This window comes from Anthonomus grandis, chromosome 2, assembly GCF_022605725.1.
Source record: "Anthonomus grandis grandis chromosome 2, icAntGran1.3, whole genome shotgun sequence".
In the NCBI taxonomy this organism is placed as follows: Eukaryota; Metazoa; Arthropoda; class Insecta; order Coleoptera; family Curculionidae; genus Anthonomus; species Anthonomus grandis.
Window position 1 is genome coordinate 9,779,926 of NC_065547.1, and position 144,179 is coordinate 9,924,104.

General features: G+C 32.8%; 4 protein-coding genes and 2 long non-coding RNA genes across 9 annotated transcripts; 2 read left to right on the plus strand and 4 right to left on the minus strand.

The window, feature by feature from the left end:
- The first annotated feature begins 10,441 nt into the window (after positions 1-10,441).
- LOC126747090 (uncharacterized) lies at positions 10,442-16,817 on the plus strand. The gene is made up of 5 exons (XM_050455585.1): positions 10,442-10,610; positions 10,879-11,084; positions 11,147-11,553; positions 11,608-11,775; positions 16,371-16,817. The coding sequence occupies exons 1-5, from the start codon at positions 10,574-10,576 to the stop codon at positions 16,594-16,596; spliced, it is 1,044 nt and encodes a 347-aa protein (XP_050311542.1). The 5' UTR covers positions 10,442-10,573; the 3' UTR covers positions 16,597-16,817.
- Positions 16,818-28,492: 11,675 nt separating this feature from the next.
- LOC126750456 (uncharacterized) lies at positions 28,493-32,743 on the plus strand. Its single transcript, XM_050460079.1, has 2 exons — positions 28,493-28,793; positions 32,055-32,743. Exons 1-2 carry the CDS (start codon positions 28,613-28,615, stop codon positions 32,636-32,638), a joined length of 765 nt encoding a protein of 254 aa, XP_050316036.1. The 5' UTR covers positions 28,493-28,612; the 3' UTR covers positions 32,639-32,743.
- On the minus strand, positions 32,679-44,572 carry LOC126750457 (protein SGT1 homolog). Of its 2 annotated transcripts, none has more exons than XM_050460082.1 (5): positions 44,409-44,572; positions 44,119-44,340; positions 43,977-44,067; positions 32,923-33,101; positions 32,679-32,871 (listed from the first exon to the last, which is right to left on the minus strand). In XM_050460082.1, exons 1-5 carry the CDS (start codon positions 44,433-44,435, stop codon positions 32,764-32,766), a joined length of 627 nt encoding a protein of 208 aa, XP_050316039.1. In that variant the 5' UTR covers positions 44,436-44,572; the 3' UTR covers positions 32,679-32,763. The 2 variants fall into 2 exon arrangements, with proteins under 2 accessions (XP_050316039.1, XP_050316038.1); XM_050460081.1 differs by having other exon boundaries at positions 32,923-33,119.
- A 7,008-nt stretch (positions 44,573-51,580) lies between these two features.
- LOC126750215 (uncharacterized) lies at positions 51,581-55,108 on the minus strand. Of its 3 annotated transcripts, XR_007665643.1 has the most exons (6): positions 55,007-55,108; positions 54,607-54,831; positions 53,907-54,081; positions 53,257-53,381; positions 52,857-53,081; positions 51,581-51,806 (listed from the first exon to the last, which is right to left on the minus strand). It is a non-coding gene; the product is annotated as an uncharacterized LOC126750215 (long non-coding RNA). The 3 variants fall into 3 exon arrangements; XR_007665641.1 differs by lacking the exon at positions 55,007-55,108 and having other exon boundaries at positions 54,607-54,914; XR_007665642.1 differs by lacking the exons at positions 52,857-53,081; positions 55,007-55,108 and having other exon boundaries at positions 53,207-53,381; positions 54,607-54,914.
- A 3,413-nt stretch (positions 55,109-58,521) lies between these two features.
- LOC126750070 (uncharacterized) lies at positions 58,522-59,374 on the minus strand. Its single transcript, XM_050459569.1, has 2 exons — positions 59,274-59,374; positions 58,522-59,215 (listed from the first exon to the last, which is right to left on the minus strand). The coding sequence occupies exons 1-2, from the start codon at positions 59,372-59,374 to the stop codon at positions 58,522-58,524; spliced, it is 795 nt and encodes a 264-aa protein (XP_050315526.1).
- Positions 59,375-65,080: 5,706 nt separating this feature from the next.
- Positions 65,081-106,261, minus strand: LOC126750585 (uncharacterized). The gene is made up of 3 exons (XR_007665762.1): positions 105,627-106,261; positions 96,869-97,074; positions 65,081-65,415 (listed from the first exon to the last, which is right to left on the minus strand). It is a non-coding gene; the product is annotated as an uncharacterized LOC126750585 (long non-coding RNA).
- Between the last annotated feature and the right edge of the window lie 37,918 nt (positions 106,262-144,179).

Here is a 144,179-nt window from a genome sequence, read left to right on the forward strand (position 1 = left end):
CCGTAAAATCTTTGTTGGTCGGCATACGAAAACTAATTAATGGTGGCTGACGCAATACTGTATGGGTCGTTCGCTACAGCGCTACTGAAATTGTGGCGGCAAATTTAAACGAGTTAATGGCAGTGTTTCATTGTGTACTATGTGTCAATGTGTACCACTCTCCCCTACATTCATCAGTACTTAACGTACAGTCATTTCATAAAATCACTAGGACTCAATCATCGACAATTCAAACAATTCCTTGATGACATCGATAGCGAATACGGAGATTTACTGTATTATACAGAAGTAAGGTGGCTTCTTGACGATTTCTAAATTTAATAGAAGAAATTGGAATATTTCTGGCGGAAAAGCAAAGGGATGTTCCGGAACTTAAAAATTCTGATGTGTCATTTTCTGTACTGTTGACTAATCATGTAATGGGGAACTGAATGATTTTGTTATGCTTTTTGAACTCCTTGCTAAGTTAACAGCTAAATATAAAAATATTATTGTGGTTGGTGATTTCAATATCAACTTTTCAAATCATACTTCCTCTGTGCAGGAACTTACATATTTACTAACTTCTTTTAATGTTGAAATAAAGGTTAGCATGTTAACTCGTGTTTTTGGTCAGGCTGTATCATGTATTGATAATGTCTTTTCCAAGTTGTCTATAGTGATATGTCTCGTGCATCAATCTTGGATCCATGTCTGTCAGACCACTATGGGCTGACATTTTTCTTTAAAGCTTCACAATCAACCCACCAACATGGGCACTCTTACAGAAGGTCTATCTCTGAGGCAGGCTTGATTGGAGTGAATACTGCGCTAGAGTTTGGATAAGTAGTAAGTTTGGATTGGTCCGAGTTCTATGAGTTAGAATCGGCCTCTAAAATGTCTCTAATTAATACTTACAACAACCTACTGTGCGAACATTTTCCCTTGAGAAGGGTGCCCAACAAATAGCTTCCATCAACTGGTTGAACCAAGAACTGAATGCATGAGAAATAAATTACAAGCTCTCAAATCAATAGGTGATTTCTTTGGTAATGAAGAATCTATGAAAGCCTATCGGCACTTCAGAAGATCATACAAAAAGCATCTAGAGGAAACCAAAAGAATTGCTTATCAGAATTTTATTTCCAACTCACCAAACAAAGTAAGGGATAGCTGGAAACTAATTAATATAGAATCTAATAATGGTTGTAACAACAGTGATTTAACTTGTATTGATCCTCAAACCTTCAACGACTTCTTTGTCACCATTGCTGATAATATCATTAAAAAAATTCCACATTCAAGTGTCGACTTCTCTGCACTTCCTATGCCTTCATGTCCCAATTCTTTTTTTCTTAGTCCCATTACTCCAAGTGAGGTCAATGAAGCAAAAAATAGTTTAAAATATTCTAGGGCAATTGAAGTTTACCAATTAAACAGTGCTATAATAAAGCATACCAAGGACATTCAAGTTATCGCATTGACCTTAATTTTCAACTGATTTTTTGAACAAGGGGTTTTTCCAGAAAATCTCAAAGGTTAGCAGGGTCATACCGATCTTCAAAAGGGGTGATAAAGAGGACCCGTCAAACTATTGTTATATATCATATCTCAATCTGGTCTTAATTAATATCTCAAATACCATACCATTTTTGGCAATGTATTTGAGGTATTAATTAAGATCAGATTGACTAAGTACATAAATCTTCATAACATCTTACACCCTGGCCAGTTTGGTGTTAGCAGCAGTTATCAGCGTGGTTAATGGCATAGTCGAGGGCTTTGAGGGGGGCAAACACACTGCTCTGATTCTGTGCGACCTCAGCAAGGCCTTCGACTGTGTCAACCCAGAGATCCTTCTGAATAAGCTAGAAGGATTTTATGGCTTTAGAGGAGTGGTCCTCGTTTTCTTCAGATCTTACCTTACGAATAGACGTCAATGCACTGGAAACTATGGTAATGTCTCTAGTATTTGTCCTGTAAAGTTTGGAGTCCCACAGGGGTCAGTAATCGGGCCTATACTATTTATACTTTATATTAATGATCTGTGTATCTTTCTGAAGCCGAATCCCTCTTTTTATTTGCCGATGATATAACATTGTTTTCAAACTCAAAATTCAGTAGGTAATTGTGTCAAGTAATCCTCGAGTACAAAGCGGAGAGTATGTTAAACTGCTGGGTTTGATTTTGGATGATGGGCTAACATGGCTTGCCCATATAGATCGCTTATGCAAAAAACTCGCTTCAAGCATAGTTCTTCTGAGACAGATTAGAGGCTTTATGTTATGGATATAGGCGGTCTTTTAAGTGCATTACTATTTACACATTTCATATGGTGTAATTTTATGGTGTAACTCTTCTCACTCAATAAAAGTATTTCGACTCCAGAAGAAAGCTTTGAGGACGATTTTAAATCTTCACTGTAGACCATTTTTCATAAAATTAAAAATGTTAACCCTTCGTTGTACATACATTCTTAACTGTCTTGTTGAAATTCATATAAACAAAGATAGTTATAAAAAAAATGCAGGTTTTCATTCCTATAATACAAGAGGTGCACAACAAATACGTCCTCTTATTTAAAACTACAAAAATCAATAATTCACTGACCCTTACTCTTTACAACAAATTACAATGTTCTACTCACCAGCTATCTCCTAAAAAAATCCAAGTACTCATCAGAGATACTCTTCTAGAACACAACTTTTATTCTGTTTATGAGTTTATAACCACGCCTCTGAATGAGTGACAAATGTGCTCAGATCTTGACAGATTTTTTGTTAAATTTTATTGTACTTTTTCATTACTATTATAACTTTATTCAGCAACAGTATTTATGTTGTTAAGATGTCATAACTTGAACACAGAATTCTGTATAATGGCTTATAGGTATGTAATTGTTTTTTCTTTTTCAATTGTTATTGAACTGTATTTTAACTTCTGCATACACTGTTTTTCTTTGTTTAATTTTGTGACTTGTGTAAGACTGTAAGATTACTGGCATCAATAAACTACTACTACTACTATTTAATAAAAACATAATTTCCAAAATAAAAGTCACAACAGTATAAATATTCATAAAAGTAATATACAGGTTGGGAAATTCAAGATTATGCACTGGTCAAAATAATGGCAACACCACTTCCTCTCATCGATGAGCCTGTGTCTGATTTTGGTTATATGCTGTTTTTATTTTTTACAGAATAACAATAATATTGACATACCTCATTTTGCTATGCGACTACGCTATTATTTCTCAACTTATTATGGCTGTTTACGCTTCTTCCGAAAGAGCTCGAATTATTAACCCAAACAGCATCCAATCTCTGTGAGAGATGCCACCATATACAGTACATCCGTAATACAGTCACGAAATACAGTACATCCGTAAAGTAGCGGATAAATTCAATAAAAATGATTCGTCGATATTAATAATGGGTTTCGGGTTTTTTTACGCGGAAATTAAATGTACAGGGTAACTGAAAAAAAAGATATGACGTCATCAATATGTTTTTTAAATGGAACCTAACATTTTTTAATGCAGAATCAGAAAGAACGCATTTTTTACAAAGGATATACTACAAATGAATAGTACTTACATACGAAAAATGATAAAATGTAAAATTAAAGAAATACCTATCTAAATTAAATGTTCGAATTGAGCACCGTTGTCAACCTGATATTTGTTTAAGGTTATATGGGAGCGAGACCCTGGAGCTCATGCAGAAAAATCAAAAAAGAAATTGGAGTGCCAAAAACTAACGCACAACGGATCTTAAAAAAATATAAATATTATCCATACAAATTTAACAAGTTCAACATTTACATTCTGGCGATGCCGATCGCCGGACACTATATTTGCCAATAATATTTGCAGCAAATTGATGCCAACAACTTATTTGGCAGACTCGTTATCTGGTCTGATGAATGCTTTTCTTTCACATGCGGGCATTTTTAACCGACATAATACTTAAAACTGGCATGTAGAAAATCGGCATTTAATGTTTGAAAGGGCACAACAAGGACGCTTCGGAGTTGGAGTGTCTTGTTTTATTTTAGGAAAACAAATAGCATATCGAATTTTTGAAGGGGGTCTTTCAGCACGTAGGTATTTAGACATACTTCAGGAAGTTATTCCAGAACTTCTGGAAAATATCCCTCTAACCCAATGTAACGCTGTCTACCTACAACAAGATGGTGCCCCTAGTCATAACGCTGGGCTAGTAAGGGCATTTCTTGAAAATAACTTTGCTCAAAGATGGATAGGTACCAACGGATCTGTTAGATGGCCTCCACGGTCCCCCGATCTCTCGATTTTAGATTTTTTTATGGGGGTATATACAAGATCAAGTGTATAAAAGACAACGCAATAATCTAATAGAACTTCAAGCCGCAATTCATTTAGCATTTCAAAATCTGAGAAGGGACAAAATATTATTTTGAATGCTATTCAAGGGGTTACAAAGATATGCAAATTTTGTATTAGAGAAGATGGTGGTCATTTTGAACATCTCTTGTAAAAATGTTGTTTTGTTATATGGTTGTTTTCTTATAGTGTTTATTAAATTTATATATTTGTTTTTTTTGTTCTTTTATTACAAAAAAAATAAGAATGATGCAATTCCCCATTCGTCGTTATTAATTTGTAACTTTTTATTTGTGTATTATTGTCATTCATGGCCTACTATATTAAATTATGCATTTAATTTAGAAAATTGTTAGTTATTTGCGTATTTTTGAAAAGGTAAAAAAAAACAATTTTATGAACTATGGGCGTTCCGTTTAAAAAAACATAAGTTTGGGTTATAACTCAAAAACTATTAATCATAAAATAAATATATCTACACCACTAGATTCTACGGAAAAAAATCTATATAGAATGTGTTTTTACCTTTACAAAACTTTAAAAATAACGGAGATACGAGGAGGGTCCCAAAATGCAAAAATGTCAAAAATGCTCTGTCTCTTAAAAAATAAAAGGGCTATGAAAATTTTGTTAACAGCATCTTTAGTTTTACGAAAAAGTAGTACAGTATCGCGAAAACCGCAACTCTCTATCTCTAAAAATAACGGAGATATCCCGCAAAAATGGGATACCCTGTACGTAGGTTTATGTTTATACATATAATTATAAAATAAATATATTTTTTTTAATAAATTGACCATGCATAAAAATGTCTTTTCCGTGGTAATGGACAGCATGTCGGACGAAAAAAAGTGAAAAAATCAAATTTGCCCTAAAATGTATGGGCATTGTAAAAGTAGTTCTTATTTTACGGAAAAGCAGTGGTGTACATAATATTTGTCTTTTAATATTTAGGCTACGTTTCTGTACGGACGCCACTGCTTAAACTTTAAAAAAATCTCCTGCATCAAAAAATGGCTATTGATACTCAGAGGGTGTCTGCTAAATTTCATAAACATATCTAGGAAGTTAATAAAGTTATGATGAAGAAACGATTTTTTTCATAAGACTTTAACACCCAGCTTTATTTGAACATTTCCTTTTAAATTCACCTAAGGACTAACAGTCTTAGTATCAGCATATTAGCTTATTTTATAAGACCCTGTATAGTAGGGTGGGCCGAAAAAACTTTTTTTTTAATTGTAAAAAGCGCTATAGCAAAAAGGGTGCGTTTTTTTCTAAAAAAATAATAAACAAAAAATTTACCAAAAAAAAAAAATCCAGCCGGGCCCAGGGGCACTTCAGGGGGCTTTTTTTTAATATTATTTTTTTAAAGGGCGCTACCGAAAAATACATTTGATTTAACCTCCTTATAACCCAAAAAAAATATTATAAAAAAATTATAATTTTTAGCCGGGCCCATGACCAATTTTCTAAGCTGAGAATATCGGTCCGCCCTTGTATATGATCTGCTTATTATTTTAAGGTCGTTGAGCTACACACAGTCTCTATTGTAGGCCTCTATTTTGATGCGCGAAAGGATCAAACGCTTTCTATGGCGAATAATAAAAAAATTATTCAACAAGAAGAAGACATTTCAATTATAAAAGAACCTGGTAATATATATTTCGCACATATATCTACAAAAGGAGCTTCTACTGCAGTAAATATTAAAAATTAACTTTTAAAATGTTTAGAGAATTATCAGACGGATATAAGTTTTTTGTCTGTAATCGGTTGCGATGGAACGAATGTAAATACAGGATGGAAGGGAGGCATTATTCCTCTTATGGGAACTCATATCGGAAGACCCCTTCAGTGGAGTATATGTCTTCTCCATACCAATGAATTGCCTTTACGTCATCTTCTTCAAAATTTAAATGGCGAGACCAAGAGACCTTACAGTTTTTCAGGGCCAGTGGGTTTGCTACTAAAAGACTGCCAACAAATGCCATTAAAGAAATTTAAAATTATAGACACAGAGCTTCCAGAACTAACAGCAGATATTCTAAGCACTGACCAACAATATTTGTATAATATTTGTTTTGCTATTAAAAATGGACACTGTCCGTAAAGTCTGGCAAATAAAGATCCTGGAAAGTTGTCCCATGCTCGCTGGCTTACTATAGCCAACAGGATAGTGCGTTTATATGTAGCCACCGAAAACCCCCTATCAAACCTAGTTATTTTATCAAAATTTATTATGAAAGTACATGCCCCTGTTTGGTTTGATATTAAGACACAACCACTGATCTACAACGGAGCACGATATTTGTGGAAAGCCATTACTCTTTCCAGAACTTTTCCACCTAAAGTTACTAAAATAGTCGACAAAGTTTTTGCCGCCAATGCCCATTCTGAAAATTTGCTCTTAGCAATGCTAACAGACCCAAGGCTTCATATAAAGACATTGGCTGTGAGAAGAATAAAAAAATGCAGAATGCATCCCAGCGATGAAGTGAGAGTCTTTAGGGTACCTTGGATCAACTTAGCCGCTGAGGATTACATTGATTTAACAGACTGGCAAAAAACAGTAATTTCTGAACCACCCTTAACAGTTGCTCTTAATAATGAAGATTTGGATAATTTATTAAAAGGTACATTTGGGTCTTTCTTAAAAAGAGGGACAATTTCATAAACTTAAAAAAACGAAATAAAAATTTGGAATTTCATTTGTATATTAACAAAACTAATCTGTTTTAACTTAATAATAGCAAATATAAAGCGGCCATAAATTAAATAAAACTAATCCAGCTTTATAAAAAAAATTAAAAAAACACTGTCCATGGAGATGATAACACTTACCATGGAGTTGTTCACATAATTAAAAACCTAATTTGTTTAACATATTAACAAAATTATATTCTAAGAAGTATACCAAATGGATAACTAAGCATTTAAACAAATAATTTATTTTGTATTGTATGACTGGCTTGCAATATCTATCCCAAAATCTATGTTGTCAGTGTATGGATATATATAATATATATATATATATATATATATATATATATATATATATATATATATAAGGAAATATTGCAGCCTGAAAATGGGTCATTAAAATATAATCTATGGAATCCTAAAATCTATAGTTACCTTTTACATTAAAGATACTTCTTATTTCACTGTTATGTAATTCGGAAAAGTATCTTCCTTAAAAACAAATCTTTTCCTTCGCAAAGCTTGAGGGTTTGCCAAAGTTTTGAGTATACCGTCCAAAGATACTGGGGCCGTATCCTCTTGTGTTGGCCAAATAAACACGAACTTATTTTTGAGTGAAGGAAGTCTTCTCATAAATTTTATATCAAAGATTTTGTCAGTTACTGTGCCAATGATTTGCCCAACGTAATAAATTTTAGAGCATTTTGGCCATTCAACCAGGACAAAGGAATTTTTACTTGGTAAGCTTGGAGCTTTTGTCTGATTTATCTCCATAAAGGAAGATAAAGGCTGATCGTCTTCGGAATCTGAATAAATGTCATTGTAACTAACCGCTTTAGAAGGTAGAGATGAAAACTGCGTTTTTATGAGAAAATGTCCTAATCCATAATGAGCGCAGTATGTGCCTAAAATGCAGCTTGGGCAACTTAACTAAGTCGACGAAGTTGTAAATTATATGGCTCCCTTTCATTCCAGTATAACTGATACACTCATCCTACCCTTAAATGGTCTTAAATTATCGGGTAATAATTTATCGCATTTAATAATGTCTTTTTCCGTAATGGTTTCGATTTGGATTCCAGGACAAGCATCTTTTAGATGAAAGATTAGTTGCTCAAAATTTGAAATATCATATCCATTAGCTACTAATCGGTTGGCAGTTCTTTTTAGACAGCCACCAACCCCATCCACTGCTCCTTTTCCGTGTCCGCTTTCGAAGTAATTCCAAAATATTTCACTGACACCAAGTTGATTAGCCAACTCAGTTCCAGTAAACTGAAACATGGTTTTATTTTTATATTGGGTACTTCGCCCATCACTCCAAAAATGTACCCTGTTTAAAAATGGCATGATTTCTCTTATTGTTTTTATCAGTGGTGCTAAATGGACAACTATAGCAGAGGGATCGTGACGAAGGCATTCTGAGAAGCTGCAAAAACTTTCAGCTTTAATATCCTCACACACTTTTCGATACCAGACAATAGTATGCATCGAAACTTGAGGTTTTGAGACCCCAAAATGAGCACTTTGAACTTAATTAATTTAATTAATTTTATCCCTACGCCTTTGCTCTGCTTCTCTTTTTTGTTTTCTTCTTTTTTCATCACCAATTTCCTTTTTTTTAGTCATTGTAACAGGCCTAGTAAAAAATATTTATATAAATATTCGCATTTCTAATACATTTTTAAATTCCGATAAATATATACACAAGTAAATCAGCTCCATGGACATCGGTCAACTCCGTGGACTTCGAAATCCACGGAGTGGATGTCCATGGAGGTGATATTTTCCAATAAATTCAAACATATAAAGTTACTTGTTATGACATCTATACTAATATTTTCTATTATTCTTATCTATACTAATTTGTCGTGACTGCTTGTCACGACATCTATTAGTATTTTTTTTTAATTTTAGGGTTGGCCACGGAGTTGATTTATAAGCTACATGTATGTTTTAGGTAATATACAAAATGATATTTTTTTTATTTATCGATATTTATTTTTTAATATATTATTAGCCCCTTTACCGTCCAGAAAAATAAAAATAATAAATAATTTCGAATTTTTAATGGTAATATTTGATGAGTTTTATGTCGATGCATTGGTTTGTTACATTCCATGGAGGTGATTTTATAATTATTTAAAATTCTTTTTGTTAAATTAAAAAAAAACAAATTTTGCTTTTTTTTTAAATATTCTATTTCTATTTATTATAAAGGATATATCGATATTGGTTTAGAACTTACTTTTCTTTTTCTTTTACTTTTATAACGCGGTTACAGAATATTGACATCAATTTGAAGAATTACCCATTTGTGCTAAACTTTGAGAAATTTCCATGTCACACTCAGACATTAGAACGCTGCGTCAAACTGGTTACCGAGGCCTCCACTAAAGTATGTGGCGATGAGTCCAGAGACGGCTACGTTCGAATGAAATTAGAAGGTCGACAAATATTACCAATTTTTGATAACAAGTCGCAATATTTTGAAAAACGTAACGTGACTTAAGTAAGGTTAGAAATATATGGGTGGGAGGATCCCAATTGGGAGGAACTCCAGGTGCAGATACCTCCGCGTGGTGGGTTCTGGGTTGATTAGTATAGTTTTATATTTAAAATTATACTAATCAAGCAAAAGGCTACACGAGTGCACGTGCACAATCATACAAATATGTTGATTTATGGTATATATTTGATTTTTTAAAAAATGTCTTCGTTCATGGGGTGGGTTAAAATGCTTACTATTATCTTTAAATTTTTTCTGGAATATAACAGATTAATTAAAAAAGATTTTAAGGTAGCGCCCCTAATTTTTTTGACAAAAAAATTTTGACCCCTAAAATAGCCCCTGGGCCCGGTTAATTTTTTTTTTTAATTCAAAAAATTTCCCTGCCTGTATGCTATAAGCACCTTTTTCAAACTAGCGTCTTTTATTTTTTGCGACTTTTAAAAAATCGGCTTTTTCCGGCCCACCCTACTGTATAGTTCAGACTAAATAGTAGGAGACACAGAAATAGGTTAAATAGCTAGCTGCTCAGATCCTGAAGAACACCCGAAGAAGAATATTTAAATGTATTTGTTTTAAGGATACTACAGTCATTTTACATTTTTGTAGACTTCTTTCTATGTACTTTGGAGTACCAATAATAAAGAAAAGAAATACCAATAACAAAATCTCTAACAATTTGCTTTAGAATTTTTTTTTGAGTTTTAATATACATTATATAGAGTGACAGTGGTTAAGAATCGACAAATAAATTAGTGATCGAATAATATGTATACAAAAACTACCTCTACTTCGTTCAAACATTTTTGTTGCCTCCTGTATACTTTAGCACCTTTCATCACAACGCAACAATATAACAAAACATCAACTGGACAGCCACCATTCGACGAGTTGTTTGTAATAGTGGGCTGCTGTTCGGTTGTTTGACATTGTCAGTGAGTAATTTGTGTACAGTATAAACATTTATTAATTTTTCGATTAAATAATTCTTTTTTTTGTGTTTAAAATCCTTTAAAATGAATAAGGCTTCTGATAAAGTGTTTCCTCGCAAAGGTAAGCCAGGGTATTTTTATATTTATATGAAACGCACTTTGACAGATTTTTCAGTTCAATTTCACAGTGGCATGACAAATTTTGGCCTCTTAGCTGATCCACAATCTCATAACAACCCCTTCTCATTTTTTTTTTCTACCAATGTTGTGGAATATTTGGTATTAATATTCCTCTTAGGACTATATCTCTTAGGACAAATTTCCCTCGACAAAAAAATGCTTCAATAATAAGTTTTTCGAGGATTTTACCAATAACTTATAATTTATAGATAGTATTATGAGAATAAGCAAAAATGAACCTGGACGGAAGGATGCACCCCGTCCACGTAGTAGAAGTGTATTTACCAGTTCCAATTCAGCGAATGACGAAGCCGCGGCTAATAGAGATATGATGAAACTGGAGGGCACTCTTAGTTGGCTTACATACATCCCTAAGCCTATCACAGTGAAAAATTACATGACCGAAGACTTTAACGTACCAACTCATTCACACTCCATTATCTAACTATGAAATCTACAATTATGTGACTTTTTCAGAATTACTATGGGTACGATTCATACCAAGTGAGCGGTACAGTCATTTCCCCACACGGAGTGATCACTCTTCACCTAAACGAACAAATTCGAGTAGACATCTCACTCGATCGAGCAGTAAGAGTGACCAACGCGAAAAATGGAATCGTTTTGGTCCTGAGTTCGTCTGGATCTTATTCGGGTCTGATCCACCCTAACGGCAGGGTGTACCAAGACGGATCCCGGGTGGAAATCATGGCTATCGACAGTCAAGGAAACGACAAATTCGCCAAAATGTGGTTTAAAGGGGTGAGCTTTAGCAGCATGCAATCCGCCTTGGTTTATTTGGTTGATTCGGCCGGCACCAGGACCACCACAGACTCTTTTGATGACTTATCGCAGATCGATTTTACTCTGGATATTTTTAAGAAGTAAGTTTTTTCGGTTTTAAAAAGAAGTGGGTTTTGAATCCGGGGTTGTTTTAGAGATTCTCAATATTTGGGTCAAAAACCTTGTCCTACCACCACTACGCAGTTGGTGCACGAGGCTGTGGGGTTCTTGCAAACGACCACCTATTGGTACACCGACGACTGTACTCAAAATTGGATTATTAATAATGTGAGGATTTCTCAGACTGCTGACGGTCTTGTCCGGTAAGTTTTTTTTTAAATTTAATTCTTCTTGATATTGTTCGTGTTTCAAGTATTCTTCTCTATTGTGATATTTGATGTTTATGCTCGGCTTTTCATTCCGACAATGAAAAATGATTATTAATTTCTGAAAATGACTAAAAAGTTACTCAAATTAGAAATTAATGTATTTATTATGTTTTTAGAAAATACGTATTTCTTTATAAGATACAATATATTATAACAAGAAAATAGGCTAAAATTAAACAACATGTAATATTCTGTAAATCTATACAGAGTGGTTCAGTTTAAACGTCATTCATTTTAATACGTGATAGAAAATTTAAAATGAAATAGACTGTCATTATAAAATTTTTCGCAGAAATGTTTAATAACACAGATACAGGATGTTAAAGTTAAGAATAATTAATTGTTTATTTATCATAAAATTTAAACTACCAGCTCAATTTTAATTAAATTTCGCATGCAGGTTATTGTAGTGAATTATTAATTACTAAGCCAATTTTTATTATGACAGGGTGTGACTGACTTACAAGACATACGAGCAAAGAGTTGCTAAATAATAGGTTACATGAGAATATATAAGCTTAAAGTGATTACAAAGCATAATAAATTGAATATAAAGCATAGGATAAATAATTAATTAATAAGCATATCTAAATATACAGGTCGTCAAAATTATACATATAACTCCTCCCGCCTAAGACGAAAACAACAGAGATGAAGGGCTGTTTTCGGATTTACCATTGGTAGGGTTGTTAGCTTCTTCTTCTTTTTCTTCTTTCTTCTTAATTAGGAGTTCGTATACTGCAAAGGCAATAGTAAAAACAATTAGCAATAAACCAAGGGTAGTAGCGAAACTCCAAGTAACAGGGTGGACTGGGCATAGTCTTCAGTAGCTTAGCTTGTTCCTGTAGTCTTTGGACATGGTTGAAATCAATGGAATCTAGTTGAATAGCATCGGAGTGAAGTTTAAATTCAATATTGTCGAAATTAATTTTTGGTAGATAGAAAGGGCTGCTTTCCACATTGTCTTCCTTGTTCATTAATTTGGATCCAAGTAGACTAATACCACAATTATTATAAGGTATGGAAATTAGGCTCCGTTCCGTCACGAAGAGGATTTCTTTATTCTGGCACAGCTTCTGAATTTTAATCTTGGTAGAAGTAGGTATTACCAAAATATGTTGTTTGGTAATAGGGCGTACTATTGGTGTGGTTACGTTTACATTGAGTAATTGGCATTTCGTCATTTCAGCTTTCTTGATGAGGGTAGTAACACAATAATTGTGTTACTTTGTATCATCAATTTGTCCTGAATTAACTAGAAAAATAAGAAAAATAAAGAAAGCCCAGTTTTTGTTCTGGGATGCACAATTATCAAGCCAAATAACAAAGTTTTTATAATCTCTATTATGCAAGAAAAAGGAATAAAAACAACTTATAATGTTTTCTTTAGACCGACCGGACACAGCTTCATGCCAAAGTACAGCATGTGATGATGATTGTTTCCTTTTTTTACCTATCAGGACAAAACTTTCATTATATGCAATTAATCTCTGGGAAAATATAGCCTTTTTGAACATCTCAATCCTGGGTAACATTATTATTTTTTGTAAGTCAACTGAGACTCTTAAAGTGTCATTTGTCTCTGGTTTTTCACAATCTTGTTGATACAATTCCCTTGATTTGGCTTGAAGAATACGTGTATTCCATTTATCACAATTTTCACAGTCCAGTTTAAGTGATTCAGAATTGTGTTGCGGAAGTTTAAATTCTTCGCAGAGTTCACATTCCTCGTGACCAAGCTGGGTAAAAGAAATATTTTTTTGTTTAATTATCTTCCTGTACACTTCATATGAGCACGTATTTTGAGGATATTTCTCCAAGAAATCTTTATGCATAAAAGTAGCATTTATATCACTTTGAAGAGAGCGGCGATTTGGGGCGTGCTCTCGCCGATAATAGGAAATGGTTGGGTGGAAGCTTTCTATATGTTCTTCGATAAATTTCCTATCAATTTTTTTCTCTGATGGTCTACGACCTCGTCCATCAAGTTTGGGTTGGGACAGGTTACTCATCGGAGAGTTTTCTTTTCCAATTAAAAAACTTTGAATGGCCCAATCATTACTTCTTTTGTATCCCAGGGTTGTAAGGAAAAAATTTTTACACACATTATGTTTTTCCCCTTTACTGTCTTTATAATAATATTTAAGGGAATTTTGTCTCACAGGATTTTCTACAAGAGTAGTTCTTCTTTTTACGTTCGTGCGCGAAATCGAATTGAAAATAAATGTTTTCTTTTCAATCCAGGGTAAATTCCAGTAGTTATTATTAATTTTCTTTCGCCTTTCATCGTCTATAGAAGAGATACATTGTTTTTACATTTAGTAAAATATCCATAAAAAAACACACACAAAATAATAGCAAACCTCACTAACATAAAATCACAATCTGTTTTTGAAGGTGGTACACAATGGTACAGTGAAAACATCTTGTCGAACTTGCATTGTCTTATGTATTTAATGTAACACGACGTTTCGGTTGGTAAGTATCTCCAACCGTTATCAATTGTAAACTGACAGTAAACTACTATTCTATAAGCTTATATACTTGATGTGTTTAGCGATGTGGAAAGGAAAGTCATCCGTGAGACCGTGAAAAGAGTTGGGGGGAGGACACGCCTCTCTCTAGATCCTACACTGTCCTGAGAGTAGAGGCTTCCAGATGTTGGGTACATCGACGCTTGGCTGGCTGAAGATCCCCTGATTCTGTGAAATGAAAACTGCCTCTACGAACTTCCTCTTCCGCCAGTGCTGTTCCTTGTGCAGAATCTTCTGACCAATGGATATTGTGTCCATTATGCCACGCGTGCTCTGCTATTCCGGATTTGGAAACCTCTCCTCTTTGGGTCCAGCTGCGATATTCCTTCGACTTCTAGGGGGCGCTTCGTTTCACCTATGTATGAGTCACCGCACTCACATGGGATCTGGTAGACGCAATTTTTGGTATCCAATAGGCCATCTGGTTTGGTTTTTGATACCACGCTTCTGATAGTGGTGCTAGATCTAAAGGCAGTTCTAATATTGTACTTGCTGGCAATGCGTCGGATTTGTTCCGATGTACCCCTAATGTAAGGTATGGGTAGAAGTCTGGTTGTCGTCGTGGCCTCGTCTCTGATTTGATTTGGACGCATCCTTTGAATGGTCCTACTTACTAGCTTCTTTGGATATCCATTCTGTTGTAGGTCTTTGTAGATGGTATCCACTTCAGTCTTGAGATCCTCGTCGCTTCTACAGATGGTTCGAGCTCTATTGTAGAGGGATCTTATGATGCCTACTTTGGTGGTTGCAGGATGGTTGGACTCATAGTAAAGATACTGGCCCGTGTGTGTTGGTTTTCTATAAACTGAAGTTCGTAGATTTCCACCGACCTTTTTAACGAGGACATCTAGGAAAGGTAGAGCTGAGTCCTTCTCTGTCTCCATCGTAGGTTTGTATTTATGTGTATTTATATTTATGTTTGTATTTATGTTTTCAAGGTGGGTTTGTATTTATGTATGTTTCTTATGTAACCAATAAAAACATTATTTCTTTTTTTTTTTCGAAATCTGCTATAAATTCAGAGCACGCGTGTTATTTAGGACTAAAATAACATCTTTTCACAATAAACTACCTTCCGTTTATAAATTAAGTGCTTGTAAATCCTTCAGAACGGCTATTTTACCCCTATAATAAACTACATACAAAACAAATATTAAATTAAGGACTGTTTAAAAGATAGATTAAAAAGGTTTAATTTTTGGAGTAGCTGCCTACTGGAGTTATCTATTAGTTTATTGTTAAAAAAGTAATTAATTTTTCGAGCGTTCTGGCGTCCATCCGTGCAAAGCATCAGTAACTCTAAAATGTTGCAAAAGCGTTTAATAAGTCACTGAGTAACGTTGAGACAACCAGAAAAATCTCTTTCAAATTGGTGTAAAACGGGGTTGTCTCTACGGTTAAGACAACGTTGCGTTACAATTTTCAACGTTTTCGCGCCGAAAAATTGCTAATTGGGTACGCTAATATACATACGTTATCTGCATTTATTTAACTTTGAATATTATCTCTTAAGTATGAGTATCAATTGCTTCATGTTTTATTCAAGAGGAGTAATGCTTTGTGTCTGTCAAAATAAGTAACAAGTATTTATGATATTATAAAGTGTTTTTTTGCCATAATTGCATCAAAGATGTTGCAAGCAAACAAACTGCTCACAGTTCCACGGCAATACTCATTCCAGCCTCTCAATGTTCTAAGTTCCTTACAATTGGGATCATAAGTTTCAATTACATTGTGTTTTTTGTTTAATATTAGTTTCTGTATATAGTTATAAGTGCTTTCGATTCATATGGCTAAATTAGAATAGCTCTTACGCTTCGCCACTGTTGTTAACATTTCTATAAACATGTAAGTTTTGTATTTAATAAAAGGCTTTATTATTATTATTAAATGCGTGGAATAAAATGGAAAATTACTTTGAATGCTTAGAAAAAATTTTAATTAATTGCAATTCCCAATATGTTTATAGTCATTACAACGAAAAATTTCTTGCAGGGTGGGTCGTAACAGCAACAAATTCTCCCTAAGGACGTCTCCGACCAATGGATCGGCCTCGATTTCATCTCCATACATTCACTGCACTGGTTCGATGGGACAGACGCGCCATCTGTTTGTGCGCAGGGGTGAACGGCGCATGCACTATGACGGTACCACGTTTATTGTGCGCAACGCAGGACACTCGGCGGGTTTCAACGAGAAGCACGAGTTGAAAGTTTACTGACGAAGTAAAGTGCTCGAAACGTTTGTTGTGTTGAATGAACAGTAAGGAGGCGCGGGTTTTTTTTACATAATGTGTTATTTTCAGTTTATCACTCTTATTTTTTGTGAGTGTGATTCATTGCATCGTAAATTGTTTGTTGATATGACTGAATGTTTTTTTATAGAAGCAATGATGTCCTATAATGTTTTCTAACAATAAAGTGAAGTTTCTGCAATCACAAATTTGTTTTTTTCTTATTTTTGAGAATATTTGTTATTTTATCAATATAGGTATGACTCAAAAAATAATAGTTAAATTCAATTCAGTATATTACGGTAATTAACCAATTTACAAAATAAATATAGTATAAAAAATATTCAATAAAATAAGATTTTATATCGCAATAAAGCACTTGAAGTATTAATACTATCATTAAATATCTAGCATAAAAAACAGATCAGGTAACATCAATAAAATCAAATAAAATATAAGGACAACAATGGTTTAAAACAGAGTAACTACAATAGAAAAGAAGACACACTTTAAGCAAAGTCAATATATAAATTTATATTGCACTTAAGGAGATTTTAAAATTCGTTGAAGTGAACTTAGAGTACAATTAAATAAATCTATATTGACACTATTTGAGTTAATCATCATTCTATCCATTGCACAGTTTTCACCATACAGTGTACGACGTTGTTCAAGGTAGTCTGTCCATATAATCTGGTCTGTCTGAGCACTGTAGTAGGAGGAACATTTAAATTAATGTAACCCATTACACAGATGGTGCCAGCCTGTTTTTAATCCTACCTAATGGCCATCCTGGGCCCTGGGAAAAGCAAACAAGCCCAAACAGATTACAAAGGGGTCTTCAGAGAGCCGATAAGATAACAAGGCACCCTATCGATTTGCGGTATTATCACAGTCTAACAACACTGTTGAAATCTACTGTTAAAACTGTCAACACTGTTGAAATCTATATACTTTGGTATTATTATCCGTCAGTTTCTAAGCGCTCGTTGTAGTATTTCTTTATTTATTAAAATAATATTTTGTTCTCGAAACTTTATTTGTTTTATTCACATTGATTACAGTTCAGGTGTGAGGTGAACTAAACGGTGAAGTTCGTAAATTTGCTTTGTACTACTTTATAGTACACATAAGTTAGTGTTACGTGTAAATATAGACTAGTTGCTTTAAATTTAATTTTTCGGTGTGAATATTGTACATAACGTTACGTATGTGTATATGTACCTATATTATTTTGTAAATAGGCCGTTTAAGGCATTCTATTGAAAATGGGTTGCAAAAGACAAAATAGGTCTAGTTCGAGTGATTCAACATCCTCTAGTGACTCAGAATTATCATCTAGATACAAAAAGTCTAGCCAGAAACGATCATATAAGGCATCCTACCGGGGTAAGTCTAAAGATATTATTTTGCCACAACATGATTCACGCAACCAGTTACGAACGGTTGAGAGTACCGATAATCACTGTCATACCCCTCCTATGGTAGAATCGGTTATTGAAACTCCTACAGATATAGTTAATGCCAGCACATCTACATCTACTAATTGTAACCCATCTACCTCAGTTGATGATAGAATTGAAAGACTAGAGAGAATGGTGGAGATGTTTGTAAAGCAAGGCAGACCATCGTCCGACATTAGGCGGCTAGATGTAAGGAGCGATTGTATCCCAGAGTTTGATCCCGAAAATTAAAATTTATCAGTTGTTGTATGGCTAGAAAAAATAGACCAGATTAGAAATATTAATAACTGGGACGACGTAACCACCATACATCAGATCATTTGGATTACGCAATGGCGTTAAGAAAAATGATGGGCAGAACTAAAGAAAGGGGCAAAACTATGACCAATTACTATTTTAATCAAATGGAATTGTTGCGTACCTGCCAGATTACTGGAAGGAATGCTGTGTCGTGCATTATTGATGGAATTACCGATACAACCGTTTAAAATGGAGCACGAGCAGGCCGTTAAGTTACGCCTGAAACTTTATACCAAGAATACTTGTCAACGTTACGTGAGGACAAGTACGTTGAGATACAGCCACCGAAAAGAATGTTAGGCTATCATAGTGCCAATAAAACGGATTACCGACATCGCGACCGCAAGTTACGAAAGGAAGAAGAACAAAAGAAACCTCCAAGTAGTATACAGTGCTTCAATTGCAAGGGTATGGGGCATTATCAATCAAATTGCCCTAATAAAAGGATGGTTTGTAAGAAATGCAATTTATTGGGTCACGAAGCTAATACCTGCTGAGTCCAGGTAGCAAAACTAAAGAATCGTTCAGACCAACAACCGGCTTGGTTACGTGGTTTTGGTGGTGGTACCGTTTATGTTAACAGTAAAACTATAGCCGATTTAACAGTGGACCTAGCTTCTGTTAAGGTGGAAGCATTGGTGGTTTCTGATCATGTTCAAAATGTAGCTATTATTGTAGGGCAACCATTTATAAATAACGAAAACGTTACGGTAGTTATTCGTAATAATCAGGTTAGGTTATTCAATAACAATAATAAAGACATAATGTCGAATTTTAATATTTTGCCACCACAAAAAATGCCTCTTTATGCAGCTGAAACCACTGTAATACCGTCTCGTCATATAGGTCATATACAAGTAATTAACGATAAAAGTCAAGGCGACATTTTTATTGATTTGCAATATCGAAATATTCCCCATCAACAACATATTATTCCACGTTGTGTTACGTATTTGGATGAATATTGTTACGTTCCTATATTAAACTCATCGGATCAAGATATTTGTTACGAAAAGGGCAAAGTAGTAGTTAGGGGTTACACTTGTTACGAAGAAGCAGATACTTTTGTCCCTATTTTAAATACTGAAGTTACGAAATTCAGCAAATTTTCTGTACAAGACATTAAAAATCAAACAAATTCAAATCTTTCTCAAAATGAGTTTAATATTTTATTAGACCTTCTGAATGAATATCGCGTTTGTTTTGCTACAAACATTAATGAGTTAGGAAAAACAAATTCAGCAAAAATGACAATATCTTTAACGGATAACGTTCCTATAACCTATCGACCCTATCGTATGGCTTTTACTGAAAGAAAAATTGTTAGAGGTGTAGTTGCAGATCTTATGGAAAATGACATAATTCGAGACTCGTCCTCACCTTATGCAAGCCCTGTGTTAGTAAAAAAAGAAAAATGGTGAGCCACGAATGTGTATTGACTATAAGGCCTTAAACCGTAAAGCTGTTAAGGATAAATATCTATTACCCGGGATAGATGACCTTTTAGACTCACTTAAAGGGAATTTTTATTTTACAACTCTGGATCTGGCATCTGGATATCATCAGATTCCTATAGATGAAGAGTCAGTTCCAAAGACCGCTTTCATAACACCAGATGGTCATTATGAGTTTTTACGAATGCCATTCGAACTGGTATATGCTCCTGCCGTTTTTCAAAGGGCTATAAATCAAGTTTTAGGATCTTTAAGGTTTGAAACGGCAATGGCATATTTAGACGACGCGACGTATTAATTCCGTTTGTATCAATACCAGATGGTTTTTGCAAGTTAAAGGATGTCCTCAGTATTTTTAGAGAAGCTGGTCTAACGCTTAGACTAAATAAATGCCATTTTCTTCAGGAAAATGTTGAGTATTTAGGGCATGAAGTATCTCGTTTAGGTATTCGTCCTGGCGCAGACAAAATAAAAGCCGTAGCTGAGTTTCCAAAACCCAAAAATGTCCACGATGTTAGGAGATTTCTAGGTTTAGCTAGCTATTTCAGGAAGTTTATTAAAGGATTTGCTTCAATTGCCAGTCCAATTTCTAGTCTTACTAAGAAAAACTCAGTGTTTACGTGGGACGTCGCACATCAATCTGCTTTTAAAGATTTAAAAAGGCGCCTTGTAGAGAGACCCATTTTAGCTATTTATAATAGAGAAGCAGAAACCGAAGTTCATTGTGATGCTAGTAAGATTGGTTTGGGAGCGATATTGTTTCAACAGCAACAAGATAGCTTAAAACCTATTCAATACTTTAGTCGTGCTACAACCCAGGATGAACAGAAATATCATTCCTATGAGTTGGAAACGTTGGCATTAGTCAAGGCATTAAAAAAAAGTTTAGAATATACCTTTTAGGTAAGAAGTTTAAAATTGTTACGAACTGTAATTCTGAGTTAAAACAGTTCTGAGCCGCCGGTTAGATTTCAACCGTATTGCTTGGCCTGGTTGGCCAACCCGAGGTTGACGTTAATTTTTATAATACCGGCCCATATACAAATATACGTAAATCGTCAATCGTAATAAGTATAACCGTTGATTGAATATTTGGGAAGATATAGAAAGTAGAGATTGAGGAGCAAATACTGGAAGCTTTTACTGCAGACCCTACTGCAAGCGTCAGAAAAGTAGCTGAAGACCTTGGCCTTTCTAGATGGAAGGTGTGGACGACCATGAAGAAAGATGATGGACAGTATCCCTTTCATGGTACGGGGTTGCAGGGCTTACAAGAAGAAGACCCTGCAAGACGAATTCAGTTCTGCCGGTTTTTATTGACATCGAGGACCCGTTATTCTTAAGAAGTATCTTGTGGACAGACGAGTCCAATTTTTCCAGGGAGGGTATTACCAACTTCTACAACCTCCACGAATGGGCTGCCAAAGATGCAAATCCGCACTGGAAAAAAACAAAAATCATTTCAGAACAGATTTTCGGTTAATGTGTGGGCCGGAGTAATAGGGAGGACTATTATTGGGCCACATTTTCTACCAGAGAATTTAAACGGTGCCAACTATTTAGATTTTCTACAAAATGATATCCCCGTTGTTCTAGACGAAGCTGGATTATTGGAACGAGAAAGACCAATAATCTTTCAGCAAGATGGTTGTCCAGCGCATTGGTCCTTGGCTGTCAGGAATTACTTAAACGACTGTTTTCCGGACGGTTGGATCGGTAGAGGCGGAACCTTTCCTTGGCCTCCTCGATCGCCTGACCTAACTCCGTTGGAGTTTCATATGGGGCCGGGCAAAGGAGCTTGTATACACCACCGAAATAAGAACAAGAGAAGAGTTGATTAGCAAAATAAATGAAGCATTTGACAGGATGAAAGAAGATATGACCATAAGAGTAACCACCACCGAAGTAACAAAAAGGGCTCGTGCCTGTATTAGAAATAATGGATTGCATTTTGAACATGAACAATAAATAGTTTAAACAAAATTGTGTTTTATTTAGCATTAAAACCTAAAATAACCCCACAATCGAGGCTCTAATGCTTAGTAGGCTTATGAGAGGTCTCAGTCTAATAATTTTTGTTTACATGACCTGTCGCACAAAAGAAACCATAATTCTGAGAATTGGCCAGGCATCGGCATGAGTGATATCTAAAAATAAAGGGCGTTTCAATGTCTCTATTTTTTCTATAAGTTTACACAGAAGCTTGGAATTGATCGTATTTTTATTAATACACACTAGACAAAACAAAATAAACTTTGAAACTCCGATACTAATTGTAACTTGCGCTCTATTACCGTTTAAGTGTGAAATTTTGGTATTTCTTGAGAAAAATGCAAAAATTGCCATAAAAAATTTATAAACAAATTTCGGCCTACACATATTTAGCTTAAAATGTTTGAAATTAAGTCAGCTATCACCCCCTTAAAGGATTTTATCTAGCTTCCGGACACCCTGTATATAAAAAGCTATTTTTACAAAATTACCAACAAAGTTTAATACAAGTTAAAATTCCAACAAGAAACATTATGTTTTCTCCATTTTGTGTTCAAGAGTATCAAGTTTTTAAATAAAAAGCCTGTTGCACTTAATTAACTAAAAACTAATAAGTATTCAAAAAATATGTGAAACAAATTTTAAGATATAAGCAGGTTTCACGTAAATATTATAAAGAATAATTGAAATAATTCATAAGACTTAATACCTATGGTAATATAACTTCTTGATCAATAATTTTTTGTAAAAAGTAACCCATTTTGTCATGTGATTCAATATCTGAAAAATTGTGCAGCATAGTGAGATCTGTAAAGTAAGGGGTTTTGAGTGAGGGTGTTAATAGAAATAGAAAATAGGCCACATCTTAAGTTTTAAGCGACACAGGCAAATTCTCAATTACCATTTGTTACAACTATACTTAAAACTATAAAAAAATACCTAGAAACAACAAAAAAAAACAAACATTTTGTTTAAAGACCCTGTATCACGGTTATACAGGACGTCAATAGAGGTGGTATAATTAGAGGAAAGTTGAGCAATATAGTTTCCTTTTATAATGAAATCCAAATACTTATTTCGCCTAAATTTTGCAAAAAACTGAAATTTGAGAAAATCATTTTAATTTTTTTCTGGCGTTATTAAAAAATATATAACAAAAGTATTTATTAAATGAATAGATTATTGTGAACACTTTTTCTCGCCTATACGATGACACCATTAAATAAAAAAAATAAAAAAATGAGGATTTAGGGCCACCCCTATAATATTATATACCTATCTCTCTATCGCTGTTTAAAGTTTTAAAGTAAAGAGCTGCTTAAAATTTTAAAATCCCAATACGGCGCCCATAAGAAAAACCAACCATTATAATGGAAAATGTATACAGGGCGACCCCTTTGGACAGGCTGAGATACACTCCTGGACAAAATTATCGCACCACTAAATATTTTGTCAAGAAAATCTAAATAAAAATAAATATCAATTAAAACAGTTATATATCTTTTCTCATACAAAAAGCAGAACTAGAGAAAAACTATGTTTATGTTCTATCATGGAACATGCTGCTTGTGAGGAGTGGGAAAACATTCCGCAGGAAAGTTTTCAAAATTTGATACGAGGAATGCCGCGAAGACTTCAAGCGGTCATTGAGTCACAGTCAAGCAGCTAGAGGTGGCAATACACGATATTAAGAATTCATATGGGTCTATTGTTTTATTTTTGCATCAAAATTGAAGTTAGTGAAAATCGATGTTTTTTCCTTGTATTGAATTAAGTTACTTAAATTTCGTTTTGTTAAATAGAATATAATTTTTTTTGTTAATAAATAAGTTAATAACGCTTATTATTCAATTTTTTTATCTTTATTAAAAAAAATCTGTAAAATTCAAGTGGTTCGATAATTTTGTTCAGGAGTTTATTTCTGGGGAACCTAAGTTTTTTCCATATAATTCTTGTTTCTATTTCTATTTTGTTTTTGTAAAATGTCTACTTTGTTATATTTATTAGTTTATTTAAATGATTTCTATAAGCTTTGTAAGTGTTTGTAATTCATGATCGTAATGTTTTTGTAGGTTCTTCTGCAGTCTATCCCTGTACGTTTAATTCAGGCAATCAGTCCTCTTGTTATCCATTCCTTTACTCTCTTTTTAATGTTTTTAAACACTTCTATTCTCTCAGATGCCTTTATAATTTTTGAAGTTTTTAACAAAAATGATGGTAGCGTCTTCAGAGTCCTGAATTTCTATAACCTCCAGTCATAGTTTGTGAAGTTTAATGTTAATAATTTCAAGTCATTAATTTTTTAATTAAATTCAAATCCAACCATAATTGGATAGTGATCTATGACACAAATAATAAATAGCAATTTATTTCTTTTGTTGTTGTGCTGGTGTTGATAAAAAATGGATGTAAGCAGGAGTCTGAGTCATATCTAGTTGTTAGTTTAATATAGAGCAGAAAACCACAATTTGACATGGGACTGAGATATTCATTTACTGTACTGCTATTTACGTCCTTAAATAAAGTCTTTAAGTCAATATCTATATCTTCTCTAAAGATTTCTATATTATTTTGCAATTTGTCATCAAAAAACATTATCAGCGAATCATTACTATTAAATCGTCTCCATTAGAGTATGTGCTATAACCTTCAATATTAAAATATTCAGAAGATGTTAATTGAAAACACTCAATACACAACTCACGGAAAAAATAAACACATCACAATGATTAAATTTTGCTTGTTGAAATAAAAGTAATAATTTACGTCCTTAAATAAAGTCGTTAAGTCAATATCTATATCTTCTTTAAAGATTTCTATATTATTTTCCAATTTGTCATCAAAAAACATTATCAGCGAATCATTACTATTAAATCGTCTCCATTAGAGTATGTGCTATAACCTTCAATATTAAAATATTCAGAAGATGTTAATTGAAAACACTCAATACACAACTCACGGAAAAAATAAACACATCACAATGATTAAATTTTGCTTGTTGAAATAAAAGTAATAATTTATCAACATTTTCTTCGTGAATGCTGACTAGTTATTACTTAAAGACTATAAAATTAATAAATTTTTGCGAAATATCCAAAAACATTACATTAGAACACCTTGCCAAACTTTAAAAGGGTTTTATTTGAATTATTCGATTAGAAAACAATGATTTTCAAAAATTCAAAATTACACAACATGCATTCGACAATAATCATAGAATACACTGGAATGCTTCCTCAATTTTAGCAAAGGAACCAATTTCAAAATTACGTAAACTAAAGGAAAGTGCATTTATAATGTTAAATGAAGATAAATGCTTAGCTACTTGTTAGGTTGGTTTTAATAATACATGAATTCCTTTGTTAAAAAGAGAGGTAGAACAGGGCATTCTCAAAATTAATTAATAATTTAAAATATATGATATTCATATTATTCATATATTATTATACATTAAGATCACACCCCTTTAATTTTAAAAGAAGTACCTTTGAACTTTTTGTTATCTTTCAAAACAGTTTGTCAAGTTATTAATCAACCGTGAAATTATATAAAAAAGTATTTAAAGTAATTATTAAGTATTTAAAGGAGTCGTAAAGGAAATATTAACGAGAAATTTAAAAGATAGGTATATTTCGTTCATACCTTTAATTTAATTTAATTTAACTTTATTTACCTTGATAACGGTAGTAGATATAACTACTACCGTACTAGAAACGTTGCTTCAAATTAGGTATTTTTATTTAAAAAGTAGGTCTTCTCGTTGTTTTTATCGTTTTTAATTTTAATATTCATTCAACAAAGGTAGGATATTGAAAAAAAAACGAGCTCAGAGATTAATAGATTAAACCTCAGCTCCTGGGTATATAAAAAAAATCTATTATACCTTAAGTAAATTATTGTATTTAAAACTTATTGAACTTAAATTAAATTAAATTAAGTATAACGAAAGATCTTTAAAGATTTACGTTCATATTTCTTTTAAATACGTGAATAAGACTATGTTCTTCTTCTTTTCAATTTTTGAGCGTGTGAGATAGTATTTTCTAAGTGTCTAAGTGTCCCATATAAAATAAGAAAGTTAGTGTCATACAAAAAAAACTGAATGTTAAAATATCCTCTTATTAAAGATTACTAAATTCCAAAATTTGGGAACAGCCGCCTTATGCAGCATCGTTCGTCTGCCACTTATATGTATAAATGTAGTCTTTATTAAAATGTTTTTCACAAATAAGTCTATTTTTTAGTAAAACCTCATCCATAACATATATTTGTCTTATAAGCAATATTGTAGAGGGCTTGAAGAGGAGTTAAAATTAAAACCTCATAATTTTTGGAAGTTAATTCAGAACTCAAAAGAAAATAGCTCGTTACCACAATCTATGTTTGATCAGAGAAGAGAGCTGTTAAGTAGCCCTCAGGGTATTGCCAATGCATTTGCCGATTACTTTCAGAGTTCTTACACTACTGGTGAATCGCCGCAAAATAATGTTGATATAACTCAAAAGCCTTATGTACAGTCCATAATTTTGTCTGATTTCACTGAAAATGATGCTTTACTGGCCTTAAAGACTATCAAGCCAAAATCAATAGTTGGCCCTGATAAAATACCAGCTTTTCTCTTATATAATTGCGCTTGTATTTTTGCTAAACCGTTAACAGTTCTCTTTAATCTGGCTCTAAAACAAGAATGTTTCCCGAACCTCTGGAAGTCATCAAAGATAATTCCAGTACACAAAAAAAATGATAAAAATCTCATCGAGAACTATCGGCCAATTACAATAATCAACAACTTTTATAAATGTTTTGAACGTGTTCTTCATTCGGCCTTATTTCCTTCAATGAGGGGTCTTATAGATCATCGTCAACATGGATTTATGAAAGGTAGATGTACCACCACAAACTTAGTTTGTCTTACAGAACATATATCTGAGTCAATAAATGTCAGGTCACAGGTTGACGTTATTTATACAGACTTCTCGAAGGCTTTTGACCGTCTGGATCATGGTATTCTTCTAAATAATCTTGACCAAAACTACGGTTTTTCTTCTCACCTAATACCCTTTTTTAGCTCTTATCTTACGGGTCGTCTTCAGCACGTGGAATGTTATGGCCGTAGTTCGGCTCAGATAGTTGCAACGTCTGGAGTTCCACAGGGCTCCATATTGGGGCCGCTCTTCTTCAACACATTTATTAATAGTATATCGGAACAGCTCACTGTAAATAGTTTGTTATATGCGGATGATACAAAATTATATTATGGCATCAATAGTATCTTAGATTGTATGGAATTGCAAAATAATATTAATCTCCTCAATGCATGGTGCAAAAATAACAATCTTCCTCTTAATGCTGCCAAGTGTAAAGTTGTTTCTTACTCTTTGAAGAAAAACCTGATTATGTATGACTATACTATGGACAGTGAGACTGTCCCGAGATCAACGGAGTTCAAGGATTTAGGGGTGACATTCGACAGCACTCTTTCCTTTCAGCCACACATTCAGGACATTGTTAATCGGAGCTACAGAATGCTGGGTTTTGTCATTAGGAACGCACATAGCTTTAATAATATCTTTAGTCTTAAAATTTTGTATTTTTCTTATGTGAGATCAATACTGGAATATTTTTGTGTGGTCACCATTTTATATGAATCATATACATGAACTAGAAAATGTTCAGCGTAAATTCTTAAAGTTCCTTTCATATAAATGTGACGGAGTGTACCCAGAAATTGGTTTTTCACATCAACGCCTACTAGAAAGGTACTCCTTTAGTAGTCTTGAGGAGAGGCGAAAATCTGCTGATCTGAAATGTTTATTTAAACTTCTTAATAATAAAATGGATTCGCCAGACTTATTACGACATGTAAATCTTCATGTGCCCCGCATATCATCTAGAAATTCTGACACATTTTACCTATCTAGACCTAGAACGAATATTTGTAAATATTCTCCAATGCGTAGAGCATGTGGCACTTTTAATTCTGTTCAGGATCAATGTGACATATTCAACTGCAGTTTGTCCGAAATTAAAAGAGTACGCTTTTCCTAGATAGTAGACATAAACAAAATTATTTTTTATTCAAGTATTGTATAATATTGTAGGAAACTATTGCTATTAATAATGTATTCTTTTTTTTCTCTAGTTTTGGATTCTAATTTGTATAATATTGTATTTTTTCCCCCACTCAATAATTGGAATTTTTTCTGTGGAGTGGTGTAATTAAAATAAAAATAAAATAAATAAAATATTTCCTGGTTTCCACAATTATGTATCCACTCAGCGAGTATTTCTGGCTTTTTTAAAGGGAACTTGAAAAAACCTATAATATTGTTTGTCCTTTTCTTCACGTTACTGCATCCACGATAAACGCAAATATTCATTTTAAGTGACGACCTATTAACAAGTTTTATTTAAAAACAAGCAAAATAAATCTGCTCAATTAAAAGTATTAAAAAATAATAAAGGAAATTCAAATGTAAGGTTGCGCATCTTCCCATATTCTCAATCAACGATATAATCAACGTAATAGCCTTGTGTTTCAAGGAAAATAATTTAACCCCGGCAACGCTGTATATGTTTCGCTTCGACACGTGCATCGAAAGAAAAAATGTTGCACGGCACTGCCTTGGCTCTCTTAAAACGTATCGCGCAATCGCATTACGTTCACCCCCACACAAACACACAACATTCGTCGCACGCGATACTCGTCTCCCGATATTTATCGAACCTTGAACCGCGTTGTGCAGTATAAATTGCGTGTTAACACGGCGTGTTGCTGCTGATCATCATTGAAATATGTCGTCGCTAAGCGGACTCGGCTTGGAAGATCCGTTTATGGATCCACTCTACAATTTCAACTTTATCGAGTTGATTGAGAGACGACCGTGCATTTGGAACAACACTTTACCGGATTATAATAAGAGAAACGTGGTGGATAGGGCTTGGCAAGAGGTTGCGAACGAAGTTGGTGATACGGGTAAGCTTAATACAAGAGCAACGACGCTTTAAGCACATATTTGTAAGCAATAAATAAATGTATAAGAGATAAATTGTTATTGGTTTTTGATAGCTAGTGTGGCCATACAAATTGTTTTTTTCTTCTATGTTTTATAGGACATATTCTGTTGTTTTCAGTAAAAGCACGTAATCATATACTATATTTGGCGGTAAATTAAATTTATTTTCATGTTTTTTAACGGTTTTTTACTCGCTTGAGCTTGAATTTATTTATTACTGTCAATTGTCAATAACCAAGTAGGGTAGGAGGGAGGCTAAGTATCGATATACATGAAACATCCAACGTATGGTTGGAAATAATGTTTTCTCCGAGTTTTCGTTACATACTCCAAATACTACTATACAATTCATAATAATGCAATAAAGAATATGAAATTGTAATAGATGTCGCAAGAGTGATCATAGAGCCATTTAGTGGTCAAAATACGAAGCGTTTTGGGGATATTTTTTTATACAGAATTTGTACTGTTTATTGCATCTTCATAACCGAATTTCCATCTTTACAAGTACTTCGTACTTACCTATCCGCTGCTAAAGGTCTCTTCCCGTTATCTTTCAAATAGCGGTGGATTTAAATACTAACCAGTACGACGTTGCCAAATAGTACTTTTTTACGGTCTGGCCGAGATTCTTTTGTTGATTAATTAGCCGATCAAGATATTACAAGGTTTACAAGAATCTTAATATTTTAAAAATTCCTTAAAACGATTTTAATGCTTTTAGTTTCATATGAAAGCTGATGAGTCTCCCTACCAAAAAGGTCTTTACAAGTTTCCTTTAAATACAACTATTTTGAAGTTATTGAAAAGTTTTTCAATGAATTGAAAAAATGTTCATATTGTCAAATTTATTTGAGAGCTTATGACTTGCTTTACCAAAAGACATTACAAGTTTCTTTCTAAATAAAACCGTTTCGGAGCTATTGAGTAGTCAATGAATTTATAAACCTTGATGCTGTCAAAGTCTTCACATCCAGGGTTAAGTATTTTCAGTTTCATATGAAAGCTGATGAGTTTTATTACCAAAAAGATCATTACAAGTTTCCATGTAAAGATATTGAAGAAAAATTTACAGACAGCGTATTTTTTCATAACTATGTCAAGCTTTATAGAAAAATGTACCATAAGACTATAAAAGCTGCAAAAGATATTTATTATAATAAAAGGATGATCGAGTCAAGTACACTACAATAAATACAATACAAAACAACTACTATAAATGAAATAAAAAACAAATCATCATCTGGTACAGATGGGCTCACTCAAAATGTTTTCCAATCTGCCAAATTGCACCTTAATTCATCTAACAAACTTAATTAACAAGTCATTCCAAAATGGAGTCTTTCCTACCTGCCTTAATACTGCAATAATTATTCCTTTGCATAAGGGAGGAGATAGACAACAAGCTTCAAACTATCGCCCAATCGCACTCCTTCCCACTTTATCAAAGATCATTGAACGATTGGTTAAAAAAACGCTCTTATCGTTTCTGTTTAAATATAAAATTCTTACTCCTCACTAATTTGGATTCTTGAGTAACAAGTGCACAAATGATGCTATGTTTTCTCTCTTTAATAGTTTTTACACCAGTATAAATAATAATCATTCAACAGCAACAATTTTTTGTGATTTCTCCAAGGCTTTTGACTGTGTAAACCATAACATCTTAATTGACAAATTGAATCACTATACGTTCAGAGGAACGCCCCTTGTGGTTTAAGTCGTATCTCAGTTACAGAAATCAGCTTGTATAGGTTGATACGACGAAGTTTTCTTGCAAACCAATAGAATGTGGGGTACCTCAAGGTTCAATCCTGGGCCCTATTTTGTTTCTGATCTTTATAAATGACATGGCCAATCTTAACATCAGTGGCAAAATTTGTCTTTATTGCTGACGATACTAGCTTTACATGGAGCAATCCGGATGCTAGGGCACTACATGCTACTATTTCTAATGACTTAATTACCATTAAATCGTGGTGCGATTCTAATCTTCTGTGCCTAAATGTCTCACAAACTAAAGTTTTATCATATAAAACTACTATTCAACCCTTTTACTAAACAACACCAGTTTGTACGTCGTTGAATCTGTGAAGTTCTTGGGACTTAATGTTGACTACTCCTTAAAATGGGACTTGCATATTGATGCCTTATATAAAAAATTAAGTTCAGCATGTTTTGCCTTAAGACCAGTTTCCAGGGAATTAAGTTTTCAAACATCAAGAACAGTTTATTATGCCCTTTTTGAGTCACATCTACGTTACGCCCTTCCATTCTGGGGCACATGCGGTGTGACTCAATTTGAGCGCATCTTTAAACTCCAAAAGAGAGCAGTTCGGCATCTGCTTGGACTTAATAGCAGAGTCACTGTCAAGAAATCTTTAAAAAATATAAGATACTTACTCCTCCCTCTTTATTCATATTGGAATCTATTTGCTTAGTACGCAAACATAAGTCAGAAATGCCAAGTAGGCCGTCTCACATTTATTCACTTCGCAACGCAGTGCATGATTTTTATCTGCAAATTCCTCGGTCCGAGTTAGTAAAAAGCTCTATTCTATACAGAGCCAAAAAGATGCATAATCATTTGCCTTTGGAAATTAAATCAATTACTTCTTTTCCTCGATTTCATAATGCTTTGAAGGCGTACTTTCTGGAAAAAGCCTTGTATGCAGTGAAGGTTTTTTTTCTAGGATAACTTTTTGGGTATCACACATACACTGGCTCTGTAGGTATATATCTTATACCTACAGAGCTAAAATAGAGAATATATTAGTTTTTTTTTCTTTTAGTAAATAAATTGCACTTTCATTCTGTATTTAATTAATTTACTGTTATTGACTATTGTGTTTATTTTTATTGACATTTTATACATCATGATGTATATTGACCAGGTACATTGTTTTTGTACAGTTTTGCATGTATTTATTTTGTTTGCATATTTATTTTTATTTTGTGTGTTTTGTTTTTATATGTTTTTTTTTATTAGCTTTGTCTACAAAATTTTGTAATTTTTTTACAATAAAGCATATGATTGATAACCGTCTTAGACTTTTTCAATGGACTTAAAAAAATCTTGATATTGTCAAAGACTTTACACAAAAATTCAAATATCCTGATAACTAATGTAAGAATTTTACTGGTTTTAATTTCATATAAAAGCTGAAAAGTTTCCTTTTATATATATATTTATATTTTATACATACAATTATATTTTTCAGCTGCAAACTGCCGTAGCAGATGGCGTAACATCCGAACCTCATTCCTAAGATGGCAAAAATCCAACTCCAAAGGCTCAAAAAAGAAATATTATTTAGCTGACCACCTTAAGTTCGTCCTGCCTTATCTTAATAATAAAAGACAACCGGTCCCATCCAACCTGAAAATGGTCCTGGATAGCAACGACGACTTTACGGAAGAAGAAATTGCTTGCGACTTTAACATCAAAACTGAAGAGTCTTTTATGGAACCAGACGAGGATTGCGATGCAGATTCTACCACATCGGATCAACATTATTCACCATATTCGCCATCGACTCCCATATCAGATTTGGAAACCCTTACACCCACATCAAAGGCTTCATCCAAAAAACGCAAAACCGACAATGAGTCTCCTGTTAGAAATTATAGACCTAAAAGTTGGGATGTTTTAGGTGAGGATCCCAACATCTCTTTTTTTAAATCAATTTTACCTTATATGGAAAAAATGACCGACAAGCAAAATCGCAAGTTTAGGCAAAAAGTTCTGGGTTTAATAGATGAAATACTGGACGAGGACGATGTCGGACCTTCCATGAGATGTTGAAGTTAGTTTTAGTATGAATTTGATCTCATTTAAACAACAATTAATGTTAAGAATTATATTTTAGTAAAAAACACTTGCAAATTAAAAAAAAAATTAGTACAAAAAGCTTTTATTATTAAATGAAGTTAACTATCCCACTTTTTAAACTCCATCCCATCGGGGGGTTTGACCTCCACCTTCTTCTCGGCCACTTCTTTCCAGTTTGTGCTTAACACAGTACCACCACTTTCCATCTGAAAAACGCCTACATAGAACTTTGAAATTTTCATTTATTTTACACTTACAAAACTTTTATTCATCGCTTTTCTAACTTCATCACTGCCTTTGCCATAAATTTCCTGGAAAAGTTTATTTAAAGCTTCCTCTCCTTCTGGTTTTTCCTCTTCTTCTTGTTTTTTTATTTCCTTTTCTACCTGATTCCAGTCTTTGCCTTTTTTTGATGTCGGATATGACGGTGGATGACCTAATTCAGAATTAGATGCTGAAATCATTAATTAAAAATAAATTTCCATTGGGAAGGACACTTGAGTAAGTTATAAATAAAATATGAAACAGTAGAAGTTGGAGGTTTTAAACTATATGATTTTTAATCAATTAATAAATGAAAAAATGCTTAAGTACAAAAAAAAGTTCATTTACAAAACTACAAAAAAAAACAAAATATACATAAACAAAAAAAAAAGAATAGTCATAGGTCCCTTAGAGTCGAATAACGTAGCAACGAGGAAGTAGTAAGGGTTTTGAGAAGAAGCTGATCTTCAACAGAGAAAGGATCTAAATGAGTTAAAGGAGAACTTGAAGGAGAGACAAAGAAAATGATCTACTTATTAAGTATTTTGCAGGGGTTCCTAAAATTGTTTCCAAAAAACCTTCAAAAAACTGAATGTGCCGCTTCCTCAGTTCCAATTAATGGTCTATTACCAAAACGTGAGGGGTTTACGAACCAAGCTTGACCCGTTGCACCAGAATGTGTCTTACAACTCTCAATATCACATAATTGTCTTAAATGAGACCTGGTTAACCAGTGAGTACTTTGATAATGAACTCCAATTATAAGATTATACTGTATACCGAAAGGATAGATCGGCTTTTACTAGTGAATGTTCTCGTGGCAGGGGAGTGCTGATTGCAGTGCATAAGAGAGTAACCAGTCGGGTTTTATCATCAAGTAAGGAAATTAAGGCACTGTTTGTTTGTGTAGGCTGAGCTATTAGTGGCTACTTCATATGTTTCACCCAGAAGCCACTCTAACAAGTATGCTATTTTTGTGGACAATTTGGAGGGGCTAGTGGACGGGACTCCCTCATTATCAATTGTTGATTGTGGGCGATTTTAATCTGCCTCACTGCCGTTGGTTGGATGAGGAGCTCGGATCAACTGCTGTTCCTCTGGCCTCAGCATCACCTGGTAAAGTCGAGTCTGTCCAGACAGTATCTGGCCTTTGTGCCCTATATAATTTATTTCAGGTCAACCATATTTCAAACGATACCGGCTCAATTCTGGACTTAGTATTGGCACCTTCCTCAGATGTATGTAGTTGTTTCTATGGCAGATTTTACATTGCTTCCAACAGACAATTATCACCCTCCAGTGTACTGTTGTGTGGAGTGTGGTCTTAACAGAAATTTAAGTGAACTGAAATTTAAGTGGCTGTGGTTCCCAGTACAAGGGACTTTCATTCGGTCGACTGGGATGCCATTTTGGATTTCCTATCGCAGTTTCATTGGGACACACTGTTAACGAATTTAGCTTTGAACGATATGTTAAATGTATTCTATAAAATTATGTATTTATATATTGACTGCCTTGTTGCTATATTCCGCTAAAAAATTTACATATTGGTTTCCATCAGAGTTTAAAGAGTTAATAGATGCAAAGAAGAGGGCACACAAGAGATTTTTAAACTCACAACTGGATGCCGATTATCCTGGTTTTTCGGTTTTACGGTCAAGATATAAAATTAAAAAAAAAAATGTTATGAGAAATATGCGTTTATTAGAGAGCAATCTCTTAGGAATAATCTGCGAAATTTTTGGAAATTTGTAAACAATAAAAAGGCAACAGTGCAGTCCCTCAAGAGAGAGAAATGCTCTTCTGGCATTGATTTGGTCAATCTGTTCTCTAAGTATTTTTCTGAAATGCATAGCAATGCACCACCTAACTGGAAGGAACGATTCAGTATCTGTGAATCAAGTTACGAATAATTTGAATGTTTCTAAGTTAAGCATAACAATCTCTGAAATTTATTCTGAGCTGGGTACATTAGATGCTTGCAAGGGTCCTGGCCCCGATGGGTTGTCTCCTATCTTCCTAAACCATTGCAGCTTTATTATCTCAAGACCTTTGTTTATATATATTTTTTTTATAAAAAGTAAAAACACAAAATCTTTGTTTATATTATTCAATTTATCCCTAAAGACAGGTGTTTTCCCTGACTTTTGGAAATCAGGCTTTCAGCACTCAGGTCATGAATTATATACCAATAAGTATCCTTAGTTCTATCCCAAACCTTTTTGAGAGGATTGTTTATGGTTTTTTGGTGCGTCATCTAGGTGTTGTAATTAATGACAGACAATTTGGTTTTATGTCAGAGCGCTCTACTGAGCTAAATGTTCTCACTTTTATTGAATTTGCTATCCAGTTTTTAGATGAGGGTTGTCATGTACATGCAGTGTATACGGACTTCAGTAAAGCTTTCCGCGTCAATTATGCAATTTTGTTAAGCAAACTAAGCAAGTACGGCCTTACCGGTCCCCTATATATGTGGCTGAAAAGCTACTTATCTAACCGTAGGCAGATTATTAAACTGTGCTATTGAATCAAATGAAGTACAGATTCCATCTGGTGTTCCCCAAGGATGGGGAACCTGGCGCCGTTGCTTTTTAACTTCTTCATCAATGATATTGGAAGTTGCTTCCTAAATAGCTACTATCTGAAATTTGCGGATGGCCTTAAGGTTTACCGTAAAGTCTCAAATTTGGATGATTGCCTGAAACTTCAGCTTGACTTAAATAGGCTTGCTGGTTGGTGCACCGCGAAAAATATGGTCTTGAATACCAGTAAATATCATTGCATACTTTTCTCTCGAGGTACAGGCCAGCTTAATCATATTTATACTATTAATGGCACCCCTCTGGGAATGTTATCTAGTGTAAAAGACCTTGGTATAACTTTGGACTCCCAGTTAAATTTTTCTCTTCATGTCACAACAATTGTATTAAAGGCTATGCAAATGCTGGGTTTTAAGAGGTTTTTAAGAGGTGCGCCAGAGATTTCCAGGACATTACTTCTATTTACCCTTAAATGCATTTTGCTGTAAAAATGCCACATACTTATTTCACCTATCCTAGACTGCTAACTAAATATTTTATTTCGCGAGTGCATATTTACAACAGTATCTTAAAGAGTGTAATACAAAGAGTTACTCATAGATGATGCTACATACTGATTTATACTCAATACTCAAACATTTATTTCCATAAACTCGTACAAATAGTATCGGATGTCAAAAAATAAAATTATAAGACCTAAACATAGAACTTTTAAAAAGACCTTAAGAAAAAACAATAAAAAATCTACAATTAACTAAAGACTAAGAATATAGAAAAACTACAGCTTTTAACAAAACCAACAAATACGAATTATGGAAGTAAGAATGAGACGATGCAATTTTAATATTCTGTTACCCTATAAAAGGAGTTTTTAATTAAAATTCTTTTCAATGAAGCTTTGAAGTTATTAACCTTCTTCTTTAATTATTTCCTTTCTTCTACCATATTTAGAAATAATATTCTTAGTTGTTGCCTGCTCGTCAGTGTTGTGGTTGTAATATATTTTGCTCTTGTTGAAAGAACTCGTCCATTATCTCAAAGAGACTTATGTAACTAGAGAGAAAAATGAAAACTCCAAGTCTCAGTCTCAAAATGCATTTTGAGACTGAGACTTGGAGTTTTCATTTTTCTCTCTATTTTGCTCTTGCTGGAAAACCCGCATATTTGTTTATACTTTTGTGAAAAAAGTGATATTGTTATAAGAAAGGTACGTATTTTATTTGTATTTAGCCAAAGTTGTAATTTTTTTAATAGTTTTATTGACGTTGCATATATGCAACATTGTGCATTTAGCGCTTAGTTTATATTTTTGTTTTGTTGCATATTTGCAATATTATCCACTGTAGTAAATATAGAAAAAGTTTATATTTTCAGAGTTTGAGGCATAAAATGAGCCGAAATCGACCTCTTAGTGATAAGGAGTTGGAATCCATATGGGAAAACTGGTCAGGTAGTGAAGATGGAATGGATTTTTCGGATACTAATAGCGAAGCAAACCGAAATTACATTTTGAGTAATTCAGATGAGGATCTGAGACGAGGATCAAGAAGATCTTAGGGTATTTGAGGAGGAATTAGGTGATGAAGTGCAAATAAATGCGATGGACGACGGGGCTGAAATGAAAGAGTGTTAGGTCGGGCCATCTAATAAAGTAAAGAATGATTCCAAAACAGGTACAAAAAAATTTGTAAAAAGAAACGTAACTTGGAAGCAGCACAATCTTTACTTGAACGATTTTCAATTAGCATTTCATGGCGATGAAGCCCTTTCTCTGGAAGTAATGGCGTTGGAGACTCCATACAGTTTTTTAAAATAATTTTTAAACAATGAACTAATCCATAAAATCGTCAACGAATCCAATTTGTATTACGTTCAAAAGAACCCAAACAACCAAGTTAGCTTTTGTGTCACTGACATAAAGAAATTTATTGGAATTTGTTATTTAACGTTCATAGTAAACTTGCCAAATGTACGATCATACTGGAATACGGATATAGGTTACGACCCTGTTCGAAATCTCATGCCTATAAATAAATTTGAAAAAATAAGACGTTACATACATTTTAACGACAATAATAATCATTTACCTAAAGACGATCATAACTATGATAGACTTCACAGGTTGCGATTACTTATTGAACACCTAAATGAAAAATTTTTAAGCATCCTTCTGGAACCAGCCTAGTAGTATGTACCTGTAGATGATCAAGTGCGACACTTCATGAAGCAGTATATGCCCATTAAACCTCACAAATGCGGCTTTAAACTTTTTGTCTGGCGGGTGTAAGTGGATTTGCCTACCGATTTGAAATTTATTCTCGGAGTGAAAATCATCAAACAAGAACGGACGGTGAACCTGATATTGGAGCGTCTGCAAATATCGTAATTCGTTTATCTCGAATTATACCTACTATGCAGAATTAGACTATATTGTGATAATTATTACACTACTATAGAGCTAATGGTATATCTTGCTAAAAGGGGGATATATTCTCTTGGAACTTGGAACGTCGTAATAGAATTCCAGATTGTAAACTACCAACCGATAATGAACTAAAAAAGGAAAAGGGTGGTAGCTCAGTTGAATATGTTTCCACCATCGACGGGACTGAATTGTCCTCTGTTATTTAGAGGAACAATAGATGCGTTACTTTTCTGTCAACTTATGCTGGCCAGAAGCCTCCTGGTACTGTCAAAAGACACGACAAAAAAGAATGCGAAAACATTGAAATCGAGTGCCAATATTATTCGCGAATACAATCATCATATGGGAGGGGTTGACCTAATGGACAGCTTTATAGGAAGATATAACTAAAATCTACGAATTTTTTACCATTTGTTGAATTTAACTATAATAAATGAATGGCTTTTATATAAAAAGGTTATGAAAGGAAAAAGAAAACAGTCGGAAATACTGCAACAATCAAAATTTAGGAGCATAGTTGCTAACTGTCTTTGTAATGTAAAAAAATCTACGGCCAAAAGAGGTAGACCATCAAGTTGATTAGATCGGGAAATTCAAGATAAGATACAGCGAGGAAATGCCCAGCACGTACCACCAAAAGACATGCGATGTGATCAAGTGTCTCATTGGTCAGTTTTTTCTAAAAAAAGAACCAGATGCAAACTTCCTGGTTGCACTGGATACACCGACATCGCGTGCGAGAAATCTAGAGTGGTATTATGTTAAAAAAAAATAAAAATTGTTTTAGAAAATGTCATGAATAAATAATCTAATTTGCCTGTAAATGCATAATATTGCAACAATAAAAAATTGAAAAAAAAAGACAAATTTAAAAAAACCTTTTTTTAATTTTTTTGCCCAGTTTTCTAACCATGTTTTAAGCCTAAAAATTTTTTTTTACCCAAAACAAAAAAGTTATGCATTTAAGGGTTAAGCTTTTTTACTGTGCACTAGTTCTTCCTCACTTAAAGTATGGTTCATGTATTTGGTCACCTCATTAAAACAATCACATTCAGATGATTGAACAGGTTTAGCACACATTTTTAAGATACTTTTTGTTCAAAAGGAATGTTCCACTTCCTATTATCTACCAGGAGTTTAAGTCTGAACTTAATATTCATACTCTCCAAACCCGTCGTAAACATCGTGACCTGTCAGTCTTCTATGACATTCTCCATTCTGGATCTTGCTGCCCAGATATACTCGGTAAAATTTGCCTACATGTTCCTTATAGGCAGACCTGTCAGACACCCTTGTTCCATATTCCATCCCACCAAACCAATTATGGAAACAATTTCTTTATTACCAGGGCAAGCAAACTTGCTAACCAGTACTCGGATCAGTTGGATTGTTTTAAAAAATAGAATAGAATTTTTAAGACTATTGAAAGCCTATGTTCTGTGAATTTATTCTGTGGTGTGAAAACATTTAAGTCAAATTTTACCCTCTCTATTTTTAAGGTTTTTATCAGGTATTATTATGATGCTTGTGCAATGTGTAGTGTAGGTTAGGTTTTTCTTCTCTTGTAAAATGTTTTATATTGTTATAAATTGGGCAATTGCTTGTTGGAAGAGAATAAATGTAAAATAAATCACATAAAATCAAAAGCTTCAAATTCACATGCCTCAACTGATAATTAAAAGTAAAAACACATAGAATAAATCCATAAACAAATTAAACCCATTGCATGGAGAGATATGTTTCTTATAAACTAGGCAACATTTTCAAGCTAATACAAGACTGCTCAAAATACTTTTTAAGCATAAACCTTAGAGCCTGTTATTGTAAGATAAATATTAAAGAAAAACTGGTGGTACTACAAGCCCAGAATGGAACTCAACTAAGGAAAAGTACTTAGATCTCAGTACAAGTGACTCTAAGTGATTAAAGAGCCCTATCAAGGCATATAACAACTAAAAACGTAAGCTTTACCAGAAAAGCCCTGATATGTTCCTCAAATTTTAAATTATCTTTAATTGTGAGATCCAGTAATTTAAAAAAAAAAAAAATACTTTTATTACCATTCAAAATTATTAAACATTATTACAGAATATACGAAACTAAATTCCATGAATATACAAATAATTCAAAATTACAACAATTTGTTTGGTAATCGGAGTGCAACGCGATTTTTATTAAAAAAAAACCGATACACATGCAAGTACATAGATTACTTGTACATGTGCTGTACAACCCGTGTTCCTAAATAAACTATTTTCTAAAAAACGTAATATTATGTATTTACAATAAGGTCCATACCAAAATCAAAAGGGACAATATATGCATTTTACAATGAACTAGCGAGTGGCTATGAAGCTGGGCAAAAAGAAAAACAAAAAAAAAACAAAAGAATCCAAAGACGAGCGAGAACGGTATAGGGGCGAGCACGAAGGGTAGATAATAGGCGAGTGAGAATTTAATTTTAATGTAAATATTTGCAATTAGCAAGATCAGGTGTGCAGAACATTAATTAAAACAAAAATACCATTTTATAAAATACGGTCACATTAGGTTACCATAATTTGCGTGTTTAAGAGATATTTTTTTAAGTTTATAATAAATTTTTTAGGCGAACATTCCTTTATATAAATAGGTAGTTCATTCCACATCCGAATGCCCATATATAAAAAAGATTTTTTAAAGGTTGCTGTTCTATGTAAAGGAATTCTAAGCAAAGGGGGATTTCTTGTATTATAAGGAATATCTTGATTAAAAAATAAATTTCTTAAATTTGCAGGCTGTCCGGTTTTCATTATTTTATAAATTAAATTAAACATATGGACTTTCCTTCTATTGCTCATATTCAGAATTAAATTAGAATTTAAATATGGAGTTATGCGGTTTCTAGAGGCAACATTAAATGAATATCTCATGCAACTATTCTGAAGTTTTTGTATTTTGTTCGATAAGTATTTAGTTAAAGAATCGCCGTATACAATATCCCCATAGTCAAGTAATGAAAGAACTAGTGTATCACACAGCCAATATTTTATTTTTGAAGGCAACATTTTCTTATACTGATAAAGGCCCTTTAATCTGATGTAGGCGGCTTGAAGTTTGACTTTAATATGGGAAGTAAAGTTAAGATTTGAATCAATAACTACACCTAAATTACGTTTTTCAGTTACAACTGGAACAGACTCGCCTTTAACAACTACTTTAAATCTGTTTGAAACCTCCTGCAGCTGACTCTTGTTATGTGTTACAAACATTACACACGATTTTGATGCGTTAAGTTTTAAGTTATGATTTTCAGTAAACACGGCCAAGCTCTGTAGATCAGTATTTATTTTATTTTGCGCCTCATGCAGACCTGGAGTATCAAAAGCAATATATACCTGGGAATCGTCAGCATACTGTTGGAGTTTTGAATTTTGAAGACACTTTTCCATATCAGCCACATAGAAAGAAAACAGCAACGGTCCTAATATGGATCCTTGTGGAACACCCATGGTAAGAGGCAAGAAGTTGGAGAACTCATAATTTGACTTTTTGATTACCCGAACGCAGTGAGACCGACCCTCAAGATAAGAGTGGAAAAATATAATGGCATTTGTAGACAACCCAAAATAGTGTAATTTAACTAATAGTAATTTATGATCAATGGTGTCGAATGCTTTACTAAAATCAAGTAGGGTTAAGCAAGTTATCTGTTTTTTGTCTTCTTTAATTCTAATATCATTAATAAGGCTTATGAGACTTGTTGTAGTACTAAAAGATTTTCGAAATCCCGACTGACAATCAGAAATTATTTTAAACTTATATAAATATTTAGAGAGTTCATTATAAATGTGACGTTCTAATATTTTTGATATAACTGGTAAAATGCTTATTGGTCTTATGTCTTTAAATTCTTCAGGGGAGGAAATTTTAGGTAAAGGAATAAGAATAGCTTGTTTCCATTCACTAGGATAAATTTTCTGCAAAATACAACTATTAATAATATTAACTAAAGCCTCTAAACAATAAGGAAGACATATATTTAAATCTTTAATACAAATTTCATCAACTCCCATTGCATTACTTCCAATGTTTTTTATAATATTCGCAGTTTTTTCCTCATCAATTAAATTGATATAAAACTCTTCCTGACTAACATTTAGTTTATTATTTTTGTAGAAGTCAATTTTTTCATTTGAGGTTGATTTTGTTGCACTCCGTGGCTTGAGTTAGAAAAAAATGAGTTTAGGTCAACTGCATTATTTAGTGTTTCTGGTAAAGGATTGGTTTTAGTTTTTGTAAAATTAAGTTTTTTAGCAGTTTTCCAAAAATCTTTACCTTTTTTTAAGGAAAATTGTTTGAAATATGCCGCTTTCTCTCTACTTATGGCATGTTTAGTGAAATTTCGAAGCTGTCTGTAGTAATTTAAATTCCCAGGAGTTTTCTGTTTTAAATATTTGTGACGTGCCTTATCTCTAAGTTTCATTAAAAATTTTATATTGCTCGTGATCCAGGGAGTAAAAGGTTTTTCTTGTAATATTTTAGTTTTAAAAGGTGCATATTTATTAATTAAGTAAGTAATATTATTTTTTAGTATTGAAATTTTTTCACTAATATTATAAGTATAATATATATCATGCCACGGGAGTTGTTCTGCCTCATTTTTAAAAGCTATGGTATTAGTTTTTGCATAGTCACGATATTTTATAACTTTTTTGTATGCTTGATATTTAGGAATATTTAGCTCTATATATGTTAGGTTATGATCAGTTACACTCTCTGGCATGTATACAGATTTGGCATTCATGTATTCAAGGTTATCACTAATTATTATTAGATCCAAAAGGGTAGATGTATTTGAGGAAATATTTATTCTAGTTGGATCCATTATTTTCTGAGAAAGATTAAACATTTCTAAAGTATTTTTAAATTTTTGAGTAATTGTAGTTTGTTTTAATAAGTCTATATTAAAGTCACCAAAAAGAATTACACTATCATAATATGGTATAGAGACACTTAACATGTCCTCAAAAAAATCAAGAAACCTAGATGTATTCGTAGAAGGAGGCTTGTATAAGTTTGTAACAAGGATATTTTTTTTATTTAACGTAAATTTAAAACTGAGATACTCAAAGTCATCTGTGGCATCTTCAAATGTGACTAACGAAAATTTTATATGTTTTTTTACGTAAATGCCCAAACCTCCTCCACGAGAACACCGATCTTTTCTTAAAAAATTGTATCCTGGAATATTAAAATATAAAGTGTCATCCTCAGGAGTGAGCCATGTTTCTGAAATCCCCAATATATCAAAATTAAAGTCAGAGGCATAATTTACAAATTCATCAAAGCCTGTTTTTATAGAACGTATGTTTACGTGACTAACACTGAACACAGTGTGCACCTGCTGATCTTGCATGGTACTATCATTCGCCATCACAGAATAAATACCCCAAACCACCCCACCGACCGCGCTCGCCAAAGTTTCCGCCCATTAAAAGCCATATAGAAAGCCAACCACTCCCCAAATGTAATACAAAAAATAAAAAATATATATTAAGCACATACCTATTCCTAATAAATCCCGATGATAGACCTAAAGAACTTAAGTAAAAACAGAATAGCTCTACCATAATGATAAGAGAGCACTTTGGTCCCGCAAGCATAAATTACAAATAAACCGATCAAGTGATTAATAATAATAGTAATAATTTAGCACTTACAGCAGAATAGGTAAAAAAAAATAATTTGTTATTATTACATAAAGGCTAGTTTATAATTATTACACTAAGCTCATATCGAAGGTAAGTTAACATTAATCATTTGTTCTAGTACCCCAACACTACTTCCATGCCAAACAATCAAAGTATAATCAGCAAAAAGCCTAATTAACCCTAATTAACTTTGATTCATTACTAAGGAGTAGAATAAATAGTTGAAATGTATACTTTAGAAATAAGAAAGATTTGAAGTTTCTTTTCAATTAGTTGAATAACATATTCAATTGTGCTGCTCTACTGAAGACAGAAAAATGATAAAATCAATATAAAGGACAGTTACGAGCTATAATAATAGTCTATAGTGTAATTAATAATACTCTTACCTTGAGGTATAATTTTAATAGTTTCCTCTGTAACTGTTCCCTCGAGTTTGTCCCATCTAATACCATCAACTTTATTCAATTTAATTTCAATCTAAAACGACTGTTAATTAACTTTTTTTAACTGATAATTGAAATAACTTACTTTTGATGGAGTTAGCTTGTAAGTGCTTTGCTCAGGCACAATTTTATGAGACAGATTGTAACTTTTATGGCATTCTTCATACTCGGGTACAATGATGTGCACTTGAACTTGAGTATTCTTAAAATCTACCTTTAGCTGGTCCTCTTTGATATTTTTTACTAAAATGGTGATCACTACTGCGCTATCTGTTTGGTACCAGTCATGTTTAAAAGGCAGTTCAGGCTACATTAAAATAAAAAAAAATAGTTAATATTGAGAAGAAACATTAGTACGTAATGCGTTGGTTTAACCTTAGATTTGGTGACTTCCTCGCTCATGTTCCGGGCTTTATTGCATTTGAGGGTGATTGAATAACGGGAGAATAATAGAATTTCTGGAAGCTCTTATATTGCAATGGAAAATACTGGAAAATGTCATGGTGACAGTAAAATGAAAGTAATCAGCTGTTGAAGATGGGTGCTGCTATCTATTAATCAATTGATAAAGCTGTTTGCTTTGGTAGTGTAGCAAGAGATGGTGTGGGATTAATTGTGATTAGGTTTCTGTAAATAAGAAACAACCGGTAGCTGTCAAGAATTTAGATGTCTTTAATTTAGTAATTTAAATATTGTTCTTTACCTGTGAAGATTGCGTTTATCATGCAACATTCTTATTTAAATAAATACTAGTGCTTTTAGTTATTTTTAATAGTTAAATAGAATTAATTAGGGGCTTAAAACGTGTAGCGCCACCTAGTAACTTATTGATAAACCGATTTGCTTTGACAGTTAAATAAGAGATGGCGAAGTTTTTAAAACAAGGTTTCTGTAATACCAATGGCGCTATCTATTAGCGAGATCATAAAATCATTTGCCTCGGCAAGTCAGCAAAAGATGGCGCATTTTTTATTAAAAGGTTTCTGCACCTAATGGCTGGCGTCATCTATTAGCACATTAATGAAGTCATAATTTGGTTGAAGAATTGAGCAGAAGATGGCGCACTTTGCATTAAAAGATTTCTGTAAATCGTAGAATCACCATCTATTTATTAATTCATGAAATAAGGCGCTCCCTTCGGCAATTTACCAAGAGATGGCACACGATTCGTTAAAAGATTTCTGTAATTCGAAAAAGAAAAAGATAAAGAGCGACATCTATTAACCAATTAAATTCTGACTTAACTGATCACTATCCAATCATACTAAATATAACAAACCAGACTAATGATACCATTAATAAAAGAAATGAGATAAAACAAATAAAAATAGAGCAAATTGATGACATTGTCGTAACACCTTGAGTAAAATACTTATAAAATGCAAGTATGACTATTACAATAACAAAAAAAATGAAAACCAAAATAATATTAAAAAAATGTAGGGTAATGTCGCCCATATTGAACTACTTTTGACAAAACTGGCTGTTACTTATATAATAAATTTAGAATAATTAATTTAAAGGGTCTGAAAGATGAACCGGCTATTTTATTAAAATTTGGTGACCATAAATGACATTTTTGGAATGTCAACACATTTTTAAATTGATATTAAAAAAATATTTGCAAGTGGTTCATTTTGGGAAACGGGTTGCACAAGTTGAACCCTCGGTGTCCCAAATTGAACCTACACACAATATGGAATCAAGAAACGCATAATAAATTGAAGAAATAATGCCATCCAAAAAATAAATAAAAATCTTTATTTCTATAAAATAAACCATTTATACAAATTAACACTGGCTTGCAATATTGCCAAAGAGAATCAGTACCTGCAAAAACAAAATTTTTATTCTCAAAAAAGAAAACTCGACGAGAAAGATTACGTCGACCAATTTAGAAAAAAAGATAACACTTTACTTAGACTAATGTAAGAAAATAAAGGCTTATTAACTAAAGTTAGGTAAATACAAAGAATCAGAACAGAACTTTTAGTTTTATAGAAGGAAACTTATAAACTAATAAAAAGAACCGTTAACAAACGCACGAATTACAAAAAAATACTTTTTTTTTGGGACCTACCCCTACGCAGCTGCAGTGGAACCATGTTTTGCATTTTAGGCATTGAATCATGTCCCTGCATTCGTCCAATTCACACTCCCCACAGAACCATTTTCCCGATTCCTGTTTCATTAAGTCTTTTGTTTTTGGGACTTTACAGGTTCTTTTATTTTTTTATTTTTATTTTTTCCCACACTGGCCTCAAGATCGTCCCTATAAGCACTACTAGTTATTTCCACTGACTTTTGAATGCCTCTACGTCTTTTTGTTACATTCTCATTTACAACTGTTTTGGGTATAGGGGCGACTTCATCTAATAGTGATGCCGTGGATGTTGAAGATTGGTTCAAATCGAGGACTGGTGGTTCGGACACAGACGTGGAGCAGTCCCGTTGTACTGTCTTCCTTAGTGTCCGATTAGTTCCTTCAATTTCCGAAGCATCATGTTGGTCGTTTGTCTGAGTAACATTTGGCATTAAAGCATCAGCAGCAATGAAATCAGATTCTTTAAAGACATGCCTATCAATAGGCCAAACACCTGATACCCTGAAACCATTCACTCCCGTGTCAATGGTTGCCGCTCTTCCATATGCTTCATTTAAGAGCTCTGCTACTTGAAATTGGGAAACCATTCGTCCAATATTGCTCCTTAACCATTTTTCTGAAGCCTGAGTGTAATATACCTCTAATGGTTTGAAAAAGGATCTATCTAGTGGCTGTAAGCGATGAGTGGTATAACCCGGTAGTTGAACCATTATCACACCATTTTCTCTTGCTAGAAGAAGAGCTTCAAGATTTTTACAATGTGTTGTGTGCCCATCTAGCAGAAGTAGCACCTTATTGTCCTTTGTAGGACGAACCGTATTTATGAAATGCTGCAACCATTTCACGAATATCTCGCTGGTGATGTATCCCGAATCCGATATCATGATTTTACTTCCAGGTGGAGCTCTATTACCTAGTTCTGGGGTAAGCCTCTTGCGCTTAAAAATTATCATAGGTGGCACGTAAAAGCCTGATGCACTCACACAACAAACTATTGTTGTATTAACACCACGTTCTCCTCTAGCCACAGAACCGACGATCTTGGATCCTTTGGCCGTGACAACCTTTTGACATTTTTTGGCTACGGTGGAAAAACCAGATTCATCCATGTTAAAGATGGTTGTTGCCTCGATTTTGTGCTCATCACACAATTTTTCCAGTAAGTCGTAGAATTCCAGAACGTTTTCCTTGTTAAATCCTTTAATCCTATTGAGTGAAGTGGATTGAGGTTGACGCAGTGATAAATTGGGGTGTCTCTTCATAAATTTGTAGTACCATTTCTTACCCGCAATTCTTTTTTCTTTGTTGAACTGATGAGGGATTTTGTGTTTTTCAGCCAAATCAAAAGCAATCTTTCGAATATCACGTATAGTCAATCCAAAAAGGCAGTTTGCAAATTGAACGATACGCTCACAAAGTAGTTCTTCAAGTTCACTGTCAAATGTAGTACTTCTTCCAAACGATTTCTTTGTACCATTGGCTATTTTATTTGTTTCTCGTACATGCCGAAGTAGTGTGGCTTTGGGAATGTTATATTCCCGATAACATTTATTCAAGCCCTTTTCACCAGAGTTATAGGCAGCTAATGCCTTCTCCAAATCGGCCGCCGACTACTTTCCATAATTTCCTCTTTTCGCCATCTGCAAAAAAATACATACAGAGAGAGTGTAACTAAATTGATGATCAATATTGATACCACGTGTTCTTGAGCCAAAAAAAGGACAAGAGTTCATGTAACAATTTTTCCTGCGGCACTCCGTTGCCGAGATACAAGGTGCTAAAATTAAACAATGCCATATTTTTATTGAACTAAAAAAACGGTACGCTACTGCTTTTTTTAAAATAAAAATTATTTTTGTAATCTTCCATTAGTTTCTAACAAAAATGTCCTTTCAACTTTTTTCTGTGCGGTGAACGGTTTTTAAGCAAAAAAATAAAATTCATTTATTTGCATGACCTGTGCATCTTTAAGGATGAAGCAAATGCAGGTAAATACATTTTATTTTTTTACTCGGAAATTGTTCACTGCACAGAAAAAAGTTAAAAGGACATTTTTGTTAAAAACTAATGGAAGATTACAAAAATAATTTTTATTTTAAAAAAAGCAAGAGCGTACCGTTTTTTTTTTTAGTTGAATAAAAATGTGGCATTTTTTACTAAAGTAAAAAAAGGCAAAGCACCCTGTATCTCGGATACGGAGTGCCGTAAGAAAAAATATTACATGAACCTTTTTTTTTTGGCTCAAGAGTACGTGGTATCAATATTGACCATCACTTTAGTATCACCCTGTATTTATTACATTTAGATAAATATTTTATAAAAAAAAAAAACTGTTGCTTAAATTGAACCCCGGTTCAACTTAGGATACCGTTTGGGGTTCAACATGAGCAACCGGACAAAATTTTAAACGTAACCTGATACTTCAAAACGAATAGATTTTCAATGCATTCAAATATGCTTCAAATATTGCTTAGAATATGTAGTGTTTATTGTTATTAATACATTTGCTCTTACCTTTTTTATGAAGTCTTAATCTGCTTAGGTACACACCGAAAAATTTACATAAAATATGGCTTCTTAACACATCAACAAATGCACTGTTGTTGTGGAAAGAAACCACGTGCCGCGAAATAAAGTGGTCTGGGAATCTTGATTTGGAAAAATTATAGACGGCGCTAGGTTCTCTCGTAGTGGGAAATTTTAAGGAGGTTCAATTTGGCAGGCGGTTCAATATGGGCGCCCTTACCCTATAAGTTGGTATCTGAAGCTACAAATGAACAAACAAATAAAAGCAATGATAACATAAATATTTTAAATAACAAGGGACAAGGTTTTGAAAATGACAAAAATATGGCAGACTATTGCAATGATTATTTTATTATGTTGGAGTATGTAATGTAAATAGCGAAGTCAATGTGGATAATAAAATTAGTAATAACTGTTCAAGTACAAATCAATGAACTAATCAAAAATATAACTTCTTTAAATAATAATAGCTCCCCAGGAATTCACAAAATTCCAAGTAAACTAATAAAAAATATTCATGTTTATACATATTAAAACCACTTATACATATTATAAATTTAATTTTTAAGACCAGTATTATTCCTATCCAATTTAAAACAACTATTGTTACACCAATTTATAATTGACATTAACAATTTTAGACCCATAAGTGTTATGAATGATTTTGGTAAGATATTCCAAAAATGTCTTAAAGATAGACTTCTTGCTTTCTTTGGGGAAAACTGCATTATTTCAAAAAATCAGTTTGGATTTGTTGAAAAACTTACACTAGTACTACAGATGCAATATGAAGCGTATAAAAGCAAAACCAGACATTTGACATATAAGCCATTTTGAGTAAAACGAGAAAAACCTGCCAAAATCATAATTTTTACCTAATTAACTTCCGGTTTTGAATAAAATATTTGAAATTTTGATAACTAATAATATTGTATCTTTTATAAAAATATAGCTTATCAGTAAAAAGATATCTTGATAAAAAAAATGGATATGTCTGGTTTTGCACCTTGGACCAGCAAATATCTGCTTTTGCATCTTATTTTTTATATTTGTTTAACTGTTGTGATTATTTTCTTAATGAGACTAGAGAATAAAATTTAAAAAAAAGTTTCTTTATTATAAAATTTATAATAAAAAAAAATTCTATGGTGTCAAAAAATAATAAGCCTTTGCAATAAAACAAAAACGAACTTTAAAGGTAATGCTTTTATTAAACAAAATAACCAAAATTAAATTCTTAAATCTTCATCCTCATTATTAGAGATCTCTTTAGGGTTCTCTAGATGATCTACATCATGAGGCTTTTCAAAATCAAATGCCTGTTTGAAAAAATTAAGGTGTTTGTCAGTCGCTCAATCTTCCTCATAGTGCTTAGCTAATAAAGCAGATATGCTTTTGATTTGATCAGGTTTTAAGCTTCTGCCTACCCTTAATTATTGCAAATTAATTTGAGAGATTTTCTTTCCTCTTTTACAAAGACTCTTGGCATCAGAAATATTATTTTTATAAAATGGTTCACCTTTCACCAAAATTAACCCATTACTGTTTTTTAAAAATATTAGTCTTTTCGATGGTTGAAACCGAAAATGCCAGGTTACAGGAGTTTTAACCACTTTTTGTACTTTAGTCTTCCAGTCAAAAACTGAGTAATCTTCTCCCATCTTTAACACTGTGGAATATTCTTTTATAATATTGATGTAGGTTTCTGGATCAATAATAGTGGAACATTTTTTCACCTTTCTTTTAATTTGAATAAATACTCGGTCAGGGGGAAGAAAAGAATGACCAACAATGGGAAATATAAGTTCTACACATTTCACATTGGGGGAAGAACAGCATTGCAGCGAGTATTGGATCATCCCAACTATTGTGGTATTAAACTCGAAAAACTAGGTGTAAAAAGTGCCCTGTAGTGTACGTCAGCCAGTCTGGTAGGAAGATTTCTACTAGGATTAGTGAACACAAGGCCCAATACAATAAATTTAAAAATACCGAAATCACAGTGACCAGATCAGCTCTTGCTAATCACCTTCTCGACTCCAAACATGATTTTCCTGACAGCCAAAATATAAAAATACTGCATCAATGCAACAAAAGTAAAAAACTAGACTTGTTGGAGACAATGGAGATTAGTAAAGCTTTTAAAAGCCCAGATCTGTCCTGTGTTAATGAAAGGTTTGATTTTGATGGCCACCTAGTTTTTAATAACCTCAAGTAGTTCCAGACTCCTAAATGATGGTTAGATTTCTGAAATGTATAAAGGATTTGATTGTTTAGTTGAGTTCTTTGTACATAGATAGTGCCACTTTATTGTAATCTTTGTTTACTTAAATATTAGGTGTTTTGTTTGTGTGAAGTTATCCATAAAATGCCAGCCATAAAGTTACCGCTCCGCGTGACCGGCCTACTATTTGTGTCAGGCCGGATATTTTTAAAAATCTAAGGAAATGAACATCATCTGTATAAAATTACGTAATAGTACTAATTTTTATCTTTATTATGCATTAAAAAATAAATTTAATCTTAAAAAACAAGCGTATATGAGGAAAAATAATATTTTTTAATGTTTAATATTAGTTATTTCATTTTCAAAATTTCTGATATTTTATGGTGAATGAGTTCTTATATTTTAATACTTTTAAATATATATAAATTTAAATTCTATCTCATAAATAAAAATAAAATTTGAATGGAATCCAAATTTTTTTTCCAGATTTTGTATACTTGGTGCCCTCCTATTTTTATGCAAATCAGAGTGCATGAGTTTTGTTATATAAGGGATTTTTGGGACACTCTTAGGTATACACTAACATAAGTTTAGATAGATGCCACCCCTTCATAACCTGTAAAAAAAATTAAGTTTGGTCAAAATCCCGATTTTTTCAAGAATGTTTGTTATTTAGTGCCCCCTTACTTTTATGCAAATCGGAGTGCATGAGTTTTGTTTTAATAGTGATATTAAGGATACTTTTGAGTATACACTAACATAAGTTTAGATAGTTGCCACCCCTTCATAACCTCTAAAAAAAATGAAATTTGGTCAAAATCCCGATTTTTTCAAGAATGTTCGTTATTTAGTGCCCTCTTACTTTTATGCAAATCGGAGTGCATGAGTTTTGTTTTAATAGTGATATTAAGGATACCTTTGAGTATACACTAACATAAGTATAGATAGTTGCCACCCCTTCATAACCTCTAGAAAAAATTAAGTTTGGTCAAATACCCGATTTTTTCAAGAATGTTTGTTATTTAGTGCCCTCTTACTTTTATGCAAATCGGAGTGCATGAGTTTTGTTTTAATAGTGATATTAAGGATACTTTTGAGTATACACTAACATAAGTTTAGATAGTTGCCACCCCTTCATAACCTCTAAAAAAAATGAAATTTGGCCAAAATCCCGATTTTTTCAAGAATGTTCGTTATTTAGTGCCCTCTTACTTTTATGCAAATCGGAGTGCATGAGTTTTGTTTTAATAGTGATATTAAGGATACCTTTGAGTATACACTAACATAAGTATAGATAGTTGCCACCCCTTCATAACCTCTAGAAAAAATTAAGTTTGGTCAAATACCCGATTTTTTCAAGAATGTTTGTTATTTAGTGCCCTCTTACTTTTATGCAAATCGGAGTGCATGAGTTTTGTTTTAATAGTGATATTAAGGATACTTTTGAGTATACACTAACATAAGTTTAGATAGTTGCCACCCCTTCATAACCTCTAAAAAAAATGAAATTTGGCCAAAATCCCGATTTTTTCAAGAATGTTCGTTATTTAGTGCCCTCTTACTTTTATGCAAATCGGAGTGCATGAGTTTTGTTTTAATAGTGATATTAAGGATACTTTTGAGTATACACTAACATAAGTTTAGATAGTTGCCACCCCTTCATAACCTCTAAAAAAAATGAAATTTGGTCAAAATCCCGATTTTTTCAAGAATGTTCGTTATTTAGTGCCCTCTTACTTTTATGCAAATCGGAGTGCATGAGTTTTGTTTTAATAGTGATATTAAGGATACTTTTGAGTATACACTAACATAAGTTTAGATAGTTGCCACCCCTTCATAACCTCTAAAAAAAATGAAATTTGGTCAAAATCCCGATTTTTTCAAGAATGTTCGTTATTTAGTGCTCTCTTACTTTTATGCAAATCGGAGTGCATGAGTTTTGTTTTAATAGTGATATTAAGGATACTTTTGAGTATACACTAACATAAGTTTAGATAGTTGCCACCCCTTCATAACCTCTAAAAAAAATGAAATTTGGTCAAAATCCCGATTTTTTCAAGAATGTTCGTTATTTAGTGCCCTCTTACTTTTATGCAAATCGGAGTGCATGAGTTTTGTTTTAATAGTGATATTAAGGATACTTTTGAGTATACACTAACATAAGTTTAGATAGTTGCCACCCCTTCATAACCTCTAAAAAAAATGAAATTTGGTCAAAATCCCGATTTTTTCAAGAATGTTCGTTATTTAGTGCTCTCTTACTTTTATGCAAATCGGAGTGCATAAGTTTTGTTTTAATAGTGATATTAAGGATACTTTTGAGTATACACTAACATAAGTTTAGATAGTTGCCACCCCTTCATAACCTCTAAAAAAAATGAAATTTGGTCAAAATCCCGATTTTTTCAAGAATGTTCGTTATTTAGTGCCCTCTTACTTTTATGCAAATCGGAGTGCATGAGTTTTGTTTTAATAGTGATATTAAGGATACCTTTGAGTATACACTAACATAAGTATAGATAGTTGCCACCCCTTCATAACCTCTAGAAAAAATTAAGTTTGGTCAAAATCCCGATTTTTTCAAGAATGTTTGTTATTTAGTGCCCCCTTACTTTTATGCAAATCGGAGTGCATGAGTTTTGTTTTAATAGTGATATTAAGGATACTTTTGAGTATACACTAACATAAGTTTAGATAGTTGCCACCCCTTGATAACCTCTAAAAAAAATGAAATTTAGTCAAAATCCCGATTTTTTCAAGAATGTTCGTTATTTAGTGCCCTCTTTCTTTTATGCAAATCGGAGTGCATGAGTTTTGTTTTAATAGTGATATTAAGGATATTTTTGAGTATACACTAACATATGTTTAGATAGTTGCCACCCCTTCATAACCTCTAGAAAAAATTAAGTTTGGTCAAAATCCCGATTTTTTCAAGAATGTTCGTTATTTAGTGCCCTCTTACTTTTATGCAAATCGAAGTGCATGAGTTTTGTTTTAATAGTGATATTAAGGATACTTTTGAGTATACACTAACATAAGTTTAGATAGTTGCCACCCCTTCATAACCTCTAAAAAAAATGAAATTTGGTCAAAATCCCGATTTTTTCAAGAATGTTCGTTATTTAGTGCCCTCTTACTTTTATGCAAATCGGAGTGCATGAGTTTTGTTTTAATAGTGATATTAAGGATACCTTTGAGTATACACTAACATAAGTATAGATAGTTGCCACCCCTTCATAACCTCTAGAAAAAATTAAGTTTGGTCAAAATCCCGATTTTTTCAAGAATGTTTGTTATTTAGTGCCCCCTTACTTTTATGCAAATCGGAGTGCATGAGTTTTGTTTTAATAGTGATATTAAGGATACTTTTGAGTATACACTAACATAAGTTTAGATAGTTGCCACCCCTTCATAACCTCTAAAAAAAATGAAATTTGGTCAAAATCCCGATTTTTTCAAGAATGTTCGTTATTTAGTGCCCTCTTACTTTTATGCAAATCGGAGTGCATGAGTTTTGTTTTAATATTGATATTAAGGATAATTTTGAGTATACACTAACATATGTTTAGATAGTTGCCACCCCTTCATAACCTCTAGAAAAAATTAAGTTTGGTCAAAATCCCGATTTTTTCAAGAATGTTTGTTATTTAGTGCCCCCTTACTTTTATGCAAATCGGAGTGCATGAGTTTTGTTTTAATAGTGATATTAAGGATACTTTTGAGTATACACTAACATAAGTTTAGATAGTTGCCACCCCTTCATAACCTCTAAAAAAAATGAAATTTGGTCAAAATCCCGATTTTTTCAAGAATGTTCGTTATTTAGTGCCCTCTTACTTTTATGCAAATCGGAGTGCATGAGTTTTGTTTTAATAGTGATATTAAGGATACTTTTGAGTATACACTAACATAAGTTTAGATAGTTGCCACCCCTTCATAACCTCTAAAAAAAATGAAATTTGGTCAAAATCCCGATTTTTTCAAGAATGTTCGTTATTTAGTGCCCTCTTACTTTTATGCAAATCGGAGTGCATGAGTTTTGTTTTAATATTGATATTAAGGATAATTTTGAGTATACACTAACATATGTTTAGATAGTTGCCACCCCTTCATAACCTCTAGAAAAAATTAAGTTTGGTCAAAATCCCGATTTTTTCAAGAATGTTCGTTATTTAGTGCCCTCTTACTTTTATGCAAATCGGAGTGTATGAGTTTTGTTTTAATAGTGATATTAAGGATACTTTTGAGTATACACTAACATAAGTTTAGATAGTTGCCACCCCTTGATAACCTCTAAAAAAAATGAAATTTAGTCAAAATCCCGATTTTTTCAAGAATGTTCGTTATTTAGTGCCCTCTTTCTTTTATGCAAATCGGAGTGCATGAGTTTTGTTTTAATAGTGATATTAAGGATATTTTTGAGTATACACTAACATAAGTTTAGATAGTTGCCACCCCTTCATAACATCTAGAAAAAATTAAGTTTGGTCAAAATCCCGATTTTTTCAATCAAGGGGTGGCAACTATCTAAACTTATGTTAGTGTATACTCAAAAGTATCCTTAATATCACTATTAAAACAAAACTCATGCACTCCGATTTGCATAAAAGTAAGAGGGCACTAAATAACGAACATTCTTGAAAAAATCGGGATTTTGACCAAATTTCATTTTTTTTAGAGGTTATGAAGGGGTGGCAACTATCTAAACTTATAATAGTGTATACTCAAAAGTATCCTTAATATCACTATTAAAACAAAACTCATACACTCCGATTTGCATAAAAGTAAGAGAGCATTAAATAACGAACATTCTTGAAAAAATCGGGATTTTGACCAAATTTAATTTTTTCTAAAGGTTACGAAGGGGTGGCATCTATCTAAACTTATGTTAGTATATACCTAAGAGTGTCCCAAAAATCCCTTATATAACAACACTCATGCACTCTGATTTGCATAAAAATAAGAGGGCACCAAGTATACAAAATCTGGAAAAAAAATGTGGATTCCATTCAAATTTTATTTTTATTTATGAGATAGAATTTAAATTTATATATATTTAAAAGTATTAAAATATAAGAACTCATTCACCATAAAATATCAGAAATTATGAAAATGAAATAACTAATATTAAACATTAAAAAATATTATTTTTCCTCATATACGCTTGTTTTTTAAGATTAAATTTATTTTTTAATGCATAATAAAGATAAAAATTAGTACTATTACGTAATTTTATACAGATGATGTTCATTTCCTTAGATTTTTAAAAATATCCGGCCTGACACAAATAGTAGGCCGGTCACGCGGAGCGGTAACTTTATGGCTGGCATTTTATGGATAACTTCACACAAACAGGTGTTTTGTGTATGTTATGGTAAGTTTTTGTTGAATTCTCCTTTTTTCGGGTTACATAATTTTAATTATTGTTTAGGTCTGATGATGCTCTAGTCGAGCGAAACATGTAACCTTCGTTATTTTATTAAATGTATTTGTGATGCTGTAGATTTCGTGTTTTTTACCTTTTATAAAAATATTGTGGTATTCTTATTTTGCCCCCCACAACCATCGGCTACTAAACGTACTTGCTCGATCTCTTGATTAAAACTGAAATGTTTAAGAGTGTTAAAAACGGCGGAAACTATCTCATTGGAGCTTCTTTGACGATCATTCTCTGTCCATATGAATGATTTTACTGTTTGAGAGTTAAGACTGGACTTTGAATGTCCACTTACTATATTTCTTATACTAAAATAACAAGCTTGGTCTGGAATTTTCGGCAGCGGTAAATTTTTTTGGCAGTCAAACGAAAATATTGCAATTCTGGGATTTGTATCTCTTAGGCGCAATTCACACAGAACGGGCCTATGGTGGTGGCGTGTGACTGGCACGGAGCTGGAATGGTGCGGACGTGGCGCGCACAATTCACATAGAAAGGGATTCAATGTGATTATTGTCATTTATTTGTTACGTACATGACTGTGTAGTAAAGTTACAATGCTTTCAGAAGACGAAGATGATCAAGATATGTTGAACCTTGTAAATTTAGCTAACATTCAAAGGCAAAGGAGTTACTGAATACATCCCTTGTGGTTAGATAAAGAAAAAACTGGTGGTTCGTTTAATGTTATGCGGGAGCTCAATATGTACCCTGAATGTTTTCAAAGTCTCTATCGAATGTCTGTTCAATGTTTTTATAAAATACTAGCTTTAGTAAGGGTTAATATTGAGAAGAAATCTACAAATTGGAGAGAACTTGTCAGTCCAGAGGAAAGGTTGTTAATAACGCTGAGGTAAGTTGAAGAAAATATATTTAAGTGAATTTATTTCTGTTTAATCTAAAAAAAATAACGATAAGTTACCCTAATATTAATTATTGTAATGTATAAATTTACTCAAATGAAATTAATCCGTGTCCCTGTGCGGTACTGAATCTAGATTTCTATTTACCGAATCTTCAATCCAAGATTGAGAACTATCCATTGGGATAGTAGAGGCTTCAAGAATGGTTGAGGATAGTATTTGCTCGACTAAATTCAAAATTCCAATTTTGAAACGCCACTTCTGAACAGAATTCATGGACTTAAAAACGCCAGGTCTGAGTCAGAAGGATCGATTGTGGCATTCGTTTTCGTGCTGTTTTGGATCTCCAGCAATTGTTGTTTTTTTCAAAGTACTGGTAAGCTTGGTGGTTGACCTTAATAATAGCGGTTGAGGCTGTTCTGCTTCTTTTTTTTCTAAATCTTCTTTCTGTAGTAGTGTCTTAGGTGCTCTTATTGCTATCGGTTGATCATCGATAGACGTACTGGAAGATGGTACAGGTGACCAAGAGGAACGACTGGATAGAATGTTATAAGGTGAGAGTACATCAGCATTGAAGTGGTATTTAGACTCATTAGATTGTGACCCCGTTTTAGCTGCGTGGTGGCTCGATGATGCGTCGGCAGGCTCTTGATCCACGATGCCTTTGCTCTTACAAGACTTCAAGAAAGGATCCAAAAAGGAGAGATGTGGGGCCAAATAATATTCTTTGACTCGTTTTGTTCCTTGTCCTGATTTTGTTTTTAATTTGGCTTTATATTTTGAGTAGCTTCCTGATATGCTTTTCCAGCGGTCTTTACACTCTGTTACTGAAACAAAAGTATAATTTATAATGTAAACATACTTTAACATCTTTTGTTAATAAAAACGTACATACTTATCATTTTCACTGAATTTATTTGATATTTTTTCCCATGCTTGATCTTGTGCACTTCTATTGCAGTAATCCGACCTTCTATAATCGTATAGAACTGCATATTGTTGCACGTCTTCACAGAACTCGGTATTAAATAAATAATCATCCCGCATTTTACCAAATAGACGAAAAGAAGCAATATAAACCGCTGTTTGGTATTTGGCATTTACCACTAGTGTAGGTCACTCGTGGCGTCGAAGTGATGTGGCGATGGAGTTATTTATTACGCCTGTTCCACGCTATTTCTATCTGTATTGCCCCATAAGTGAACATGCAAGTGGCACATGCGTCTACCACGCCACCCCCATGCGCCCGTTCTGTGTGAATTGCGCCTTAGCAAGTCATAAAATGCTTTGCTGCGTAGTTTGTGTACGCGCTGTTCTGTTATTGCCTTTACCTATTCGTGTGGATCGGTGATTTTTTTTATTTTCTCCGAAAATTGTAGACATTTGGACCAAACATCAACTTTTGGTGATTCAAAGCCAATGTTGTACTTTCGTACAAAAATATGTCTGAAAAAACACTGTTTGACTTTTAACTGTTCGTTCACTTTTGAATCATACATCTTCCACAATTTCACTATGTTCAGTTCACAAGGTAAGTATCTTCTAATAACTGTTTTATTCCTCGCGTAATGAGTCTCACAACAAGTTATGGATTCAATAAAATTCTGTACGGCCTGTTTTTTATGGGCTGATTTGTTTGAAACACCTCCCCTTCTTTTAACTGGCAAAACACCTGTCTCGTGATATTGTTTTATTATTCTTTCAATTCGATTTCTTCCAACACCCAGTATAGCCACAAATGTCTTTTCACAAACACAAATTTGTCCTTTTGAAGTGATAATTTTGTACTGCACACTGACTGTCTTTGGTTTGTTTCGAACATTTTCTTTAATTTTGGTACCAGGTCTTATTGGTTTATTCGTTACGCAGTGTTTCAATATAAACAGATCTTGATATGATTTGGATGCCTGATGATAAGACTTTTCATTAAATTTTCCTATTTCGGTCATAGTAAGCGACAAACATTGAAGCTTTTTTGTTTTATGACCACACGTGGGAAATTCAGGAAGGCGCTTTCGTGAATATCTAAAAACGAAAATTGTCGCTATAGAATGCACTAATAAAAATTGTTAAGTAAACATACCTTTTTATTTTGGCTTTTTCTCGTTTCCATTCCTGCTTATTAACCAGTCTTTTTCGACCCTTGCCTGCTGGACTAGGCTCAATAGTAATGTCACTATCCATGTCGTCATGTACTTTTTTTACTAAATAATTTTTTTTCGCTTGAAAAATCTTACAAAATTATTTTATTATACTCATTGTCGTACCACGTTTTACCTCAAACTGATTAATTTAGAAAAATAATGGCGCCACGCTGCTTGCAGGTTCACGTGACTAGACAAAGTCACGCTTTGATTGGCTAGAAAGCAAATGTCTGCTTTTACACCTAGGGAGCTCACATAAATGTCTGCTTTTGCATCTAATGCTAGATTTAAATCATGAATAAAGGCTTTAAAATGTCTACTTATGATGGTGACAAAATCATATTGTCAACAACTTTTCTATATAAAATCCATCTTTAACTAATTTTTTTGGAAAATGTCAAATGTCTGGTTTTGCTTTTACACGCTTCCTTTATAAGTTAGTATCAGAAAAAACAACCAATATAAACATGGGTAAGAAAAGCATGGCAATTTTCTTGATTTAGCCAAGGCATTCGACACAGTGCCCCATACAAAACTACTTAACGAGTTAGAGAATTATATAATTTGAGGCAATGTGTTAGAACTATTTGAATCATATCTTAATGACCTCAAACAGATAGTGAAAATTAGAGACACTTTCAGTGAGCATAAAAATTGGTGTTCCTCAAGGAACAGTTCTTGGTCCCATATTATTCATCTCCTATCTAAATTCCTTGACAGATCTGGATGTTGCTGCTGTTACAATATCCTATGCTGATGATACTGTTGTGCTTTTCTCGGGAGAGACTTGAAAGGAGAATGTGAAAGAAAAGGCACAGAGGGGATTAATAGAAATAAAACACTGGCTGGATTATCAAAAATTAACACTTAATTTAAACAAATCTAATTACATAGCTTTCTCTGCCTCTGCAGCAAATCGCCCTAGGTATTCGTGTATCTCGCTACCAAATTTTGAAACTGATATTAAGGAAGTAAATAATATAAAATATTTGGGTATAATAATTGACAAAAACTTGAAGTGGGAAAGTCATATAATCAAACCAAAAAATAACATCAGGAAATTAATATATAAATTTTGGTATGGGGAGGTCTCTATGACACCACTTTAAATCAACTGAACATCATACAGAAATATATATTAAAAATAATTTATAAAAAGGACAAACGTTATCCAACCTATTTATTATTTATAGCGGATGTTCTAAATGTGAGATCAGTATATATTCTAACATCATGTTGCTATACCTATAAACAAAATAATAAAAACTATATTGACCATCAGCAAAATACCAGATCAAAATCTCATAAATAAACGATTTTTAACACATATTAGACCTAAAATATATAACTTGTTACTAGCAGATATTAAAAAAATAAAAAAAATTAATATTTTCTTAAAAAAATGTAAAATTTATATAGTCACCAACTACACAATTTTTAAAAATCTGTTTTGAAGAAAAAAAAGAAATTTGATGTGGATTTATAGAATAAGTGTAGGTTAAATTCATAATGATGCAATTAGAAATTTATTAAAATTGGTATTATTTGAATACACTCCAATAAGTTATAATAGATTTATGTAAATTTATATCGGCACATACGGCTGTTCATTCAGCTAGGTGCTTTACAAAAAATATATATTTATCGATATATGTTACTATGATTGTAATGCTATTTATTGCTAATAAATTTATTATTATTATTATTATTATTATTTAATCAAAATTAATGAAGTAATGTGCTTCGGCAGTTGAGAAGAGCGCCCTTTTTATTAAAAGATTTCCGTAATTCGTGGCGCCACAGGATTTTTATTAAAATCTTTATTTTGTTCTTATGAATTTTTTTTTTCGTTGAATTTTGATTATTACAAATGTTTACACGATCGTATACATTTTTTACCACTCCTCTCTTTACTATGATTCAATGATTAAAATTAGAATTAGTATGAGTTGGTTTACGGTAAATTTTAGTTTCAAAATTGTGTAAATTTGTGTAATTAAAATTTCAAAACAAGAAAGCCTCCTTTCTAGTGTAAATTTTATAGTATTCTCTTTTTTTTATCTAATTTAAAAAATTGTTTGAAAAGGTCTATTTCGTGATGGTGATATATTGAAGAAATATCATCAATATATCGCCACTATAATTTAGTTTTTTTCATCAAATGTATTAATAACTTCCAGATTTCAAACTTTCCATAAATATATTACCTTAGAACATTGAAAAGCCTATATGCCTTTTCCCCGTATTAGCCTTTCACTGTTCTAAGTATATTACTTAAAATTGGTGAAAGAGGAAAACCCATAGCTATACCAAAGTTTTGTTAATAAAATTCATTATTCTATTGGAAATAAGTAATTTTTACAAAATAAGTAAAATAAAGTACCAAAATTGTACTACAACAATAAGTGTTGTGCATTCTGCCAAATCATTATCATTTCTTAATTTATTTTTAGCAATACTTAAAATTTTGTAAACTAGTACATTTGTAAAGAGACTCAATACAACGTGAAAACTTACCAAAAGACTATGCGTCTTAAAAGCAATTGTAGAAAGTTTTTCTAAAAAGTGTTGAGAATTTTTAGTGTAAGATTCAGAATTATTATGTATGAAGATAAAATATTTAGAAGATATTTTACAAAATAGTGAGTAGGTGAATTTATGCTACTAACTATAGGCCTTACTACAAATTACAATGCCAACTGTCTTCTAAAAAATTCAAAGTACCCATACTACATCAGAAATACTCTTTTAGAATACCTAATATAGAAAACTTTTATTCTATTGATGAGTTTATAACCACGCCTTCGAATGAATGACAAATGTCATCAGATTTTTGTTAAATTTTATTGTACTTTTTTGTTACTATTATAACTTTGTTCAGCAACAGTATTTAGTTCTTGTTAAGATGTCATAACTTTGTACTTGTTTATATTTTTTTTTGCCTATATTTATATCATATTATTTGTATTTGATTTTAAATTTGTATAATGACTTATGGGTATGTAATCTTTTTTTCTTTAAATCTCTCAATTGTGATTGAACTGTATTTTTAGCTTCTGCATACAGTGTTTTTCTTGGTTTAATTTTGTGACTTGCGCATCAATAAACTACTCTAACTCTACTCTTAAAAGGAAGATTTATTAAGCCATAAAAATGTGGTGTTTTTTGCTGCTATGTGGAGTTAATTTAAACACATCAATATCAGAAAATTGGTTTTTATATTTTCTAAGTAAATTATAAATTTACCTTTCAATTTTTTCTGTAGGATCTTTAGGTAATTTAGAATAGTTGCAGTAAGATTTAGAATAGTTGAAATATTGGATATTTACCATATTGTGCATTTGAAATTGCAGCAGCTGCATTTGAAACGACAAGACCCTGGAATGAGAAAAAGTATAAATCCTGAAGAGAAACTGGCCATATCATGCTTAAGGTGAGTATTTACGGGTAGAGGAAGAGATCGACTACTAAATTGACACGTTTTATAATATGTAGAAACTAAAATAGATTCTAACTTAACAGGACATACCTATACATATTAGTTCAATGAATGAATTTATTGGATTTAGAATTTTAAATTGACACTAATTTTAACGATGCTATGCAGGCCTTGTTGTGTTCATCAATGTTAAAGTATTAGATGGTGCTCAATCCTATCTTGAATTCATTATTTGTTATAAGAAATAAGCATGGTGCCGCCATTCTTGAGGTCTTGCTGACGTTGTTGGGATGAAGCAGGGTTGATAGGAGAAGATGCTTTGCTTTTAATAGCTTGCAACAACTTTATAACACCTCTTTGAAAGTCCAGCGTTTGATTGGCATTAAGCAACGAAAGACTAGAAAAAATACCCTTGAAAAATATAGTATATGGCGGTCCTCCTGCTTTTTAGGTATGTACATTCATTTGATAATCCATGAATTTTATCATTTTGGTATTCACTTCATTTCTTATTGAAAACTTTCGTTTTCTCTGTTCTAATAAGCTTGGCTTGTTTCACACACTACTGCATTATTTTCAGCTCTACGCTCCTGGTCAACAGCTGCACCTTCTTCATCAGTAAAATCGGTAGATGTGACTAAATTGCATTATCAATATAAAGTCTAGTTCCGCGAATAGTCCGAGTGCCGGTGTTGCTTGTATTGTCACATGGCATGCATGTTTAAATTGCAAAATTTTATATGGAAAAAGTCATAAAGTAATATTCTAAGCAATATTTAATAATTCCATTAAATGAATAAAGGTTTTAAATATTTTTTTAAAAAACTATACATTTGATCCGTAAAATTTGACTACCTACGCCCATGTACTATTTTGTTAGACGTCTGAATTCAGTCACAGCCACTCAAGCGTAAAAAGTTGCGCAGGTCCGGCCTTAAATTTTATTTGTATTTAAAATTTTATTATTCGGGATTTTTGGGTTTAGTTTTATTAAGTTAGAAATTCAAGATAGCAAGATAATATTTAATTTAAAGATAAGATTTAAGTACGTAAAATCAGTTTAACCGAAAATTTTAGTTTAATAAGTTTAGTTTTTAGCGCCATCAGTGGGGTGTTTATCATAAGTGACGAGAGAATAGGTGGTACAAATTACTTAGGCCCATTTATTCTGTGGACTAAGGCATTAAAGATTTACTTTTTGACACAAAAGGGTAAAATGTTTTGGTTTGTCTTCAAATTTTATATATTTCCTTTTTTTGAGTATTGAGACTTATTTTTACCTTTATTATTGTTTTTTTTTAAATTATACATATTATGATATATTAATATAATAAACTACTTATAAAAACCCCATCTCTATATTTAGTACCGACATCTTTTGATAAAAAGTAATCATGTAGATAGAAAAGTGGAAGTATAATTTTTAAAATAAACTTTTACATTAAAAACCATCTAGCTGTCTATATCTTATGCGTGTAAAAGACACAAGTTTTACTTATAAAAAAACACATTTTGCATCCTGAATGTAATATTTATTAATTTGTCTGCCTCATATTTAGTTATTGTGCATACTAGGAGAGAATAGTTGAAAATTACCAAAAATAATAAAAATGCTTATACTAAAAACTAAAAATCTTATACAAAACACTACATTTTAAGTATACTGGATTACCTAAAATTACCATGAGGATACTAAATACTATTATAAATGTAACCACTTATCTGGCCCAAAGAGTTAATACAATTTTCTAAACTCTGTTTTTTTGCCTTTTTTCTTTAGCAGTTTCTTCCGTTAAGGAAGGATCCAGTTTCTCTGTTGCCGCTATGGATTCCAACTTCATTTCGCACTGAAGCATATGGATACTAAAACAGATTTAAAAAGTGTACACAAGGAGCAGAAATAACTTTTAAAATTAATTAATATTAATTAACTTTAATTTTTTTTTAAAATAATTTCAACTCAGATATAAAATAGCCTTTTTTCTTCCAGTGAATTATGAAAGAAGTAGTCTTGCCTCTCTGGGACAGAATAAGTGTGGCAGTAACTGTAAAAAATATAATTACACTGGTTTTATAGTGTCTCTGTAAGACAAATCATGGACAAAAAACTGTAAAAAACAAAATTTTAAACTTGTTTTCTTAATAAAAACAGTGTTTTTCTTACCATAGCAAAAAAGGTTTTTTTCCAGAGAATGGAGGAAGAGGCAGACTTTATTGTGTCGCTGAAGGACAAACAGGGGAAGTAAGCTGTAAAAAACAAAATCTTAAACTTCTTTAATTAATAAATATAGGGTTTTCTCACCATTTATAATGAAACGGTGCCCTCCATTCCAAATAATCTAATACATAATTATTACGATATTCCTCTTTATATGATATAATTTTTTTCTCAGACTTTCATCACTCTTCCTCTCCTAAATTCATAACTTCCTCCTTAATCAAATTTTGGATACTTATTTTTTCCTGCGAATTCTCCTTTTTAGTTGTCCCCAAATCAACTCGATAGGATTAAATATACAATAATACGGAGGACGTCTGAGAATATAATGACCATACTTTTTAGCTATGTTATCTACTACATACTGCTTTTTCCATGACTTGGTATTTACAACTTGCAATAATTGTTCCTTTGTATAAGATTCCTGAAAATAGAGATAATGTTTTAATAAAAATTTCTCAATTTTCAATTTATGTGAAGATGTGTTTTTCTCAAACCAGGTTTTAAATATATTTGCATGCATGTTTTTGTATATGTTTCGCCTAAACAATATATGGATCTTTTTTCCTCTCGATTTTTTTAAATTTTCTCCAAATATTTTATACGCCACTATGAGTTTTTGCAGTTGTTACCTAATGTCAGCATGGTGTGTTTTGCAGATGATACCGCAATAATGATTCAGAAACAGTCTTGGAAGGATGCAAAGACTATTGCGAAGTCTTCCATAAAAAAAATACAACTTGGCTTGGTTTAAATTATTTAACACTAAACTTGGAAAAGTCAAGCTTCTTATGCTTTTCTGTAAATTCAAGAACATCTAGAACATTAAAAGAGATCACATTACAGGAAAACGCCTGTGGCATAACTAAGTGTTTTTGCACCCAGCAAATAAAAGGGCAGACCAACGTTAAACATTTAGGTGTTATTTTAAATTAAAATCTAAAGTGGCACCACCATGTTGAGTATATTTCCACTCGAGTTGGGAAACTTATTTATAAATTTCGTCAATTAAGACAATTTGTAGAAAAAAACCCTTACGACCCATTTATCAAGCTCTGACTGAATCAATTATAAACTACCGCATAACAGCATGGGGCGGAACAAGTAAGAGCATCCCGATTACGTCTTATGATTACCCAAAAATATGTTCTGAAGGTAATGTTTAACAAGTCAAAATTGTATTCCTCGCATATTTTATTTAGAGAAGTTAGATTGTTACAAGTAAATTAGGCTTCTTTGTAAGAATACGCACCAAGGTACCGCTTTAAATTAATCGCAAATCGATTGCGTTGGGTCCGCGTCTCCTATTGGTCCATTTACAAACGACATTCGAACGGACTACCCGCGTTCCTCGCTTTCAGGCGTCAGTAAGTTCCAACAACTTGTGTCGATGGGTCGATGGGTCGCCGCGTGTGATATTATAAGGATACAACGAACAAAAACGTAAGTATTTTTAGTATTTATAATTGTATTTTTAATTTATAACTGCAGATATTTTGTGATTTCAATAGTTTATTAGATTAAACCTAGCCGACATAATTTACATAATATTTCTTCATGGATGGGTAATAAGGCCTATAAAAATAAGCTATAGGCCTTATTATCCTCATGACAAATTAATGTTTTTATTAACATATTATTAAACTTCTAAACTATTCTTGTTTTATTTTCAGTGAGTTTTAACATCATGCCTCCTAAAAGGGCACCTTGGTGCGAGGAGGATTTAATATCAGCAGTTCGATCTGTTCAACGCGGTACTCTGAGTACATATGGGGCTGCGGCAAGGTTTAATATTCCCAGAAGAACCATTGGAAATCATGTTCAGAATAAAAAGACTAGGTCGTAAATTTATTTTAAAAGAAGAACAAGAAGCTGATCTCGTTAAAAGAATAATAAGATTTAGTGAAATAGGTCTACCTGTGACTCCACGGATTCTTCGTCGATTGGTATTCAGATTTTGTGAAGATAATAAAATTGCTCATCAATTTAATACAACTTCAAAACTTGCTGGTAAAGATGGCTACAGGCTTTTATGAAGAGAAATCCTGTAATTTCTAAAAGAAAAGCACATTTTATGAATCCAGCTAGGGCTCAAAAACTTAATAAATTTATAGTTGATGATCATTTTCCAAAAATAAGGAAAATGTATGATGATCTTGATATAATTAATCACCTGAAAGACTTTATAATATGGATGAAAAAGGATGCCGCTTGACTATTCACCACCAGCCAACCGTTTTAGCTAAGAAAGGGGTAAAACGTGTTCACTTTCAATCGTCAGAATATGCAGAGAGTGTGACAATTGCAGGATGTGTCAATGCCCTTGGAATACCAATACCTCCTATGATTATTTTTAAAGGAAAGAGGCTAAAGCCAGAATTACATGATAATTTGCCGCCAGGACTCTAGTGGAAAAATCAAGTAAAGGCTACATGATTAACGAACTTTTTAAAGAATTCCTCAAGCACTTAGCCCGATACAAAAGTCCAGGAAGGTGCCTCTTAGTTTTTGATGGTGCAGCTTGTCATCTTGATTTGTCAATTGTTGATGTTGGAGACTCACTTGATATAGATCTCTACTGTTTGCCATCGAATACAACACATGAGCTTCAACCCCTCGACAAATGTGTATATCGTTCATTTGAGCATCATTGGGATAATGAGGTATTATTATTTTTGGATCAGAATCCTAACAAAAAGCTGACTAAATCACGTTTTAACATCATACTTTCAAATGTTTGGTCTAAATGCATGACACATAGTAACATTATAAACGGTTTTAAGGCTACTGGTCTGTTTCCATTAAATCCCGAGGCAATTCCAGAAACAGCATTTGCTCCTATTCAATTTTCTCAGACGTACCGGCACCGGATTATACCAACAAAGAAAATAGGCGTCCACCTGAATCTCCTCAACCTGGTCCGTCTGGAATGGCATCCAACAAGTCTGGCAAATTTTCCTATTCCAATGTTTACTCTTCTGACTCGGATTCGACTGATGACCATATCCCTCTTGTTGAATTAAAGAGACGAACAACAAAAGTCACTTCTTTTAATGAGCTTTTGCCCACACCAGTAAAAACTAATGAAAAACCTAAAAAAATCGAAAAAAAGCTCTAAAGTACAAAGGAACTCCAGTCACTAGAGATCTTTTTACCGAGGAGAACAAAAGTCGTGCCAAATTGAGTAAAGATATTGAAAGCTCCAGGGAAAAGTTAAGTGCCGAATGGTATTGCCATGGATGTGAGGAAGACAGGCAGGCCGATATGACGTAGTGCAGCAAATGTCTTAAATGATACCATGAGGAATGTGTTGGCTTAACAGTCAATGACATGGATGATTTTGAATGTCCCGATGGCTGCTAAACTTCGCCCAATTAACGAGTTGTGCCATTTTTATGTATAGGCTTTATTAAACCTCCATCGGATAATAAGGCCGATTTGCGTTATTTTCCTTAATATTTATTTTATGTTTTCTAGTTTTTTTTAGAGATTATTTTTTTAAGTTTGTTAAAATTAATATAACCTTATAAGCACTTTGGTGTATTAAACTAAATATTAACATTACAGTCTTTCACTTTTTTCAATTTTTTTCTTAGCTAGGCCTTATTCCCCTCAAGTACCTTACTTGCGTTTCATATCTCACAATCTAAAAAAAAGAACTAATGGTAACAAAGCACTAAAATCAGAAAAAAATGGGATAAATAATATATTCTTAGTTTTTTTTAAACGAAACTACCAAAAAATCATCACCTTTCTCAACGTAGAAATATTTTTTTGTAGCTTAAACACAATTAAAAAATAAATATACCACAATTATTAAATATATTATGCTTATGCTACTCATGTTTATATCAATCAATAATAAGCAATAATTAAAATGTTTAAACATTTTCACGATTTTACTGTTGTTTAAATATTTGTCCCTACTTTAACCGTCACAAAGAAGCAAAAGAAAAGTAATATATTTAATATTATTTCAGGATATACAATTCAAGTTAAATTAAACTAAATTAAATTAAATTAAATTATACGAAATTACCCACAATAATCGACAAAACCGAGATATCAATAACGCACACAATGCAAATTGTACTTCTTTTATTATTCATTTGAAAAAAAAATCTAATACTAATACACTTATATCAAGGAACTATGAATGCACATGTATTATGTATTAATTTGAAATTCTAAAAGAAAACTATTAATATATTTTTTGAATGGCAGAACGAGGAAAGAGAGTTGAAACTTGAAATATTGCTATCATAAAATGCCTTCTTTAAAGTTTGTACTGTGATCTCTTGCATCTCTATCCATCTATCTTTACTGGTAAACTTCCCGGAACTAGAATTTTTTCCTCACAAGGCAAACAAATAAAATATTTTAACATAATATTATCTTTTATTTAAAAAAAAACACCCTTTGGCCCTCGACTCACGCCTCCTGTCCGATAAGAAAATCAAACACTCGACCTACGATCGTTTTGTAGAGAAACATACACGCGTTCATCGGCAACAGCAGCAGCAGCAACATACAGCAGGAAAAGCCCCGCCTGGGCTCGAACCGATAGCGCGTGAATGCGTGTCAGTGGCAGATAGTCAGATTGACGGGGAACCCCCGGGTCTGCACGATCCCCATCCTACCGCTGCTCCAGCTCCGCTCTGTCTGATGCCTGCATTTCCTGATATAATATCAAAGAGACCTACCGACAAGGGCAGCGTTTTACGATGAAAACAATTAAAGAAAAAAAAAAGAGGGAGTTGAGTTGAAATGTTTTTTTTTTGTGGTAGAATTGTTGGAAATTGATTTATTTTTCAATAAAACATGGAAGCTTGAGAGTAGCATTAATAGCATGGAAATATTGGTAGACGAAAATTTAAAATATAAATTTTCCAAAGGGCACAGGTACGTACTCCAAGACAGAGTACGTACACTCAAGACATAGAGTACGTTACTCAAAAGTGCCGTAAATAAATTCTCAAAACAAAATGTGTGGTGTATACATGGGTATATCTATATTAAACATCGGGATATTGTGGCGAAAATGGCTTAAATTTAATTTAAACAAGCTACTCTTTAGAAAATCGTTATATTAATTAACGTGGACTTATAGTAAGAATCTCTAGGGTGATGGAATTCTTTTGTACTATATTTTTTTCCTTTGCTCTTGTTATTTTACCACTGATTTGCAATATGGATTATTACCAAGGTTTAAACTTATTTTATATATATACTTTTTTTATATGTGCAAATATGTTATACGTCTATTTATTTGGCCTTTTAATAAAGTTAATGCGAGGTTCAGACGCACCTATGATAAACTTCTTTGTGTTTATTTTTTTCGTAGATTTCATACTTGTGTCCATTTAACCTAATTTAGAAGATTTTTTTTCTTTTTTTTATTTAATTTATTTTTCTTTTGTTTAGTTATAATTTGTTGGTCTGCTGGGTATTTTTGGTAAACTGATATGGAAGCTAATACGATTAAAAATTTTAATTTTGGGCATCTAAATGTCCGATCACTGTTTATAGGCTTTGATCATCTTGTAAATTTATATACGTTAACCAATACTGACATTATGTGTATTTCTGAAAGCTGGCTGAGCGATTCTGATAATTTTTGGATAACGAACTACAAATTATTTGTAATAAATCGACGTGGGAGGGGTGGGAGCGTGGCTGTCTATGTACGACAGATTCTTGAAAGCTCTTTAGTTTTTACTGACATTGACTTTTCTGATGATTTAGAATGTTTATTTATTAAAGTAAATATAGGCAAAATAATTTTTCTTGTTGGAACAGTCTATAGACCATCAAGGTCAGATTTAGGTCGTTGTGTTGAATGTTTTGATGATATATTATGACATACATGTCTACAGTATGAGAATATTATTATCCTGGGTGATGTTAATGTTAATCATTTAACAAATAATTTTTTACTTGATTGTCTTATAGCTTATGATTTTACTCAGTTAATAAATGAGCCTACTTGTATTGCTAGTATGGCACAAACACTCATTGATGTTATCTATTTTAATAAACCATCAAATGTTACAAGTACAGCAGTACTTAACGCTGATTTAATTAGTGACCATCAAGCTATATTCTGTAGTATCGAGATTGCGGCACAGAGTATTGAGATAAAAACGAAACTCTATCGTAATTTTAAACATTTTAATCAAAATGATTTTTATAAGGACCTTAATAAAATTGTGTGGGATAATGTGTACTATATCCATAATCTAGATAAAAAAATTCAGTATTTTACTAGTAATATTTGCTCATTATTTGATAGACATGCACTCTTTACGACGTCAAAAATTTCTAAGCCTTATACCCCGTGGATAACTGCAAATGTGCAGCTTTTTATAAAATAAAAAAATAAGGCATTGTCAAGTTTTAAAAAGTCTAAAAATTTGGCGGATTGGGCATATTATAGATAGATGCGTAATCTTGTGGTAGGAATGATTAAGCGAGAAAAAAGAAATTATCTGCAATTTCATCAGAACATCAGAGATAGTAAACAGTTATGGAGAGCTATTAATAATCAAGTCTAAAAAATAATCTAATCATTCTATTTCTTTAATTCATGACTATTTTGCTTCAAGAAGAAGTTGCTAATTTTCAGAACAAGCAGTTTAAGCATGATCTAAATTTTTCATTTCGAAAAGCCAAAGTTGGGGAAATGTCTAAAATACTCTCAAGCCTAAAGTCAAATGCACACGATTGTGATTCAATATCAGCGTCAATGTTGCAACACTGTATTCCAAAGCTATCTTCACATATTACGCATATTATAAACTGTTGCCTAGAAACTGGGTATTTCCCTGGTATGTGAAAAATTTCTCTCTTAAAACCTTTGGCTAAAATTAATAATTCAACTAATTTCTGCGACCTTAGACCAATTTCAGTTATCCCGGTCATAGCTAAAGTTTTGGAAAAGTGTATACAGCCGCAAATTTATGACTTTCTCACCTCCAATAATATTATTCCGCATAAGCAATCTGGGTTTAGAAAACAACATAGCACGATATCTGTCTTACTAAGCGTTCCAGAAGGTCCAGTTTTCTGCTTTTTTGGCATTTATGCACGACTGATACATTATCAGGAACAGTAAAATTGTGGCCCGAGGACAATAAATGTGTAGCAAACTTGGTTTTAGTAGTATCAGTGTCTCTAAACTTATTCACCAGACTTAAATGTTCCTGTATTCTAGCGGAAATTCTCCTGCCTGACCGACCTACATAAATAGCGGGACAATCGGCACATTTTAAGCTATAAACCCCAGATTTAGATAGAGGGTCTTGTTCATCTACTGGTCTAACCAAATTTCTTTTTAAAATTGAAGTTTTAAAAGTAACAGAAATGTCGAGGGGCTTCAAGAACTTAGCCAGCTGATGTGAGATACCTCCAAAGTACGTTAACTCTTTTCGGCGGTGTGGTACATAAATCGTACCACAAATAAATAGCTAAAAGATACATAGTGGTACAAAAAATAAACCACCTTTCAAATTCATTTTCCTGTTCGGCACAGCGACATATGTTCTGTACCACATATCCCTACCATACACACTGTAATAAATTCAGTTAAAACTAATCAAAATTTATCTCGCAAAATTCCTGAGACCCGTAGATTTTAGTTTATTTTTTTTTCACATTTCAAGATAGTTTTTGTATTTTTTCACCTACAAAGGGGGTCCAAATTAACCCCAACTTTAATTTAAACTCTCATTGAAAAGAGCCCTTTTTCTTGATTAAATTGCCCTATTTACTTTTGTGATTATCGAAAGGAGAAATACGAAAAAAAAACCATTAAATTATTAAAAGTTGCGTTTTATGTATAAGATGCTCAAAATGAGCACCATTTACTTGTTGGCAAAGCCCAAGACGATAATAAAATTCGTTTCTGACATTTTCTAACACTTCTGGAGATATTTGTCGGATTTCTTGCCTAATACGTTCTTTGAGTTCGTCTAAGTTTCCTGGTTTGCTCATATAAATTTGACTTTTCAAATGTCCTCACAGAAAAAAATCAAGTGTGGTGAGATCGGGAAAACGTGCCGGCCATTCGATTGCACCCCTTCTACCAATCCATCTATTTGGAAAATTGTCATCTAAATACTGGCGTACATTACGGGCATAATGTGGGGGAGCACCATCTTGTTGCATCCAGATTCTTTCATCATACAAATCTGGATCAAACTAACTCGGATATAAGGCACGTAAGGCTTGAACTAGTTCATGTTCAAGAAATTTTAGATATCTTTCCCCAGTTAAAGTATCATTGAAGAATATGGGCCCTATAACTTGCCTGCCAATTATGCCAGCCCAAACATTAGTTTTCTGGGGATATTGTGTATTAGTTTCCCTTACCCAGTGTGGGTTCTCGTCAGACCAGTAGCGACAGTTCTGCTTATTAACATGGCCATTTAGGGTGAATGTAGCCTCATCAGAAAAAAAAGATCCACTCCGAAGATATGCGATTTTCGTCAATGGCGTTCATCATTAATTCACAGAACTCTGCGATTTGGATCGTCTTCCAATAACTCTTGAACGGGTTGCATTTTATAAGGTAGTTTGTTTGCACTTTTTAAAATTTTTAGCACAGATTTATGATGAATAGAGTTTTCGCGAGTTATTCTTCTGGCTGCAGTTACCGGATTTTCTTCCATCGCTAACAATACATTTAATTGGGTGTTTTCATCGATTTTAGAAGACCTTTGTCTTGAAACATCCTTCACGTGCCCAACTTCTCGAAATCTGCTTTCGATTTTACTAACCGTACCTTGATTAATAGGTGGAAAATCTGGATATTTCTGCCTGATGGGATCAGTTTGATTAAATGGAAAGACAAAAAAGCAGTCCATATTTTGACCAATTATCATGATCCAACGGTAAAAAGCTCTGTGCAACGATAACAAAAGGATGGTAGTAATATCCCTGTTCCTTATCCTATGGCACTGGTGGACTACAATAGTAACATAAACTTTCATTGATTTTTCCATTTCATTGATTGCTGCGTCGTCAATTCGTTCACTCTCTATCGACTAAGAGGTCTAAAAAGGTTACCCCTAAAAGATTTTCGTCGAAGAGTTGTTGATGGGTTATTGGCAGAACGATACGTCCAAATTAGTGCAGATCATGAAACGCAATCGGAAGCTTTCAAGAAAATAAAAAGAGTAGTACCAGACGAAGTGCGTTTCACGTCATCAGATCATCAGCCTGTAAGGACTACAAGGCCAGATGTAGTGCCAGAATATACCAAGTTCGTACTGAATGGTTTTGTACAGTGTGTAAAGTTTCGTTATGCTTAGGCAAATCTAAAGACTGTTTTCAAGAATATCACAAAACAAAGTAGATATTGTTAATTTTGATTATCAATTAGTAAAATACTTCTGGTTTTTTGTAGAATAATCGTTTTTTTAATTTTCATAATTGTTTCCTAGCCTTAGTTCAAGTTGCATAGTGGTACACATTTCGTACCACCATCAATTATCTGTCAAACTGACATTTCATTTAAAAAAAATATATAAGAATCTTTAAATTTTTATAATTTAGTTCAATTATGATTAAGACAATTTAAAAAATCGGAACTTTTAGTATCTGTGCAACATGGGACTAGAAACGGGGAAAAATCTTGTGCCTGAAAGAGTTAACCATCTAAAGTTTTTGTTACGTTCCTTCTTTTCTTGGACAATATGATTAGAGAGTTTGTACTTATTGTAATATTTGAAGTAAATTTTATTTAGGCTTGAAATTGGGAATTTATTATTAATAGCAATAGATTTTAAGATGTTATATTCTTTTTGAAATGCTCCGTTAGACAGAGGTAATTTAAATAATCTGTAGAATTAGTAAACATCTTTGCTTGAGTTCAACATGTGCACAGGGGCAAGGGGGGTGTATTGTTTACAAACATATTCATGGATTATCTGTTGTCAAGTTTACACGCATTTTCAAAAGAGCAAATTTTTAGCTATATATCAACACATTAAATAATGTTAATTTAACTTATTGATATTAGATTTTGAATTAATAATAAAAAGTAAAAATCAATATATGTTATTCTAAGCCCAAAATAACATTTTCAAAGCAAAAAATCAATTATTAACAATCTTATTCCTAAAACCGCTTCTAAAAAATTTGAAATGGCAACACCGCAGTCAAAAGCTGATGTCATCTTGTGAAACGTCATCTTGACAAACATCTTTGTGTTTACATTCGGCAATTGTCAAGTTATATGTTTTTTCTTTAGTTTTTGGAAAAAAGGATGAGTCATTTCAGTGTTTTGTGAACTCTTACGATAGTAAAAACTTATGCCGAACCATGGGAAAAAGGCGATTTTGGCCGATCTTTTCATAAGTAAATATCGATATTGACAAAACATCATATCAAGGGACAACCGTCGTCATAAACCTAGAATAATAAAAACTTATTAAGAAATCTATAATAACTATAAAATATTTAATTTATATAAAAATGCTTTTTATTACATAAGTACCTTTCCTCTAATGAAGTACGTTAGAAAAACGTATAAAGAGTCCATAACCGGTAATATTGTTTATAATTTAAAGCATAATCTCTTAATTATAAATATTTATCATGTAAATATTTTTTGACGACGTCACTGGTAAAGATTACTTGTGTCGGAGGAATCAACAATGGGATCGAGTGGCGTTGCGACGTTGGTGCGTTTTTCTCCAATATAGGGACGTTATCTATACTCATTTCACTTTGAATGTTGACTTCTTTATAGAGTATCTTATCATATTTTATGGAAAAAAAATTATTCATATTTTATTAAAGAGGAATAGTATTATTCTGCGCCGGTCAAAATAAGTGACAAATTTTTTTATGATATTATAAAGTGTGTTTTCTTGCCATTTCTACGTAAGCTTTTGGCATCATTGCATTATTGAGATATTGCAAGCAAACAAACTGCCCATGGTTCCACGGCAATGCTAATTCTATCCTTTCAATGTTCTAAGTTGAAAGGTCTTGCAGTCTTGCATATCTTCGATTTTTTTATATCATTTTAAGTCGTCCGCAAATAATAAAAATGCTGAATTATTATTTTCTTTAGTCAATTCATTGAGAAACAAAAGGAACCTAAATTCGTAAAGTAATTCTAAATTGGATCCTTGCAGGACACTTTATTGCAATCAAATAATTTGACCTACATCTCTATAACATAAACTTTGTATTGTCTATGTTTTAAATAAGACTTAAAAATCTGAACTACTACTACTACTAGTATATTAGTATTAAACCCAAATTCTTTAGGTAACTCATTTAAAACAACACTGTGTGAGACCTTATCAAAAGCCAATCATATGCTATCTATCTGTTAGTTTGTTATAAACGTAAGTGTAATAAAGTATGTATATAATTGATTCGAAATTCTTTGCAGGAAGTGATAAAACAGTTCTCGGTCTATAATTCTGGACACTTAAACACTGGACAAATGTTAACTTCTTTCAATTTTTTCGTAGTAATGACGGTTAACGTGTTAACATATTTTTTATTAATACTTCAAAACTTTATGTAACGCATTAAATTATCAAGGCATGAATGAGGACGAGAACATCAGGTCGACGCCGGCGTCGGTGCATTGACGCGTGAGCGTCGCTGTTCTTGACGGGGCGTCCGTCTGTTTACGACGTATACACGCGCCCAAAGGGCACACACATGTAATTGGTATGTTATGCTGCTTTTAAACATAAGAATATTATTAAATTTTATTACAGGGTATAAAATGTTCTTGATAATGATGATATTAGTGGTATCATCATAAAATGAGAGCGCAAAAAGATAAACAATATTTTGGATTCTGGAAAAGTTGGAAAAAAGTTAAAATGCTGCAAATACCCTAATAAACTTGGAGGCAGGTCATCAAGCATAACAATTTTCCTTAAATTATAAACAGTCTGCAAATGCCAAATCATTAACAAGATCCACTAGTTACTTTATATAAGTTCATACATAAGGGCTTTTAAACTTAAAATTTACTTAAATATAAATAAACAAATTAAACTTGACAATATGTCATTTAATACCAACGGAAACAGGGGCGGGAAATTTAAATTGTTATAGTCAGTTAGTGTTGCCGAAAATGTATACGATTGGAATCTAAAATACGTCATGTGCGTTTCGTGCATTGGAGTTTATTTATTTGGTTTGATGCATAATGAGTTCATTTGATTGTACCTTAAATAGTTATAGGATTATTGAAACCTATAACTATTTATTGCAATCAATTATTAAAACACTTGTACAAGTTTTATCAAATCCAATGTATGTTTCGATAGTAGAATCTAAAACTTTCTTGGAAAATATAACATTCTGTCTAGCAGTCATAGTCTTGTTAAGTCTAGCAAAGGTAATTAGTGTCATAGTCGAATAGTTTGAAAAGGGTGAGTAGATTTCTGAAATTTTCTGTGACCTAAACATCTTTGAGGCTGAAAGTGAGTTCCCTGGCAAATTTTATATCTAGATCAGAAATTTGAGACTTTTTTACTAGGGAAACATCATTATTTTGATTAAGTTAAATATTATAAGATTCTGTTTAAATCACTTTCCCTATTAACCAAGTTGATATTATGCTGCAAAAAGAACAGCCTTCGAGGGTGGAAATATTCTAAAAAATCTTTAAATTATCTACATAGGCCAATCTATGATATTTAAAAGGTCATTGGTAAACAAAAGAAAGAGTAGTGGTTCCAGGTTGGAACCTTGGGATACCCGTGAATTTGGATTAAGGTTAACAGACCTAAATTTCTATAAGTTGTTTTGTGTTTGTCAGGTAGTAAAGCAGCACTTTATAAGAATCTCTAAAAATAAAGATTAGTAACACAGGATCAACTTGTGAAACATCCGTACTGGTCGAAATTGCTTAGGATTGAGATAGGTCGGTAGTTTCCAATAAAACTGGAATCATCCTTTTTAAATGCAGAATAAACTCTTGCGGTCTTCCACATTTCAGGAAATGAAAGACAATGTGAAGATAGTCAGAGCCAGGTGATATAAGTGTTCTGTTGATGTGATCATATAGAGTCCCTGTATACATTGCTTAAAGAAACGGGGTACTTCACACTACTGACGTACACTTTTTACTATCAATAAATGACCAAGAGATTGATGGATCAGAATGTATATTTTCCTCTGCATGCTTAATGTGATGTCGATAGGCTAAATCCACTTGATACTTTATAACTGCGACGTAGGGAGGTTTATCTATCTGGTCTGTTATTTTTAGAGATAGGGAGATTAGAGGTACGACAGCTTCGAGCAGTAATATTGAGTAATAATGCACGGTGGTATGAATCTTCATTAACTAATGGTGCATGTTTTAAAAGGTCTATGTCAAAATTAGTAAACACAAAATATAAGAAACGACTAAGGGAGTTAGGTATAACATTATATTAATTAAGATTTAAGACATTACAGAAATTTAAAAATACGTGAAGATGTTAAAATCACCCAGACTAGTTACGTGCTTATTAAGTATGGCATCAAGTGATGATAAGTATTCTAAAAAGTTATATACAGGGTGTGCCAACAAGGTGTACGGCTAAGATAGTGCCTTAACAATACGAGGTAGAGCAAAAAGTTCTACAGCAAAGTTGTAGGGTTGACAAAAACTTGATTATTAGTTTTTGAAACCCTTGTGCTTGGGGATGTCTCCTTTCAGGATAAAGTTGCGCATAAATTCTAGATGCCAAAAGGTTATTTCTTTCAGCAGCTCCAAGGGCATATATCATATCAACAAATTCCTCACGAGGAAAACTCATATTGATTACAAAATAAACCATAAAAATTAAAAATCGATTAACTAACTCACTGATAATAATTTCTAAAATGGTTTTTGAAGAAAAAACATTGATCTTGTTTACTGCTGTCATAAAACTAATAATCTGACAATTATTACTTGACGTTTAAACCAATCTTGATCAAAACTTAAAGAATACCCGTTTTATGCATAGTATTTTACAGAAAAGGTAGAAAAACTCAAAAAGTACTTGGTTTAGCTATAGGACATATTAAATAAAGAATAAAGGTATTTGAGGGACAAACTTAATTAAGTAAAAATATACAGGGTGTTCCATTTGAAAAATTTGAGATATCGCGTATTTAATTTCAGCAAGTTTGAAAGTTCTTTAAAAACACCCTGTATTAAAAAATTACAAATTATCATAGTCAGCCTAGAGGAGGTACTCTAACTGTGGTACAAGTTTCATAGGCGCAGAATAAATTTTAAGTTAATTATGATTTTTTAAACGAACCCTCTAAAAGGCAAAAAATAACATAAAAAAATTAATTACGTTGCAACGCCGCACGGAAATTTTAAAAACGTTATACCAGTAAGTAAAGTACTCTTTTTGCCTCACATTTTAGTACCATAATATACAGAACGTACCATTTAAAAAAAATCATATTTTATAGTAACTTTTTTGTGACACACTCAGTATACATAAAAATATTTTTGGTTCGTAGGTTTTTGTCAACCCTACAACTTTGCTCTAGAACTTTTTGCTCTACTTCGTATAGTTAAGGGCTATCTTAGCCGTACACCTTGTTGGCACACCCTGTATATATAATATCCTTATCTTAGACACCCTGTATGAATTGATTAAAATCAGAAACTCAAAAGTAAAATAAAACTCCCATCTTCTTTTCCATTTCCTTTCTCATTTCTCTTCCTAAATTTCACTAGCTTTGTTATTGTGTTTCGTTATTGATACTTACCAAAATTCCATAAATTTTTTTTGCACTAAACTTAAGCCAAATGTACCAAATGGGCCATACTACTGTAGGTGTCCCTTCTTTACGGAACCCTGAGGACGTTAAATTCTAACTCGAAACTTCGCCAAGAAACAAAGTTTTGTTTCTTAATTTCTTTGACTATGACCAAAACTGACCCAAAACAACACCAACACCTTTAAATACACCCATACATTTACATATAAATAAAAATTCAACCTTTATAAACCCCTAAACATCCTGCTAATCCCGCGGGATCGATCCTGGGAGCATCCGTGCCGGGAAAGGGGTGAGGAGGAGGAAGAGAAGGGAGCGAACGGTGCTCCCACTATCGCTCAACGTCAGTCGCCCGCGATTTTGATGCAGTTCGAAACATTCGGTCAACTGGACCTTTGGGAGTACAACGCACCCCGCATTCCCTATGGATATCAACGGGAATCCGGGAGTACAGCTGCGTTGACGGCTGGAAACGATGAATGATTAACTTTATATCCTACATGATTTATTTTATCGGGTTGTTTCGGATTCGTTTATATGAACTGATATAGAGTTTTTATAGAAAATACAGGCAGTAAGATGTTAAATGAAGGCATCTTTAGCTTTAAAATACCTTTGTTGAAATTACGGCAATTTTCGCAGTTTTTTGTATCAAGATTAAATTAAGATGCGCTGTTTTCGGAAGTGCTTGCGTTTGTAAAAAAATATTTAATCTTGCCGCACAGTGGAACGCCTATATGGAGATATCGGGATGGTGTTATATTTTTTATAATATTCGTACTTACAGTAATGATTTCACTAAAAACAAGTTTTTATTTATCTGATAGCAATTTGTAGCAGATAAATGGAACATTTTCGTAATTACTACACTACAGTTCTTATATTGATATTATAATAGTGATTATAATAGTGGAGCGAATCCTGACGAATCTTAAATTTTCTAGCTTTCAAGACTTTGACCTGTGTATTTTTTTAGAATTTTTACATAGTTTATTGTGGTTACTATTATATTTCTGATAAACAAAGTGGTTTGTAAATGTTAAAAACTTATCGTCCTCTACAATTTTTGCCTCAAACGTTTTTTTCTACGACTTCTTCAAACATCTAAAAGTGCTATGTTCGACGCCCTTTTTTGTCAAAATAACTTTTCTCCCCCCTAATCATTAATATGGTAATACCCCAATAAAGTCTAAAGTCAAGACCTTAATCTCTGCCAGTGCATACTTTTCTAGGACATTACACAAGTATTTCATTTTGTCCCTTGCATCGGACGTTTCGAGCTGATAAATGTAGTGGCAACATTTCTGGACGGTGAACAGAAGAATAAACCAGGGGGGTGGAAAAGGTATAATAAAGACCATCATAGAGAGTTTATTAATAACATGAATGTGATTGATTTTATTGTAGGGTGAATACTTTGAAAATGGTTTGCATCCTTGATATTTCTACAAATGGTTGGACAATCCCTCTCCTCTCACTACAGGGTATCGCAATTCCGGAGCCTCGCATATCAATTTCAAAGTCAAATATCGCCTTGTTATTTTACAACACATACGATATTTTTAACAAAGCAAAGAGAAATAAAGTACTACACAGAAAATAACAATAGATCCAAAAGCATTTAGAACAGATAAATTAAGTAATTAAATTCTAAACTGCTAATAGGTAAATACATATTGTCAAAAATAAATTGAATTTAATAAAATAACGAATGTACAATGCATGTGTCACTTGTACCACTGAAAACATTAAAGTAACAACGTAGAGGAAATCGAAAAATGTCAATCAAAAACGAAGAGCTACAAAGAATTAATAAAAAACTCATACTGTAGTAGAGTTTGTAGCTGACTATCCTGGAAATTTTCGAAATATATTACGCGAGTTCTAAATGTGCAAAAGTACGAACCTCTAGAGTACGAACAACTATATATTTATTAAAAAAAAAATATGACGCATTGGATTAGTCATTGAGGCTCAAAAGATTGAAAAAATATTTATTCGGGACAAAGGTCGAACAAGCAGTAACATTCTGAACATTCTGGTGCGATAAAGAAGTTCTAGGCTTTTATTCTAGGCATTTAAGTCAGTTTAAGTGTCTGTAAGTACTCTTAATACTCTTTTATGTACCTAAAGACTAGTCTACATGATTGGGGTCGTTTGCTTATTTCTGTCTAACTCTGAGTAATTTTTCACGGAAATTATGGTAATTATAGTGATTGCTTTTAATGAAAAAAAAAATTGAAGTTCTGGTGATTAGTCGATACGTCAAAAATTAGTTTTAGGATGAGCTGCAATCTGAGGATATTATAGTTTTTTATCCACAAAATTTAGAGGGTATATTTCTAAAAATAAATAAAATAATCAATATTTCTACAAAAACGTCTGATGTTAAAAAGCTTAATAAACTACCATTTTAATTTTTGAATTGCATTATTTTCATGTAGACATCTGCTCCATTCTAAAGACAGTTCTTTTCACACAGTCATTCTAGTAACATATCTTTAGAATTAATAACCATTTTGGCACTCAGTAACAAAATCACAAATAAAACAATTGAGTTGTTCCGAGTAAAATTTGAGCGTTGAATAGTATGGATCTAAAGCTGCATTCTTGGCATGGAATTGCACTGACTGTAGACAGAGTATGAGATAGACTGTAGTAGAGTTTGTCACTCAGCAATCTTTTTAAAACGCTTATTTCTCACTAGTTTCTAAAAGTCTGATCCACTGGAAACTTTGCACACGTATCAAAAACTAATGGCAATGCAATAATTTAATAACAGTTACCCATTATCCTTATTAGGTCTGCCAGGATTATTAAATCCTTTTTTTAGATTCTCTGTAGGAGAGTAAGAGAGATAAGAGTTAGCGCGCGATTTGTGCACAACGGTGACCAAAATGATTTTAGGGTAGTTGCATTATCATCTTGTTTATTCCTTACATATACCTACATTGGTACTAGTCAGTGTCATAAATACAGGTTACTCTAATTAATAATCATATGAGGTGTAATATAATAACCGTGATTTACAAAGGCTTCTTATAAATTACAACAACATAATCAGAACATATATTTCGAAATTATTTTACGGAACAACATTTGGCAAGTAAATAAGGAATTTATCGTGACCAAAATATTTTAATTCATAAAGTTTTATTGACTAAAGCGTAATAAACGAATTAAATAAATAATAGTTTAACCCTTTCAATACGACTTTTGGATTTTATTATATCTTTAATTTTAAGCATATAGATCTGGTCATATGCAGTTAGAAAACATAAATCCCAAATTTTAAATTTTTTCACAAAGTAGTTTTTGAAAAAAAAAAATCTTGTGACGCATTTATCCCAGCAGTAATGAATAATAGGATAAATATGTCCCAGCAACAGTATGGTATGAAAAAAAAAAATATATTATTATAAACTGAAAAACATTTTTTTATAGGGCATGAAACATTTAATACAAAGTGCTACTTGACACGAACGACAAAGAACGAAAATTCTTTTTTAGATTTTAAGATTTTTACAGCGAACACATCTGTTCCTCCCAGCTTTTTCAATTATCACGACCATATTTATCGCACACATATAATATAAAGTAAAGCATTGCACCAATATTGGTGCAATGCTTTACTCTCTTTAAAATGTGGCCTTGTTTTCTTGTTCTTTTGTGCAATGATCCTGATCTACCTCCAGTAATTAGCAATTCTGCCAACTCGATAACAAAATCAATGAATGTCATTTTTTTATTTGAACATTAAAAAAATGAAAATGATAAAGCTGTTGAAGACTGTCGTCATCAGCAGTCGAAAAAAAACCTTTTTCCACTATTTGTTACTCCTTCTGTCTAAGACATAGAGAGTAATCATTTGGTCAGCGTGATCAACGTCATCCATGTATTGCTTATAAAAAATTATTGCGTCTGGACAACTAATTCCTTTTAGACTACTTTCATTTTTCGGTTTATCAATCCGATGGTGCTATCATGACAAATGCTCATGACTAGAACATCTTTGGTGTCTTTCTATCTAGTAAATAATACAAGCATTTCGCATTCAATTCTTTCTAAGCGGCCTTCAAATTTTGGTGTATTTTTCTGTTTGACATGAATGTTCTCACACAAGGATAATATCTTATTGTATTTAGCACTAAATGAGATGTAAAGAAGCGGTCGAAACATAACACTACATTGGAACTTTTTATTGTTTCATCTAATTTTAGTACTACTCGCTGACTAAGTGTGCCTTCTGTTGGTTCTGTTTCTTTTCCGGTATAGATGTTTTTATCATACACGTAGCATTTGTTGGAGTCGCACCTCGTCCATAACTATTTATCCATCTTTTTACCGGTTTCAAGGGAAGGTATTGTTTTAGAGAAGATCTCCCCTTGAATTTAGTCATAAATTCATCTGTCGACTGAAAGGTACTGACACTTCTTCCGGCTAGAAAAGTTTTCTTCAAACAGAACATAACTTCTTCTATATAATATGGGGTTCATTGAAATATAACTTAGACATAAGTAGTAAAAATCGATCCCTGGATATTGCTTCTTTTATGGCTGCATTACCTAAAGACTTGCGCTTAGACCAATACATGTGTATTGCCGGCAAACGATTATAGGACATTGTAAGGGCACATCCTAAAACAATTTTGATTTCGCCTGGAGAAGTTTCTAGAATCTTCTCCTTTTTTAGTTCTGCCAATAATATCAAACGTAGATTTGTAAAGTGACTTATTTCCATTATAAGACTTTTAGAAAACATTGTATAGAAGCAATCAATCACAGATGAATCTTTGGTTATTTTATCTGTAAGCACTGGTTCTTCTTGCGAGGGGATAACATACTTTGGGACGAACTTGTTAATATTTCTAGTCCAGTTGAAACTTGAATTTAGAATTTGCGGCTGCTATGCGTTGTTATTTGAATGACTATTATCTTCAAATTTTCAATTCATATCCTGTTCAGCTGGTTCACCAAGTTCTTCAACTTCGGATTTTTTTAATGAGGAGTCGGAGTCGGTATCAGAGCACTGATAGTCTAAATCGGTGCTGTAATCACTGTCGTGAAAAGGATCTAGTGGTTCCTCCAAATAAGATACGTTTTCGGCTATATCGTATAATTTTTTTTCCTTGAGAGGGCGATTCATCCTGAAACGCAATGATTAATGTTATTCTAGAAAACACTGCTGGGATAAATATATCCCTTAATTCATTACTGTTGGGATATATAAGTCCCAGAAGGCATATATTTGATGCATATGTAAAAAACTTTGCTAAAAAAAGTACATTGACTCACCTTGTTCTATTATAGTAATCTCATGAGCACAAATAATCCACAGAATAAACAAAATAAACTAATAAAAATTACGTAAACATACAGAGGTCACGTGCGCGAAATACAATCAGCTAGTGTTTCATGTAGCCTGAGACAGAAAATAAGGACTAGGTTATACCCAAGCGAATACTGTACAGGGTGTCCCAAATTCGAGGGTGACATTGATATGATATGATATGATATGACATTGACGATGATATTAGGGATATTACGGCTATTTACGACTTACGGGAACGTGCGGGATGCAGGGGTTATCTCTTTGCGGTCCCGCCGACTGGACACCTAGACTATTTCGATATAATAAAAAAAAAATTATGATGTTTTTTAAAAATACAAAAAAAAATTTAAAAATTCGCGATTAAAAATTGAAAAAAAAAACGCTTTAAAGCGAAAGTACATCAAGGAAATAATTTTTCAAGTCATTTTAGGTAGGTCACTAAATTTTTTATTAAATAGCTGATCTAAAGAGGAAAAGTATAGTTGAAAGAAACAAAAGGTCGGATCACAAATAAAATGATAGTGGTCAATAAAAAGATAAGAAAAAATATTAAGTAATTGCTATTTATTTTTAAATTGATTAAGTAATATGAGCCGAAAGAAATAAAAATCATAACACTTTTTTTTCGTAGGTTTTTAGGAATGACCAGATTTTTATGCTAAAATATTTTTTTTAAACATTTAATACTTTTTATTAATTTTGATTTGAATTATTCTGTTAAGAACGTAAATTTTAATATGATTTTTTTTATTTAAGGTAATTAACTATGATTGATTGTCCAACCTTCTATAATAAAAACACTTTGTAATTAAAAATTATTTTCTACTTTTTAGTTCGATAACAATAAAAAAGCGTGTTCTTTTAGTTTTTTCAACTATTATGTATTTTTTAAGTTAGTCCTAAATATGTTTCGTGATGGTGATTCTTTTATGATAAGGAGGAGATGGTTCTAGATCTTATGCCATTTTAAAGATTATTGGCTTTTTAATTTGACTGGATGTAAAAATGGGTAGATACAAGTGCAAATTGGTTTGAAGTCGTATTTCACATGTTGCAAATTAAACTGTAAAGTTGGTCCAATTTTTATAAATAAGACATGATGTTTCCAAGATATATAAGCAAGTCATTTGTTAAAATCTTTTTGTTGTTTAAACAAAAGTCTACAAGAATCGCGCCAGCTCCATGTCCAAGTTCTCCACATATGAATCTAACTGCATAATATCCAAATGAGAGCCTCTCTACAAGCTTCATAATGTGAGAGTCAAGCTTTAGGTCTCTGTCAATGACAATCTCAAGAAACCTTCCTGCAGTGTGTTGTGCAACTTGTGAATCCGCAAGGGTGATATCTTCCAGGGTTTCCCCAAAGCACAAAAATTATGTCTTCTGGTCAGTGAAAAAGAAAGAAGGTTTGAATCGAACTATTGTTTAATCTGCAAAAGATCTATAGTTAAAATTGCAAGAAGGGATTCAATCAGGACAATGCCGGAGAATTGTGGCGTCATCGGCAAATAACAAGGTAAATTCTCCCCATATGCTCAGGTCATTAAAATAAAAGAAGATGAGTATATGGCCAAGGACGAAGCCTTATGGAACATCCCACAAATCTCCATAATCCGATGTATCCGTGACACGGACATATCTCTATAATCCGAGCAGTTAGAGCCTACAAACCCTCTTGTCGTCGAACCTTAGGATAAGAGCAGAATCATGACAACACCACCCTTATTATGCCATAACGCTGAAGCTTTCGAAGCAAGATTTCATAGCAAGCGCAGTAAAAAGCTTTTACGAGATCACAGAAAACAGATTCGGAAGTTCCACCACCATTTATCTGGAAATAAAGCTCACTGAGAAAATCGTAAATAGTATCACTTGTGCTTAAGTTTTCCTGCAAGCAAATCTGAGTCCCACTCAGAAAGCCATTTGAAATTAAGAAGGTATTAGGCAAGTCTTCTCAATTAGTTTTGAGATTGTTGAAAGCAAAGAAATGGGTCTAAAGTTTGATGGAGATCAGCCTTAAGGATAGAAATAACATGATTTTAGATTTGTTGAAAAAGCTTTCCATTATCCAAGAAGTGTTAATTTCTTTAGCTGGTACATGTAGCAGAGTGTCTGGCAAACCCAAGAAGATTCCACTCGATAAGCTATTCTCACCACGGGAATTTTTGTTTTTAATAGTGGATAGTACTTTTGTATCCTCATCTTTGTTGGTAGAAAAAAAAAGAAAACTAGGTTTTTAACTGAGGTGCCAGAAAAAAGACTTATTGGAGGACTTACTGGAGGACTTAAGTAAATCTGAAGGTTGTCGGCAATATTGCAAAAAAGATATTTAGGTTTCTAAGAAGGATTTCTGGATTTAGAACTCACCCATGCGTCTGGTGTAATATACCCATTTTAAGCAGTCGATGATATATATTTTTTTATTATTTTTTATCAATCCATACATAATTTCAAATCATTATATTACTCTATACATTTTAGCAAGTTGCACCTAGATGTGGACATCCTAATGTGCCGATATATATAAATATATAAACATAAAGAAATATTAAAAGTGTCACTTTAATAATACGTGTATATATGTTTTATTCTTTTTTAAATCTATATACTAAAATCTTTAAATACTAAATTTATTCCCTAACCAAAAATTTAAATTAAAACAATGATGCAAAGAGATGGAACTGGTCTTTGACATAATATTTCTTTAGAGTTGTAAAAATTTTCATACTATTTGGAAGGATATTATAACATTTGGAACCCAGATAAGTAACAGATTTTGCTACTTTTCAATTTAGTTACATAATCATGCTTAGCATGCTGCATTATTTTACTACTTTTTGCAGTAAAAGAACACAAAATTCCTATATATAGTGTTCGAATATTGTCAATATTAATAATATTAAGTTTCTTCAATGCATTGTTGTACAGACCCCAGATCAAACTACCATAAGTTAATAATGACTCAACCAGTAATTTATAAATTATCAGGAGTAGTTTTCTTTTTATAAATTCTCGCAGTTGATAAAATTTATGTATAACAGCTGTAATATAACTTTTTTTGTTATAAATAATATGTGTTCTTCCCATTTTAAGTGTTCGCCTATGGTAATTCCTAAATATTTAATATTTTTTATGGCTTTTATTTTTTCTTGAAAATCTTGTATTTTTAGGCTTTAGTATGACGGTCTATTGACGGAATTAATAGAGAAAGCTACATAACTTATTTTTTGATATTAAGGTAGAGTTTCAATGAAACCAAGAGGCATCCAATTTTTTTTAGTTCAGTTTGTAGGGGAGACCGAGGATACATGGGACAAATTTGACTAAATGATCTCTAACTTTTTTTCGAAGAAATCTCTATCCATAAGGTTTTATTAATGTAATAAACAAACTTTTGTCATAATATATTACTACATAGCATTATCCAAATAAATTAAAAAATATTTTTAAACCGGGATCAAAAATTTTTGGTCATTTGTCCAATGTATCCCCTGCTCTGGGGTAATAATAGACATGATATGGGGATATTTTGGACATTCATTTACTAATAAAGACAAAAAGTCTTAGAGTAAATATTTATTTAGGAAGCAACAAATTTTCAACTTTTATTTAAGTTAAACTAAATTCTGTCAAATCTGCGTTGAAATAAATCGAATCTTTGAAACGAAGACGCCTGTTTTCAATACCTTTTGGAAGCACAGCTATTACTTCTCCGAATGTTACAAAAGAATATTTTTCTTTTGTAATTTTGAAGCGATTTGATGGAATCATTCTTTTAAAAAATCGAAACTGAAATCCGTCGAAAAGTTTTCGTTCTACCCGAGCAACATAATTTCTTCCAGAAAATGGTGTTTTTCTCGGAACTTTGACAACAATGAAACCGCCTTTTTCTACATCGTGGGTATCCTGAACTGTCTCTTCTTCTTCCTCCCACTCTGAGAAGGAATCTTTTGTTAGTTCTTCATTTATCTCTTCATCACTAGAGTCACTTTCTACTAGAACTTTTCTCTTAATCTCCTTAACCTTTTTTAGAGGAGGCTTCTTTCTTGCCAATAATTCTTCTTTTTCTGGCGTGTCAGTAACTATCATACATTTTCCTCGTTTTCTTCCTTTTCTCATAGGTTTTCGGGGTTCCGCCTTTGGATAAGGACTTATTTTGTCTGGTGTAATAAAGTTAGATATATTTAAAGGACTTTTAGCAGTCCCAGTAACGCTAGTGCTAGGAATTGAGGTTTCATCGGCAGCGCGATTTCTGTCAGTCGCTGGAATTAGGTTTTCATCTAGGTTTTCTGTTTCGGCGAAAATACAGCTTCCACCAGATTGATTGGTAATGACATCTGGAGCAGGTCGATCTGAAACTGACGAACACAAAAACTCGTGTTCTTGAAATATGTCCCGATCAAAAGGAAAAATTCCACTTTTACGAAAGCCAGACTTTATATTTTCTGGTGTAGCAGCACGATCCCAGGCCTTTCAGCATAGCTCCGCAAGTGAGTAAATAGAAAGAGTTTCATTTGGATGAGTGATCATCCAAGAATTGGCAGCTTCGGAAAAATATCTATTAAAAGGTCTAAAAACAGATCGGTCAAGAGGTTGTAATTTATTTGTTGTATGTGGAGGTAAGGTCAAAACTTCAATACCATTTTCTTTGCAAAATGTTATGCCATCATCACTTAAATGGGATTCATGGTTATCCAATATCAGTAACACAGGGTTATTTTTACTACATCTGATATTTCATTGGAAAAACTGAAGAACTTTAATAAAATTATCTGTTGTCATCCAGCCAGATTTATTCACAAGACCCATAGATCCTTGCATAGCTCCAGACATCATGCGGTGCTCGTCAAGACGTATTCTGGAAAAATCCATACTGGTGGTAATGCATTTCCATTTGCACAAATTATTCCAACTTGGGTTACTAGCTCACCGCGTTCTCTAGATGTTACTTGCCCTATTTGCTTTTCTCCCTTTTTTCCTACAATTTTTTCAACAGGCGGTACTGTATTCATCTAAATTAAAAATTTGGCTTGCCTCATAGTTATGCCGGCTGTTTTAACAGTTTTGAGCTTGCCAAAATTCCCCAACAACTATTTTGTTAAACGCCGTCATACGAGCAAGAGATGTTGCTTCCGGTTTTCGAATTGAGAGTTCTGGATTTCTCCTCAAAAAACCGGCAAACCACTCTTCGCCAGCCATTGCTTGTGTTGCCCAAGAATCCAGGATTAAGAGCTTATTTCGAGACGCAAACTGAAATGCTAGTTGTCTAGTTTTTTTTGGAGTTAATCCATAGAACCTAGATGAACATTTGAGTAAATATTCAGCTAATGCTTGTTCCATTTCTGGAGAAAAAATTTGACGGTGTTTAAAATTTGGTTTTAAAGATATATTTTCTATCCCCTGTTCTCTAGCCCTTTTCACATAAATAGCTAAACGAGACTTAGTAACATTATACCTCTTCGAAACTTTTCGCAAGCTACCAATATTATTTAAGACATCCTCTACAGCTCTTCTTAGATCTCCTTCAGGGAATTCCCTATCGGTTTTCTTTTTATACTCTCTCACCATCTGAAATAAAAAAATAAATAAAAACATTCTGGGGATACAATGGACCCTATAGTAAAATTATTCTTTTTCCTAGAAAAGTAAACAAGCAATTTCAATTATTTGTTTCTTATAACCATATTCTATAATGCACATCACCACTAAAATAATTAGATATTAAAAAGTGTTGCATAGAAAATAATAAATGGTTACATTACTTACCGTAAAACTTACAAACAGACTGGCTGAAACAGGAAAATATCGATAAAAATAACCACACTCAATGCTTGCTACCTTGCGAATGCCAAACGATTGTTCGGTAGTTATTGCATTAATTTACTATATGAGGGCGTTTCAAATACATATTAAGCGGGAGTTTTAAACATGTCCATTCTATCCTGGTGTCCATTGTATCCTCGGTCTCCCCTACTAATTGTTTAACTTGAGACCAGGACAAACCATGGAACAAGACTACTGTATCATTAGCATATCATATATTTGTATCTTTAAGGACAATTTCTGTAATACAATTAATGTAAAAATTAAACAAAAGAGGTCCCAATATAGTGCCTTGGGACACTCAATTTGATCTGGTATCTACCTGTAAAATTCGAACACACCTAAAACAGATCCCTTAATCCCGTACCTATTTAATCTGTAAATTTTTTATTAATTCATACATCACTAGTGTTGCGCTTAGCAATTAACCCAAATTCTTTATCAGACATGATGTTATTTACATCCAAGAATGAGATGAGTCTATCCTTTATGTATTTCTCCAGGATCTTTGCAAATGTGTTTATAAGACTTATTGGCCTATAGTTGTTAATATCTTTCTTATTTTCTGCTTTATGAATGGGCACAACGACAGATTTTTTGAATTCTTTAGGAAAAACACCGATTAAAAAGACTAGATTAAGTGGAGAAAGTATACAAAGATGTTTTTTTTCATCATCTCTGTTTAATTAGTTATTTATTAGAAACAGGGATTAAGACATTAAATTCTGATTAATTGGTATGTGGAAAATTATTGATGAAAATTCTTATCAAATGGAGAGACCGTACATTTTTGCAGAAAGTTTTAAGACCCCTGGTGAAGAGGATTTCTTTAATTTCTATGATGGGAAAAGAAACACTAAAGAGCTCCATCAACTTTGCTTGAAAATATTACATTGAATTCAGTGAGCTCAGCACATGATTCCAGGAGGTTTTCACTGGACTCTATTGTAATGTACACTCTATTGTATTACATGTATTAGAAGAAAATGTAACACGAGTAGGCGTATTTACATGCATTCTTAAATGAAAGGAAACAAACAAATTACAGAAGCATAAGGTAGAGGCACAACTCCGATCAACATAATTTATGTTTAGGTCTCCAGCCAGGATAATGTATGCTTTTTAAGGAGTTAGAATCTCTTCTAGACCCAGAAAAAAGGTGTTACATTTAGCAGTACATACAAGTTTCTAGGTTTAGAGAAAATAATACAAAATTCAATTTTTTTTTCTTTAAGATAATCATTCATTCTTTATAATGAGTTCTGCTTAAAAGGTAGTTAATTAACCATGATCATACATTCATCATGAGCGGATTCTTTTTTCTGCAAATTTTTGCCAGTATAAAATAATTCACAATATAAATCAATTCTTCTGATCCCAGCCAAAGCTCTGTAATTAAGACAATGTTGGGTTCATTGAGTTCGTGCAAATTTATTGATAGTTCTGATGTTTTATTTTTGTATATATGGGATATTTAAAAAAATAAATAAAGTAATTATAATATTTAAAGTAATAGAAAATGCTATTTAGAGTTATAAGTTCGATTAATGGTAAAAGAAAGGAAGAATTCCCATAACCAAATCTAACTCACTTAAGTCACCTAAACAGAGAGGGTCAGCATTACTTATACCTGAGATGGGTTGACACGCCTATAAATGAAAATAATTTCATTTATTATAATTATTTCAGTATATATTACCATATTCCAAAATTCCTGGAATATTCTTTTAGATCATTCTTAAAAGATATTTCAACAATTTCACCATTCAAACATGAAGTTACCCCCAAAAACTAAAGCATTACCCACGCATTTTTGGAACTCTTAAAAATGCAAAAATGCACAAACAGAATAAAATCATCCCCATTTCCTCCTCCTTCTCCTCCTCCCGCTCCCACCTATTTTTTGTTATCCCGGTTGGCCTCCAGAACGACACGGCGAAGATCACAGGTGGCTGAAAACGTCCCGATAATGAAGCAATTTAAATGCATAGCGTAGCTGGTCCGATCGGTGCCGAGGGAGAACGAAATAGACCGACCCCCTTATTCCTGTTGTGATCCTGTCCTGTCCTATAATGCACCCCCCGTACGGGGACAGGATACGAGTTGGCTGCTGAAGAAGGACGAATGGATTGAACGGACGGACGTTCGGGATACAAGGACGAACGGGAAACGCGAGAGATAACTTAAGAGTGAAAACGATGACGTATGTAATTGGGGTGTTATGCGTCTGTTTATTGGGGGTTAATTATTGTATTAGTCATTTAATATGAAAAAATTAAAGTTTGAATGGTTCAGATTATTAATATTGTATGTAGCGTAATTTGTAATCGCTTCAAGTAATTTTTACTACATGTGAAAGCACCTTAATGTTTAACGTAATCTGTATTTTACAGACTTTGAGGTTGGTTGCACAGAGTATAAATTGAAAGAAAAGCGTGTGGCCTAATCATCAGAGAGAAATTTTATTGACAGCTCTATTGACGTTGTTGACAAGAACGGGGGAGATCATCTTGGGTGGCGTGTGGCGGAAAATTTAAAACTGATCTATTAAAGCGCAATATTTAAATAAGATAGCGCGATATTTAAATTTGAAGTCATTTACGAGATCTGAAGAGTGATGAGAGATATATTTAAACATAATTTTATTTTAATATAAAATTGACAAAACACAGTCAGCGCCATCTCTTGGTAAGAAGAAATTGTGCTGGGATTTCACCGGTGTGCAAGATCATATGTGTAATATACTTGTACATTTTAAAACTTTGCAAAAAAAAACAATCCAAGGAGTGCCATGAAGTATTACTTTAAGATTCCAAATTTTTGGGTAATGTCAACTCAAAAACAAAATAGCGGCTTATTAACTCGAAGAGCTATAGCCAACATTTGAAAATCCCGCCAATTTTTTCCCATCTGCTACTTTTACGTCATAAGATTGTTTTTTGGTCACTAAATGCCTCACCTTCAAAATTCATATTAACTTTAATATGGCAGAAGGTCCCCATTTTGGAAAAAGAATTAAATCGAAAGATGTCATAGAATACTTAAGGATGGTGCTATTTTCGGATCAAAGACAACATTTTTTCCAAGATATTCCATTTTAAACTTTCTTCGAGGTTGCCATAGCCAGTATAGTTCTAATATCTTAGTATAATTTAACTATTTTTGATTGGCTAACCACATGTGTAATTTTCTAGTACATTTTAAATGTTTAAGCAAAACAATCAAAGAGTACTATCGAGCATAATTTTATGATTTCAGAACTTTGCCATTATTGGATCAAAAAATAAAAGGCGGCTTGTTAAGTTTAAGTATAGGCAACAGTTTAAACCTCGCCATTTTTTTGCAAGATAGTGTGCAGCTGCTATTTTTAAATCAAAAGATTATTTACTGGTCAATACATGCCACGCCCAGAGTTTTAAAATATTAGATGGGCAAATTCAATAATGATGGGCTAAAATCAATAGGTGTCATGGACTATTTAAAGATTCCGACTCAGAAACAAAACAGCGGCTTGTTAAGTCTAAATATAAGCAACATCTCAAATCCCCGCCATTTTTTTCCAAGATGGCATCTATCGGTGATTTTCCAGTCATAAGCTGGTTGGTCCCAAAAATCTCAACTTCAAAAAGAATGCAGATGAGCGCCATTTTTTAAATAAAAAATTAGATCAAAAGATACCATGGATTATTTTAAGGTTCCAGAATTTTGTTATACTCGAATCACAAAACAAATTGGCGGCCTGAGAAGTCTAAACACATTTTCCAATTTTTCGAAGATTGGACAAGTTGAAATATTTGGGAGTGGACAGTAAACTTACAACTTAAGAAATAACAGATATCCACTTTTTTTCAAGCTGGATGCCGTCTCGAAAAAATTGGCGGGAGTTTTAAATGTTGTTTATACTTAGACTTAACAAGCGGCCTTTTTGTTTTTATTCCAGATATGAACTCCATGGCACCTTTTAAATTTTTGTTTTCCAAGATATATAACCAAGTTAAACCTGTCATTTTTACGTCAAAATATTCTTTACTATAACTTCCATCGTCTACATAACGAATATTGTACACTTTTTCTCCATTCAGGGATTTTCCTCAAGTCCTGTATTCTAGTGCTTCTCTTAATTTGACTAAATATTGAAGAATAATGGGAAAAGAATATAGCCCTGCCTTATATCTCTCAGTATCTTCATTTCCTCTGTTGTCTCATTTCTGCTTCTGACAAAGAATGATTGATTTCAGTACAGGTTGACTAATATATTGATGTCCCTTTCATCCGAGCCTACATTTTCAAAATTTATACTATATTTCGATGTTTTACTCTATCAAAAGCCTTTTGCTAGTCAACAAAACATACAAATACGCTACAGTTCATGTCTATGCATCTTATTAATCTAAAGTATTTATACCTTGAAGCACCTGATTTTTTAAGCAAGGTGATGAGCTCCAATGTGAGCCACTCGTGCTATATGTTACCACAACGGTATATCTTATTAAGCACATTTATTCTTTTATTTTTTTATTAACCACCTCATGCTACCTTCATTAAAAAGTGTCAAGAACTGTTCATTAATGTTATCAGGTCTCGGGAATTTTATTAATTACTTCATGGATGATATTGCTGCTTTGGCCTCGTCAATGGGGATATCTGGACCTGTATGATCATCTACTTTGGAAGGTTCAGGTCTTGTATTATACAAGAGTTGTTCTGTGTAACTTTCAAGTCAGCAACATTAATTATAGGTTTTCCGTCTTAATAAATTACTAATTTCTCAATTTTTTGACCAAAGTTTTTAGTCAATTTTAAATATTTAAGAATATTTTTTAAATAAGTCCAAAGTTCCTGCGAAAAAAAAATTTGAAATCTACTGAAAATGAGATGTTAATGAGATATTAAATCCTGTGTCTAATAGGTCAAAGTGCAATTTTTGATACCAGCATTTAGATGCCTCTCCTAAATCATATAAAGATTTACAAATGTACTAGATTTATAAATGTAATAGGCTTACAAATGTACTTATTTTCTGCCTTGCAATTTACCTCTACACCATCGGGTATTTTCATAAAAACTGGCTCATTCAAAAATTCAATTCGCCATTCAAAAATGCACATTTTACATCTTATTAACTTATTATAATTAAAATATTTTCTATTGACAAGGGTAAAAGCACTCAAACAGACAACATATTAGTGAAATCACTTTAATGCTGTCACATTAACTCTGATAACCACTGGCATTATTCACTTTCTACCTAAAAACCCATCTTAAGTCGACTGTTTTCACTCCAGATGGTCGTTCAATTAACATGAAATTTTTCATTTCCTGAATCACTGCAGCCACACATCACACTTTTGTAGGCCTCATATTGATAACTGATCACTCTTCCTATCTTTTTATATTCCCATTCCTGATCAAACATTTTTATCTCATCAAAGACAACATTTTTTGCTGAGATTACCTTTTCTTCTTTTGGAGTTCAATATTTTTATTTTATTTAGGTTGGGTTGCGTTGGCTGGTTGCGGTTTGAGTGCCATTTTAAACATACGTCACTTGTCTGTTGATGTTTTAAAATTTTCCAAATAAATACCGCCATTTTCTTTTTAAACTAAGTTGATAATGACGTCATTTTAAAAGTACCGCGAAATCATTTAGGATTTTAAAAATTTGCATCACATCTATAAAAAGCAAATGGCGACAAGCAAATAAAGTTAAGATTGTATGCATGTATGATTGTAAGCATGTATGATAGCCAACTATAAAAAGAAGAAGAAAGAAGGTAGAGGAGCAGGAAATGTTTTATAAGTCACAAAAAGTTGAAAAACTCTTTCGATCTTAATTAAAAATAACGAAATGTTGCTTCTTGTATTCATTGAACCAAGTAACAACTACGTACAAAATATGCAATTTTCTAATAAAATTTTTGGCACTATAAATCATCGCACCTACCCTAAAATGACAATTCTAGAATTACCTTTTATCTTATAAGCCGTTAGGTAATTTTGAAGTATATTATCCTTGTATCACCATCCATCTTAATATATCAGTACCGTTTGCTATGGGGGATATTTAGTAATACACCAGGCCTTACTGAAGAAGTCGTTTGTTATTTATTTGTGAGGAGCGTAAAATGGAAGTCATCTAGATACCGATCTTTTCCCATGCACAATCCTTTCCTTCCTACAATAGCAATTAGTTGTCAACGTAAATCATAATAGACTTATGCGGAAGGTGAAATATATATTATGTAAATATATTTGTGATACTAGCTGTAATATTCTTTTAAAACGAGTAAATAATAATAATAATAATTGTTTATTTATTTTCAAATATACATGCTTATAAATGAAATAATACATAATAAAACTATAAATTATTTGGAATAAAAAGCTACACCAGCCTGCTTGCGAAGAGAGGCAGCTGCTAAAGCAAAGAAAAAATTATTTAAAAAAAATACAAAAATACAAAAATACATGGCCGCAAAGCAGTAAGCAACGAAAAAAAACAATACAGTTTTCAGTTTAAAAATTACAAGAGAAATTAAAGAGAAGAGAAAGAGAAAGAGTGAGCGTAATTAAAAAATCAGAATATAAGCAAGATCAGATAGAAATGAGATAGCATGGTGAGATGATGTGCAAATTAATGATCTTGAAACAATTTGGCTTTAAAATTTCTTCTGAAGACTAGTATCGATAAAGAAAAGTCAATTATCTTGTATTTAATAATTACAGAGGCAATTACATAGGTAAATGATTTCTTAAATGTTTTAATTTTATGAGGTGGTATAGTTAAAAGGCTTAATTTTCTGATATTGATGTTATGAACATCGGTGCGATATTTAATTTTGCGTTGGATTTATGGAGGGCAAAAAATACTGGCGAATGTAAATTACGCAGTCCACTTATATTATTAAGCCACCCTATTTCGGATAATTTGTGAGATATTCTTTGCCTACGCCTTATGCCAAATATAAGTCTCAGACAGAAATTTTGTACTTTTTGAACCCTTTTTATGTCCAGGCTATCCAACGTGACCAGCAAAGTTGAAAAATGATAAAACGAATGTTTCACAGAGCATAGCCTTAGTTTCTTGCGATAAATAATATCTATGTGAATAAATTAGGTTCAACATCGAATATGCCTTTTTTAAACAGAAAGTAAGATGTCCTATAAATTTTAATTTGTAATCCAATATCAAGCTTAGATTTTTAACTGAGTCCTTAAATTCTATTATATTGTTGCCTAGTTTAAGTTTTATACTGTTCTATAAGTGGTTTTTATAAGTTTCATTGCAGAATAGAATGGCTGTCGATTTTCCAAGATTTATTTTTAGTAAATGATCTTTCGAAAATTTCAGTAATTCCCCTAAGTTATTATTTATTTTTGTTCTGTTGACATTGCAGCTAAACTAGGTATAAATGACGAATAAATTTGAGTATCGACTGCATAGATATAACATTTACAATATTTAGTAATAAGGAATTTACAATGTTAAAGGTATATATACTATATAGAATTGGGCCAAGTATACCACCCTGAGGTACTCCTGATTTGACACTCAAGAATTCTGTTTTTTTTCTCTCAAGGCAAACTCTGTTTTCTGTCTGACAAAAATGAATTAATTAAAGAAGGCGATTTTTTCTTATTTTTTAGTAGTAATCCTAATGGGCAGGATCCTTAGTGCGCTTAAAGCAATAAGTGCTTGATTACGAACATTTTTCATAAACCTGATGTTATCTGTTATCCAGGAATTATACGACTTAATTTACCATTTCTTATTGTTAACGGTGCATGTGTATCAAAAATGCCTAATACGGTTAACGTTAAAAAATCTACTTTTGAATCAATATTGTGAATAAGATAAATGGAATTCCAAGATGCACTTTTGATGTCGGCCTGAAACTGAACATAATTAATATGGTCTAGGGATATAAACAAATATGAAGTATTGGGTGTTTCGGCATTAACTAGATTTAGATGGACATAAACAAGTAAGTGATCTAAAATATTAACATCTCGAGTGTCAACATCCTGTACAATTTCAGGATTGCAGTAGATCAAATCGATTAATGCAGAAGTTAAGTGAGATATTCTCGTTCTAAAATAATCTGACTGAGACTAAAGGTATCCAAAATTAAATTTAACTAAATAATATGAGAAGCACATTATCCAGCACATTTATGTTAAAATCACCAAAACACAAAATTTGGTCACAACCGCTATAAAAATTAATTAAAATATCCTCAAAACAATTTAAAAATTCCCGGTGGTTGGTTCCAGGAGGTCTGTTAATATTTCCGATAATAATTGATTCACCCATTATCTCCAACTTTACCCATATAAATTCAATTATTGCCCGGTACTCGCTTTTTAAGATGGAAAACTGAATGTTAGATTTTATATAAATTCCGACCCGACCCCCTCGCCTACTACCAATGCGATCTTGTCTAACGAGATCGTATCCATTTATAGAAGTACTTTCGTAACTTACATTTTGATTTAGCCAGCTTTCTGTTATGCCAAGTATATCATAATGATATTTAGAAATATGATCTTTAAATTGATTGAAATTACTTAGAAAAGGTCTAGCAATAATATGAGCGCAGTGCTTAATACAGTAAACGAAAAAAACAAGGAAAGAAAGAAAAATAAATAAATTATATAAAAGAAAAACATCTTTTCACGTAAAAAAACACCCAAACGTAGAAACTACGAGACAGCTTTACCGCTAACCAAAACTCTTTATTTTTAATCTCGACACGTGTTTCGCTAACGATGTTAGAATATTCGGGAGAAGATGAAAACTAAACTTAAACTACTAACAGATCTCCTTATATACTAATGATGTAACTAATAGAGCGGAAAAAGCAATGAAGCATGAATTTTAGCATTTTAAACACCATTGAGTTCCAGTTCAATTTTGACATAAAATTTAGATGGTCGTAATATTATGTCATGGCATTTTTATTGTACACCGTACAAAATCAAAATGTCAGCTTCTGTATAAGTGACTATAATAAAAAACCGTATAAGTTCATAAAATAATTTGTACAATTTTTAATCCAGTTTTTGCCATTGGTTGAATTTTAGTGGAACAGACTACAACCTAAATACCACAAGAGATTTGATCAATGTCTGGTAGAAAAACCATTATATTATACCATTATATCATATCTAACTATACATATGGATATATTACCCAACTATGAGATATACAGTATCGGAAATAATATAAAATACGTTTTTGGGCATTCGAATTAATGAGATTGATTTGGTGAGGCGACTCATAAGAATTTTAAGGATATACTTGCAAGATTGTTTTGAATCTGAAAAAGAAACAGTGTGTATTCTTTAAAAAGAGAAAAACTATGCAATCACAACTAAACTATATAATTGACTATAAGTGATTGGACTTTTATCCCTGTTAAGAATGTTTTTTTGATTTTTGAATATTGCTAAACTTTCATATGCATCTAATTTTCTATTGTTATTAATTGGTTTAATTAATTTTAAATTGTCTATCCCTACAAAGTGACCAGTATTTAAAACATGTTCAGCCACACTTGACTTTTCAACTCTTCCATATTTCACATATGCTACATGTTCTTTAAATCTCACATTAATTGATCTTCTGGTTTGTCCTATGTACTTTTTATCACAATCGTTGCAATTAATCTCATAGATCACAGATTTTTCATTGGTCTTTATTTTATCTTTTGGGTTTCCTAAAAGATTTGATAAACCATTTTTAGACCTTAAGTTTTCGAAACTCCTATCAAAGCCTCTGGTCAGGATAGGATCGTATGGTATTGCAACAAAAGTTTGCTTAAATTAATTTTTTTGAAATGTGGTAGAGTTTTTAAGATTAACTTTAAACCTATGTCCTCTAATCAGCTTATCAATAATCTTATCGTCATAACCATTGATCCTAGCAATTGTCTTAATTGTTGCTTTTTCTTTATTAAATCTGCTGCTACTTAGAGGAAATGAGACCAAACGATGTACCAAGAAATGCATGCTAGCCATTTTATATTGAAAACAATGGTTAGAGTCACTAGTTATCTATCTAAAAGTATTTGTTTCTTTTCTATAAATATTAAAATCTACCTTATTATTATTTTTGATGACAAGACTGCCTAAGAATGGAAGCTAATTATTTTTTTCTTGTTCGAAGGTAAATTTAATAGATTGAAAACAGTTATTGAGTTGTTCTACAAAATTATCAATATTGAATTTGCTTTTGTCGAACACATTAAACACATCATCAACATATCTTAACTAAACTCGTGGGAAGTAATGGAATGTATTTAACTCAAAACGGTTCCTAAAGAGCTCTGCTAGGAAAGGAGAGAAGAATAGTACTTTGTGACAAAGTTTTGTTAATTTAATTTTTTTTTGGATATTATCGAAACCATTACTTTCCAGAAGTTCAATCAGATATTCCGAAATTTCTGATATGGGAATGCTTGGGAAATAATCCAAAATTTGCATAGATTTATTTAAAAAAAGAAAGTTAACACAAAAAAAACACAGTTTCTCAAGAAATATTAAGCTACTTTACCACCGTAAGTAGGGGAACTAGGGGCAAGACGGGATCATGAGGTAAGATGAGGTACCCCGATTACATCAAAACCTAAAAGTGTGTGACCACCTTTATTGCCTAGAGTCACATGTCCGGACAATACCCGCGCTCAGTGCATCCGAGACATTTGTTCGGTGCGCGTCTGCTCGAGTTACAGCCAATTTACCATTTTGACCTTCGTTGATCTTATTTTATGGCATATTATATCGCTTGCCATAAAGTGTGCAGGAAGTTAAAGTGAAACTTATTATTCCTACTGCAGTGTACCTGTATAGAAGCATCTTTTCACAAAAAAAATTGTTGGTTATATTCGCCTATAAAAGGTAAAAAAATAGCTATTGAAAGACACGTACTTTGGGGCAAGATGGGATACCCTATTTGAGGCAAGATGGGGTATCCAAGTACCCCATCTTGCCCCAATATATTTTTTCATGAAAAATTCAACGGAAAAATTGATTAGTTGGTCAATTAAAATATTATTTTATTTGCAGCAGAATGGTTCGCGATTATAAAAAGAAAACAACGATTGGAGAGAGGTTCAAGGAAAGCATGAAACAAGCGATTGAAAAAGTTTTAACCAAAGAAATGGGTTATCGTAAAGCTGCATCGCAAAACTATGTGCCACAAAGGTGAAATGAAATTGGATCTACCTTTACGGCCAATTACAACTGTTTTCACTGAAAAGGAAGAGAATAAATTGGTCGGATATTTGAAAGGCATGGATGCAAGATTATTTGGACTTAGCATAATTGAACTGAGAAGCTTAGCATACCAACTGGCCATCAAAAATGGCAAGAAACATAGATTTAATGAAACAGCCAAACTCGCCGGTGTTGACTGGGTTCAAGGATTTTTAAAACGTCACAGTGATTTATCTATAAGAAAGCCTGAGACAACCTCAGCTGCTAGGGCTATGGGCTTTAATAAAATATCCATCGCAAAATTTTATAAGCTTTTGGGTGATGTTTTAGATAACTATAAACTAGGACCAGATAGGATTTATAACTGTGATGAAACGGGAGTCTCTTCGGTTTCAAAAACAAAGTCAAAGATAATTTCACGCAAGGGTAAGAAGCAAGTTGGGTCGCTATCCTCAGCTGAACGAGGACAAACAGTTACGGTCGAGATTTGTGTTAGCGTAGCAGGGAATTATATGCCCCCGATGCTAATGTTTCCTCAGAAACGGATGAAAGCCGAATTAATGAATAACTTGGCACCAGGAACAACTTTTCATTGCAATGCCAGTGGATGGATGACAACAAACATATTTATCTCATGGTTCAAAGCTTTCGTCCAATTCAGTGGAGCAAACCTAAAGACAACCCGGTGCTACTTTTACTCGACGGCCACTCTACGCATACAAAGAACATCGAACTTATAGACGTTGCTAGAGAAAACGGTGTGATTATAATCTGCTTCCCACCTCACTGCACTCATCGGCCTCAGCCGTTGGATTATTCTTTTATGAAGCCTTCGAGTATATATTATGACCAAGCTGCAACAGCATAGCTTAGATCTAATCCAGGTAGAGTTATTAGCATGTTCCAAATTAGCGAAATATTTGGTAAAGCTTTCATACAAGATGCCACTATATCTACAGCGATTAACGGATTTCGGAAATGCGGCATATGGCCATTCAACTCTGAGAACTTTACAGATGCCGATTTTCTTGCTGCAGAAACAACTAACAGAAGCCTAACGGAGGATGAGCAAGTTCCTCAATCACAGGCAAATGAAAATAAAGATGGTCTTTCCTCTATCATCCATGAAAAAATTCAGCCAAACTTAACTAAGAATGTAATTCCGGTTGCTATTCCTAGTAATCACTCAACCATAGGTTCTAGTGATGATGTATAGCCATCTACCAGCTATCAGACCCATACAGATCATCATCTCACATCTCCCGGCTACCAAAGCTCAGATGATGAAGATAATTGCCCTTTGAGTAAGCTTGCCGCATTATCTCATAGTCCGTTACATAAAACCTCAGAGGCAAGTGGGTCGCCACCTAAAAGAGTTTGCTCGAATTTTACAGAAAATGTTTGCCGTGACTTAAGTACCAGCTTTGAAAACTGTACTCCAGCTCAGATAATGCCTGTTCCTACTGTAGAAATAAAGGCCAGAAAAAATAATTGCCGTCGAGGCAAGATGGCCATCCTTATGTCAACGCCGTATAAAAGAGAACTTGAAGATCTAAAAACTTCTAGTCCCGAAGAAAAAAAAAGCAAAAAGTGGTTAAAAAGAAAACACCAAAGTCCACTGAAGAATGGATAGCTTGTCAAATATGTCAAAAGTGGTTTCCCAATTCTTGCGCCGGAGTAGAAGACTGTTTAGATATTTGCCATACATGTGATGTTTGTAAATAAACCCGTGCCCGGAGTAAGATTATTCCTTTGTAAAGAAAATTGTGTTTTTTTTAAAGTTAATTGTTTTTATGCCAAGAGAGTTATGGATGTTAATGAAAGAGATTTTAGAATAAACGTTATTTTTTATTGTAATGTTACATTTTTATTGATATAAATGCTTAGCGTCCCCGTCTTTCCTCATGTTCCCCTACTAGAATAAATCATACCCTTGTTATTATTTAATATAGAAATTAGTAAAAGGTACGAACGTTTAGTTCCTGAAAGTATCCAGTTCTTTCATGTTATTGATTTCGGATTGATAGGTTTCTATTTTTTAAAACGGTCAACTGATCATCGTTATTGAAAAACCGCACGAGTACTACTGGCGGCTGATTTATGTTTACCTTCATCTGCTTAAAAACATTTTAAAGCTTTGATCCCAGATTTTCATTAGTTTCAACCGGTATTCCAAAGATTCTGACGTTGTTATTTCAAGACGTTTGCTCCTGATTGTCCAATGCATTTGCCATTCATTTGATTATCACTCTTTAGTTTAGTTACCTCCTGCTGAAGATCCGATATGCACTTATCCTGCTTCTTAAATTTATAAGCGTACTTTTTGTCTATAATTTGGTCTACCTTCTCGATCGGTAAAGATTCCTTTGATTTTTTCAATGTCATTTTCTGATAAAACCATATCGATTTTTAATAAACATAGGTTATACAGAAGATGCAAGAATCAAAATGAGTTAAGAAAGAGGGTAGCAAAGTGCAGGACCGTATTCTTCACGTATATAATACGCTCGAAGGGTTGCCACCGCATAATAATATACCTTGGCGCCGTAATGGCTTCGTGTTTTTGCACGCCCACCAGGTAATTACGTTTTCGAGAGAAAACCCCGAGGAGATTCCGCTCGGTGCTGCGGAAGCGGGCCCCCTGTAATTTAATAAGAGGCAGTTAGCGGCTAACGCGAGCCCAAACTATCTAATAGCCCCCTCCTTCCATCCCTCGATTATTTCAGATGGAAGTAATTTGAAATTTCAGTTTTAAATCAGAGCAAGTCACGGCAATTTTCTGGAAGATGCTTAAATTGAAGCTCTAGTGGTTAAAGGTTAAGAAACCACTCTAAGTCGTTGCTAAGATTTATGTCATTTTTTTCATAAAACAAAATCAAAATTAATGAAAAAACTCATTCTTCATTCAAAAAACACTTGTTGAGAAGAATTTCTTGTAATTTTCAGGAACATAAATAAAATATCATTTTTCATCTGATTAAAGATTGTCCAACCACCTTTTTTAAGAGGCACCTTTCTTAGACAAAACATTTTAATTGGAAATGGCTTCCAATTACATGTATCAGTATTATCAAGAAGAGTAAACATTTAATACCAAAATTGGCAAGAAAACATGTCTCAACCAAAAGTGCCCTAACTTTCAAATTTTTTTTGTAGAAAGATGTTTTTCCATTAAATCTATCCTCAGGGACTCAAATTTGGCTACTCTTGTATCTTGATGAATAAAACTGCCTTTAACTCAGAAATTTCTTGAGTCACAAGAAACAGTTTGAAATGAAATTATTGAGAAAGAAACGCTTTTTATTGAGTAAAAACTCTTTTAAGCCATTTCGAATTACTTCTCAAAATGTTCTCAAGAATAGTGAAAATATACTAAGAAAATTGGTTAAAAAAAATCAAAAAATCCCATCGTTAGAGTGTGCATAAAAAGTCTCATATCTTTCTATGTCTAGATTGTGTCTGCTACTATTTAAGGATAAGTAGATTAATCCAATGGATGGAGAAACTTACCTGATGGTTTTCGTTTGCCTTTTTACGAAGAAAACGTCCGTTTCAGGATAACATCCAAGGACCTGGATGGTTCAAGGACACACCTCAGACGAATCCATGTACGTTTTCCATACTTTCCAATTACTACCCTTTTCCATACGTCTCAATTCTCTGGAAGGTTAATGTTACGTTAAAGTCATAAAATTACGTTAATTATGTAAGAATTCCTCAATCAAATTTTAAAAAGAGTATCTACTCTAGGGCCATTGAATTTCTATTAAACTAAAAGTAAATAGAGGACATAATGGGTCCTAGTAATTCAAATCGATTAAGTGTTCATTTTACTACTGTGGCGGAAGCTATCAAAAAAAGCATCCCTAACAGAAATAATGCTTATATTATTTAAAGAACTTTAAAGGAGCTTAGTTTGGAATATCTTTGTAAAAAATTTCTTTATTTTTTAGTGACAGTAAGGATTTTTGCCAAGTAGATCTGCGCAAACGGTAAAAGCGATTGTGTCATTACTGAGGGCTTGGAAAAGAGGAATTATATGTCTTTATCGGAGTACGATATTCTAAAGATATTTGACTGCATTAGTCATGCTATTCTCATACAAAAACTAGGTTGTCTTAGTTTTTCTAAAAATGTTTTAGCGCTTTCTCGTTTCTATCTCTTTGAAGAAAGCGAAAAGTTTTAGTTAATAATAAATTATCAAATTTGTCACCCTAGCGATATGGGGTACCCTAAGACTCCATTTTGCGTTCGCTTCTCTTGTCTTATTTATATAAATGACCTATTATCATATTTGTAATCCTTTACGAGTCTTTCTATACAGATTATTTACAGATGCGACAAACATGCTTTGCAAGAGAAAATCTAGACTGATTTGTGCAAATATTCGGCTATTAAATGCTAAACAAACTCACAAGCTTTATGTTAGTACTAAAATGTCTCTAACTTAACCAAAAAAGCACCTGTGCAAGACCCAACTCTGCCATATCATACACATCTCCTCAAGTTGTAACTGACAAAATATGGTTATTTAGTGTTAGGTTTGGGTGAATAGGTGAGTAGGTGTGCTAGATCTCACTATCCCGTTTAATTAGTTTTACTTGTATTTTGAAAATAAGAAGGAAAGGTTTCATTATTATTATAAATTTCATGCCAAACGTCAATCGCACTACCCTTTTCCAGAATATCATTCACCTATCTCAAGTATCTGAAGGATGAGGCTCTAATGGAGTCCTTTCCATGTTGTCGGACTTTACCTTACTTATTTATAAGTAACACACTTAAACAAAAATTACATGATATGTTTTTTAAACCAGTTGACATTATCTGCATTTCTAATGAACATTCTGACAAATCGAGAGCTGAATCAATTGACTTCTGTGACTCACAATTCGAGATGTGGAATAGCGACGAGTTCTGCATTAGCTTATAGATGCTTTCCGTAAGGTTGAGCAGTTTTATGTTCTTGATAAGTCTCTTTAGCATTACCCCTGTTGTTGACACAATAATTGGGATTGTTCGCACTTCTCTTATTTCTCATTGTCTTCGTATCTGGTGTTCTAAATCCCCGTACTAAACAATCTTTTTATTATGTTTCGCTTTTAGGTTGTTATTATTAGAAATAGCTACATTAATACGAATTGTCTTCCTAGAAATTTTATTAATTAGTATTAGGTCAGGCCTATTATTACTTACTCGTTGGTCTGTAACTACAGTGCTACTCCCATACAATTTGTGTTGCTTATTTTTAGGAACTGGTTCCGGATTATAGTTATAATATGGTATCTTGTCTGCTAATAAGAGGTTAAGTTCTTCTGCGAGCTGTTGATGTATCATAGTATCTTTGCAATTAGAACATGCCATATATATTCCGTTGGTGTAAAAGTGTGACATCCACCGGTGACGCCACCAACTTTTTATGTGACCAAAAATTGATTTCACTGATACAGCATCCTAACAGACCCAGGTTAGATAAATTGTAGCAGATAATGCAGTACAACTCTATTCCAAGAGAATCATAGATGGACTCACAAACCTTTCATGTTAGAGTAAAACAAAAATCATTAAAGGTTTCAAATCTACATGCACAAGACAAAATAACTAAATTTAATGAGAATGCAAGGCAAATTCAAAGCTTGTGCCGAAGGGACAAAAATATTCACATCCAAGAAACATGTAGAGAAATACATTCTCATTTTAACTCTAATACTACTAAAGACCTGTTTAAGAAAATATAAGTTCTTACCCGAAAATAAAAACAAAAAAATTGGACAGTTAGAAACAGTGAGGCAAAATTGGCTGCTGATTTGGATCAGGTGATTGTAATCTGTATATTGACAATGACTGTCGTATGGACTCCGTTGTCTCACATTCATACCTACATATCACTTTCTACCGTCGAGTCATCTACTAACTACACTCTAAACTCTAAATAATTTTGTGTTGGTATTACTTAATTATGAATAGCAACAAGAAACCCTTCAATTTAGGGGAAAAGCTGTCCTGAAGTCAACCAGTAGTTCGACACCGCTATGTTGACATACTGTTGTTGAACTTCGTGAATATGCCTATGTAACCACTACATGGAATTCCCATCCAAGCTTGCAATTTTTCTTGCTCAGTTTTATGGTGTATGAGTATCTCAAGCTCCTAGAGTTTAAGTGGTATTGAGTCCTCTGCTGCATATCCCGACGATGAATGACTGATGTTTCAGCCTTTTTTAAGAAAAAGGATCGCAAGTTATTAATCTGCTGAGTCAACGGCTTTCCTATGTCGGCCATTCCTGTTCCTCCTATTGTCGAGGTAGCGTAGTTCGTTCTACGGCACTGCGCGGAGGATGTTTATTGGCTTTCGTTAGGAGTACTCTAGCCTTTTTTCGCAGATTTTCGATATCCGTTTAAGTTCATCCTTTAATACCGAATGAGTAAATTAATGAACTGACTCTATATGTATTAATAGCTTTAAATAGGTTTCTGCTATTAAGACTTCTTCTAAGGAGTCGTCGCATTCTTGTAGTGAACTTAGTAGTCAGCTCATTCTTAATAGTTTTATGGTGTATTATTTGCGCCTGGTACAATCCTAGACTTTGTAGGATTCTTCTTCGTCCATAGCATTAATTATCTGACCGTTTTTTGTTTAAAAATCACCGGGTTGTAGTTAACCCTTAATAATGTTCTTAGTTTGGCAGTTATTCAGTCCAAATTCAGTAATTCCTATATTATTAGAGAATTTTTTCATTATTTTAAGCACATGATCTAGTTGATTTCATTCGAAAATTTTTTAAGTGATCCATATAAAGTAGATGTTTTACTCTTGTTCGTTCTCTATTATCCTGTTATCGGCCAAATCCGTACCTAGTTGAATTGAGTTGGCTAGAGAGTGGGTTCATGGCAAGACAGAACCAAAGTGGACTTAAGGAATCTTCCTGGAAAATACCCCTATGAATAGGAATCAAATTAGTTCTAGTGCAGTTACCGTTAGGCACCTGAAGTTTTATTGATGTTTGGCAAGATGCCATAGTGAATTTTAAAAAGGAAATGATGTGGTTATCTATTTTGTACAATTTAAGTACATTAATAAGGCATTTATGTGGAATTGCATAAAATGCTTTTCGGTAGTCAATGTAAGCTGCGAAAAGGCTTCTCTTGTTGTTAAATGTCTGATTGCAAACTATGGAATTGATAATTAGTTGTTCTTTATATCCCATGGCACCTCTGAAACATCCTGTCTCTTAAGCCGCTATGATGCTATTTTGGCCACAATGTTTGTAAATACGTTTTGGAATGCAAGGTGTAATTAGTTTACAGAGTATGGTAAGCAAGTTATTGGCCAATATTCAGCCGGATCTTAAGTGTTTTGGCAGTCCTTGGACAAGAGGTAAGTGGTACCTCCTTAAGAAATTGGGCATTTTCTGAGAAGTAGGTCGTTTAGAAGGTCGGTTGTTGATGTGTTAATCACAATTTCAAGTATTTTTTGGACGTGATCTGGGCCTGATGATTATTATTATTATTATTTTTATTATTTTTCTGTTTTAGCTCGCTGATAGCGGTATTGTCAATTTCATCAGCCTGAAGGCAAGATGAATTTTGCTATGGTAGATTTAGGAACTTTCGAACAATGTTGCATGTATTTAGTATAACAGATTTCTTTGTAGTGACAATGAATGATAGCGTTAAAGGGACAATTCCAGTGGATGAAATAACTAGAGGGAGTATATATACATTATCTTGCCTCCATTGTTGTTTTATCTCGTGAGCCAGATCTGCGTATTTAGCAAGTTTACTGTGTCGTTTCTAGGACATTATTGGTATTTGGCACTGCTATATCAATTAGAAAGGTTTTCTTTTGGGCTTTGTTTATAAAGATTATATCTGGTCTGTTTGAAGTCAGCGTCCTATAGGTCAAAACAGTGCTGCCCAGTAGAGGTGAAAGTCGTCATTTTCAAGTACAGTTTCTGGTTTGTACTGGTAACAGGGGCAAGTTTCGCCAATTAGATGATAAAGTTTTGCCAGTTCTTGATGAATAATTTTTGCCACACAGTTATGTCGGTGCAGATATTCGGCAGCTGATAGAGATGTGCATCCTGATGTTATATGTTGAATTGTCTCCGGTACGCGCAGATATTATCTACATCGATCGTCGATTACTTTCTCATCTTTAGTAATGTACTTAAGGTAATTTCTTGTAACAATCACTTGGTCATGTATAGCCATCATAAAGCCTTTAGTTTTAGGAAATAGATCTCCATGAGTCAACCATTAGTTCGACGTTTCATAATCGACATGTTCGTGAGGATGCTTTTAATTATTATTATTATTGGTATTATTATTATAATTATAATTATTATTATTATTATTATTATTATTATTATTATTATTATTATTATTATTATTATTATTATTATTATTATTATTATTATTATTATTATTATTATTATTATTATTATTATTATTATTATTATTATTATACACACTTACTATCTTAGTCAATTGGCTGGATAAAATTCACCCACCACCGAATACAAGTATCAAAAGGGTTGGGCTCTGTCGTCATACCTGTAAAATCTGTTCCTGGAGGTCGATATTGATGTTCCTGTGTAGTCCAAGTTTCAAGAGGCTAGCTTCTAGTGATTTCGGTATAAGCCCTGTAGGTGATAATATTACTCCGACGACTTCGACCCTATTTACATGCCACATTTATCGGATCTCAAAAGCTGCATATTTAGACCTGCATATTTACTTCTCCTGATACTTACTTCATACGTTGTTGTTATTTGGTATCGCGATGTCTATTAGAAGGACCGAGTTTACTGCTTTATCCACCACCACTATATCAGGCCTGTTATTCATTACCTGCTTGTCGGTGATAATGGGCCTGTCGTAGTAGAGTTTAAATTTGTCGTTCTTAAGTACCTTCTGGGGTTGATACTCACAGTATGGAGTAAGTATTAATAAGTTCATACCTGCTGGCTAACATTTGATGGATGATGTTGCAGACTTGATTATGTCGATGAAGCTAATCGGTATTTGCCAACAAGCTGCATCCAGATGTAATGTACTGGGTTGTTTCCGATACTTGGTGACACTTATGAATTTCTTATAGCTGTTAGTATTGATGACTCGATCTTGAATTGCCAAAACTCTTCTGTTTCAGGAAAAGTTCGCCTCGAGAGAGCCACCTATTGGATGTTTCCTTGTCGATATGAAGTTGGTTAAGATCGTGATGGTGTCGACTCTTTTTGAGCCAATTCCTCCATCTTTGTAGTGTCCGATTTTAATTCAGACGTTAGTTCAGGTCAGGCGCGGTTAAGAGGCATAGTTCTTATCTGCCTTGGCAACGGTATTATGGAAGCTTGAGGTTCGAGCTTTGGTGTAGAAAAACTCTCGTAAATTACTTACTTGTCGGGAATGTAGATTGCTAACATCGACTTGACCTTGTCCTCCCTCTCTTCTCACCAGCGTCATTCGGATGATTGATGATTTTGGGTGGCGACAACTATGTTTGACATAAGGGTGCGTGTGAGCCTTTGAACTTTTTCCAAATTCATTTTAGTCCATTTGAGAATGACAAATGAATAAGTCAATACAGGCATTGCATAGGGGTTAGTTGCCTGAATAAGATTACCTGCATTTCATTAGGATTTAAGTAAGAACCTTACCCGTTGTGTATACTGACTGTTCAGTAATAGCATTAGCATTACTTGCATTAATTGTTTAAATACCTATATTAATCTCACTTCTCTAAGTGAATTTTAAATGACCCCTATATCTAAAAATATGTTTGCTCGCTAACACTAAAACTCTTCATTCCCCTCCTAAAAATGAACGAGGAACCAGACGTGAGAGGAGTGGACAAGCACTTAAAAGGGAACCATTTTCGTGTATTCGACGCATTTTGGTGTATACTTCACTAGTACTCAAATTAAGCAACTAATCCCGTAAAACCTTGCCAAAGTTATCGAAAATACCGGCCGGTAACGGGAGTGACGGGCATTATATAGAAGAAAGGTATCAACAGCCTATGATATGTTCATCTTTATTATTCTTTTTTTCTCATAAATTTATTGCTCTCACTCCCACACTGGGCCTTAATCCTAGTTTTGTTTGTTTATCTTCGAGCAGTCTGGCTTGTTGAAGTCCCAAATATTTGTAAGTCTCACCATTCTCTATAGCCTGAATTATGTCACCGCTTGGGAGCTTAATGTCTCCGTCCACAATGACACCCTTCTCGATGTGTAAGGTTTTGCTTATTAAGACCAAATTCCATATGGATGTCACTGGAGAATTTTTGCGTAATGTCCAGCAGTTGTCGCATTTGTTGTTGATTTGCTGCGTAAAGCTTTATATCATCCATGTAGAGGATGCGAGACAACACAATTGGTGTTTCTGTTGGTTGTGATTTTAAAACCATATTTGGTGTCTTTTAACATAATATGTCAATCAATCAATCAAAATGGTTTATTTGTCAAAATTTACAGTTTTATAGGTCAATAAAAATTACAAGGAAAAAAATATTACAATGAAAAATAGGACTATTTTCTCCATTATAAAATCGTTTTCCCTCGTAAGCACAAGCAAAGAAGGGCTGAAAAAGCCCTTTACAATTTACAAAAACAATTTTACAAAAATAAAAATGACATTTTTATATATGCAAAGTAAGATATAAAATTAATTAACCTAAGATTTGCGGCAGTGCGACAACGGACGAGCGCAAGGAGAGAAGACAGACGAGGCAAAAAAGACTCCAGAAAATAACCCCAAGATGCGTGCATCGGTCTAGGCTATCAAAAAATATACGAATGTATGTTACGGAAAAAGAAGGAATAAAACTAAAAACGGAATTTTAAAATATAATAATACGTAATATAATAATATAATAATATGTTACTATTTCTTGTATTATGTTATTTTACGCATTATTACATTTTATATACTGGTATCACTCTACTTGAATTAATTGCCCATTCTTTGTTCCATAAGTAGTTTAGATTTTATTTGACCAGAGAAAGTTCCTAAGGGCATTTGCTTTATGTCATTGTTTAAGCCATTCCACATTTGAACAGCTACATACTTAAAGGAACGTTAAAATGCTGCGCTTCTATGCAATAGTACGATAAAAACGTTGTTATTTCGTGTGGCATGCGCATGTCGAATCGAATTTTTGAAACTGACTTCTTAAATTAAATGGTTGATTATTATTTACCATGCGATTTACAAAATTATACATATGTAGCTTTCTTCTATTATTCATATTTAATATTTTATTGTTATTGAGATAAGGCGAGATGTGGTTTCTGTAGGGGATATTATAAGAGAATCTCATACAGGAATTCTTGACTTTTTGTATAATTTTTTTATTTTGTGAAGATAAAGAATTTCCATAGACTACGTCACCATAATCAAACAATGACAAATTAAGACTATCGCACAATAAGTACTTTTGTTTTGCCGATAAATTTCGCTTAAACTTAAAAAGTTTTTTTTTTAATGTAAATAAGCAGTTTTCGTTTTATTTTTTATATGTAATTCAAAAGAGAGAGAGCTGTCAAATATAACGCCTTAATTTTTTGCCTCGAAAACAACAGGAATTTAGGTATTATTAATAGATATAGGATTTAAGGATAAGTTGTGTTCGAGCCTTTGCCTTATATTAGAGTTGGAGCACATAATAAGAATTTTAGATTTTGTGGCATTAAGCTTAAGATTATGATTTTCTGCATATTTATGTACACTAATTAAATCACTGTTAAAATTTTGATAGAATAGATTTATATTATTAATGTGAATTGGAATATAAACTTGGGAATCATCGGCATACTGTTGCTAAGTAGCGTGTTTTATTAGTTTGTACATATCAGCCACGTAAATAGAGAAAAGTAACGGCGATACTATAGAGCCCTGAGGAACTCCGTGGTTAAAAGGTGTAAATTCTGAGTAATGCTTTTCAGACTGCCGAACCACCATAACACAACTGTCTCTATTACGCAAATAATCCTTGAAAAAATTTATACCGCTCTCTGAAATACCAATATATTTTAATTTCGCCAATAACATATCATGGTTAATAGTGTCAAAAACCCTACTAAGTCCAATAAGGCCATACATGTTGGCTGACCATTCTCCTCATTCACCCTAATATCATTTAAGATACCCACCAAACTTGTAGACGTGCTAAAGTTTTTCCTGAAACCGGATTGACAATCGGGGATAATTTTATGAATATCAACAAAATTTGAAATTTGGTAGAATACTAATTGGTCTGAGATCTTTATGCTCTTTTGAATTTGATTTTTTTTTATGGGTTTAAAAATTGTCCTTTTCCACACATTTGGAGACTTTTGTTGAAGAATACATTCGTTAATAATATGCAATAAAGGACTTAAGCAAAAAGACAAACACAATTTTATATCTTTTATAGAAATACCATCGATTCCCGTTGCATTTGATTTAATAGTCGAGATTATTTTAGTCATATTGTCTTGGTCCAAAAGCTGGAAATTCAGTTTTATATTATTCATGGTATTATTTTGATAAAATTCAATACATTATTTACTTGCAGTATCAGGTAGGGTGGAAACAGTATTAAAAAAATTCCCAATATCTGTTGGATTTGATATGTTAGTAAGTAGATTGTTTTGATATGTTTTTCCTTTAGTTAAGAATAGCTTATCTGCTATTCTCCAAAATTCTTGTCCTTTTTTGTTTGATAATTGATTAAAAAATGTTGTTTTTTCTCGTATTATAGCAGGTTTTGTGTAGTTTCTTAGCTGTTTATAATATTCAAAATGAGGCTGAGATTTACTTTTCAGATATTTTTTATGAGCACCATCACGTAATTTGATAAGAATTTTTATATTTTCGGTTATCCATGGACAGTATATTTTTTCTTTAATAATTTTATTTTTAGTCGGAGCATGTGTATTTAAAAGCTGTAAAATATGTTCATTAAAAAACTGCACTTTGTCATTAATATCTATAAGGTGGGACATCAGCTGATCCCAATTTATAAGCAAACCATCTTTTATAAAATTTTCCATATTTATGTTGTTATAAACTCTGAACGTCATGGATTTTTTTAAACCTTTATGTTATCATTAAAATATTAAATAAATGATATTATGATCCGTGATTGTTTCTGCTATGGCAAGCGACTCTGACTTTAATGACATCAAATCATTATTGCAAATTACTGGGAGCGTGTTGGAAAAAACGCTCGAACACGTCAATTGGTTTTAATAGTTACGCATTTTTTTTCATAAAAACTTTTCTAACAGGGTGTATCAGATAACGGTGGTCAACACCAACTTGCTTAGTTCAAACATAACACCCTGTATGTTAATTAATTTTTAGATTCCTCAGATCACCTTAGACATATTTTGTATACAATGTCCTTTGACTGTTTCGGAAATATTAAGTAAAATTCCAGAAATAACATTTAGAAAAGAAAATTATTTATTTTTCAAGATTTTCTACAACTCACATACTTCTTGCCCATTTAGGTCTTGGTAATGATAAAGCAAGCAAAAACGATTTCAGCATTCCTTTTTATTGATATGAGAATAAAAAAAACTAAAAATTGTTGTTTACTTTGGTTTAAAATGCCAGACTTAATGTTGACTCATGTTGCATGACAGAAGTAGTCGTCAGTGCTATAGTCATTTGAATTTCATTAACTACAAACCAGAAAAATGGTTCATTTAACAGAAATGCACAAAATAACAATTCTTCAGATGATTGGCTATGGAGATAATACACGGGCGCAAATGAAAGTAGCTCGCTTATTTCACGAAAAATTTCCAAATTTGCCTTCTTTAACCCAAGGGACAATTAGTAAAATAGAAAAGCAATTCCGCGAGCTGGACCATGTTAGGCAGGTAAAAAAAGCAGCTGCCGATGCAATAAGTGAGGATACTCGGAATCTACTCGAGATCTACTCGGAAAGCAGCCCCAGTACTCGATATTAGCTATTCATCAGTTATTAGAATATTAAAAGAAAACAAAATGCATCCCTATAGAATTATACCCACCCAGGAGCTCACGGAAGACGATTTTGACAGGAGAATGTATTTTTGTGAACAAATAATGGCAATGTTAGACAGCAATGTGATCCAATTAGAACATGTTATGTTTTCTGATAAATGCACCATTACTCTTCACGGTCATGCCAATCGTCAAAATTGCCGCTATTGGTCCAGGGAAAATCCTCGCTGGACGAGAGAAGACAATACTCAATACCCTGAAAAGGTTAACGTGTGGGCAGGAATTATTGAAGATCACATCATAGGTCCCTTTTTTATTGAGGGCAATTTGAATGGCGATAATTATTTAGAATTGCTTCAAAATAATGTAGTGCCAACGTTGGCCAACTTGTATCCTGATCCAGGAAACCCACAAGTTCCAGCGAATATGATATGGGTTCAACAAGATGGAGCACCACCCCACTACCAAATAAATATCCGGCAGTACCTCAACCAAATATTTCCCGATCGGTGGATAGGGAGGCGAGGATCGATGGAATGGCCAGCACGGTCTCCCGAACTGACGCCATTAGACTTTTTCTTATGGGGATATGTGAAAACTATTGTATACAAAACTAAACTCACTGACTTAGCTGACTTACGCAGATGAATAACCCTGGCAATTAGATCGATCACACCTGAGATGTTGAGTAACGTTAGAAGAAATTTCTATTTACGGGTAGGGTGTTGCCAAGACGTTCGTGGCGAACATTTTGAACATCTACATTGACATTATTGTTTAGATTTGTATTATGTATAAGTTTTTGAATATGTTGTAACAATTTTGGGCAAATAAATAATATTCTATTCTAAATGTAATTTTTTAAATTTTACTTAATATTTCCGAAACAGTCAAAAATAGGTATAGGACATACAAACTATGTCTAAAATGATCTGGGGAATCTAAAAATTAATTAACATACTGGATGTTATGTTTAAACTAAGCAAGTTGGTATTGGCCACCGTTATCTGATACTCAACGCAACTATTAAAACCAATCGACGTGTTCGAGCGTTTTTTCCAATACGCTCCCGTCTATTTATTAGCTAATTTATTCCATTTGGCTGACACACACTGTATAATCAATAAGGGTACCATCACCAGTGTTCATGTTAATTCTTGTTGGTTCTGTAATATGCTGTGAAACATTAAAATATTCTAAAATCAGTTTTAATCTATTTGAATATGTATTTTGTTTTAAAAAATCAATATTGAAGTCGCCTGTTATAATTACGTAATCGAAATTTAAAGTTAACCAAAAAAGATCCTCCAAGTTATCTAAAAAAGCTGGTATGATATTGGCAGGTGCACGATATATCGTAATAAGGGCGAAAGATCGTTTGTTAATTGTAAATGATATGCCCAATACTTCAAAAATATTAAAAACCAAATTTAAGTTGTTAAATGTTACAGAATTTTTTATGTATAGTGCAATTCCTCCACTACGACCCTCTCTGTCTTGTCTTATTAACTTATATCCTTGCAAATTAATGTGTGTTCATTGCGAGAAAAAACCACAATGAACTTATAGAGTCGGCCTAGATTCCCCTACATAGATATTTCGTCCGCTGTTAAATACTTACCATTTAAGTTGAGGTGTAGGTTTGACCGCCAGGTTTTCATTATTATTATTATTATTATTTTTTTTTTTTTTAAGTATTTCTGTGATTTTGTTATATGTTGGTTCCAAATAATCAAGAGGGAGGATGGGCTGAGGTGGTAAGGCATCCGGATATTTGGAATTTCATAATTTTTACCAATCCGCAATGTCCGGAGAATAAATTCACAATACATTAAAAAAAACGAAAAAAAAAAAAGAAAACTATCAACCCCAAATCTGCATATAACCTTCCAGCCGATTTGCCATTTCCATTTCCGTTCGGAGCATACAGTTCTCCAACTATTTCCAATCAACCCTTTCGTTTATCCGTTCCCCACGAAGGGGGGAAAAGAGGTGGCGAGGACGGGGGGCGGTAAAGAAGGGGGGAACCCAGTTTTTTACCACCCTCGAAAAAAACCGTCAGCAAATTTCGACGGCTCGACGACTGGCATGGCACGTATATACATGTATATATATATATACATAGAAGCGCCCCGTGTATACTTCGGCGCTTCGCTCTCTTTTCCCGCGGCCTGTACTATGATTGAATTCGGCTTTTGCCGGCGACTGTACAAAATAGACATCGGGCTCAGGGCACGTTAATCTGCGTTGCCAGGGCAACGGGGGATAGCTATCAACAATACCGGCCTGGGGCGGCGCCCCCCCCGTTTCCCCCGTCGATGCTCGGGCGTCGCGATTCGGGGGGCATCCTCGACACTCAAGACGGTGTGTGCCACCGTATACTCCGCGCTTTTTTCTTTTCTTCTTTTGTTTGTCGCGGACTGTACTGATGATCTAAAGAAGTTATTTTTTTATCGTACTGGCAAATTGCGTGACCAATGCGGGACCTTCTATCGCAATAATTTTTTTTTTAGAGTCTCAGCTCATATGGACGTTTTTTTCCCATAAAAATTAAAAGTAATTTGAATAATTAAGAAAATTACCAAAAGCCTGGAATAGAAACGTATATTTCTCTAAAACATATGATAAACAACTTGATGATATATTCAGGGCCTGCGATGAAGGATACATAAATATTTTGGTACTTCTAGACTTCTCCAAGGCCTTTGATACTCTGGATCACCGTCTCCTATTAGCTAAGCTAAAATATTATGGGTTCGACGCGGACTTTGTTCAAATAATTAATTCATTTCTAAGCAAACGGTCGCAAAAGGTGGTCTATAACAATATTACGTCGAATGCATTGGATGTTCTGTCGGGTGTGCCACAAGGAGCTATTTTATCACCCCTTCTATTTATTATTTACACTATTGATATAATTCTCGCACCTAAATACTGTAAAACACAAGCATACGCGGATGACACACAAATCTATGTCTCTTTTGATTATAACAAATCGCAAGAAATGGCCGATAAAATAAACGCTGATCTTCAGGTAATTAAAGAATTATCTGCTGAACATAACCTAAACTTAAATTCTGACAAAACTAAACTATTATGTATTGGCAGCAAAATCAAAAGAAACTCTATTAAAAATAACTTAAAATTAAAAATAAATGATACTACATTAAAATTTGTATCCAGCGCAAAAAATCTTGACTTAACTATCGACGAAGATCTCAGATTTAGTGCACACGCTCAGAATATAACAAGAAAAAGCTTCTGTGCGCTGAAATTATAACCCAATATGTATAAATATTAACATTCTTTAAATAAGTCGCAACTAAACCAATTTATACCAAAAGAAATAGTAAATATTTTAATGTATATCTACACAAACGTAAACATTAATCTAAGAATAAAAAAATATTAACATTACTCAAATTAAGTTCAACTGAAATAATGTTTAACAAAAAACTGTTAGAATAAAGTATTCCTACACAAACGTAAACTTGATAAAAAAAAATAACTCAATCAATGTTTAAGACTAAACGCAACTGAACTAATTTTTAAGAAAAAAGAAGGTTTATAACATGTACATTTACAGAAACGTCGTAACCTATAGATGAGGCAAATATTTAAATCCTTTCACCATGTTTTATGCGCGTGGCTGAATGCTTTAGCCACTCCTTTACGCTCCATGCTACCTTTAAATCGATATTTTATAAAATATTTAATTTTTCTGGAAGGAAGCAAAATTTGGATGCCTATACCTATATAAAAAACATTGTTTACAACATAAAATCCAATAGAAATATTATACAGGGTATCCCATTTAAAATAATATATTTTGATATGCCTGCCGACCAGATGAGACCCTGTAAATTCAAAAATAAGATCGAGATCACTTTTGTGTATTTTTTAGTCTTAGAATTAAATCTACTTTCCGCTCCCAAAATTTAGATTAAGAGGTGTAAAATCTCACTATTGACTAATTTTGGCATGCACTAATAATAACTTACCTTTATTGGCAAACGAAGAACTGCTAGTAGAAACACAATAATTGCACAAATAATACAAACTCCAGAAAATATAATATGAACAAAACACTCACCCTGTGTCGTTTCTTTGACGATTTGCTTACTTATAGTTATGATGCAATGCGTCAGCATCGTAAACATCCTCTTTACCCAAATTTTCTTAGACCAATCAAAGCGAAGGGTTTATGTTTGTAAAGCGTAGTGTTTTATATACGTGTAAAAGACGTTTAATTTGGTTGTTATTTAAACTGATGAAATAAGGTTATTTTTTAGTGTCTTTTATACATGTAAAAGACATTTAAATTGGCTGTTATTTAAACCAATAAAATAACGTTATTTTAACAGTATATAATATCCATGGTTATTCAGATAGGTTACAATGCAAATAAATACTCTTTCATTCGTTTGTTTACAAATTTTTAATGAGTTACTTATTATATTGGGTATTACGTCACTTATAGCAAAAATCAATTTAGAAATTTTTTATCTCACACGCTCAACAATTATTGAAAAGAAGAAGAAAATAGACTTATTCACGTATTTAAAAGAAATATGAACTTAAATCTGTAACGATACCGTTCGATATATTTAATTTAATTTAAGTTCAATAAGTTTTAAATACAATAATTTACTTGAGATATAATAGATTTTTTTTTATATACCTAGGAGCTGAGGTTCAATCTATTAATCTCTGAGCTCGTTTCTTTTTTTCAATATCCTACCTAACTTTGTTATGAATATTATAATTAAAAAACGATAAAATACAACAAGAAGACCTACTTTTTTTAAAAAATACCTAATTTGAACCAACGTTTCGGTAGTTATATCTACTACCGTTATCAAGGTAATTAAAGTAAAATTAAATTAAATTAAAAATAAAATATACTTATCTTTCAAATTTTTAGTAATCCAGTCTCATCAAAATTTCTTCCTAATTCGAAAATACTTTATATACTTTTTTATATGATTTGACGGTTTATTAATAGTTTGACAAACTATTTTGAAAGATAACAAAATTTTCAAAGGTTACTTTTTTAAAAAATTAAAGGGGTGTGATCTTAATGTAAATTAATCATAGAAAATACATGAATATCAAATATTTTAAATCATTAATTAATTTTGAGAATACCCTGATCTACCTCTCTCTTTAGCAAAGGAATCCATGTATTATGAAAATCAACCGAACAAGTAGCTAAGCATTTATCTTCATTTAACATTATAAATGCACTTTCCTTTAGCTTACGTAATTTTGAAATTGGTTCCTTTGCTAAAATTGAGGAAGCATTCCAGTCTATTCTGTGGTTATTGTCGAATGCATGTTGTGTAATTTTTGATTTTTGAAAATCATTGTTTTTTATGTAAGATTTATGTTCATTAATTCTTTTTGGTAATGGTCTACAGGTTTCACCTATGTAAAATTTACCACAAATACAAGGAATTTTATAGATTACATTTTTATTAAATTCATTTTCATTGAAAGGTTTAGTTTTTGTTAATAAGTATCGTAATGTGTTTTGTGATTTAAAAATAGTTCTTATATTAAATTTTTTAGCAATTCTTTTTATCTTATCAGAAAAACCTGGAATAAATGGTAAAATAAGATTTGTCGTAAAAAGTGGTTGATTCAATTTTATACGTGGATTATCAAACTCTTTAAAGCAATTTTCTAAAAATTCTTTGGGATAATTATTTTGAATTAAGATATTTTTAATAAAATCTTTTTCAGTTGTTAAATATTGGTTATTACAAATAATGTGTGCACGATCATATAAACTTTTTACCACTCCTTTCTTTACCATTATTGGATGATTAGAATTAAAATTAAGATATCTATTAGTATGAGTTGGTTTACGGTAAATTCTAGTTTCAAAATTTTGTAAATACTTTTTAATTAAAATATCAAGAAAAGGAAGCTGACCATCAGCCTCCTTTTCAAGAGTAAATTTTATAGTAGATTCTTTTGAGTTAATGTAATTTAAAAAATGTATAAGATCTATTTCGTTATGGTGATATATTGAAAAAATATCATCAATATATCGCCACCATATTTTAGGTTTTTTATCAAATGTATTAATAATTTCAGATTCAAAATTTTCCATAAATATATTACTTAAAATTGGTGAAAGAGGAGAACCCATAGCCATACCAAAGTTTTGTTGATAAAATTCATTATTGTATTGAAAATAAGTAGTTTTGACACAATAGGTTAAAAGTTCTAAAATTGTAATAACGCTTAATGTTGTACGTTCTGCCAAATTATTATCATTCTCTAATTTATTTTTAACAATATTTAAAGTTTTGTCAACAGGAACATTAGTAAAAAGACTTACAACATCAAAACTTACCAATAGATCATGAGGGTTAAAAGAAATTGTAGAAAGTTTTTCTAAAAAGTGTTGAGAATTTTTAATGTAAGAATCAGAATTATTAGTGTATGGAGTTAAGATATTTAAAAGATATTTTGCAAGAGGATGAGTAGGTGAATTTATGCTACTAACTATAGGTCTTAAAGGAACATTTATTTTATGTATTTTTGGTAAACCATAAAAATGTGGTGATTTACTATTATGTGGAGTTAATTTAAATCTATCAATATTAGAAAATTGGTTTTTATGCTTTTTAAGTAAATTATAAATTTGTCTTTCAATTTTTTCTGTAGGATCTTTAGATAATTTAGAATAATTGCCATCATTAATTATTAAATTTAATTTATTTTCATAAGTGTTAATATTTAAAAGAACAGTAGCATTACCTTTATCATTACCTTTATTTTAAATTTTTAAGCAAATAAAATAATTTTTAGATTTTTTTAATACTTTTTTTAAAACTTATACAATAATTGCCGTTAAAGAATGTGCAGCTTTGCAGGCAGCTTAGAGTTTAAAGTAGAATCGATAGGTAATATATATGAGTTAGTATTATTAACATCTTTATTAACACATTTTTTCGTCGAACTTTATCTACATATTATTCAAACGCAATTTATAGTCACCAAAAAAGAAGAAACATAAGTACCAAGATAATATAATGAATTTCCTATTTTATAATAATGTTTATAGAATAAATAATATCTCAATTAATAAAATTCTTTAACGTTTAAAAAACATTTAAGATGATAGAAGAAATAAAGTTATAAAAATCTGTTATTAAAACGTTATAAAAATATTAAATGTTATTTTGGTGTGTATTCAACGCCCTTTTAACGTTAACTTATACCGTTTTATTTTACACCAAAATTCAACGGTTAAACTTTCAACCTAAAATGTCCTAAGACCAATTATCAACGTATGACACGTTGAAAAAATGTTAAATAAACGTGTATGTGTTTACTGGGTATATAATAATCGGCACATTCTTTACTACTCGTTGAAAAAAAGTTTATGCGACACATTAGTACTCTCACATTTCAACTATGGTGACTTTATATACGGTCCATGTCTTACGGCTCTCGATAAACAAAAAATACAAAGGGTACAGAACGCATGCTGTCGATTAATATACGGAATTAGGAAGCATGACCATATTACTCATAAAATTGTAGAATCTAAGTGGCTAAATATGGAAAGCCGTAGAAAACTACATCTTTCAAATTTTGTGCATAAGCTTCTCAATACCACTAACACCTCGAATACTCTTAAAAATAAATTTCTGCCAAGGACAAGCATGCATGGACAAAATATTAGAAACAAAAACAAATTTTCCATCCCGTTACATAAAACATCTATGTATAAAAGATCCTTTTCATATAATGCAATCACCTTATATAATTCCATACCTGATAATTTTAAAATATTTAATATTAACAAATTTAAATACAAAATGCGTTTGTTTTTATTTAATCAACAAACTCACCATGAATAAGAAAGGATTTTTTTTCTTTCTTACTAAAGACAAAAAGACACTTAAAATGAGCATGTTGAGGCAATACTTAAAAAAAATAAAGGAGTAAATTAAAAAAAATGAGAGAATAACCAGGAAAAGTGTATCTGACTTGTGTAATAAACCAACCTTATAATATATTTGAAGAATTTATAAACAGGTATTAGCATTGTATGCTGAACTGGACTAGGCTTTGAAATTATTTCAAAATATAACTATCTACTTTTTAAAGAAAATCTCTACCTGCTACTGGATAAAGCTATATTACGGTCTTTTGTATCGCACAGTTTGTCGTTGTGTATAATAATTCTTTAAGTAACTTCTCTTTTCTTTCTACAATATGTGCGTACATTTAAAGAGCTATTATTATATATAATAATCACAACTGTAAACTATTTGTTTGTTAAATAAAAGACGTTTATTATATATATTTTTTTAAGTTGGTTTCAAAAAATATTGCGGTTTTGTGTTGAGTGAGCAAAAGAAAGAACTAATTTCATTTATGGCAGAGCACCCGGAAAAAAGTCGGGCAAATTCACACACGATATTTCAGCTAAAACTGCACAAGCCTTCTGGATAAAAGTAGCGGACAGATTACACAGTCTCCCTGGAGCACATAAAAAAGAGCACATCAATTCCATCGTAATAGGCTTGCTTAATCTATACAGGGTGCCTCCGATTAAGTCGGCACTATTGGTATCTTTGTTAATATTTAAGATACAGGGTCGGTTAAATTAGCAAACTAGTAGGATTTTTTCTGTTGATTAAAATGGTGAAAACAGAAAAAAAATTGAACATCGCGTTTTCGAGAAAATGTAAAAAATGTACTTTTCTTAAACTGAATCTCCTGTATATTTTTACATAAATCAAAAGATAATAATTTTCTTAATAAAAAAGTTTATTTACACTAATAGCCTAAACCTAAAAATAACAAAGTTATAGCGATATTAATAGATTTGTCAAATTTAGGCAAGTTGGCTTTGAAATAAATAACATTAAGTAAAACTACTAATTTACAATAAATGAGCAAAACCATCGCCATCTTATTCAATACATTTCTGAGCACACTTAAGCACACGTCTTGTAGCTTTTAAGATTGATCTTCTATGTTTTGATCCAATTATTTGCCTAATATGTGTTTGAACTTCATCAACGGTTCTGTATTTTTTTTATGCACTTCATTTTTTATGTAACCCCAAAAATAAAAATCTAGAGGGGTTAGTTCTGGTTACCTAGGTGGTCAACGAATCGGGCCACGTGTCGCAATCCATTTATCGTCATAAAGACTATTAGGTAATATTCTTACATCATTTAGTTGATAGGAAGGTGCTCCATCCTGTTGAAAATAGATTTGTTGCCGTCTCTCCAAGTTAACATTATCCAAATAATCTTCCAGCGCTCCAGATAATATGAGATCAACATATCTCCTTCCAGTCAAAGTGCCATCATAAAACACAGATCCTATTACTTGGCTTTCTATTAAGCCGCACCAAACGTTTATACGAAATTGATTTTGAGGATTTCTGGAATCAGTAAGGAAAAGATTTTCTTGGGACCAATAGTGTACATTTTTACGGGTAAACATATCTTTGTTTGAAAAATTAGCTTCGTCGCTCCAAATTATACGGTTTAAAATATTATCATTAGCTTCATATGTATTACGTAACCAGTTGCAAAAAGCAAGTCTTCTTTCGTTATCGCCAGGCAACAATGTTTGTACTGGTCGATGCTTATATGGCACAAATTTGTGTTTCTTTAAGACCCGCAAAACTGTTACTAAGCTCACACCGTAAGTTCTTGCGAAATCTCTAATTGAGTTTTCCATATGAGCTTCAAAATATGCCAAAATAGAAATTTTAACATCCTCGCTTACTATAAATTGGTTCCTTCTTCTAGTTCTTTCAAACACGTTTTCGTTACTTACCTAAATTTTCTGTAGAGAAATAAAAAGTATCTACGGTTTGGCAAATTACGAGTCTGGAATCTCTGGTGGTACTCTTCTAGCGCTCTGTCACTATTTTTTCGACATACAAGGTAACATTCTAACATATCACATTTTTCAATATGCGTAAAAGGCATTTTACTAATTTAGATTTTACAAAAATCACAAACTTTGCTAACATGTAACTGTCAGTATTTCTTTATTTAATAAAATCTCTACGGCTACTGTCATTTTATTATTCAAACAATGATTTATTTGTTTTGCTCTCAAAAAGTTCAAGGCCAACTTGCCTAAATTTGACAAAATTATTAATATCGCTATAACTTTGTTATTTTTAGGTTTAGGCTATTCGTATAAATAAACTTTTTTATTAAGAAAATTATTATCTTTTGATTTATGTAAAAATATACAGGGGATTCCATTTAACAAAAGTACATTCTTCACATTTTCTCGAAAACGCGAGGTTCAATTTTTTTTCTGTTTTCACCATTTTAATCAACAGAAAAATTCCTACTAGTTTGCTAATTTAACCGACCCTGTATCTTAAATATTAACAAAGATACCAATAGTGCCGACTTAATCGGAGGCACCCTGTATAATTTCATAAATTGAGCATCTGAATACATTTTAAATGGGTCAAGAAATAAAGAGTACATCCTATTCCTTCTATCTGCCAGAGTTTCAGTCTCTTCCAGTGCATCCACGAAGTTTCTTTGCACAAGATTGTTTAATAATAATTATAATAATAATAATAATAATTTCTTTATTGCTTTCAAGATCTAATTAAAATAGACAATAGCAACGTCACAAAACAAACAAAATTAAAATTTGATAACATCTACACAGTACATACTGCTAATAAAAATAGTAAGAACAAAAAGAACAAAAAGATAATGTTGGACATAATAATGGGTGCATTACTTTACCACTTGTATCTCAAGTATGATACATTATGAAGATAAATAAATTAGTAAACAAACCCTTAATATTAATCATAATACACATTTAAAATTGTAAATCGAAACTACAGATACACTTGCCCAACAGATACCTTGTAGTGTCTTTCCTAAACTTCATGATATTTTTCTCTTGCCTTGGGGCAGGAGGTAATCTATTATATGTTTTAATAGCAGCAAAGGCAGGAGATCTTTGAAAAAAGGCAGAGTGATGAGTTGGGACACTCAGTTCAGCTCTCGCCCTTGTCACAATAGATATACCCTCAGCATAATGATCTTCATTAGTTTGAAAAAGATGCAGGTGTTTCTTTGCAAAAATAGCTAACATAAGAATGTACAGAGCTGGAACAGTGAGTAGACCAAGCTTAGTAAAATAAGTCCTACAAGACGTTTGTGGTGTGAGTCTGAGCATGCATCTTATGATGCGTTTTTGTGCTATAAAGACTGACACGGCGTCAGTTGAAGATCCCCAAAACATCACACTATAAGTGATTAGAGATTGAACCGATGCATAGTAAAGTTGCTTCAGACAATTTAGGGAAAGCTCTTCTCGTAGACGTCTTATTAACGCGCAGAAACTATTTAGTTTTTTGCCAAGAGTGTCTATGTGTGGGACCCATGTGAGACAGGAGTCAATTTGTATACCAAGGAATTTTAAGGAAGCTACCTCTCGAAGAGACTTTTTTTCAAACTTTACTAGTAGGGAATTTTGAGGTGAAGTTTTGGAGCCCGGTTTTATCAGCATTTAGCTTCAGAGCATGATTGTCACACCACTCCTGCATCCTCTCTACCACCTGAGAAGCTCTAACAGATAGTTCTTCAATCAGATGTTCTGACAAGATTATGGATGTGTCATCAGCATATTGGTTGATAAAACTCCCTGGAAAACACTCACTGAGACCATTTACATATAATATGAATAGTACTGGGCCTAGATTTGAACCCTGTACCACCAAGGATGACGCTGAGTAAACATATGTACCATTACCAGAGCCAAGGCAAACTGTTGATTCTCTCTGATCTAAATAAGAGGCTATAAATCTGGCACAGTTTCCCCTCAGTCCACAATTTTCAAGGATTGACAGCAGTAGACCATGGTTGATTGTGTCGAATGCTTTCGATAAATCGAAAAAGAGTCCGGCAACTTTTTCTTTTTTGTCAACATTTTCAATCACAAAGGATATAAGCTTGAAAACTGCCAACTGGGTTGAATGATTGGGCCTAAAACCAGACTGGCTATCTGAAAGAATAGTTTGCCTTTTTAAAAAGTTCATAATACGAATATAAATGACTCGCTCAAAGATTTTTGATATTGAAGAAAGGAGAGAAATTAGTCGATAATTTCTACATCCTGCTCATCACCCTTATTTTTAAAAATTGGAAGAACTTTCGCCTTTTTTAGTTTAGATGGAAAGATTCCCATGTGCAAACAGGCATTTATTTTGTGAGCTAGAGGCACATTTATATGGTGACAAGCTTTTTTGAGTATGTTTATTGGTATTTCATCAAGACCAGCAGAGTATTTATTTGGCAAGGCCAATAGAATATGCTGAACTTCCTTTGAATCTGTGGGAAAGAGGATGTTTAATCTTGCCATTTGATTATGGCTGTTTTTTTTTCAATAAACAGCCAAAAAACACTACGAAAATACTTAACTTTTTCGTGCGAAATCCTCTAATTTCGTATGTGAATCAAATTCGAATGGTTTCAAAAATACGGCCCTAGGGCCGCCGCGCCGAGAGAAAAACCGGGCCTGGGTCTAAAAATTTACGGTCTCCTATACAAACATCCATAACTTCTTCAAGAATAAAACTAATTATGAAATATATGTGTCAATTATATATACAGGGTGTCCCATAATTTAGACGACACAGAGCAGAGCATATTCTTTGCTCAAAAATATTACGATTTCATCAAATTTTTCTAGTTCGAAAAAAGATAATAACCAAGATACAGGATGTTAAAGTTTGAATTAAATATTTTCATAATTTTTAAAGTCCTTTAAAAAGTAGCATATCAGCACAAAATTTGATAGCAAGGGATTTTCGGTGGCAAGAAATTATAATTCAATGGTAATTATTGTGTACATCTTAGATATTTCAAGATAAAAAGTTTAAATAAGCATAGGTCCAGAAATGCTTGATTTTCAAGATGGGTGTCAAATTTCTTAAAAACCGGTTTTTCCTAAATATTTTAATAAGCTTTCAGTCAATTTTGTTCAAATTTATAAAAACCTATTTTTAGATCTACCCTTAAACTTTTATTTCAATAAAAAAAATTAACAATAAATAACACCAGACTTATAATAGTTGCTGAAAATTCCCTCCTTCAATCTCTATACCTGCGATCTATCTAAGCGATCTTTACGTGCAATTATTCTTAATATCCACTTTTGCATAATTTCTAGTGGTCTAATATGCGTTCTTACAGTTTCTCTCTAGACGAGAATGCCATATATAAGAAGTGGCTGAATTAGAGCCGTACTTCAGAAATGGAACATCAAAATACTTTTTCAATTCTTTAAATTTACTAACGCATGATCATAATTTGTTTATTACATGCTAAATATGATTATTCTATTTAAGATGTGGATCGAGTATTGCGCTTAAATATTTGATTTTAGAAGAGGATCGCATACTTATATGTTTGTCTGGCAAGGCAATGGTCAAATCAATAAATTGTGGTAATGAGTCAGCATAAAATCCGAACGGCATAAAAAAGTCTTGTCATAATTAACACTAAGTTTTCGGTTATTAAACCATTTAAACAGATTACATAAGTAATTTTCAACTTTTAAAGCCTCCCAAGACTTGTCTTTATAGACAGCCACTGAGTCATTAAGAAAACAGATATCTGCTAAGGAATGGATGTGAAAAATATTATTTATATATAAATTAAACAAAATCGGTCCTAAAACAGTTCCCTAAGGAGCTCTCATGTTTACAGGTGATTTCGTACTAAAAACATCACCAATTTTCACACTTTCTAGTCGTTCAGATAAATAAATTTCAAAAAGCTTTAAAGGTATTCTTCTAATACCATATCGTTCTAAAGATCTAAGTAGAATTGTATGGTCAGCCGTATCAAAGGCTTTCTTTATCAAATGCTTTATTTGAACACTCTTTTCTGATATAGCCGTAATGACAAAAGTTATAACATCTGATAATGCCGTATTTGTCTGAGTAAATATCAGATATAATTATTATAATAATAATAATAATAATAATAATAATAAATGGCTTTATTTATTTATCGATAAAGTAAACTTTGTATAAAGCTGAAAAAATCAAATAGGTAGCGGTATCCAACTAGATACGATTCTGCTAAAATCACTCCTGACCAAACGAGATATACGAGTAAACTTGTCGTTTTCATTTGGGTCGTTGTTTTGTCGAAAGAAAAATCGAAAAAGTTTCTTCCACTCTGCATAAGGCAACATTTGGAGCCTAACAAGGCAACATAACATTTTGGAGTAGCTCCCTGTACACCAATCGATCTCCAAGCACTCTAGGAAAATCAGTCCTAAAAGACACACTACCCCTTCCGTGCTTTATTATTGGTATTGTGGACTTTGGCTGGAACCTCGTATTAACTGGACGCCTAAACGCCTCATTTCATCGGAAATGAAAATTTTATAACTAATTTCGACGCTAAATAATATTTTTTTTCAATTTTGAACTGTTCATTTTAAGTGACAGTGGGCAAACTCAAGCCTCGCATGGCAATCTTTTTTTAGAAACCAGCAGTTTTTTAGTTGGACGTCTGCTGTAAGGCTTGCTGTAAGGCAACTAATCTTCGTTGTCCTCGCACTTACTTCCAGTCCAGGAATTTCAGCAATTATTCTTATCCACGACAAACACGGCTATCTCCATAGGTCCTTGGCTAATCCTCTCCTTGGCTAATCCTCTTTATTTTTCTATCAATACAAAATGTAGTTTTTATGCCCTCCTGATGTTGGTATTTTTTCCACATGTCCCCGTTGATTATATCGTTTAATTATTAGAAAAGCTGACGTTATTTTGGTGAGACTAATTCAGGAAAGTTTTACGTTTAATCATCATTATAACGTCATTATTATAGTCATTTGCTGATGTTTTTGTCACGGTGTTGAGACATCATTTGGTTTCTGTGGTTCTTAGGCAATTGATCTCAACAAACATTAGTTCGTTTTAACATTGATTTCCGAACTTGCTGAAATATTCCCAGCGTATGTCTTATCTGATCACATGACTCCCGTATCCGTTGGGTTAATTCTTCTTCAGTGTTGACTGGAGTTTTGTTAACAAGGGACTTTAAGTGCCCCGAAAGAAAAAAAATCTAATGGATTTAAATCCGGTGACCTGGGTGGGCATGACTGTGGACCTGAGCACCCGATCAAATTTTTTCCAAAAGTCGTTACATGCAGATTTTGCCCTAAGCATGTAACATGGGATTTCATATAAATTCGGGGAAAAGTTTATGGGTTTTGGTATCGGCTTGAAAGGGTTGTGTGATTTACAGTTTTATAAATGGAATTTGGGGTTTGATAGTAATGCAATTTATTTTTTTAAGGCTTTTGGGGTTTGATTATTTTTAGGAATGTATTTACCTACCCTATCCTGTCAGCATACCTCTGTGGAGTTAGTCGTATTATGTTTCCTTAGTCCCTATTCATGTACCTGGTGTTGGGAACTTTCTGACCTTTGGTTTGTTTGTCAAGAGTTTCTATGAGGCCGGTATATGTCTGGGGTATGGAGGGACTTCTAGAGGGTGCTGTTGTGCCAGAGATTGCGCTATGAGTGGAGTAAATTACGACCTTTTAGATGGTGATCCGTTAGTGTAGGAAAACTTACAAATACTTTCTTCTGTAGCGGAATCATGTTGGGCAAGGTATCCTAATTGATTTGAAATTGGTCTCCCCAGTTTTGCTTGCTATATTTCCCTTTAATTCTTCAGGTTAAGTTTTAGTAAATAAACGTGCCTTGACATCTGGTTTCTAACCCTACTAGCCGATTGACAGTGACTGTGATTGACAGTAATGACTATTGACACACTTGTTGTTGTGGAGGTTTGGCAGCGTTGCTGTTTCCCATTAAAGTTTGGTTTCCATTTGGCGGATGACGGAGCGTCATAAATCAGGCAGAGCAACGTAAGAGGAAAATTGGAATTTCGTAGCCACGTTGGGAAAATTTTGTTAGTTTTCCATGTTTTAGTATCCGAGCAGTATCATTTTGCTGTGGTATTGCGGAATTTCTATTTTGATAGAGTGAGGCTCCGCGTAGTTTGCACCAAGAGGAAGGGTCATATCGTGTCGAAGAGAGAGAGTGACAAGTTCACTGCCAGTGTCACCTGTCATTGTCTGGTGGTTTGTCAGTTCCTTGTCCAGCCTGTAGCCATCCCGTTATCAGAAAGAACAGTCGACATTTTGTGGTTTTAAGGAAAATTTAAGCTCATCTTCCCGGTAATTCAATTGAATGGAAAAATATTCCTCCCGAGTTTTGAGGTTTAATTTGATGAACGTCTAGTGGGAAGTTGTAGCCGAGAGGATTTCGGATTGACCTAATATTTTTGAATTTGGTCGGCTGCTCCCACACCATTTATGGGACTTTGAAATTTTCTAACCACAAAACGAGACTCTAGGCCTCGCTCACCACCTTAGAGGCCTCTCCTTTTTCTCATTCTCTCCCCTATTCTCTGGTTTCTTCTGGTCATCCCAACACTATTGGCAACCGGCTGAAGTAAGCCTCAACACAGCCTGGACTGAGCATTGTACTGTGGCTCTGCGATTTTGGATTGGAACTTGCCTGAAATCGACTTGCCCATGTGGTCGTTACCCTGGTTGTAGCTGACTGGTTCCAGAGCTGTCGAGTTAAGCTACCTTAGCCAAAATACACAAGAGATTAGAGGACACGCAAGTTTTTGCACATTTTATTTTATTTTTCTCTTATTGAACGGTTTGATTTAGGGTTGGGGGTTGATTTATTAATTTGAATTTTATGGGTTTATTTTCTTTTATGTAAAACAAAAACGTTAAGGGGTTCTTGCTAAGTCTATTAATATTAACCTGAGGGTTTTCATTTGAGTCGAGCATCGACATAATTGATTTTGACATTGAGCCTGGATCACCTTGTAAGGGATCGGCTATTTGCTACAAATAACATATTTAGTCATAGTCTTGGTTGTTGGTTAATAGGTTTTATTGCACCAACATACCATTAATAGGCTTTCAAATTCGAACCTTACTATTTAAAAGTTTTATTTAGATTAATGTGACTTGGCTAGAGATTGTAAAAGGTATTTTAGGGCCAGTGAGGTATTGTGAATTAGGCTCCAAACATATACTTCTTGTAAACAACACGTGATCACGTTTTGGATTTTCCCCTTGAACTAAGTTCAGTGCGGATTTGTTTTTTTCCTTACTAATTCCTCGCCTTAAGCATACCTCAAGTAACTCTTAATTCTTTTATCAATTTTTTTATTTACTTAAAATTACTACAGTATTACATTTTGAATAATTATCTAAATTTAAATATCTCAGTGGAGTTTAATTTTTTTTATATAAATGGAAGTGACTATGTAAATTCTTGGATGATTATATCAATCTGGCGGACCTATGGATTGTTATTTGAGTTTTTCCCAAATTATTTTCAGCTTTTAGGATCTAGGTACAAGCATAAATATAGGTCATCATTTTCTTGATTAAGGGGGGCTTATATTACCATCATAATATATCAGGGTTTGGTGTAAAATATTTAAATCAAGTGGCGCTCTTATTAAAATTTCTCCCACTACCTTCTCCACTGTCTAAAAGCTAGCGGCCACTAAATCTCTGAATCTTTTAAAACAAAATTTGCTTGTCTGGACTTAGTAATTTTTTTTGTGGTTGGATAGTAGGTATGACTCACACGGGTTGGAAATAAATTGGTTTGAACTAAGTTACGCGCTACAAAGTTGCATCCAAAAATTGGCGAGATACTATGCTGAAGTGATGTGAAGCCCGATTATGCATCAGCCACATTGCTCCTCTTACTTCCAGCGGGACATTTTCTAATACTCCAGGTAAAATAAATTCCAAAAAATTACGATATTCTTGATCATTTAATCTCGGGGATAAAAAATGAGGTCCAATGAGATAATGATTAGACCAACCCCAACATTCACAAAAAAGTGTTGCTGAAAATTAACTTCTATAACCGCATGGGGATTTTCTTCAGCCCAGATATGACTATTGCGAGTTCATAATTGAATTTCGGGAAAAACACGCTTCATCGGTAAATAAAATACGGGATAAAAATCTTGAAAACGCTACCTGTTGTTGCAAAAGCCAAGTACAATAAACAGTTATGGGGAAAATCAGCAGGTAATAACGCTTGAATACGCTGTATGTGGTAAGTTGATATTCTTTTAAAATCTGCCATACAGTTAAGTGAGAAATATTTAATTGTTCTGCAATTTTGCGTGTGCTTGTATCGGGGCTACGCTCAACTTACCTCTAAAACCGCTTCCTTAATCTCCACTGTTCTTACTGTGGCAGGTCTCCCAATTACAGCAGCTGACCTTTGAAATAAGCCTGATTTGCACAGCCTTTGAGATATTCTCACAAATGTTTGTCTATTTGGTATAATGCGATAAGGGTATCTTTCTGAATAAATGCGCCTAGCCGCTCTAGAATTTCCTTCAGCCATTCCATAAACAAAATGCATATCGGCCATTTCTGTGTTTCTAAATTGAACAATTTTTTAATATTAGTAATTTTATTAGCTTAATACTTCTCTAAACACTTCAAATAATTGCGATCATTAAGTACGCACTGTTATGTCAAAGTTAGATTTGTTGTTGAATAGTAATTGTTTTTCCTTCCATAACACTCTTGTTTTTTTTTTACTTTTAATGTAGTTTTATTTTATATTAATTTGTCTTATCAAAATTAATTTTAAACGAAAAGAGATATGTAAAAAAAACTCAGAAGGCAAAAAAGTTGTATTTTAGCTGCTTAATTCGAAACAAATAAAAACATGGAAAAAAAGTCTGTGGCGCGTAATTTTTTTGTCAAAAATATTGGTTAGAGTGTCTTCTGGGACGCTATAGGACATATTAATTTTAATCTAATTAGGGCTAAATTAGCCTCTTACTGCCCTTAATATCACTGTTAAATTTGAACCAAATCGTCTGGAGAGATATTTAGAATAAAACCGATTTTTAAAAAAAGTTTGACACCTTGTATCTTGAAAATGAATTCTATTTGGATAAACTACAATTTCCAGGTCTAAAAATGAAATGACGACATAAAAAAAGTGGAAATGTTTAAACATCAAATTCTCTATCTCAGTCTGAGGTATCATAAAAAAGAGTAATAAGATAATATTTATTCAATCTATTTGGGTAATCTATGCGACCCTTTTACTCACGATTCTCTGTGCATCTTCTATTTACACTAATGCATTCCCATTTCTCTATTCGCAGAGAAATTGTTCTCTGTCGGCCGTTCCACCCGATGTCAGATGGCTTTCAGACCGATGTGGTGACAGCGGTTATCGAGAATAAATAGCACCATTTCCCCATTTTACTTTCCATGCATTTCACAAAACAATTACGGTTAGAATGGTTAATTATTTTGTGCATAATTTAAATGGATACGATGATCATTTTCTTAGTCATGTCAAGAAAAATATGCCGAGTTCGGTCCATTACGGTGTATCAGTTATTCTACCATCTTTATTTTTGAATTTGGTTATAAGATATAGACATTCCCTAGCAAATGTTAAAAAATGGTACCATATATCTACGGAATACAATTAGAAACGCCTGAAAGAGATGAAAATATGATTCCAACTATTTGTAATAATAATAAATACTTACTTCGTTCTATATACAAGGACGAAGTTTGAAAAATTAGTAATTAGAAATGGCTTTAAGGATCACGATGAAACCTAAAATGACTAAAATATCAGAAATAAACTTGAAAATTAGTCCAAAGTCTGGTTCAAAAATGACTTGGAAGAACAAAAACATGGCATCGGTTTTTTGAAGGTGATTGCGTCAAATACTAGAAAGAAATTTAAAGTGGAGTTTAGATGGATTTACATTAAAGCCCTTGAAATAAATAAAAATGATAATAAAATATCTTCAAATTGATTATATAGACTGAAAAGCGAGCTTAAAAGCTTAAGGACATAACGAGATAATTTTCATAACCATTATAAGGAAATGAGATATAGCTTTAAATATTAAAAAAGAAAATTAAAATGACTTCAAGGGCCTAAAAGTCCAAAAGTCTAGAAGAAAAATGACTTTATACCAAAAAAGAAACATAATATCAACTTCCTCACAGTAACGGCTTTAAAGACCTACGATTACAAATAATTGGAACAAAATTGGAAATTAGTGCAGAAGTGTAAAACATGGCCTTACATACGTGAAAGAAAAAAACCATCTTATCAAAATACTGGAAGTAATGGCTACAAAAGCCAGGAAGAGTTTCAAAAATACTCGAAATACCTGGAATAACATTGATTTATTTATTACCAGATGATGATTAACGTGCTGAGAAAGTGATTTTTTTTTATAAAAAATATACCCTCATACTCATAGATCTAATGATTTTGCTTTTTAAAAATGTATTTATTGAAATCTTGGAATATTTTTTTCAATAACCAGAAATTATTCGTTAAATTTATAAAGTACATGATCAGTTAATTTCTTCTGGGCTAATAGTACACTTATTCTTAAGTCCTTTGGACTTTTAAAGTGATTTATTTACGGCATTTCTAGACCTTTTAAGTCTCTTTCTGGCATTTAAGGCCATTGACAATTTTATTAATATTATTATTATAACAAAAATGACTTCATACCTGAAAGAAATATAATATCAACTTCCTCACAGTAACGGCTTTAAAGGCCTACGATTACAAATAATTGGAACAAAATTGGAAATTAGTGCAGAAGTGTAAAACATGGCCTTACATACGTGAGAGAAAAAAACTATCTAATCAAAATACTGGAAGTAATGGCAACAATTGCCAGGAGGAGTTTCAAATTTACTCAAAGTGCCTGGAATAATATTGATGTATTACATATTTATTTATTACCAGTTGATTAACGTGACGTACTGAGAAAGTGAGTTTTTTATGAAAAATATACCGACATACTCGTAGATCTAATGAATGTGCTTTTTAAAAATTTATTTATTAAAATCTTGGAATATGTTTTTTCAATAACCAGGAATTATTTGTTTCATTTATAAAGTATATAATCAGCTACTTTCTTCTGGGCTATTAGTACACTTATTCTTAAGACCTTTGGACTTTTAAAGTGATTTATTCACGGCATTTGTAGACATTTTAAGTCCCTTCCTGGCATTTAAGGCCGTGTACAATTGTATTAATATTATTAATTCTAATTATATTAATATTTATTATTTAAAGTCATTTTCAATTTCTGACTGGCCTTTCAAGCCATTTGTTATTTTAGTCAATTGAAGTCATTTTGATCTTAATGGCATTTGAAGCCATTTTTCATTTTATTCCTGACATTTAAAATTTCTTGCGAATATTTCAAACTATTTATCGTTTTAATCATTTGAAGTCATTTTCAATTCGGTCCTACCATTAAAGCAATTTATCATTTTAATAAGATACCTCAGAAAAAATTAAAGATGACCTTAGAAATACACGAAATACAAACAAAAAAATATAAGATACATAAACTGACTTGAAATGCCTGGAGTAAAATTGAAAATGGCTTCAAATGCTTACAATAAATGTTAATCTAAATTCAATTCCCTTGACGAAAATTAAATATGAATTAAGATACTTAAAATATAGAAGAAATTATCTTAGAAATCAAAGATCACAGGAATTACTGCGAGAAATCTATAAGAAACTTAAAATGACTTCTGGTTCTTAGAATAAAATTAAAAATAATTTTAAATCCTTGGAATATGAAAGAAATTACCTTAAAAGTTGAAGGGCATATGAATTATAACTAAAAATATATGAAGACATATAAATTGACTTCAAATACTTGAAGTAAAATTAAGAATGGGGTCAAATGCTTGGAATTAAATTAAAAATGACTTCAATTTCTTGAATAAAAATTGACAATTAGTTTAATGTTTTGGAATATTGAAGAAATTACTCTAGAAGTTATAGCAAACGAGAACTTTTGCCAAAAATTTAAAGGACCTGTAAAATGACTTTAAATACTATAAAATAGAAAATGATTTAATTTCTCTAGGCTGAGATTAAAAATTGCTGCAAATGTTTGGAATTTGGACATAATCTCTATAAAATTCCTAATTTATGGGAATAGGGATCCAAAAAACTCAGATGAAATAAATCGGCTTAAATGCCCGGAATAAAATTTAAAATAGGTTCAAATACCTGGAATAAATTTGTAGCACATTTTAATTCCCTAGACTAAAATTGAAAATGATTTTAAACATTTGGCATTTGGAAGCAATTATTATAAAAATTAACGGACGGAGGAATTACTCCGAAAAATGTATAAAATACATTAAATGACTTCAAATTCCTATAAATAATTTAAAAATTATTTCAATTATCTGGACTAAATCTGGAAGTTACTTTAAATGCTTGGAGCATGGAAAAATCACCCTTTAAGTCAAAGAACACATGAATTACTATGAAAAATCTATTAGCCGTTTAAAATGAATTGAAATGTCTGGAGTAAATTTGAAAATGGCTTCAAATGCTTGGACAATTTGTAAAAGACTGTAATTATCTTGATTAAAACTGAAAATTACTTTAAATATTTGAAATATAGAATAAATTACCCTAAAAGTCAAAGAACACAAAAATTACTAGCAAAGATCTATAGAACAGATAAAATGCCGCTCTTGAAATGCCGCTCACATAGTCCAGAAGTCTAAAACAAAAATGAACAAAATTGGAACTTTCCAAACCAAAAGTCTGGAATAAAAATTACTCTATGTACCTGGAAGGAAAAACCATACTATTAATTTTCTAATTTTGTAAGATAATTGCTGCAAATACCTGGAATAGATTTAAAGGGGATTGAAATGCCTGGAATAAAATTAAAAATCAGTACAATAATCTGGATTAAAGATGATTTTATATTAAAGCCATAGAAATAAATAAAAATGATACTTGAAAAAAGTATACAATAATTTTAAATATCTAAGTGAGACTGAAAAACGAGCTTAAAAGCTCAAGGACATACCTATATAATTCTTCCAACCATTACTAAGAAAGGAGAAACATTTCAATTAAAAAAAATTATTATGAAAATTGAAAATTATTATAAAAGTCTGAAATAGAACTGAAATAATGTACGTGAAAAAAAACCATTGTATCAACCTTCTGGAAGTAAAGGCTACAGATGCCAGGAAAATTCAAAATTACTCGAAAGCTTAGAAAAATATTAAAATCATATAGATACTTGAATGATATAAAAAATTACATCAAATATTTGAAATAAAAAACGCATAAAATACCTGGAAAAATATGAAGACAGTTTAAAATCGAAATATTGAGCAACGACTTAGGAAATCCTAGTAAGTCATAAGCCAGCGCGAGAATAAAATAATATCCAGATAACGCTGTTTTAAAAAAACCCTCTGGATCTGACATTACTTAACAAAAATGCCTCATTGTAACATCGAACTTTAAACAGACATACACTACTATCTGCATCCCTATAAATCAGAGCAGTATCGGCGCCTGGATCGGCCGTTAACACAGATGGTATCTTGGCCTGGAGCGAAGGGTCGAATTCGGAAATCTGGGGTCGGTTCCCCAGAGAGGTAACAACCACCCTTCTTACTGTATCTTCGTTGTGTGCACAGGCATGCTATAAAAGGAAAACTATAAAATCATATACAGAGTGAGATCCTACATAATATTAGATGCACGTTTTCATAACAAGAAAATTGTAAATACTGCATTTCTATAGTAAGGCGACAGTAAATTGACTCATAAAGATGGTCTCTATTATACAGAGGGTAGCAATTTGGAATATGATTGTCGTTTTTTACCTTAATCTTGAAGAGATGAGACAGAGCTCACAAAACTTTTTAAAAAGATAACTAGATCCGGAACCATACCAGATGAATGGAGAGTAAATATATTTATACTTAAACATAAGAAAACAGAGAAAATTATCCCCAATAACTTTAGAAATATAACGCTAATGTAACTTTTCTTATGTTGATTTTTAAGTTCTTTACTAAAATTATCCTTAATAATAAGCCTCAGGGAAAAGGGGCCACTTTCCGAACAGCAAGGATTTGTTCATATGATGGTAAATTTATTTGTCTGTTTTGTAGATTTCACCAAAGCATTCGACAGGATTTAACTAGATGACGTAATCAAGACTCTAGATCCGAACAACATCATAGATATCATCAAGGTTACCGCAGTAGAACAATAATAAAAAGGAAAGTAGACTGTCTGAAGTGCAAATCAATAAGTGCATATGACAAAGTGACAGCCTTAGTCCTACATTGTTCAACATTATTATGGGCCAAATTAGTGAAAATAACAAAAAAGAACTATGCTATGCAGACGATATAATCATCGGCAGAAAATGAGGACGACCTGCAACGCCTGTTATACAAGACAAAAGTAACAGAACATAAATTTAGCATGAACATTGCAACAGAAAAAAACATTCAATGGTTATCTCTTAAGAAGCCATAAGATGTAAACTGGCAGTCGGCAACGGGCTAATTTAGCATATGAGAAGATTCAACTACCAAGGAGTAGAGGTATTAAACGAAAGAAACCTTATTGTAGAAGCACGAACACAGGCCATGAAAGCAACAAAAGTCAGCGCAGATTTAAAAATTGTCAAATGGCGAAATAAAATAATGAGTACAAGAAGCAAACTGAGGATTTACAAAACATGCGTAACACCTATTTTATTGTACGCCACAGACACAAGAGCTGAAACAACAACAACGAAAGGAACAATGAGAGCCGAAATAAAAATACTAAGAACCATCATTAAATATATAATACCATATTGAAGTGTTTTTCCCTTCGTTAAGATGTGGGAATTAAAATACTCGAGGCACAAAAATGACACAACAACTGAATTACTAACACACTTTCACTACTAAACACGATCACTTGCGACTACTAGAAATATTTATTTAGTACTATTTATGCCCGATTTAAATATCCCGCTAATATTCCGAACTGTCAACTGGCTTCTAGTGGCGTCGCGGCTCCTTATATACTCGGCTGACCATCAGATTCTGGATGATTCGCTGATCTTCCACGCGTCTCTAGGGATGTCGTGCAGTCGTACTTGTGTGTACTTGTGCACATAACGTTGCAATATGTTTTGCGAGGAAATTTTAATAATTTACTCAGAAAAGAAAAATGAACTGATGGCTTGCTTACTAGAGCTGATCAGCCTCTTCTCTGTTCAGATATTCTAAAAATGATGAACCTTTTATAAAGTTTAGTTATAACGTTAATTAGTAGTGGTAATATTTAATAAAGACCAAAATATAACGACCTCCGTACATGACAAGTTTAGAAGTATATAGTCATGGCTTATGTTGCGAAGCCAAACAGGAAGAAATGGAATCAGAAATTGTTTAAACATATCCTAGTTAAATATTCAATTTTATTCAACTCGTTGTTTCAATCCAGTGATAGTATGGTGTTGTCCCTTACCGAGTCAAATGATAATCACACTGATTTTAAAGAGGATTCAGACGTAGCGCGAGAGGATAATAAGATATTTTTTTCTAGCTCTGATGATTCGTTCAATGAAGAAACCATTAAATTCTCGGATGAGAGAGTAAGATCCAGATATGCCAAGCAATACAGAGGCAGTTGTAAATTCAAGAAGCTCACAAAGAAAGATGAAAAAGAAGATCTTTAAGTAATTCATCATCTTCTTCAGTGGTGCTGGCAATGGTGAAGAGATGCCAGATTCTTTGCAGGTTTCGCTGGCTTTTGGACAGCCAATGCTGGAGTATATCCATTATTTTGATGACAATATATAGGAACTTGTTGATCAAAGAGACCGGAATAGTTGTACAGTGCAAATGGGTGTTTAAAGTAAAATGTTATATTGAAAGTAAAAGTAGATATAGGGCTAGGTTCGTCGCGAAAGAGTATACATTACACCGACTGCACTAAGTATATTTGTATACCGAGTAGAAAATATTAAAAATTATAATAGAACTGGGAATTCGCATTAAGTCATCTTGGTTTTACGTCTTGGATTAAGTCCAAAGAGCTTGAGGTCAGCTCATCCTTATTCATTCATTAATTATGCGTAATCTTAGTACAATTAGTTTTAGTGAAATGCCTTGAATTAAAAAAAATTAAAACATTAAGGTCTTACATCAAGTTACTTAAATCTAATTTAAAAGACTCTCACAAAAGTTTTATGTCGTGCATAATCCTACCGACTGCGTCAAGTACGAGGGTGGTCCCAGAAGTACCCGACCCAAGAAAGAAAACACGAAAATTTTGGAAAAAAAATTATTTATTTTTCAACATAATCTCCTTTCAGCTCTATACACTTTTCCCAGCGATGTTTTATAAGTTCGATACCTTTTTTATAATAAGAACTGTCTTGCGCCTCGAAATAGCCATTAACTGCAGACATCACTTCTTCATCGTTGGAAAATCTTTGACCACTGAGCCAGTTTTTTAAGTTTGAAAACAAAAAATAATCTGAGGGGGCTAAATTTGTCGAATAGGGTGCATGAGGTAGCAATTCAAACTTTAATTCGTTAATTTTGGCCATTGCAATAACGGATTTGTGAGCTGTGCATTCTCTTGATGAAAGAACACTTTCTTCTTAATCAAATGCGGCCGTTTTTGCTTGATTTCTTCGCTCAAACGTTGCAATAAGTTGGCAAAACACTCGCCGTTGATAGTTTTACCTTTTTTAAGATAGTCAATAAAAATTATCCCTCGCGCATCCCAAAAAACTGACGCCATGACCTTGCCTGCAGATGAAACGGTTTTCGCCTTCTTTGGAGCCGGTTCTCCCTTTTGAGTCCATTGTTTTGATTGTTCTTTTGTCTCAGGTGTGAAGTGATGGACCCAATGTTTCATCCATGGTTATGAAACGACGCAAAAATTCTTTGTTGCTATTAAATTTCGCTAAACACTCAATTGAAACATCTTCACGACATTGTTTTTGCTCGAGTGTGAGCAAACGCGGCACCTATCTTGCACACAGCTTTCTCATGTCACAATTTTCAGGTAATATATACCGCACTTTTTGAAATACCTACTATGTCCGCTAGCTCGCGCACTTTCAGTCGACGATCATCCAGTACCACTTTGTGGATTTTCTTTAAAATTTCTGAAGTCGTCAGCTCATTTGGTCGACCACTGCGATGCTCGTCTTGGCAGCTCGTACGGCCTCGTTTAAACTCTGCTACCCAATATTTTACTGTTGTTAACGAAGGAGCAGACTCACCCAAAGTAGAATCCAGTTCAGCTTTTATATTGGTTGGGTTGAGGCCTTTCAAATAAAAGTATTGTGTCACATAACGATGACCAATTTTCCCCATTTTCACAAATTCACTGAAAACGTTCACTATTGATGGCTGCCAAACAAATACTAAACAACGTGACGTCTTCAAACTTAAAACATATGCTTTATAGATTGTATACTTTCTAATACACTGATATTTTTCAAACTACTATCGACATCTCTAGGTCAGGCCGGGTACTTCTGGGACCACCCTTGTACGTTTGTATAGCGAAAAGAAATTATTGAAAAATTGTAAAACAACTTGGAATTGGCAATAAGTCATCTTGGTTTTACTCCTTGGACTAGGTCTAAGGAGCTTACATTCATTTTATCCATATGCGTAGTTTCAGTACCATTAGTTTTAGTGAAATGTCTTAAAATTTAAAAAAAAAATCAAGTTGCTTAACATTAAGTTACTTAAATCTAGTTTGGATATAAATCCTTAAAAGACATTCACAAAAGTTTCATGTAGTACATAATCCTACCGACTGTGCCAACTACATTTGTATATCGAGAAGCATTATGTTGATAGAATAAAAAGCCAAGATATCGGAGAAGAACTAGAATTACAGGATGTGGTAGAATAAGTTAGAAGTCGCGAGTCCAAACTCGCGAAGACCACAAAAGAAACGAAAACTGGAGCCCATGGTGAACTAAACACGATTAGGTCTTATTATAAAAAGAAGAAGACCTTAATTTTAGCCCATCTAGGTTTTAAGTGTTTATATGGTGTGGGTCATTAAGTACTTTAATGGATAAAAAGGATATCATGTACGATAACTCTTTTTGTCCAAAGTACGTAGGGGTTAATAGGT

What these genes read in the sequence shown, in the direction of transcription:
- LOC126747090 (XM_050455585.1), top strand. Translation starts at nt 10,574, where the DNA reads ATGAATAAGGCTTCTGATAAAGTGTTTCCTCGCAAAG. An exon ending in ACATGACCGAAGACTTTAAC is followed by an intron (nt 11,085 to 11,146) that starts GTACCAACTCAT and finishes TGACTTTTTCAG; the next exon opens with AATTACTATGGGTACGATTC. An exon ending in ACTCTGGATATTTTTAAGAA is followed by an intron (nt 11,554 to 11,607) that starts GTAAGTTTTTTC and finishes GGGTTGTTTTAG; the next exon opens with AGATTCTCAATATTTGGGTC.
- LOC126750456 (XM_050460079.1), top strand. Translation starts at nt 28,613, where the DNA reads ATGTCGTCGCTAAGCGGACTCGGCTTGGAAGATCCGTTTATGGATCCA. An exon ending in GAACGAAGTTGGTGATACGG is followed by an intron (nt 28,794 to 32,054) that starts GTAAGCTTAATA and finishes TATATTTTTCAG; the next exon opens with CTGCAAACTGCCGTAGCAGA.
- LOC126750457 (XM_050460081.1), bottom strand. Translation starts at nt 44,435, where the DNA reads ATGAGCGAGGAAGTCACCAAATCTAAG. An exon ending in AGGAAGTCACCAAATCTAAG is followed by an intron (nt 44,341 to 44,408) that starts GTTAAACCAACG and finishes ATTTTAATGTAG; the next exon opens with CCTGAACTGCCTTTTAAACA. An exon ending in AAGCGATGAATAAAAGTTTT is followed by an intron (nt 32,872 to 32,922) that starts GTAAGTGTAAAA and finishes GGCGTTTTTCAG; the next exon opens with ATGGAAAGTGGTGGTACTGT.
- LOC126750070 (XM_050459569.1), bottom strand. Translation starts at nt 59,374, where the DNA reads ATGGATAGTGACATTACTATTGAGCCTAGTCCAGCAGGCAAGGGTCGA. An exon ending in GAAAAAGCCAAAATAAAAAG is followed by an intron (nt 59,216 to 59,273) that starts GTATGTTTACTT and finishes TTTCGTTTTTAG; the next exon opens with ATATTCACGAAAGCGCCTTC.